The 118,525-nt window shown below is 41.9% G+C and overlaps 2 protein-coding genes across 20 annotated transcripts; both read left to right on the forward strand.

The window, feature by feature from the left end:
• The first annotated feature begins 17,891 nt into the window (after window positions 1–17,891).
• On the forward strand, window positions 17,892–22,655 carry LOC146668835 (keratin, type I cytoskeletal 19-like). The gene is made up of 8 exons (XM_085410894.1): window positions 17,892–18,362; window positions 19,044–19,126; window positions 19,381–19,537; window positions 20,099–20,263; window positions 20,385–20,510; window positions 20,703–20,923; window positions 21,889–21,923; window positions 22,023–22,655. The coding sequence occupies exons 1-8, from the start codon at window positions 17,979–17,981 to the stop codon at window positions 22,127–22,129; spliced, it is 1,278 nt and encodes a 425-aa protein (XP_085267020.1). The 5' UTR covers window positions 17,892–17,978; the 3' UTR covers window positions 22,130–22,655.
• A 4,795-nt stretch (window positions 22,656–27,450) lies between these two features.
• Window positions 27,451–113,361, forward strand: rims1b (regulating synaptic membrane exocytosis 1b). Of its 19 annotated transcripts, XM_085410893.1 has the most exons (33): window positions 27,451–27,857; window positions 52,106–52,319; window positions 65,944–66,245; window positions 66,696–67,612; window positions 72,443–72,483; window positions 72,651–72,761; window positions 72,876–72,975; window positions 74,438–74,561; window positions 74,972–75,018; window positions 75,114–75,229; window positions 75,316–75,446; window positions 75,590–75,761; window positions 77,337–77,490; window positions 77,667–77,723; window positions 80,209–80,362; window positions 82,957–83,073; window positions 85,188–85,250; window positions 85,645–85,722; window positions 88,026–88,145; window positions 88,904–88,987; window positions 90,069–90,146; window positions 90,579–90,644; window positions 91,630–91,743; window positions 92,156–92,262; window positions 95,626–95,729; window positions 95,861–96,021; window positions 96,238–96,387; window positions 101,771–101,988; window positions 108,207–108,351; window positions 108,824–108,936; window positions 110,482–110,583; window positions 110,772–110,911; window positions 111,029–113,361. In XM_085410893.1, exons 1-33 carry the CDS (start codon window positions 27,691–27,693, stop codon window positions 111,245–111,247), a joined length of 4,986 nt encoding a protein of 1,661 aa, XP_085267019.1. In that variant the 5' UTR covers window positions 27,451–27,690; the 3' UTR covers window positions 111,248–113,361. The 19 variants fall into 19 exon arrangements, with proteins under 19 accessions (XP_085267019.1, XP_085267000.1, XP_085267007.1 ...); XM_085410874.1 differs by lacking the exons at window positions 85,645–85,722; window positions 96,238–96,387 and having other exon boundaries at window positions 75,105–75,229; window positions 91,630–91,836; XM_085410881.1 differs by lacking the exons at window positions 85,645–85,722; window positions 96,238–96,387 and having other exon boundaries at window positions 75,105–75,229.
• The last annotated feature ends 5,164 nt before the right edge of the window (window positions 113,362–118,525 follow it).

Here is a 118,525-nt window from a genome sequence, read left to right on the forward strand (position 1 = left end):
TCCAAGATGTGTTTTTTTATTGCACTGCATTTAACTGATGGGTTTAAGCAGGTGTTAACTTGTTACACAAATTTAAGGAGAAAAGGTGGAGGCGTTAGAGGTGGACACTGCCCAAAAAGAGAGTGAAAAACAAAACAAATCCACCCCGGATTATGAGTTTACCACCAAACAGTCTCACGAACATGAACTTTGCCTCTTCGCATTCCTCGACCTCTGTTTCCTTCGAGGGAGGAGGGGCGGCAACAGCTCTTTGATCCTTCTTCATGTGATCCCTCATTTTCATGAGCCTTTTGCTAAACGTGTCTGACAGAAAAAACAGAAAAAACCTGTTATAAACACACAATACCTTTCATCCTTTGTTTCGTAATTACTGCTTAAAACCAACTCAGTGCCAACAGTTTTTGTTCATACACGGTATCACCACAACAGTCACTTCAGATCTGATTTAGAGACTATTGTGGGCTAAGTCCAAAACTACAGAAAGGATTAACTTCGCATAAACTCCACCAGACTCTGCTGTAGGGGTTATGTTCAGCTAAAGCGTGTGTCATGTGCTTTTACTTGTGGTATAAAGTACACAACAGTTATACTTTAACCTGTGTTGGCTTTTATTTATACCTCTAACCCGCTCGCTCAGGCACCATAAAGTATGTTTCTACTCAAATCACTATTATCAATCATTGTGCTGTTTAAAGCTTTACTAAGAAATGTTTTTATTTCCACAATGCCAAATGACTAATGTAAAGGACAACACAACAGGAGACCAGGTCGTCCTCACCTCTGCAGAAAGTTTTGACATCTTTCAGGTAATTGTGTTTGTATTTTCCCTCTAAGCAGCAGCCAGCACTTTTAGGACACTATTCGAATCCTTTTAACCTCGATGGTGGAGCGCTAGGGATATATTGCTGCATTCAGTTACTGTCCATGGGCATCATTAGCACGCACTTAGCTGCTAGTGAGTGCTAATTAACAGACTAATAAAAACTGGAATTTCACTCACTAAAACTGAAGCACAAACATGTTGAACAGACAAACTGTGCTATTCTTCAGATAATTCCACTAAAAACCTCCAAAAGTTGATTCTGTTCATCTGGACGTAGCGTTTTGTGGGAGAAACGTTTCGTCACTCATCCAGGTGACTTCTTCAGTCTCAGCTGACTGCAGGTTTCCGATCTTATAAACAGTACATTTGCATAATGACTGAAACCAGCCCACCGAAGGAACAATGGGCTGGGAGGTCAGTTCCTTAATCATAATTATGCAAATTCTCATGACGATTGATCAACTACCACTGATCAACAGCCATGAGTACCATTCACAGAGAGTTGGGGAATGGCTGTAATCACAGCATTGTAAGATGGTGACAGATGTACCCTTAGGCCCCCTCCTCAATTCAGAGATGGTCTTTCCCATTTCACGTAAATGCCCTCCTTGACTCCGCCCTCAAACCAGCGTTCCTCCCTGTCCAGGATGTTACATCCTCATCACTGAAAGAGTGTCCACTGGCCTGTAGGTGTAAATATACTGCAGAGTCCTGGCCTGACGAGGTAGCTCTTCTGTGTTGTGCCATCCGCTTCGCCAGAGGTTGTTTGGTTTCCCCGATGTATAAATCCTGCCAATCCTCCTGCACTTAACAGCGTACACTATGATACTCTGTTTGTGTCGGGGGACATAAGAGAGTCCACCTTGGGCTGGACCAATTTTTGGCGCAGTGTGTTTTGGGGTTTAAAAGCCACAGAGACCCGGTGTTTAGAAAAAGTGGGTCTCAACTGCTCCGATACTCCTGACACATCACTACAGGTTTTCGCTTGGGCAGCGGTTGTCCTTCTCTCCTGCATCAGCTGGAGCTTTCTTTAGGCTTTGACAAAAGTCCAGCTGGGATAACCACATTTACTCAGGGCCTTCTTGATGTGCTGTTCTTCTGCCTCCTTGGCAGATGTCCCCCCATTACTGATGGGGGACATCTAGACACAGTGTAAGAAGGCTAACCTGCCACTTTTCATATCCTCTCTGGTGAATTTGATGTGTCAGTCCACCGAATTAATGTGATCTGTGAAATGTGATACGTCCTGAGATTTGATTTTCACCCAGGTGTCATCCACATACCTGAACCAATGGCTTGGTGGTGTTCCAGGGTAGGATAGCAAAGCCCTCTTTTCCACTTCTTCCATGTACAAAATGGCCACGATGGGTGAAACTGGGGAGCCCACGGCACACCCATGTTTCTGCCTGTAGAACTGACCCTTGAAGTAGGTGGAATGAAGACACAGTTCCAAAAGCAAACACACTTCGATGGTGAGAGTGGTCCTGTTGCTGAGGTTGGTCATCCTGTAATCTCTTACATTCAAGTTTGTCCTTTAACCAGCGCTCACATTGCCCTGAGCGCTGTCACTTAAATCAAATGAGCCACACTTCAGTATTTTTCCACCCCCTCATGGAATCTGTGACATCACAAATACCCCTGATTGATCGTTTGCTATGATCGGCCTGGAGCAGCACCATCACTGTGCCACATCAGTAATCTTTATGGTTTGGTTCGGCCTTTCAGTTCTACACGAGTAATCTGTAGATATTAAAGCATTGATAGTGGTGCCAGCTTCCTGCTTACAGTTTGGATAAGGAGACTTCCTGTCTCAGCTTGTCATTTGCACATTGTGAAACTAATGGTTTTTGCCAGTTTGACGTGGAACAATCTGACTCAGATACCTCATGAATTCATGGGAAGGCAGACTAAGAGCAGGTTTTTGTTATGTTTGATCCCAGTAATTTACAACTAACACGTTATGCAAAAAGAGCTTTTAATCATCTGTAATTGAGTGGTGTGGTTTCTTCACGCGTTCCAGCACTCACACAGTGTCAGAAGCAGAACGAGCACAAGTTAAGCCCTTCACACCTTAGACATGAACGCAGATCAAACCACTGGAAGCACTGGAAACAATGTGGTAACGACCAGAAATGCATCATGCCATACATTTCACGGCTGCTAAGCCAACAAATGTGACATGCACAAGTTCATAACAGTGAGGATGATTGAAGGGAACAGCTTGATCGTTTTGTCACGCACTGGGCAAAGTGGCTCCTCCCAACAGAGCAGGAAAGTGAGCAGAACATCTTTAATCAGTCGTTTGTCATTAACAGATATTGTCAATGTCACAGCAGTCTCATTCTTACACATCACATTAATGAGACGTGAGGAATCAAGACATGAAACAAGCGTCTCCGAGCACAAGGAATAAATTGAGTGGAAACAACCTGAAGGGACAAAGTATTAAATTCTTTAAATATTTGTATAATATAGATTTTTAAACGGGCCTGAAAAACAATTATCTTCATCGCACTTTGTTTGACATTCATAAAGCACCCCAGGGTTACAGTGTGTTTGCTTCTCACAAAACAATTAGACTAGGCGTGCCACTGTTGGCTGTCATTTATGGTTGCATAGAAAAAAAGGTTGGGCAAATATCTCAAACGTCTCGAACAAGTCAGAGCTGGGAGCTCAAAGGAGTTCCCGGCAGGCTGTGGGGTCAGAGAGTATGCTGGATGGCAGGTACCTGTCAAACTGCAGAGGCTTTCTCACTTCACTCAAGTTCGGCTTTGGCATGTTTATGTATGTGTTTAGTTGAGTGAACGGGGTCTAGTATACTGAGTATATTTCAGCTGTTTAGCCCGGGACACAGGGGCGCGTTTAAATATATATTTTACTCATATTTAGCCACTTCTTTTCTCCTTGTGATTTGACCACTAGAGGGAAGGATTTGACAAACTGGAAAAAGCACAAAAACACTGACAACAATGATAATGATTTTAATATCATGAGGGGGGAAACTGAATGACTGAGGCCTGAAAAATATATTTTATGTAGTTCCACTTGACTTTATCACCCACTTGAGAGACCAGTGATAAGACTTAGACTACAGTAAGATTAGCTGTAATTTACCATCAACCATTAATTTAATCTCATCTGTTTAATTTCTAACCCTCATGAAAAAACTCTTACATCTACCTTCAGTTTAAGACCTAAATATAGCTAAATCCTTCAATAAATGGTTATTTAGTGACCATTAGGACAGCCAACAAGCTGTAAACACTGCACATATTAGCTTATTATAAAAGCAGCTGTCTCCTGTGTGGACAGCAATTAGCTGTGTAAGGTTTCTGGTCTTAGAACCTGCAGTTTTATTTGTCTTTGAAAACGAGGAGTTGTGCTCATTTTATAAAACGTTCATGCTTTTTCATCAGTACTCTGTTCCTCCTACATTCTGGTTATACCCTCTGTTAATATTTAGTGTGTATTTGTTCCTTCAGTGGTCTAAAGTGCTTGGAAATAAAAGCTGGATTTCTTTAAGTTGTTTGAAGATGCTTCACCTCTCATCCAAGAAGCTTCTTCAGTTAAGAACTGATTAATTTCACAATGTGCAAATGACTTGCTGAGACAGGAAGGCTCCTTATCCAAACTGTAAGCAGGAAGTTGGCTTTAATATCTATAGATTACTCGTGTAGAGCTGAAAGGCCGAACCAAACCATAAAGAATACTGATGTGGCGTATATCACAGTGATGGTGACGCTGCTCCAGGCCCCTCATTGCAACCGATCAATCGGGGGTATTTGTGATGTGACAGATTCTGTGGAGGTAAAAAAAAAAAGAGAAAATACTGAAGTGTGGCTCATTTGATTTAAGCTCACATCGCAGGGGATCAGGGGTCCGTGAACTGGTCAAACTTGAATTTATGAGACTGGGGTTCAAGTCCACCGTGATGCTCTGAGTTCATGCGGACTTAGTTTTATAGTTACTTGATTTGTTTTTTTATTTAATTATGTCCACACCTTTGTTAGGTTCATGCAAAAAAAAGTTCTTGATTTGAGAAAAAGTCAACAGATGTGCAGTTGCTCTGATGGTCTAATATTGTTCTAATCTTGAGGCTATCTCCTGCACCACCAAGAGCACCCTGACGGGAAACATCTGCACCTGGTATGAAACAGCACCAAGCAGGACAGAGTGGGGCGAATGCATCATTCGCTCTGAGCTTCCTGACCTTCAGCTCTGAACTGAAGAAGCTTCTAGGATGAGAGGTGAAACGTCTTCAAGCAACTTAAGGAAGTCCAGACGCTTTTCTTTCCAAGCTCTTTAGACTACGATGACCTGGATGACTGAGAACCTTCACAGACTTGTTGCTTCAGTGTTTCCCCGTGTGCTGATTTCTGTTTATTTTGGTAGTCTTATGATAACCCGTGTTTTGCATTTATGTGTGTCTTCCCTTTGTCCTTTATCATATCGTCTGTTATCCTTCCTTGCGTGAGTGTTTCTGCCAGAATTCTGTTGGTTGTTTGTTTTGGACTTTTTGTGAAGAAGGTGCCAGATGTTATCATTTCTGTCTATTTTACCCGCCTGAATCTAACCTGCCTAGAGCACCAAGACTGACATTAAAACAGCAAATAATTACATGTCAAATTAACCTCCTAGGACTTGGCGTCCACATATGTGGGCATCAGATTTTGGGTTGTTTAGACCAAAATGCTAAATTTGCTCTACAAGGGTCTGATATCCACTAACAAGGACATTATACTGCCACTGTTCTATCGAAATTTAACATGAATGTCCTCGATCTAATTTTTCTCAGAAACAAAATAAAGGTAAAAAAACAAAAACAGGTAATTCTTTGTTTTTACATTCATCAGGCCCTAATCTGCCCAAATAGCAAAGAGAAATTAAAAATGCCATGAAAGAGTTCGGGTCTTAGGAGGTCAAACCAGTGAGCTGAAAACGCACAGAAAAGGGAAGCTAATGCAGAGGTAGCTTAAACCTGCGTTCTTTCTGTTCGTCTGCTCTCGCTGCAAAAACATCTTTGCTCACCTGATCTATGATGTAAACATTTACTAAGGAGGTTGTGCTTTAAGTCACTACTTTAAATTCTTATTTAATACAACATGATTTACATTTTTATCATTATCCTCCCTTTTGCAGTAAATTAGACGATAAAGCAGGGCAAATAAAGTTTTATGGACAGAGTTAAATCTGACAGTTTAATAAAGTTAGAATAAACATATGTACCGTTTCATGTTCACCTTCTGCTTCAGCAGCATCTGCTGCTTTTCAGTTTTGCTACAAGATGACAGACGCCAGGACGCTTAACTCGAGCCTTCAGAGTCACAGCGTTACATCTTCATCAGAGGTGAACTCCAGATCACAGCGATAACTGTTAAACCTGCATTTTTACAAGCGACCATTTTCACATTACACGCATTCACTCGATTCTTACTTTAAGCTCTTGTGTGTCTAACTCCAGTCGTGTTGGTCCAGAGCTAAACTTCCTTGTCATTTTAACCCGACATTTAATCTTGTTTGTTTAGGCATCGAGTAGGAGTGTATACTTGCACGCATTTGCACCTTCTAAAACCTTCTGAGAGAACCATATCTGGATTTCATCTGTGTTTTCTTTTTTCCTTGCAACGAATTTGCCTGCAAGGAATTCTTGTCAGTAATTCATTGAAAACCCGGAATAATGTGAATTATTTCAGAGTGAAATACTTTTCCTGATCACACTGAAAGGTAAGGGACACTGAACAGGACCTACCCCTGCATTTATTAACAGTAAAACATCTGCCAATTGCCTCTAGTTGAAGTAATTGGACATAATTTAAATGAAGCATTGATGTGTTTGGATACATGTCTGTATAAGAACAAACAGGCTTCATGGGAATTGGAGCCTATTCACAAGTTTTAAAAGAAGGCTCTTGGCAACTGCTGTGAAAATGAAAATAAAATGTGTTTATAGCTTCTGCTTATCCAGGAGTTTACCACCATTACTGCCAAGATCAACACCTACCAGGGGCAGGGATAGCTCAGTAGGTAAAGTGGTCGCCCCATGATCGGAAGGTCGGCGGTTCGAATCCACTTAACGGCTACCCTGAGGTACCCCTGAGCAAGGTACCGTCCCTACACACTGCTCCCCGGGCGCCTGCTTAGTGGGCTGCCCACTGCTTCACTGAGTGAATGGGTCAAATGCAGAGAAAAACAAGTAATTTCCCCATGGGGATCAATAAAGTATCCATTATTATTATTACCCGTACTATTCAACATTTTTTGTGCAACAGATAAGCAATGCAATCATATCAATCAGAATGGAACATTCCTACTCTCAGTTGTTTAAAATCCATGAGGCCACAGACCTGTGCTTCCTTCAGGATAGAAATGTTTCTTCAGATGTTCAGGTTTTTTTCCTTCAGGCTGCCACACATCATGTCTAATAAAGAAGAAAACAGTATTCTAACTTTGCACATTTTATTCTGGTGTTAACAGCTGATCTTGGTAAAAGTATGATTTGTGGACTGTTGGTTTATTAGCACTCAAGGAAAACATGGATCCAGCAGCGAGCTGTAAGTTTACAGTGGACCAAACCTGAAGCTGAACATGGCTGATTTTATTTAACTAAGCTTAAGATGATCTTTTGTTTATTGTCCACAGATGCACATTTACGGTGGCCCCTAGAGACAAAGCATGTATAAACTCCAAAACACTTACAAATTCCAAATAGCACGCTCAAACTCCTCAACACATACAAAATCCAAAACACATGCAAACTCCAAAACACATGCAAAATCCAAAACACGTACAAAATCCAAGACACGTGCAAAATACAAAACACGTACAAAATACAAAACACGTGCAAAATACAAAACACGTGCAAACTCCAAAACACGTACAAAATTCAAAACACGTACAAAATTCAAAACACATACAAAATCCTCAACACGTACAAAATTCAAAACACATGCAAAATCCAAAACACGTGCAAAATCCAAAACACGTGCAAAATCCAAAACACGTACAAAATTCAAAACACGTGCAAACTCCAAAACACATGCAAAATCCAAAACACGTACAAAATTCAAAACACGTACAAACTCCAAAACACATACAAAATCCAAAACACGTGCAAAATCCAAAACACGTACAAAATTCAAAACACGTGCAAACTCCAAAACACGTGCAAACTCCAAAACACATACAAAATCCAAAACACGTGCAAAATCCAAAACACGTACAAAATTCAAAACACATGCAAAATCCAAAACACATGCAAAATCCAAAACACGTGCAAAATCCAAAACACGTGCAAACTCCAAAACACGTGCAAAATCCAAAACACGTACAAAATTCAAAACACATGCAAACTCCAAATCACAACGGAAGTGCTCCAGGACGCTAGGGGCAGTGTTGAGCTCGATTTGTAAAATAAACGGCAAGTTTGTTGCAAACACATGGGCTCTAGTCTCCGTTGCGCTTCCCAGGTTGCCTAGCAACTATGATACTAACAGCTGGAAACGTGTCATACAACTTGGTTTGACAGAAATGAGGGAGAACATATTTTTTTTCATTTGTTTGTTTGTTTCTACAAGAGCTTTGTGTGATTTGATAAGTATCTGAGGCTGAGACCACAGGACAGTAAAACATGATTTTTGGGCTTCATTTCTGTACTGAACAGTCATTTAAGATTAGCTAGTAAATAACAATTAGCTAATGTTGTTCATGAGACTAAAGTCATATCACTTTGGTAATGTAAATATAATATGGCCAATATTATGGTTATTATATTAGTCATTATTAGGTATTACAGCAGTGAACATGAACTCTTTGTCAAATACTGAGCTTCAGTACAGATTCAAGTTGCAGTTATTTACATGTCTTACCACCTTAAATCTTCACTCAAAGACAAGTATATAGGAATGACTGCCAAATTTATTTGCCACTGAAGCCGAAGGATGGCATCTGAATAAAACCTCTCTTGACATGCCTAGATGACATTAAAGCTTGGTTGGCTCTAAACTTTTTAAATTTGAATGAAAAGAAAACAGATTTGTTGGTGTTTGGACCCAGTGGCCCCTGTGAGTCCTCTTCTTTTCATTTGGAACCCCTGGAGGTTTATTTTAAACCTGTTGTTACTGCCCTTGGTTTTAAGTTGGACCAGTCCATTTTTATCATTTAAGGCGACTGGCAAGAGTGAAATCGTTTCTTTCTAGGCAGCACTTTGAAACCGTGATCCATGCTTTTATTTCTTCCCCTGTGGACTACTGTAACGCACTTTATGTGGGGGTCAGTCAGTTGTTACTCTGACATCTGCAGCTGGTTCAAAATGTATATTGACAGTGCATATATAGGTGTATCATATATAAGAGACAAATGTTGTTCCTTCAGTATGTTGGCATTACTAAATTTGGCTCAAATGCTTACATACATGTGTAAAAAGAAAATGTACAAGCTGTGAGCTGTTTCAAATCAAATCACTTTTATTGTCACATCACATGTGCAGGTACATTGGTACAGCACATATGAGTGAAATTCTTGTGTGCGAGCTTCACAAGCAACAGAGTTGTGCAAAATACAATAATGTAAACAAGCAAAAAACAAGAATGGCTACATCTGAAACTAATAAATATATGTACAATATATAATAGTATATATATGTTTCTGATAAAATGAAGAGTAGACTGATGTATTAAATATTCCTTTATTGGGTGAGAAAATCAGACCATGTCATAACTGCTTTAAGTCATACAGAATAGATATCAGAGCTTTAAACAGGCTGACGTCTGCTAAATGGGTCAAACTGGGCAGAAAGTATACAAACACATAACATCCTTATAGAATATGATGTAACACTATAGATCAACTTACCTCAGAATATATAAAGCATATAAACAATTACAGCAATATGATGCAACAAACACAGCAGTGCTACTGATCCAAAATACTCAAAGCTTCATAGAACTGAAACAAACATTTATTTTTAGTTCCATTCTGCTGCTGATACATACTTTAGGTTTCTGAACATTAAACTTGTTGCTGCCTTTCATAGTGCGTAACTTGAAGGCCCTGAGTACTTTCTCCCACACTGGAAACACTGGAATGATAAAATTATTTGAACATTACCTAATAAGACTGATTCAGGACAGACAATTAGTTATTTTAAACGTTTCTAGCAGTCCTTCACAAACAGGGAACAGTCTGTCTATTCTCTCCATCTGTCAGCTGCTGCTGGCTCTTCCTCCTCCTCTTCCTCACATACTGCTGAGATTGTCCTGGTGGATCATCAGGGGTGCAAAGCCTCACAGATGATGTAATGCAGTGGGTCCCTCAGTCTGTCCTCACTCTGGACACTTGCAGGTGTCACACATAGAAATCAAATGTGTGATAAGCTGCAGGATTCAAACACAAGTGTGACTTATAAATACATGTTCATACTTTTATTCCACAATCAGAGAGAAAGAAACAGAGAGAGAGTGCAGGACAGACAGACAGGTGACAGTCTCAGGTGTACACACTGCTACAAAACAGCACCAGAGAAGGAGGATTTAGTGTTTGTGTCATTACGAGTGCTAAACAAGAAGAGTTCCCAGATGGTACAGTGGACACATGTGTGACTCCTGTGATTAAAGCATCTTTCTTTCAGCTTAAGGAGTGAACCGTCAGCTGACTGACATGACTGACTTTAATTACGCATAAAATCATCACATTCTCTGTAAGATTAAAGTCAGCTATTGAACGGCGAATATTTTGAAGTGAAGGCTTTAAAACCAAGTTAGTACAAACGTCGCTAATGTCACATAACTTTCCCGACATGTTGCCAACAGTAATGTTTTAATGTTCTTCATTATAAAAACATTTGCGCATAAATAAGTGACATAATATTCAGTACTTACTTCTGGAAGTTTACTCTTCGTCCGCTCCGCTTCCGCCGTTTTTTTTCGGCAAAATTATCCAAACCACCGCCGCGCTATGAAGTCTGGGATATGTTGGGCCATGAAGGCTACACAGACCCATCCTTAAAATTCAGGGAAATTAAGGACGCATTTGAGGGCCGCATTTCGAGCAGCCTTTGAATTGGGACAGTCTTTGTCGTGTCGCTGTGACATAATCGGCCTTAAAATGCGGCCTTTAAGGCTGCAGACCCCAAATCCGGTCATTGGTACTTCCTGGCTTGTGTAGTTACTAGGTAACAAAAGCTCAACACTGCCCCTAGCGTCCTGGAGCACTTCCGTTGTGTTTTGGATTTTGCATGTGTTTTGGAGTTTGCGCGTGTTTTGGGGTTTGCACGTGTTTTGTATTTTGCACGTGTTTTGTATTTTGCACGTGTTTTGTATTTTGTACGCGTTTTGGATTTTGCACGCGTTTTGTATTTTGTACGTGTTTTGTATTTTGCACGCGTTTTGTATTTTGTACGTGTTTTGTATTTTGCACGTGTTTTGTATTTTGTACGTGTTTTGTATTTTGCACGTGTTTTGTATTTTGTACGTGTTTTGTATTTTGCATGTGTTTTGTATTTTGTACGTGTTTTGTATTTTGCATGTGTTTTGGAGTTTGCGCGTGTTTTGGGGTTTGCGCGTGTTTTGTATTTTGCACGTGTTTTGTATTTTGTACGTGTTTTGTATTTTGCACGTGTTTTGTATTTTGCACGTGTTTTGTATTTTGTACGTGTTTTGTATTTTGCACGTGTTTTGTATTTTGCACGTGTTTTGTATTTTGTACGTGTTTTGTATTTTGCATGTGTTTTGTATTTTGTACGTGTTTTGGAGTTTGTACGTGTTTTGTATTTTGCACGTGTTTTGTATTTTGTACGTGTTTTGTATTTTGCACGTGTTTTGTATTTTGCACGTGTTTTGTATTTTGCACGTGTTTTGTATTTTGCGCGTGTTTTGTATTTTGCACGTGTTTTGTATTTTGTACGTGTTTTGTATTTTGCATGTGTTTTGGAGTTTGCTCGTGTTTTGGGGTTTGCGCGTGTTTTGTATTTTGCACGTGTTTTGTATTTTGCACGTGTTTTGTATTTTGTACGTGTTTTGTATTTTGCACGTGTTTTGTATTTTGCACGTGTTTTGTATTTTGCACGTGTTTTGTATTTTGTACGTGTTTTGTATTTTGCATGTGTTTTGTATTTTGTACGTGTTTTGTATTTTGCATGTGTTTTGGAGTTTGCGCGTGTTTTGGGGTTTGCGCGTGTTTTGTATTTTGCACGTGTTTTGTATTTTGCACGTGTTTTGTATTTTGCACGTGTTTTGTATTTTGCACGTGTTTTGTATTTTGCACGTGTTTTGTATTTTGCATGTGTTTTGTATTTTGTACGTGTTTTGGAGTTTGTACGTGTTTTGGAGTTTGTACGTGTTTTGTATTTTGCACGTGTTTTGTATTTTGTACGTGTTTTGTATTTTGTACGTGTTTTGTATTTTGCACGTGTTTTGTATTTTGCACGTGTTTTGTATTTTGCGCGTGTTTTGTATTTTGCGCGTGTTTTGTATTTTGCACGTGTTTTGTATTTTGTACGTGTTTTGTATTTTGCATGTGTTTTGGAGTTTGCTCGTGTTTTGGGGTTTGCGCGTGTTTTGTATTTTGCACGTGTTTTGTATTTTGTACGTGTTTTGTATTTTGCACGTGTTTTGTATTTTGCACGTGTTTTGTATTTTGCACGTGTTTTGTATTTTGTACGTGTTTTGTATTTTGCATGTGTTTTGTATTTTGTACGTGTTTTGTATTTTGCATGTGTTTTGTATTTTGTACGTGTTTTGGAGTTTGTACGTGTTTTGTATTTTGCACGTGTTTTGTATTTTGCACGTGTTTTGTATTTTGCGCGTGTTTTGTATTTTGCGCGTGTTTTGTATTTTGCACGTGTTTTGTATTTTGTACGTGTTTTGTATTTTGCATGTGTTTTGGAGTTTGCTCGTGTTTTGGGGTTTGCGCGTGTTTTGTATTTTGCACGTGTTTTGTATTTTGTACGTGTTTTGTATTTTGCACGTGTTTTGTATTTTGCACGTGTTTTGTATTTTGTACGTGTTTTGTATTTTGCACGTGTTTTGTATTTTGTACGTGTTTTGTATTTTGCATGTGTTTTGTATTTTGTACGTGTTTTGGAGTTTGTACGTGTTTTGTATTTTGCACGTGTTTTGTATTTTGTACGTGTTTTGTATTTTGTACGTGTTTTGTATTTTGCACGTGTTTTGTATTTTGCACGTGTTTTGTATTTTGCGCGTGTTTTGTATTTTGCGCGTGTTTTGTATTTTGCACGTGTTTTGTATTTTGTACGTGTTTTGTATTTTGCATGTGTTTTGGAGTTTGCTCGTGTTTTGGGGTTTGCGCGTGTTTTGTATTTTGCACGTGTTTTGTATTTTGCACGTGTTTTGTATTTTGTACGTGTTTTGTATTTTGCATGTGTTTTGTATTTTGCACGTGTTTTGTATTTTGCACGTGTTTTGTATTTTGTACGTGTTTTGTATTTTGCATGTGTTTTGTATTTTGTAAGTGTTTTGGAGTTTGCACGTGTTTTGTATTTTGCACGTGTTTTGTATATTGTACGTGTTTTGTATTTTGTACGTGTTTTGTATTTTGCATGTGTTTTGGATTTTGTACGTGTTTTGGAGTTTGCACGTGTTTTGGATTTTGTAAGTGCTTTGGAGTTTGCATGTGTTTTGTATTTTGTACGTGTTTTGTCTTTTGCATGTGTTTTTTATTTTGTAAGTGTTTTGGAGTTTGCACGTGTTTTGGATTTTGTAAGTGCTTTGGAGTTTGCACGTGTTTTGGATTTTGTAAGTGTTTTGGAGTTTGTACGTGCTTTGTCTCTAGGGACCACCGTAACTGCAGACACACACATGTCTGCTAATCCGAACTAAAGAACAAATAACTAACTTCTACAAATACTAGAAATCACTCAATGAAATAGAAATCGTGCATCTTTGATAGTTTCTACAATAGAATACAATAGATAGATGGAATAGCCTTTTATTGTCATTGTGCATGTACAACAGAATTATGGGTGATAATAACATTATGGGTGACAGCAGAAATAAATAAGAAACGGAAGAAATATATACAAAACATGAGAAAGACACACATTAAAGAACAAAGTCCTTGGAAGTAGTGCACAGAAAAGACTTAGATTGGTGGGTGGGTGGACACCGGTGGGGTGTGTCGGTGTTTGTTAACAGTCTGAATGGCCCAGGGGAAGAAGCTGTTTCTGAGTCTAGAGGTGTGGGATGTGATTGACCTGAGGCGCCAGTCAGAAGGCAGCGGGTCAAAGTGCTTGTGGACAGGGTGCGTGCGAGGGGTCACCTGTGATGGCCCAGGTTTTTCTGAGACAGGAGGTTCTGGTGATGGCCTCCAGGGGTGGCAGAGGGCAGCCAGTTATGTTTTGGGTGGTGTTAATTACTATGTGCAGATTCCTGTTCTCAGTCGTGGCCTCTACATACCAAACATCCAGACAGTAAGAGAGCATGCTCTCCACTGAGGAGCGGTAGAAGGCCAGCAGCAGCTTCTGCACACGGAGGAAGTGCAGCCACTGCTGGGCTTTCTTTACCAGGGAGATGGTGTTGTGGGTCCAGGTGAGATCAGCGGCGATGTGGGTGCCCAAAAACCTGAAGGTGGAGACAGATTCACCCTGTTCTACATTTGTGATGATGAGTGGAGTGGACCTGTCTGTGCCTCTTGAAGTCCATTATGACACAGCACATCAACCATTTGTCAGTTAACTGAATTAAATGTTCATAAATGCACCAACAGCACAAACAGAGTCAACTGTTCCACTTCAGTGACTCCAATTAGCTGAGGTGAGTCCAAGAAGACAGCTAACAACTATAGATGGAAACAACCTGTCAGTCAAAGCAGGCACTCCCTTCATGGCATTGAAATGGATCACTTATAATAACGGTCACCCAGTATGAAGGACTCAGGAAGGAAGTTTTGCAAACACATGATTCATCTTCTAAATTGTAGGAAAAGTTTCTTCTCTTCTGGTTTGTATGAGCGCTCATATGAACCTAAAAAGCTGCTCATCCAACTTTTAGCAAACGCAACCCAAGTGCTCACCTACAAAAGCTTGTGCAACAGCAGCAGCCTGAGAGAACAACACTCCAGAGAAAATGACTTTTTCAGAACTGGCTACATCTACCAAAGATGTATCATATTTAATTCATTAATTTCTTGGTAACACTGACGTCACGCTGCGTTTGTTGGATGTGTCAGTGTTTTTTGATAGAAAAGGGGAGGTACCAGACCTAACTCCAGTTCTATGAGTGCGTTTAAGGTGCCCCCAAAGAAAGAGTGCCACCAGAGCCGATCTAGGAGAGCCGTTCCACTTCATGGTAACCTCACTGTGCAGAAGACAACTGCAGTTCAGCTGTGTGTGCAGGAGGGGGAGTGTGTAATTAATGAATTAATGAATTAAATTGTAAAATCTTTATCTATATCTGCTCCCAGACAGAAAAAAGCACCCTTTTTTTGCAAGTACAGCACAAAAAATGTCAGAATTTAAATAAAATAACACGAGGATCTCATCTGGACAACCAACTGCTCCAAGTTGGTCAAGAAGGTGCCTCTTCTTCCTGAGGACTCTGAGGAAGAACCACCAGTCCTCAGACATCCTGGTGAACTTCTACCGCTGCACCATCGAGAGCATCCTGAACAACTGTATAACAGTCTGGTACGGGAGCTGCTCTGCCTCAGCCCGAATAAACTGCACTACTGTAAATGCTATATAGACAGTCGTTCTGTACTATACAATAATTATAGTTTTACAACTGTTTATAACTTGTATAGTTTCATATTTATATCCTGATCATAGCTTGTACACTCACTACAGCCTGTACATACTTATAGTTATAGCATATTCATAACATACCTCCATGTACATTGTAACATACCCATAATAGACCCATATTTTGTATTGTATCTATATATCTATGTTATTGCTAAAGCACTTTCTGGATGGATGCGAACTGCATTTTGTTGCCTTGTACTTTTGATATGTGCAATGACAATAAAGTTGAATTCTGATTCTGATTCTTTTCTCCATAAAACACAACCTTTGTATGTTGATTGGTTGGTCCAGGATTTATGACAGGACACATTTTATTGTAAGAGATAATTACATGTTAGACATACAGCACACTGGAGACTTCCACGTGTACATAAGAAACAGCTGGTTGTAGGGAGGGAAAATGATGCAATCCAGTAACTGCTGCTTGTTTCCTGACATCAAAATGGCTCGTGGTGTGGTGACATGCCTGAGACTCACATAAAGACACTTTACTACTACTAAAACATCTATACTGCACCAACCAGGTGTTTTAAAAGTGTGATAAAAAGTAGTAGAAACTTGAGCTTCAGCTCTGTAGGCTAGAGGTGTAAATACTGGCCCAGTATCACAGATACCAAGTACCAGTAGTGATACAACAAACTTAATGAGGTGAATGCATCATTGTTGTGCTATATAAATACATTCATCTTAACAGTTAACACAGAACGGTTATTATATCCAGGCATTTACATTTTTTCACTTCCAATAAAATAATTTAACATGTTTCAAAAGGATGATTACATTATTTCAATCTTTGAATGTACTCTATTGGTAACCAGTCAGCTGAAGTAACAGCTATCGTGACCAAAAACACTTTGAAAATTACTAATGCTGTTGAGCCCACATGAGTCATAACTGAAACACGACTTTCACCACCATAAACTACCTGGGTTTTCTCTACCAGGAGCCTCGGTGTCTGTGCCGGGGATCTGGGTCTCTTTGAGCGTTTTTTTTATTTTTTTTATTTTGCAGCTTGTTGTTGCCTTTTTCAGTTTTTGATCCATTTGTACAAACTGTTTTGCAACAGCAGAGAATTCCCTTCTTACACACATATTGCAGTTTGCTGTGTGTTCACTGACAGCTGTAAAATGTTCCTGCAGGATGCTCCTCTCTGCAGCCCGCATGTGTCTTTGCACAAGGTGTCACATGACAGAACGAGGGGGAGAATCGTATGTGCATGAGAGGAGCTGTGTTTGCACAGACACGTCTACTTTGTGATGAAAGGGGAGCAACATACTGAACCTAAGGAGTGAAAAACTGAAACTGAAGTATGCCATCCACATCTATATGATGCCAGTAGCAACGTTGCATTAATACTATCTATGTTTGGATCAGTCCGCCCACTCCTACCACAGGCCCCCATTCATATGCATTCCCAAGAGAACTGTATCAGAAGTTTTCTGGTTTCACCCTGGTTGCGAGTCTATGGCCACCCCTTGGCTCCGCCTCTGTTCAGAGAATGAAACCTCTTATCCCTGGGTTTTACCACTTCTTTTGCCTCATATGGAAGTTACTTTTTAGATTAATATATATAAAATATATCATTTTGAGAGACTCCTTTTATTCTTGTGGTAAGTTTGTAGGTCTGTCACTCTGTAACACCTACTGTAAGAAGCAGTTACTAACTAACAGCCGTACAGGCGATACATTCGAGCCTAATCTTAGCTGCATTTGCATTTATGGCTTAACTACCATACAGTACTGGCAAATGTTTCAGATGTGTCCGAGCAGAATCACCATGAGTCACCCTGAGTAAATTCAGAATGCGGCCCATAGAAAAAACCGCAGATGTGGCATAGACAGATGTGAGCAGACGCTAACGTCTGGTCTCTGTTAGCCACAGACCACCTTTAAAGGGAAAGAGTCTGCATTTCACCCGACCCATAGAAGGTGGACCTGCGCCTGACTTTGGGCATCCTGTCTACAGCCTGTGTCAACAGGTCAAAATGCCAACTGTGAGACACATTAGGGTGACACGTTCATCTCTGTAAGGATATTATTTTTGGTCTTTGTTATGAGCGAATTATTCTATAAAGATCATTCCCACATACTTCTACCAAAAGAGAAATTCATCTTTCATTTCCTCCTCAGATTAAGAGGCTTAATTGAAAATGACGAACGGCACGAACAATGGCCAACACGCCTCTTGAACAAAATATTCAGTGGCGGCCATTACAGCGAATACCAAAAAGACCCACCACGCCTGGTCACACCTGCAGTGACGAGCAGTATACCTGTTTGGCAGCTCCCTCCTCTCATTGCCCTATAAAACCTTCCTCCGGGCTCCGTCAGCATCACCTCTTGCGTACCACTCGTGGAGACTTAGCGATCGCCGCACCTGAGAACAGAGACCGACTCATCATGACCTCCATCCGCCACGGATTATCCGCTCTTTCCCTCTCCTCCGCGCCCAGCCTGCGAAGCTCTCGGGGTACAATGAGCGTCTATGGCGGGGCAGGTGGTAGAAACGTCCGGGTGTCTTACGCCTCCAACGGCCTCGGCTCCGGCTTTGACTTGTCACAGACGCTCTCAGGTGACAGCGGCAGCTTCTCCGTATCAGGCAACGAGAAGGTGACTATGCAGAACCTCAACGACCGGCTGGCTTCCTACCTGGAAAAGGTGCGCTCTCTGGAGACTTCCAACGCGCAGCTGGAGCGTCAAATCCGCGAGTGGTACGAGAAGCAGACCCCCACTGTCAGGGACTACAGCAAGTATGAGAAAATCATCGAAGACCTGCGCAAAAAGGTGAGCTCTCCCCTTCAGTAAATGTTTAACTAAAGAAAACAATTTCAAAACTTCAAAAAATGAAGCTGAACTCTTCTTTCCAACCCTTAAACTTTTTTTTTATCTCCCACATCTGTTGTTGATAAGCTCTGAATGTTGCCGAACTAAGTTCCCTTCGTTTCTTAGTATTTTTTAACCCTTTCTGCATTAGGTGATGATGGAAATGCCGTTATTTGTTTGAAGAAAAACATAAAAATCAAACACAAATTATCGTTTCAACATATGTCGCCTGTTTTTCAAAGGAAGTCACCTGCTTCTTTTAAACACAATAAGGCTACTCTGCAACATTATCAATAACATATGGCATGCTGACACACCAGCAGCATCATTCAGTTGTCTGTCCGTGGAATGTGGATCAGATCAAAAAAAAAAAACTACACAAAATGACAAACTGGACTTTGTTACTCAACAGGATGTAGAAACCCTGCCAAGAGTGATGCTCAGACGCACTTGATGAACAAAATAGTTCTTTGATCCTGTTAAAGCATTTACTCTGGAATGAATAAATAAAGTTATTCTGTGTAATAACCCAACCTTGCCAGCCTATATTCTGGACAATGAGTCACTAACACGCCTTTGTGGTAGTATTATATTCGGATTAGAAACCACTCACGCTATTTCTGCTTTGTTTACTTTTCCTAGATCGGCTTGGCCACACAGGACAACGCCAGGCTGATGCTGCAGATTGATAACGCCAGGCTGGCTGCAGAGGACTTCAGAATCAAGTGAGTGGGAACATTTGCCGATGTCTGTGTGGTGGAAAAATAATTAGCTGACTGGTATTTATTCAGACGTGACTTCACCCGTTCTTGCTCTCTCTTGATATTATCACTGACCCGTAACCTTCAACAACAAAAGGAAAAAGTGGTTTAACTGGCCCAGCTGGTTTTTGAGCTAATGCTACATCGTCTGTATTTGTTTTTGTTTTAACATCAATCGAGCAGCTACAGCAATATAAGCAATATTTTATCCCCAACAGGTTTGAGAATGAGCTGGCGGTGCGCATGTCGGTGGAGTCGGACATCGCCGGGCTGCGAAGGGTTCTGGATGACCTCACCATGAGCAGGTCTGATCTGGAGATGCAGGTGGAGGGTTTGAAGGAGGAGCTGGTCTACCTGAAGAAGAACCACGAGGAGGTGAGCGGCCTGCTGTCACTGACATCAGAGTGGCAGAACAAAAAACAGACATGTGATGCACTTTGAAAGTCTCAGGGCTGCACATCCAGAAAACAGAGTGCAGAACAAAAGCATGAAAGTAGTTTTTGATGAGTCAGTTCACCAGCAATTTGGCATCATTTGCCTACTCAAACAGCCGTTAATCCCGAATTTGTTTAGATCATTTTAATGTGACTTCAGAGCCTCAGGCTGATAAAAAAAGATAAGACTTTTCACATGACAGTCCAGGTCTGCTTAGATGACAAAAGTCTCATAAATGTCCACCTGCATAAAAAAACACATTCAAAGAAAAATGCTTTGGCCACACAGAACAACAGTGGGATACAGTGAAAACACAGCGAGTCAGCAGCACACAGAGTCATGAACTGAATCAGTGTGAGGCTACATGAATGCAGTGTTTATAAATTTTGGTACTTTCTGTAACAGTCTGGTTTTAACTGGCTCTTCACCTTAGGACCCAAACTGTTTTTTTCCTCTCTTAGCATTTCATGCTCTTACCTGTTACTGTTGTCATGGTTTCAGGAGCTCGCAGCCCTGCGTGGACAGGTTTCTGGCAGCTCTGTGAATGTGGAGGTGGACGCCAAGCCTCAGGAAGACCTGAACAAGGTCTTGGATGAGATCAGAGCTCAGTATGAGGGCATCAATGAAAAGAACCGCCGTGAGATGGAGGCCTGGTATAAGGTCAAGGTGAGGAGAAGAGGCTGCACTTTGAACTGAATCATCTCATGACTGCACTAAAATAAATGTGATCACCCGATGGCTTGAATATCTTTGTGACCATTATTGTGTCCATTTTGATACCTTTTAGTTTGATGAGCTGAACAAGCAGGTGGCTTCCAGCACAGAGACCCTCCAGTCCTCAAAGACTGAGATCAACGATCTCAAGAGGACCCTGCAGGCCCTGCAGATCGAGCTACAGTCCCAGATCAGCCTGGTAAGGAAGGCTCTACATACCAGCAACACATTTGCAGCATTTTCCTGAACACACCACAAACCGCAGTTAGTCAACCTGCCAGTCACCATTTTTTATGCCTTATGCGACTCAAGTGGAAATACGAGTTTCAAAACAAGCAATTAGCACTCGGCACACACTCCTTTATCCTCGTGTGTTTACTCTCCCATGAAGAAATCTGCCTTGGAGGGTCAACTGTCAGAGACAGAGTCCCGCTACAGCCTGCAGCTTACCCGGCTCCAGGCTATGGTGGACGGCTTGGAGAAGGAGCTCAGCGAGGTGAGGGTGGACATCGAGAGGCAGTCCATGGAGTACCAGCTGCTGCTCGACATCAAGACCAGGCTGGAGATGGAGATTGCAGAGTACAGAAGGTTGCTGGATGGAGAGGATATACAGTAAGTTACTTATAAATAAACATCTATCACTGTAAATAACTACTTTTGCAGTAAAGCAGAGGTTTAAACTGGTGCCAGTGGCTGTATTAATGTGCTAGTGCTCTGGCATCAATGCATTTAAAGTCAGCCAAAGCTGACGAGAGGAGCAGGAGTTGCAGCTAATCCAAAAAAAATTGAATAAAAATTTTGTAATCAGTAAAGACGTGGTTTGGCGACCAGTAGAATAGTTCCTGGGTTTTTCCAATGTTAGCTGCATAGGCGAAGACCACCCTCACTAACTTCTGATGCACTCCCATTCATTTTGTTCTGTAAGCAGGCCTGAAATATAATACGAACCGCACAGTTCAAGAGTTACTCCTTGTCAGCTTTCAAAGGTTAAAGGGTTGGATGAAGAAATGGTGGTAAAAACGCTTCCTGCCAGAAGAAGGAAACATGAGTAAAACTAATGTGTCATAATCTTAAAGCTGTGGGCATTAAAAAAAAGACCCAACAACATAATTTTGTGTTATAGTTTGTTTTATTAAAGCAAACCAAAGTTTTGGGAATGCCAAGCATCCTTAAAACATTAAAATGTTTCAAAAGCACAAACAGGAAAGGCAGGTTCACTTCAGTATCCCGAGTATCCTCAGAAAGCAAGAGGATACAGCACTCTGTGGCCAAATAAAGCAAACTTTAACCCTTAATAACATCAAACCAGCTGAGCTATACAAATTCCCTCTCCATATAGATGTCATAAAAGAGGAAATTGACTGTAAAGACTTTTATTTTTTATCTTATTTTATTATATACCAGGCTGTAAACATGTTCATTTGTGCTGTAAAGCTGGAAACTTTAACGTGGGAGTTTGTGGACACTGACTTGCATTTGGAAAGTTTTAAAAGTTCCTGCACCCAAAAGTTCATCATTTAGTACTTTTTTCCTTAAACTTGTAGCAATCCAAAATTAACTTTTTTGCTTTCATGCAGGAAAACCGTTAAGGTCGTCGAGGTCAAAGAAGAACGTAAGTTTACGTCACTGCTGCTTTTATTTATCTCAGTGTTGTTGCCTGGTAAAATGACACATACTACAGGTTTAAATTATGTTCCTATTCGCTCCGCAGGTAAACCAGTCAGAACCCAGAGGAAAAAGGTGGTGATTGAGGAGATCGTTGATGGGAAAGTGGTGTCCCGCTCAGAAGATGTAGACACAGAGGTCATCAGCAAGTAGACAGACTCTCAGCAGATCTGTACCAAAAAAACAACCAATAGGTGCCCTTCCTGTCCTCAGATGTCTACTAAAGCTATTCAGGAAGAGAATTTGTAAATATTTCTCTCCTAAATCTTTTTTTTTTTTTTGGGATTGCTATTTGGGTTTTATTTTTCTCAGAAAATATTTATTCTGATTTAATGTTTCAGAAAATAACAAAGCTATTAAAATTGGAATAAAAAGTTTCTAAAAACCAGCGACACGGAGTCTACTCCTGCAGTGCCTCACTCATACATTAGGTGGCACTGTCAAGCAGATTAGTGAAAAAGCGTTTGTGCAAAGTCAATTTGAATATTAAGGTACATTTTCAATGTTGTATGAATAGAAATGGCATTTTATGTAGCAAATCTTACATTAACAGTGCTGAAGGTGTTACATGATGCTTTTAATAAGGGAGCCAATATCCTTGAAATGCTTAGACCACTGTGCTGTGCTATTCCACAGAAGGAGAGCAGACCTCGCTTCCCATAAACATTTGTGTCTCTGAGCTCTTTGTGTCCTTGTTTTCATTTCCTCAAATGAACAAACATCTGCCTTCCTTTTCGTGTCATTTTCTAACCTAAACACAAGAAACGCGCACAAAGCTTTCAGCTCTTCCTTTGTGCAAAAAGAACATGCACATGCCTCATAATTAAACTTAATGTGACACACTGCAGTTTTGGTGCTACTTTTAGGGACTGTACAAAAACAACTAGCAGGTGACAATATTTTCTTTGCTTACATAGTATTCTTAGAGCAGGTATATCTTTCATGTAACCAACGCCAGGCTAAGCGATGTAGTTATTAATTATCACACACACACACACACTTTGATTGTTTGGAGGCAAATGCATCAACGTATTCTTAATTATAGACCATAATTAAAATGAAAATTATGTTTTGTGGGCAATTCCTGTCTGTAAGTATTAAATATAAACATATGTCTACAGATTTACAATAAATTAATAACTAACGCCGCTAATCACTCCTACCCTTATCCATGGCATACATCGAATGAGCTACACTGTGCTGCAAACATGGTGAGTATTCAGGATCAGCTCTTAACATTTAACATTCGTACGAGATTGATGTTACTTTAGCTTTATCATATTTATCATACGATTATTAATAATCACTTAATACAGACTATGTGTAATTACACACAAACATATTTTAAATTCTAATGTTTTTCTTTGCTTTGTTGTCCATAAACCTGAAATCAGCGCTGAGCTGAGGAAGAGTTCCTTACTCTCACTTTAAGTGACCAGAAACATGGTGACAGTCTGAAGATTGACTGCTGCAAGTCTTTTTGTGGTCTTCACCTGTTAGTTTGAGAAACCACTTGTGTGAGAGGTGAAACGGCTTCACAGACTTAAAACAAAAAGTCCAGTTGCCTTTTATTTTCAAGCTCTTACAGTTACCACGACTGATGAAAACCTGCACAGACATAAACATCATGTAGTGACTTACGAAGTGATTCACTCCTCTCTGCTCATGCAGTGTATGTCAGTGTCCACTAGATATCAGTATGCTCACAAAGATCGTCTGTTCCTGTTTCTGCAAAGTCTTTGACAAGTGGAGGTGATGCTTGTTTGTGCCCTCACCATGTGACAGCTGGGACAGGCTTCATACTCGGGTCATGTCTATTTTTAGATTCAATAAAAAAAAAAATAAAAAAAATAAAAAAAATTTAAAATTAATATTGGCTGACACAAAGATATATTTGAAGACACACAGAAGTAGAATGACACAGTTTTCAGTGGGAACAGACCAGTACATCTCTTATATGTGTCATGTGAGACTGTTATGAAGAGGGGGGTGGGCTAATTCCATTTAAGCAAAAGTTTTAGCATCAAAATATAGTTAAAGCACCTTACTTTTATCATTAATTCCTTTTTTGTATTTTTAAATTATGAATATGTACTATAGGAAGGTATATGTATTAAATGTAGATCACTTTGAGATGGTGTTAACTACTTATATTCTGTTGAGTAGCTTTATCTGCATTAGCACAGTAACATATATTACAGAGTACAAAGGATAGCACTAGTACTAGTATTTTCGTGTCAGATGAAAATACTAGTACTAAGTGCTACATGTTCTCATCCAGTGTGGTTAATCTAGCGCATGTTTTTGGCGAGAGGGCATCACTACTCGGCGCCCAGAGGACCCAGTTTTTCCACTTCCTGGTAGAAGCTTCCTGAGTGAAAAGTTTGAGGTGTAGTTTCATCTCCTGTAACATGAGGCTGCAATATGATAAAAACAAACTCCGGATTATGTGTGCATGATGTTATATTTACTCCTGTGTGATTGTCAGAGTTCGTTAAATAAAAACAGTAAAGGTCGCTTAAAGCTCTGCTTCCTCCTGCAGACTTTCACACTCTGCAGCAGACTGTAGCACGACTGTGCCACTCAGGGCTGGGGTCCCTAGTCACGACCTAAATGATGACAAAATCTTGCACCACGGAAAGCTGACGTCACCGCGGTACAGTCACCGCTCCGGTGACGTCACGTGACGGAGGCCGGGCGGCAGCATAAACAAAAGCCGAGAGTTTAATGCCATCTGCTGGACGGACACAGCCTGTCACCCAGCATCATTACGTCATCCGGGAGAAACCGGAACCAGCTGCGGATCGAAGTAACCTGGGAGCCCGGACCTGAATGCAAAATGAGCCAGGAAGCGAAAGAGCAGGACAGACAGTGAGATTAATAATGGACAGAAGCTGCCAGCATCTCACTCTCTGATATCATACAAACAGATCTCTGAAGTTTACACTTAATACCTGGAATCCACAGGTTTTTCTTATTGTGAAAAACACAAAAAGACACGAAACCTAAAAATGTTTCTGAAAGACTTTCTAAAAATCTGTGTATTCATTCAAAAAATATTGTACAGATTACTGAGAAACCCAAATATTCATTATTTTCTGCCTTATTTTGGACCAAACTTCCCTCCAGACTACAATAAATGTCATGTGGTGTCCAGTCGTGTTTCGCTCTCTGTAAAGAACCGTTTAAAATAATATTATTCTCAGAGCAAACCAAGCTGGCTAATTAAACACAGAAGTGGCTGACACATAAATGAAGTATGATGAGCATACTTTATGGAAATAGTAAAGTTAGAGTTTTTAATGAGGCACAAAACTCTGATAATCTTGTATTTATTAATTATTAGTTAAATCTGGTAAAACACATATCACATTTTTAATTGCTTTTTTCACTTTTTAAAAGTTATTTAAAACTAGTCCAACTATGAAAATTAAAATGCAAAAGTTTTATTTATTGTAAATAATATTTCTAAACATGAATCTAAGTCAAATTAAACAAAACGTTTAAGGAAAACATGGAAAACATGTTCTGTTTTAATCTTTAGTTGTTTGGTCAAAATATTAAATATAATAAACTTGTATTACCTGTCCTGTATTTGTTCCATAACATCAAATACACATTTTTGTCAAAGACTCCACATGTAATCATAATAAAAACAAAATAACTAATAAAAACCGATACTATAATACTAATATAAAACTGAAATGAATTCAATTAGAATTTCTATCCTGAAAAGCAAAAAAATATGAAAAAATTTTTAAAAACTAAATGAAAATTAATCTTTTGGTCTGGACAGAGTGTTTTATTTTGGAAACTGGCCACGTCCTCTGTGCTGTTCCTGTGTGTGACTTCCAACATGCTCTGTGTAGCCTGATGCAATTCACCCTTGTGGATGTGAGACAGCAAATCCCAGACAAGCCCCTAATTTGTAATTCGCAGAATTTAACTACAATTTTCCCCACTAGGGGGCAGTGTTTTGACAGTGGGATTATTGAATTGTTTTTGGATATGTCCTGCTGTATATTAATTGCTTTTATTGATTTTATTGATTTTATTGATTTGGCTGGTTAAATAAAGGTTATTCTGACTCACTGCACCATCTTGTGGTATGAAGCGGTGTTATATGAAGGTATAATCTAGCCGTAGTGTGGTGGTTAACACATTTGCATAACAAGCAGAAGATCTCTTTTTTAGTTCTGGGAGATAACGCAGCTGACTTTGGGGTTGTGCTGGTATGGCATCTGCACCAAAACAAACAAACAAACAAACAAACAAACATGTGGTTCTTGTTTGATTCCTCATCTGACCCTAGTTTGACTTTGGTTATTATCTCTTTAACACAACACTCAGATATTTTGAACATGAAGTTGTCCAAAATGTTTTTGTTTTTCTGTACATTCAGTAAATAACTAGATGAGTTTAATTTTTTTAAAAATTATTTTAAGCACACACCTTTAACAAGGAAGGATGCAACGAAAGAAACTACAATATTAAAACCGACTGAACACCAATCAGCCTGGCAGTTAGTCAACATTTACTTATATATAACGAACAAAGATGGGGGAAATAAACAAAAGGGAAATAAATGGATGCGTCTAAGGCTAAAATGACCCAGAGAAACCACTCTTCTTTCAAGAATAACACAAAACCATGAGCTACATAATGTTAGAGGAAAGGTGGGTTAAATGGAAATGTCAGAGACCCCTGCCCAGCTTCCATTGCCCTAAAGTAAAGCGCGTGAAGTACGGAGGTCAGTCTAAAGTCTGTATCAGGACACACGATTCAAATGACGTCAAAGAATGGTTAGATCAGGTTTTGTGCAGCAGCTGCTTGTGCTCGCTTGTGCTTGGTGCAATCTCAGGTCCGAATACGGGAGAATAAGCTCGTTACCTGCTCTCGTGGTTTGGAGCGTTTCAAAAATACAGCATAAACACGACGTGGAATCGCTCAGGTGTGGAAACTGCTCACAGAGAACTGAGCAGCTGTCCGTGGTGCTGAAAGTGATCGTGCATTAAACCGGCGGTGATTTATTCGAGTTGACGAAATACAAAAGCATTGAAAGGGGACCGGAAGCAGCCGGTAGTGTCAGACACCGACACGCTTTGTGCTCCCTGAACTTTGTGTGGGTTTGAGATGCGCGTGCCCGAGGTTAAGGACCCCATTCTCACATGAGTAAGCGCGCCTCTGCAAAAACGGGAGATGACGGTGGGCTGCATTCCCATTGACTGAGAGAGAGAGAGAGAGAGAGAGAGAGAGAGAGAGAGAGAGCACGGACTCCGCCTATACCAACCCCACATCCAGCTCCAGTCCGACGACGGCGGAGGCTCCACAGATCAGCCGAGCGAAGAAGAACCACGGCCCCCTCCTCAGCTCGACTCAATTCCCGGCGTGAAAAAACGGAGATGGGCTCCGTGTGAATCCGGGCGGTGGAGGGGAGAGGAGGGCAGGCGGGGGGTGGGGGGGAACGACGACGAGAGCGTGGTGGGGGCAGAAACACCCATAAAGAGGACAAACAAAAGCACAGCCGAGGGTGCCTCCAACCATGAGCGGCGCGCACTACTCGCCGGAGCTGCGGCTGCCGCTACCGCGTTCACTACGCCCGCCGACCATGTCGTGAGGTGTGGCTCGGGAACACTCCGGGGAACCTGTCAGCCGAAACGACACGCCGAGGAGAAGGAGGAGGAGGTGGTGGTGGGGTGGTGCTGGTCGAAAAGATGTCCGCCTCGGTGGGGCCCCAGGGCGGCCCTCGCCCACCCACCGTGCCGCCGTCCATGCCAGATCTGCCGGACCTTAGCCACCTCACCGAGGAGGAAAGGAAGATAATCATGGCAGTGATGGCTCGGCAAAAGGAGGAAGAGGAGAAAGAACAAGCCATGCTAAAGTAAGGGCAACATTTTCTTCCTCCTCTGTGGAAGTTCTAAGGCACAGAAAGCTGCTCTTGTAGCCGAGCTCTCCATTATAACCATCACATCCAGTAACCACCAGCCTCTGCGATTCCGTCATTTTGCACTTGTGGAGGTGTTGATGTGTTCCCAAACATGCAGCCGCCGATATAACAGCACCCAGGGCTCGGGAGGTGTTTCCGAAAAGAATCGTGGTTGCATTAGAAGACCGGATGCTGCTGAAAACAATCGATACATTTAAAACAATTTACGGCCACAGTGAGTGGAGACGGCCCGGGTCAAACAGGTGTAGAAAGGGGCTGTGGTGAGGGTGGGGTGTGACAGTGCTGATGGGGAGAGAGGTAGGGGAGGAGGGGATGAATCATAGCATTATCCAGCCCTCACCCACTCGTTTTCATCAATGGGGACTGCACCCCATCCTTCGGTTTACACATCCAGCGCCGCTCAGATTTCCCTTTTTACGCACGCGTGCAGGCTGGAGTGTGAGCTTTATCGCTGTAGGTTTCTGCGGACAGTGTGTGTGTGTGTGTGTGTGTGTGTGTGTGTGTGTGTGTGTGTGTGTGTGTGTGTGTGTGTGATATCCTTTACAATAACAGCAGAAACAATGACATTATAGCTCACTAGCTCACAGGCCTGGAGCGAACCAAGCCGCTTTCATAAGCCCAGCAGAGGGCCGGTGGTGAGGCGGCGTGTAAGACTGTGCTCCCCTCGGCGGAGAGGAGAAGATGGGGTGTGGTTGGCATTCTTAGCAGGCCACAACCAGATAACATACAGATTAGGAAAGACAGAATTGTAACAACATAATAATGATATTGGACGTTTGTAAACCCTCTGCTTGTCGATCGAGCAGGCTGTCAGAGAAAACTGAGAGAAGAATAAGAACAGAGAGTGCTGGTCTGGGGGATGCTTGGCTGTACAGAAGCTTTATGGGAAAATGACAGAAGGGGACCACTTCAAACTGAACAAACCCACTATGAGATGATAGGGAGACGTTATAGAGGGTTGGGTGTACTCCAGCTGCCTTTTACAAAAGCTGGGTTGCATTGCAGTTTGATGCATCGGGGGGCGGGGGTTGAACACAAGCAATCTTTAAGACACTGTGAGTCAGGGCTGTATGTGATAACTTGCTCCTGAAACATGCGAGGACCCTTATTCTGCTGTCTTTTAGCTTCTCTGTCCTTCTCTGATTCTAATGACTGTTTTCATTTCCTCACTGAAGGGAAACAGAGTGAGGGCCAGCGTTGGGCCCCTTGAGAGGAAGTGATGTATTTAATGTTCCATGAGGCACAGGCAGCAGGTTCAGTCAATAATGGCTTCATCATCTGGCTAATCATTAACCGGACCAGAACACCATGGCCAAAGGAGTAATGTGATTTTAGAGAAATGTGCAGGCATTAGCTACTGAGGCACTCTTTGATATTTACCACTATATGGTGTAAGATTATTATGCACAGTATAGAAGCCAGACACAGGACTGAACTAATATTTTATTGAGCAGAAACGTACTCAAACCGGGTTTCATTTCATCATTAAACCCAGCGGTTCGTTGTCAAAGTCCTTCTAGAAGCACGTTTCGCCACTTGGGGATCTTTGGCCAGGTATTTTGAAGTCCCTGTTTAAATAAACTTTAATTGTTCAGCTCTTTAATTAAACTGTAAATCAATCTTTTGCATACCTACTGGGGTACGCAAATTGATGGCAGTGTAGTTTGATCATGCTTGAATGGAAGAGCTGTACACATAGAAACAGAAGCTGAATTATATAGAACAGAAGAAATCAGGAAAAATGAAGAGACAAGCATATGTTTTACAAGCAGGACAACAATAAAAACAAGGGACACACAAGTATGTAAGTTTGAGCTTTCCAGCTGAACAGTAGGCGATGACCATCTTCATGCACGCTCACACAAATGGGGTCAAGAGATTTAGGATAGTCACAGCTGAATGAGAATCCAGGATTAAGTCCATACTTCAGTGCAGAGAGTTACTGGAATTGGACTTTTGTTTTAGAGGAAAAAAAAGTTTTCTTGTCACAATATGTTTTGAATTATGAGTTAACAAGCAGCACGGTGGCACGGTGGTTAGCACTGTTGCCTCACAGCAAGAAGGTCCTGAGTTCAATTCCACCATCAGGCCGGGGTCTTTCTGTGTGGAGTTTGCATGTTCTCCCCGTGTTTGCGTGGGTTCTCTCCGGGTACTCCGGCTTCCTCCCACCGTCCAAAGACATGCAGCTTGTGGGGATAGGTTAATTGGATAATCCAAATTGCCACTAGGTGTGAATGTGCGAGTGAATGTGAGTGTGAATGGTTGTCTGTCCCTATGTGTTAGCTCTGTGACAGACTGGCGACCTGTCCAGGGTGTACCCCGCCTTTTGCCCTATGACAGCTGGGATAGGCTCCAGCGCCCCCCGCGACCCTGAAAAGGACAAGCGGAAGCAAATGGATGGATGGAGTTAACAAGCAAGATGTGCATGCAGCAAATGTTCCCCAACTGTGCTCATCTGCAATCTGAAGCAACCAATTCAATAGCAGTCAGTGCGTTAGGACGGAAATCTAAGGTTAAAAATTATCATCTGGATTACTGGGCAACTTGAATCTTCTCATTTTGAACGTATAATGGCGCTACTGGAAGGTAAAGTTCATTATAGGCAGTGTTGGTCAAGTTACTTGAAAAAAGTAATCAGTAACTAATTACTGATTACTTCCCAAAAAAGTAATCCTGTTACTTTACTGATTACTTATTTTCAAAAGTAATTAATTACTTAGTTACTTAGTTACGTAGTTACTTTTTAAAAACACGATTTACAACCTGAATAGGTGATAAAGCGATAGATCTTTCAGCCCAATTCTACTTTTTCTACATAATCCATCATACAAAATGTAATCAAATGGAAAAGTCTCTTTTTAAAACTTGTTTTATTAGTTTTAATCTTTTAACTTTATGCATCAAGCAAAAATTTAATTATATGCAACATTCTCTGACTGGAAGAAATTAGTTTAACATTGAAACCTATTTTCTGCACATTCCAGCACATAAAATAAAATATTTTTTGTGTTTACACTCAGTCTTTCAAATAGATGCAAGTAAAACACAGCAGAAAATAAATAAAGTCAAAGACTCAGCGGTCCTGTTGCTCTATTTTCACCTGTAAAGCAGGACTGGGGTAGGCGGAGGTTTACCCTGGTGCAGGTGTGCCGCGGTCAGTGGAAGAATCCGCGAGTTTCTCTGTGGTCGTAGCTACTCAGTGCTTGTTCGGAGGTTTAGGGTTTTTTTTTTCACTGTAAAAAGAAGTTTTCTTCCCACGCACAGCGGACACTAATGTTTTTGTCACTTTTTATGGAATCAAACTCAAAGTAAGGTCAGTACTTCCACGCTTTAAACGCTGCACGCTCATACTCTCTCCCACACTCGATATATGATCCATTGTTGATCTGCACACAGCTGTTGTCACGAACGTCGCACTTGCTTACGTCACTGTCATGAGACACTCGCAAAAAAATCACGGTTTTAGTAATGAAGTAACGCATCTGTTTCTACATCTAACCAAGAGCCTTTAGTTCTACGCTCATAGCTGCAAACTAATCAGAATGAAAATGAAAGTAAAACGCTCCCAGCAGGAGGCAAACTGCAGCCTTCTGACTCCAGCCTCCTCATGCATCCACTGTCGCTCTATATAATGTGACTGTTGTCTCTCAGTGTTCACCGCAGTTATAGCCAGTGTGTCAAGACTGCTGTCCAAGGAGGTTTTGTGTGTAATGGTGAGGAACGGTGTAGCGACATCACCCATTGGTTTCAGGATATTTTGCAGCTTCAATATTAGTGTTTTGGCTACAGAAAATGCTAATGTTGCTAGAAGTGACCATATTTGGATTAGAGGGTGGAGTTTCAAGTTTTCAGCTAACACTAGCAAACTTGGTAACTTGGTAGCAAACGTAGCAAGCTGCACAGGTGCTATTGCACAGAAAGTAACAGAGAAATAAAATACTGCAATTTCACTCTAGTTAGCAGAGGTGACGCCTGGCAGATGCCTGTGTCTGGACGCCTGCCAATGAAAGTGGCAAAGCTTCACACTCCAGTATCCAAACAGATGAATTATTGAAAAAATAATTGTCTCTCAGATTCAAGTGGCCATGAGAGGAAGTGCAGCTTTGGCACTTCCGTGTTGGCTTCATTTTTCTACTTGGATGTGACTAGTACCTGATAGAGTGACAGCACGTAATGTCTGGGGATGAAAACATGTTGCTGTCTGTGAATGAAGCAGAAATCAGTGAGTATAAAGGAGACGTAGCTACCCAACAGGGCACTAAATTGAAAAGTTTTTTGCTTTTTTGTAATTTAAGGATTTAAGACCTTGATAAATTTTTATTTGTGTGCTTCTACACTGTCTATTGAACGTGTAGGGTTTATTCCTCATGCATTCATGTCCAGAGATGTTTTCCAACACCAGTGAGAGCCTACAGCCAAAAGGACATTCAGTACCTTAGTACATCAAGACCATTCCACCTGGCCAGCACTGCCTGAGAGTCAAGCAGCTGGCAGCGATAAGGTTATACTGATATGGGACTTTATCTGTCACGAGTTTAACCTCCAGCATGAAAGAAACATCGCAGAGCCAGATCACCTGCTTCTGAGCTCACAGGCGGTGAGAAGTCAGCACCTGGGTTTTCCTTCACTAATTCACAGCTACAACAAACGCTTTGTCCTCCTCTAATGCATTGTAGACTTCAGAAACTCCCTCCATTGACTTGGCTAAATCTCCATTGACTTCCTAATCCAGAGGAAGGTTGGTACAGGGGAGCCGTCGTGCAAAAGGGGAAGGATCAAAATGCAGTATGCAGCAGTGACCATAATCTCAGGAACAAATAATTCTAAGCACAACAGGAAATCTTTTTTCTGCTCAATGTTCCATCCACCCCTGGGAGCTTTGAGGTTCCCAAAACGTAAATATAGAAATAATGTTTAAAATATTGATGTGCTCAGAGCAGAGTTTGTAGACAGGGTGGATGCACAGCACAGGGGTGGTAGGCGATGTTAATGGAGGCCTCCGCTTATGTTGATCTTAAGGGAAAGAAGTAAAAGCACCATCAGCAGTCGTACCCATTGAATCAATGAGCATGCACATCTGCGTTGGTTTTGTTTTCAGGACTTTAAACTTTTTTCTGATCTGTACAAGGTGCAGATTGTTCCTTGAAACCAGATGGGCAGCAGAAGAAATAAGGACTTGGAGGACAGAAGGAGGGAGAGGAGGGAGGATTTAGAGGTTTTAAGGATTAGAGTGGTGGAAGAGAAGGAAAGGGCGAGACTGAAAGAATGGGAAGTTTCCCACACACACACACACACACACACACAGCTAATCTCCCTTTACCAGAGCTCCCCAATGCTGTAAGGCTGCAGGGTGCATGGAGAGGGCAGCGGCGCCCTCCGCCCTGTGTGCCGTCTGATGTGGCTGCTGCTGTCCAAGAGGTCAGCTACAGCTGGGAGACAAGGTCGAAAACAGGCTGGGTCTTTGGTTCTAGCATCTGTTCTAATGTGTGGAGTCTGGTTTCTACTTTATTGAACTGATTGTTTTCCTCTTATTTAATATTTACATAAACAGTGAGAGATAGATTGTGATGTTACAGGGTGAGAGGTCGAGACCAGAGAAGTCCTGCCTGACTCTGTCGTAGTTCTTTCAAAATAGACCACTCCCCTTTCTGCAAGTTCCTGTATGTAAACAATCTGTTACAGGTAACCAGTATTTACACGTAAAAACCTCACAGAGTTACTACAACTATAGAACTTTTAAAATATGAAAAAACAAGCTCCTGGTAAATATTATGATCCAATGCCGTTTACTTTCTGTGACTTAGCTGTCCACCCACTTATCCGGTAGACTGGCGAAACTCAATGTGATGCTGTTTCTGTGTTTAAAAGCTGAAAAAATGAAAAGGACAATTAAAATAAAATGAAGAGAAGAAACTGCGTTTACGCTGAAGTTTGCATGGGGACTGACCAGCACGAGGGACATGAGACAGGCAATCAGGGCAAGGGAGCCAATTACAAAAGGAAGAAGTAACCCTGTTTCAACCTGTGAAAGAAACCCTGCTTTTATTGTAAAATAGGAAATAAACAAAAGACAACTAACAACAGATTCAAGAATCACACTTAGATAACCATGAATACAAGCGCATGGATGAGACAGAGGCAGAAAGAGGGAATCACTGGGGAGACTGTACCACTACATCTACTGCTAAAATGATCACGATGTGAACCAAACACAACATCACAAAAGTGAATTTCATCCTCAGAGAACACTTAACGTAATAACAACAAACAAAAACTTGACAAATATAACAAGAAATAAAAAAAGACAGTCTACTAGAATATTAAAGAAATCAACAGAAGAAACTAAAAGTTCACCAAACAGAAAATTGAATCTTCAAACAGATATGAGCCAGACAGAAACTAAAACTCAAATATATGTTAACTAAGAACTCAAAAACCACACAAACCCCGGGGCCGTGACAGCAGCGGCTACAATTATGTCACCTTACCAAATAATGTCTCCAGAGTAAAGAAAAAAACTTGTTGTCTTTCAGCTGAAATTAAAAGCAACATTTTCAGATCAGACTGAAGAGTTTCAAGGTTTCTGGGAGAAAAATGCTAATGCTGAATTATGGATCAGGTCTGGAAATAGCACACACTTGGAAGTGGTTCCTGAAATATTTAAGTATTCAGTTCACTGGCTGCTGTTGATGCTGTGAACCTTTTTTGTTTCTTGTTAACCTGATTCATTTTTGTCCTGAAGTTAAATTGCACTAATTACAGTGTGTAGTGTTTGCACTTTGTCCCGGCGCACAGACAAACTGTGAGCACGGATACTTGAATGCACACAGGGAAGCATGTGTGCCCATTTTTTCCTATTTTACACTGGTAAACACTCGCACTCATGCAAGATTGTACGCTCAAAATCGGCACCCACCCACCTCCACATGATGCACACGTTCTGACAGCATGTGTACCGCTGTCCTTATAACGAGAAGCGAAACACAAACAGCCACAAACCCAGATGGCTTGCAGAAGGAAAGGACACTCTAACAAAGACAGCACGCCTGCGTTACTGTACAGTTTGTCCTGTTGCTTTGCAGCGAGCGTTCGCTCGCTTTCCAGACAGCTGGAGCAAGTGTGAGTCCATGTGCTTCTGTGTGTGTTTGAGTTTCCTGGATTGGATCGTCACACTTTGCTCTTAATTAAAAGAACTTCGAGGCAGTCGGGTGTGTCTGCAACACCTGGAGGGAATAGAAGCCCGGCGTGTGTTTGTGTGCATGGTTCTGAGCTTCCGTCCGTCATCTTTTTACTTAATTTTCATTTAATTTGCAAGAGAAAAAAAAGAGCGTAGTGCACCTGTGTGTATGCATGTGTGTGTCCAATGCAGTAAATATGGGCCAGAATCTAGGTTTGAAAGCCAGAGAATGTATGTGGACGGGCCTGTTCACACATTTTCTGCATACTATTTCTCAGGCTTTTCTGCAGCATTCATTCAATTGAAAGCTTTCTGTCACCAGAAACAATGCTCACCAAACACAGTGACGGATTCTTACAACTCCCGATGACATTCAGTGACAGTTTTTGTTTAACGCTCACTTCTGCCATGTGCACATTGTTTTCTTTTTCTTTTGCCATTATCAGATATTCTCTGATTATTACTTTCAGGAGAAATAATGTGGTTATGGTTAAAAACAACAACAACTAAAGTTTGGGGAAGGTTGTTTGGTTGTAAAAAGGGTTAAAAACATTGGAATCTGAACTTCAGCCAGATTTGTTACAGCCTCTTTTCCACCTTTTTAACGCTTGTATTGGTTATACTTTAAAATCCGTATTAGTCAAGAATAATCATAATTTTTGTGATACTGAGTTATTTGAACTGCTGGTTCCCCCATGAAACTATGTGAAGGAGTGTCAGTTTTAAACCCTCTGTGTATGCAGATATTTACATTTCTTTTTTTTCCAAAAATATCCATCCGTCTTAGGGCAACAGGCAGGGTACACCCTGGACAGGTCGCCAGTCTGTCACAGGGCTGACACATAGACAAGGGCAATTTAGAGTCACCAATTAACTTATCCCCACTAACTGCATGTCTTTGGACTGTGAGAGGAAGCTGGAGCACCCGGAGAGAACCCACGCTGTGAGGCAACAGTGCTAAGCACCGTGCCACCATGCCGTCCATGCATTTTGTTAAACAATTAAAACTAAAGACTGTATAATGCAAACACTGATCTTAAAATTGATGGAGTCAACCACTGTCGTGCCGTGCGACAGGTGGCATAAAAGCACCTTTAGGCTCCACCCCCACTGTGTCCCTGAATCAGACATATGGAATCAAACAGATAATTAACAACAAAGGGAAAGTGATGCTTTTTCTACGAGTATAGTATAGTCAGTGACCTAGGTGGTCATGAATTTAAATAATGTAGACTACATAAGCACAAGATGTTACCACTGTGATATCAGCCTTTACTTTGTGAAATCCTGTTATCAATTGTTGTTGTTTTCTTCTTTATGTACTAAAATCTGTAATCACACGATGAGGAAACTACACACTCCCACTGTAGTGAGTTTTCAATCTTAAGGCAAAACTTGAACCTAGTGATTAAGACCATAAAGTCTTCGTTCCTTTTCAGATCTCTTAGTTATGTCCATCTTTTATGTACAGCCTATGGATTCAGCACAAAAAGCTGAAAACAAATGTTTCATCTAAACAGATGCAGAACAAAGTCAGCCTAAAGTTGGAGTCATGTTTCCATAATTGTGAGTACTCTCAGCATCAACAGTATTTGACTTTACTCTGTTCTGCTCTCAATAATAGAGTGTATGTAAATGATGTGACAACTAAGTTATGAACTAGGCCAAAAAACACAGCATCTGTGGAATGGTTTTCCCAGTTTGGCTTGTAAAAGATTAGATTAGATTTTCTTTCCACACCTGATCAGTCCAAGCTTTTCTCATCAGTCACAAAGGCTCATGTGGCCTCATAAGAGCAGTGAGGGTTCAAAACCTGCTGGTAGAGCAGGGCGATATGGCCAAAAATATTTATCACGATATATATTTGAAAATTTGCGATAACGATATAACCGACGATATAATTGATGCGAGACAAAATACAACTCCACAACATTACTAGCGCAAAAAGACAACCTTCCATTTATTTTCACTTAAACAAGAAGCTGGTTTTTATGTACATTAAAGCTTTATAAAAATGCAACAGTGCAAATGCAAATTCCTTGCTGAAAGTTTAACCAAAAGGCATTTCCAGTAGAAATGGGCTGACATATCCTGAGCATAACCATATATAATATCCACTGAAGTTAAAAATAGGTGCTTTGCAACATTAAACTGCAGTGTGCAGTACGCATTTTTCGGACCATAAGGTGCACGGGATTATAAGGCACATTAAGCGAAACAAAGCAGTCAGGAAATCAAACTTTATTCAACTCATTCTTCTTGCTTCCTCCACTTCTGTACCATTGATTCATTAATGTTGAATTCTCTGGCAGCTGCTCTATTCCCATGTTGTTGCAGTATATTAATGACTAACCTCATATTGTGGATGGATTATCTCAGTTGTTCTCCTGACTGAAGTTTGGTCCGTTTACAGCATCCTGCCATGCGATTGCATTTGTCTCTAACCATGAGGAACCTTAACGTTAACTTTTATAAGTGGAAAAGTGTTAGTGTTCGTCCTCCAGCTTCACTGTTTATGTTATGCTAACATAGCTGTGTCGCTAGCGATCACGTAGCACATCATTATATACCAGCTAGCCCAACTTCAGTAACCCTACAAACGTCACTGCTGTTTAGTTTCCTGTCTTCATTTATGTTGGAAGTGATAGCAGAGCTGTACGTTTGATTTTTTTCAGAAATCTCTCAGTCAGAACATGCTATATCATGCTTAGGTAACTAGCGAAACTAGTGAGCTAACTTCCGCTAGCTTCCTGCTAACTTCTAACTCCGTTAAATGTAATAACTTTTGTTTTCATGGATGCCTGGAAGTTAAACTTTATAGTTACACCTGGTAAAGCAGCAATGCTGATCGTTTTATTAAAGATGAAAGAATTTAGACAGTTTTTAACTCTTAAGTGATGCTGCAGTGTTGTTTGACCTGAAGAATACGGAGTTTAGGACCCAGATTACTCCCAGATTTAAGAGCATCTTAGTCCGACAAATATGACAATGACAACGGCCGCTTGCATGTTCTGCAAAAAAATGTGCTTTGTTGTGTATCTGACGGACAAACACCAAACCAGTTCCACATCACGGAAGTTGCACCATTTTTACAAACCAATTCTGGTTCATCTGTTTCACTCAACAATCGGCCATGTGCGTATGAAAACAAAGGCACTGCGCATGCGCGTTTTACTCCCATTCTATCGCAATATTTCATTTTCCTATCGTTGCCTAACATTATACCGGTATTACCGTGAACGGTATAATATGGCCCAGCCCTACCTGCTGGTAATCTTTTTGAGAAGAGCGGAGACATTTACACGGTATCGGTATATTAACAACATTATCATGCTAATAAATAGTAATGATTAAATAAACACTGCTTAGCTTAGGAGTAAATCTAAAAAGGTTTCTGCCTCACTTGACTATTTTTGTGCACTTTGGGAAACAGCCGCGTGTCTGTGTGTTGATACAGCTGCACACACTTGATATCTGGTTAATCATTAGCTACAGCATCAGAGACACAGGGAACAAAATGTGGCAGAGAAGGAGGTGCAGCCTTATCAGACTCACAGAGGAAGGGAGGAGGTGGAGGCTCGCGGTGTCTGGCTGAGTGTGCTGAGAGTGAGCGACCTGAGTGAGTAGCCCCCGTTAGTGCTCCCAGACCTCAGCAGCATTAAAGTTTAATGAGAATGCATTCTGCTTGGGCTGACCAGACTCTCTACATTGCTCTCCCTTCATCTCTGTCTGTGTTTGTGGTCAAATGAAGCCAAGGGAGTGTATCCTGAGCGGCCACACACACAGCAGGCTACGGGATCAGCACATAAACGACCTCCGCACGCTGACTTAAACAGCACGCCAAGCAACAGAGCCAACGTCTGCAAACATGCTACATCGCGAACAGCTGACCACACCTGTGAACTTGATGTTCCCCATATTTCCCTAGTGAGGAGCAACTTTGCGTGTTTAGGGCAACCGTGGTTCAGGGGTTGGGAAGCTCGTCTGTAACCGGAAGGTTGCCGGTTCGATCCCCCAGCTCTCTCTGTCCTGGTCGTTGTGTCCTTGGGCAAGACACTTTACCCTACCGCCTACTGGTGCTGGAGGTGCCGATGGCGCGATATGGCAGCCTCGCTTCTGTCAGTCTGCCCCAGGGCAGCTGTGGCTACAACTGTGGTTTGCCTGCACCAGTGTGTGAATGTGAGAGGCCGGTCTGTTCAAATGTTGTCAGCCATAAACTGGTCCGTGGCGCAAAAAAATGCTGGGGACTGCTGATCTAGTGCTTGGAAGGTTTGAATCCTAGCTGCTCCAGTCTGCAGGCCAAAGTATACTTTGAGCATGCTAAAACCCAGGATGTCAACATGGTTATTTCTCCTTTAACACAGGAGTCTAAGGGGATTGCCTCACTTTCGTATCTAGCTTTAAGCAGCTACATGTGGAACTGTATGTTTTACCATTTTGCCTGGACACTTTGCTTCAACGTAGAATGGATAACATCATGGGAGTTTTACAGGCCATGGTTAATGCTGCTGCTTAAGTTGGTTAAGTCCAGGAGTTGTGCAGATGTGTATTTTTTTTCCATTTGTGGCTTATTGTGTGTGGAGGTTGGGAGAGCAGGATGAATAGAAGAAAATAACAAAGGAGGTGGCGTGCAACGGAGAGGAGACTGCTGGGATACAGTGAGGGGATTAGAGGTCGCCTGTAATTACTCCACAACTACTCCCCCAACTAGAGCTATGGCTTACACATCAACCAGCAGGCTGAGTGAGGTCAGAGGCTTTGTGATTTACATATGTGTGCGTGGCTCAGTATTCAACAATCAGGAGGACAACACAAAGTGAACTGCATATAGACAGCGATGTGGAAGAGACCACTGTGATCGCTTTCAGAGCGGAATCCCATACAGCACAAACGAGATGAGACAGTGAGGTATAGGAGGAAAAGAAATAAAGGAAATGGAGGAAGATGGATGTTAGAGGGATATAAATGGAAAAGAGAAAATATAAATGCATGTAGAGGAGGAAAGAGAGACGCTCAGGAGTCCATGCCAAAAAAGCACTCTCCTCCATAAATATGGCTAAAACACTCACAACATCAATAAAAGAGCTATCAACATCTAAGCACTATCTCTGGGAGGGGCTGCTGTAGTTTGATCCTGAAGGCTGAAGCCAGGCTGAAGCTGTGTAGCAGGAGGCCTGTGTAATTATGGCGCAGTAAGAACAGCAACGTGCTAGTTACACAAGACTGAACCTCCAGCGAACAATACAACATCAGGTCTGTTCTTTTACCCTCTTCACACCCATCAGTGACAGGGCAGTGCTGCTTCTTCAGTGCAGAGCTGTTAGGGCACTTCAGAAGAAGAAGATAAACACGGTTGTGCTTATTGGTTGAAGCAGCGGTGCCCAACCTTTTTTGCGCCACGGACCGGTTTAATGTCCGACAATATTTTTGTCGGACTGGCCTTTAAGGTCGTGGATAAAACTAACAAAACAAAAAATATACAACAACATACAACAAATAATGATACAACCAAGGAAAAAAAACTGTGGTATTTTGAAAATAATAAACGCAACAGGATGATTCACTAACTGCCGAGCGTCCATTTTTCATAATTTATCCTAAAACTAATTCAATACTAGGTGTCAAATTTAACACTGAAGGAAAAATTCTTGTATATTTAACATTTCTGAATCTTACCTTGTAGTTGTTCTGAGGGAACATGTACATGTGTGTACATATATATATATATATATATATATATATATATATATATATATATATATATACACACACACACACACACACATATATATATATATATATATATATATATATATATATATATATATATATATATATATATATATATTACTAGGGGTGCAACGATACTCGTATCGATATTGAACCGTTCGATACAGTGCTTTCGGTTCGGTACGCATATGTATCGAACAATACAACATTTATTTTATCAACTTTCCCTCTGACGATGCTGTCTGTGTTGAGAGCTCAGTGGATCTACGTTCGACTACTCCGCCTAGGCTGCACTGTAGAGCGCAGATCCACTGAGCGCAGTGCAAGCTAGCAAGACAGAAGCTAAGCTCCTTGGAACATGGCAATTTGAACCTCCCCCACCCTCGTTCAGATCTGGCCTTTGGAACTATTTTGGTCTTAATGTGAAGTATGACCCTGAAGGTAAGCGCGTCATGGACTAAAGTAAAACAGTATGTCGGATGTGCCACGCAATGCTCAATTGCATTGGTGGGAACTAGTGTGTTAGCGCAGTTTGCTCTTAAGTTGTTGACGCCGTCCAGCCCCTCGTTAACAGAGATTTGCCGTGTTGTGGCGTTACGTCATATCAGATTAACGCTGACAGCACTAGTGGGAACGCAACGAATATGACTGCACATTTACTCCGACATCATCCTAGTGCAAAGACAAGTGGAAGCAGACAAAAACAACAAGCACGCATGCTACAAACTTTACCCGAGTCATTTAGACAGCCGTTAGCACAGGATTCTCCTTACGGGACCTGATATGTTTAATATGCTGCTGAGAATATAGCCCAGAAGAAGCGTATAGTATAGCTTTTATTTTGGAAAGAGCCATTTCTCTGTAATAAACTCTCTTTTCCAAAGATGAGTGATTTCTCGATCAGGTAGTTTTTTACTACTTTGTTGTTTCAGCAACATTAAATTTAAAAACTGTACTTTTGAGTTAAAATATCTATTTATAATTTTAATAAATGACATTAAAAAAGCATGAACATTTTTTTGTATCGAAAAAATATCGAACCGTGACACCAAAGTATCGAATCAAACCGAACCGTGAATTTTGTGTATCGTTGCATCCCTAATAAATATATATATATATTTGGGACTGAAAGGATTGGTGTGGTGAAAAATGAAAGGTTCTCTCCACCCTGAAACTGAGTTTCCCTTTACAGAAGCCAGATTTTGTTTTTTGAACTGCAGCTCTTAAATTGTGTACTAACCCAGCAGGTTGGTGTAAATATAACAGCCTGAGAGGATGTGACTGTATGCATGAAAGCTGGGAATCAAACTCCATCAAGCCAGGCAGGATCAACCAGACTGCTTAAGAAATGTCTGCCCTATAGAGGTACACAGCAGCCATCTGGGTGTTTTTTTCTGCTATGACGTTTGTACTATTTTATAGCCTTTTGAGAGTTGATGGAGGCAAGTATGTAAAAGTCGTCATAGAGAGCATCATGGCAGGCAAACAAGAAAGCAAAGAAGATGTTTGCATTGGGTTAGCAGCCATCTCTTGCTCTTCTCTTTTGGTTCTTTACTTTTTTTTAGGTTATTTCTAACACATTTTCTATCGGTTATTTCAAGTCAGTAGTAGCAGTAGTAGTAGTATTTGTAAGCAGAGTCTTCTTGCTTTTATAGATTGCAGTTGCCTGAGAGGATCTGTCTATTCTTTTTCTGTCTCCCCCCTCTTCTTCCTCCCCTTCCTCTTTCCATCATCCTGTCTCCATCCTCTTTCCATCATCTACTCCTCAAGTGGTATTTATAGAGTGGCTCCGGATGCATCAGCTTCTCTCCTTCGCTGGTCTCTGGCCCACGCTTGTTTCTGTCTTGGCTCTTTTTGTTCATCCTTTGCTTTTTCACTTGTTCTCTCTCCCCCTCCTCCTCCTCCTCCTCCTCCTCCTCCTCCCTGTAGACAGTTTGTCGATCCATGTCTTTCTGAGATGGGATTCTGTGTGTTACACACTCCTCACCTTTTCTTCCTGCCATCCTGTTTCTTTTCTTTTTATCTCACAGTCTCTTCTCCCTTTCTGGGTCTGCTTGCTTTCATTTACCTCCTCTGATTACTCTGTCGCCATCCCCGAGCTCCCTCCTCTCTTTGCTTCCTCACAGCATGTGTCAACATGTCTGTTGTCTTCCCTGGTCTCCAGCTCCAGCAGCAGAAGAAACATTTTTCGCTTCAACGCCCTCTGTTGTGCTTGGATTATTGATCCAGTGAACTAAAAAAACTGCCATATCTCTGAAAAGTCCCAGTCAGTGTTCAATCCTGTCTGCTTCTTCTGTTGTCCACCTTAGGAATAAGAAAATAAGAAGCCTTCGATAGCTATTGATATTTGAATCGCAGTCGATTGGGGAGTGGTGTCTTTTTCAAAGTCCTTCCAAATGCAAGAATGCAAGCGCCATCTTTCCTGTATCTATGCATCTATCTAAAACAGGGGTGGGCAATCTCAGTCCACGAGGGCCGGTGTCCCTGCAGGTTTTAGATGTGTCCTCGAACCAACACAGCTGATTTAAATGGCTAAATTAGCTCCTCAACATGTCCTGAAGTTCTCCAGAGGCCTGGTAACGAACTAATCATGTGATTCAGGTGTGTTGACCCAAGGTGAGATCTAAAACCTGCAGGGACACCGGCCCTCGTGGACTGAGATTGCCCACCCCTGATCTAAAACAATGGCAAGACAATCATAACTTTAATCTATTGCATGCTTAGAATATAAGTAAATTAATAAAACAAAAATAAACAGAAACACTTCCAAGGATGGGCACCGTTGCACTTTGGGTAGAACCATAGATAGTAAAAAGCATGGATGTAGCTTCCCATTATGAAGCCTTGAGACGAGTGTTTTTGCCATCACTGTGTTGCTGTTTTGAACTCATATATTACAGTTGAGCAGTGGATGACTCTCATTGTCTAACGACTTATCAATCACAAATCTTTAGCTGGCCCATCATGGATGATCCTCTTTTCTACAACTTAGGTTGACTAAAATGTATAAATAGACTTAATGCTTTATTCAATATGAACTGAAACACGTGATTGAGTCCATATACTCATGTTGTTTTACAGAGGCTGTTTCAGGGCTGTTTTGTCACGGCCCTGAATTGTATAAGAGAAAGAGGATGGTGGAAGTTTCATAACATCACAGCATCATTAATGGATCAGCTGACTGCTGATGACCTGTTGAAGTGTTTAATCAATATGGACACATTTGCTTTTCATCACTGTATCAGGTTTGTCTGATAATCTCAGACGAATATGAACTTAAAATTGATCTTTGCGTGAATTAGATTCAGCATACAGCAAGCAATGTAATATTCTCCAAGTTTGAACTCTACTTGCATCCAAATAACTTTTGTATGTCTGAATTATTTAAGGTGCTATCAATGATCTGGAAGCTAACTAGCACTACCAGCTTACTGCTAGCTTTCATATGTAGTAGGTGAGGGTTTGTAGGATTTTGTCATGTATGTACGTGGTACCTTTAAAAGTTACTTCTAAAGATGTACTAGAAAACCAGAATTCTTAGAAAAGAACAATTCACAGGATTTAGCTTTAGCTTAGCAGCAGTCTTTATGCTGGCTGGTAAAATCCAGGGTATTGAGAACTACACCATGGGTCATGAAAGGGGCGGGGGAAAATAAAACCAAACGCTTCCTGCTGACCTTTACTGAGAGTTGAAGCACACACGGCCTTCTTTCCAGTTTCTTGAACGTCCTCCTGCAGAGAGTCTTCTGCAAGGCGTCACTGGAAATCAGCTGATGGGACAGAAATAGAACTGCCCTACACACACAAACACACGCCAACAGACACATACGCACAAAACAGAGCTTTCCCCTCCCCATCCTTGGGCCATGTATTCATAGCGGCGCTAATTAACAACTCAACACCAGTGACTGGTGAGGAGAGCAGAGACAGAGGAGGGAGAGATGCAGAGGGAACAAGAGGAGGAGGAGGAAGAGGAGGGAGGGAGTTCTTGGACTTGCTGAATAGTTTATGCGAGGCCTGAGGCGAAGGCTAACCCGTGCATGTGTATACGTGGGGTTTCTGTCTGTGTCATTGTTTATATTTGTGCATGTGTGCTCATTTGCACACACGTGTTTTGACAAGGCCACGGCTAACCCGCATCTGGCTCTCTGTCCCTGCCGGCCCCCCGGTGATCACCGAGGGAGACGAGGCAGCCACAGATCAGCTGGTTCACACCACTGTGGCCCCTGTGGTCACTGTCTGCCACGGCCACATGCTACCAGCATGTAAAGGTGACTTTTTTCCATAATGTAATAATTTCATCACCGTATGAAGGCAATGTCATCTCGTAAAACTTTGGTTCTGATCAGACGCATTGTCTCTCTGCACTGAGTGGCTATAAATAGGGCAGCTATGAAAGTGATCCTATTTATAGTCTTAGTGTTGTGGAGTTAGAGAGACCCTGCTGGCAGACACTGAGACATGTGAGATGGGAGATTCTCCATGTAGTTAAAAAAGATTTCCCATGTTTTATATAAGAAATTGATCTTATTCTTTAAGTGATCTGTTCCAGAGGTATACAGCTTCTCACTTCCGAGAGCATCAGTCCAATTATCAGTGGGAGGCCTCACTTCCATTTCATTGCTTTTGGCGGTGTCTAGTAGGATTTCTGTGATTCTAATAGAATGACTGTGTGCGTGATTAGATTGTGAGAGGTTGCCTAAAAGGCCTTGATGACTCTTAGGCTTCAAAAGTTCTCTTATTTTCACGGGGAGTCTGCAACCGTCTGGCTAGCTACTGCTTCTAGAAATCCCATAAAGTTTGCTGAGAGGAGAAGTTCCACATTTAGCTTTTGATGGATGTTGAATGGCGCTTCCAGATTAACCTACAGTGTCTCACATGACAGGTTTCTTTATGCATTCTGATTGGTGGAGGAGTTGTGAAGCATGTACCAGTTCTCTTCAGGAGATTGAGTCATGGTGAAGGATTTTTCTGAAGGTGATCATTTAGAGATGCTTGTCCTTTGTCTTTGACATGTGTTGAGACCCAGAGCTACTTCAGGTGGTAAACCTATCAATTTTGCAGGCAAAGGTATAGCTAAACTCTTATTTCGAATGTTTTTAGCAGATGGTTTTAGTTGTGTTTTACGGTGACCACTGATAAGAATGTTGCCTGGCCTTGTATGGTTATCAGACAAAAGTATCCTGTGAGAAAGACTAACTTTCTTTATCATTGTTAACAGTTTTTAGTTGCTTGTTTGTCACTTCCCTTTCACATCCCATTGGAGGTGATGCATAGCTGCAGTTCTTAGTACTACTGACACCTGGCCTGTTACAACTGTGGTTTTTCAGGCTTCGGTTACAGCTGGGACATTCATGGAGAGTTTCACCCTTTTTGGAGATGAATGGGTTGAAATGAATATAACTTATACACTGCTTAAAAATGTAGTGTATACAATACACAGTATCTGTTGGTCTTTAGGGATATCGGCCTGTCAAGCCATGATGTATCAATGTGTGAATCAATTGCACCCTGCTTTTGTTGCAAATGAAAGCGACAACAGGTGCACCAAACAGGCAACATTGAGACACCCCCAAAACAAGGGGATGGTTTTGCAGAAGGTGACCATTGCTCTCTTTATTCCTTCTGACGGATTTTTCTCGAGCGATGATTTCGAGAGCTCCTGTAATTTTTCTGAGGTGGTGTTGCAACATTATTTGTTAAATGCTAAGAAATGTGACCAGCAGTTGGTACTGTTGAAGAGTTCTTATTGAGTCATGGAGCTTTTTTCTCAGTAGCCATGATTTGTCTTATTAGGTGAAAACGTATGTCCTTCATCGAGCCGCACTGTGCTTGTGTCCAAGCAGTCTTGTATTTTTAATATTCGCTCTCCCTTTTACCTCTGCTTTGGTCTCAGTAGCATTTCTCTTAACAGCTAAGATCAAAGTTAACCCTATAATCGTGTAGTTCTAGTGATAACCACATGACTTAATATCTAACCTTTCTGAAACAGCAGCAGAACACACGGAGTCAAAAACAAAGCTAAAAAGAAGCCAAAAAGAAGTGGTATTGAGACTGGTTCTCTTCTGGTTGATGGTCATTTGGGCCAAAGCTGGACTCACCTACTGCAATGGTAAGTGTTGTGCGGACCAAAGGTAAGCTAAGTTAAGATAGCCACACTTACCGTGAGTCAAGACCAACAATCAAAGCTCAAATTTATCATCGTTTTCTCACAAAAAAAAGTCTGATATCCCAGAACAACAGTGTGTGATCTTTATTAATATATTGGTTATTGAAAGAGAGTTTGGGTAACTGAAGTTAAGTGTGCAATGATGTCCTACATTCAGCAGCTGTTAAAGTTGGTGCAGCAGAGAAATTTAGGAAGAATCCAAATATTACAAATCATTTTTGTTACCAGTGGAAAAGTGACTCTGAAAGCTCCTCTGAAATACTTTGGTTCTCCTTCACAACCTGTGTTCCCAGCCATGGTGGCTGACCCCCGGGGACGCAGCAGGCACAGGCATGTAATCAATGAACACACAGCAGAGTGAACACAAAGAGCATGTCCTCACCTGAGAGGACGTCTCTTCCTGTGTCTTTCCGTAGTGATTATGTTTTTATCGGTGTGGTTAGGGTGACTCATGTATCTGAAGCTAAGTCAAGGTTAAGCTTATGCATTGGTGGAAAGTGTGTGAGTCAGGGGAGATGGATCTGGCAACACACACTCACGAACACAGACTGTATATAAAAGATGTCACTATGATGTCACCCATTGGTTAGCGTAGTTCCAAGCCGAGAGTTTTCAGCATCATCCAGTGTGGCTGTTTTTGTTTATTGAGACAAAGAGATGGATCCGACCTTGACCCCAGGCAACACGTTCTCACTCCCGAGGTGTAATATTTTAAGCTAGGTGACAAATCGTCAACATGTTACGCTTCCGGGCACCCAGCACGTCCCTAAATGACCAGATCGGAAAAATGAGGGAACATGAGAACCATTTGGAATCAATCCACACATGTTTGTTCATTTTCCTCAAATTGCTTTGGAAAACACTATTTCATGTCATTAAAGTGCTGGTTAAGGTTAGGGCTGGAATACATGGCTGGAATGTGTTTTACCGCGGGAGGTCACAGAGATGGGATGTCCCTAACATAGTCATCTCAGGCACAAAGAAGCGCCACCCACCTTCTGCTCAAACCTTCTGTTTGTAAGAGGCAGCCAATCAGAAAACATCTGGATTGAAATGAAGGGGAACTTCAACAGCTTGTTCAACCAGATAAACCAAGCCCGAATATAAAATACATAAAGATTATTTCCTATATAAATCATGCAAAGCTACTTTAATAGAGTCTAAAGGTAAATATATGGAGCTGAGCAGAGTAGGTCCCCATTCATTAATTCAGATTAAAATCCACAATAGTTGCAGTTTGTTAGCTAATAGTAGCACGTGCAATCAGAAAACGGTCACTGATGTGGATAAACTTGGAGACAAGGGGGACGAGAGCCTCCTCAGCTGAGCTCATGATTTAGGCTGAGAGCACAGATTTATTTATATATCATGAGCCGCGTCGTGCATCTTTAACGGTGCACGTCTGCTGAATGTGTGGAAACGATAGAAAAAGGCTGATGAAACTAGGGCTGAACGATTATGGAAAATAATCTAATTGCGATTTTTTGCCCCAATATTGCGATTGCGATGCGATATGCGATTATTTTTTAAGGTCTTTGTCTTCTGTATTATTAAACAAAGACAAGCAATACATCATATAGTATGGCCAATACTATATTACATTAATTTTAAACTGTTCTTTCCTGGAAGACAGACCTCTGTTATGATGACATGAGGTGATGCATGAATTGATGACTGACATTTTTATTTAACTTCTTCAATCACAACAGTATATTTGAACATACACAATAGTTTATTTTTAGCTTACAAACATCTGAGCATAAAGTGCTGACAAGGAACCCTGGTGTAAACATTAAAATGAAAGTCAGTACAATGTGCAGATTGCAGAAATATACATAAACAAAATCAGTGGCTTTACCACACTCAGTTTTTCGACATCTGTGAACTACTAGACAGTCATTCAATTAAAAAATAATATTAAATAAATAAAACTAATAAATAAAAAATACACACATCTTACTGATCTCTGCAGTCAGTAACATTACACATAAAGTGCAAACATAATAGCAATTGTATAAACACACACACAAACACGCCTTTAAAGTTTAAAGGCGTGAAATTGGACGGTCTAGCCTTCTGATTGTTCTGATTAGCGTCACCGCTGTCTCGGTGGAGTTTAATAAACTCGGCCGTCTGCTTCTTGCTATCTAAAATATAACCAGACACTGGTGTAAATTCTCGACTGTCTCATACTTCTGTTTAATAAGTTTTCTGTTTGACGTTTAGTCAGCTGTGTGAAAACCAAGGAGGAACCCACCCGGGGGATTAATAAAGTTTTATTTTATCTAATCTAATAACTTTAATCTCAGCCAAACCGATTTACTCACGAACAAACAAAACACTGAAAAAAGCCCAACAATAACATTTTTAGGTTGTCTAAGTGACTTATATATTACGTTTAACCCGAGCAGCGAAACTCCGCGGTGATCTGAAAATGATGTGCCGGGAGTTGTGCCGTTCTCGGCCGCATCAGTAACCCTCGAGCTCCCGGCTAGCTGTCGAGCTGGTGGGTAGCAGACGCCTCTGAAAACGTCGAAGCACTTTTGCAAATATGGGATATCTTGATAAACCGAGCAGATATTTGATGTTTACACAACTACTTTCTCGCCTGAAAATATGTTAAAAGTTTATTTTGTGACCCAGAAAGATTAGTATGAGTAATTTTAAAACTTAGTAGCGGCCGCCATTGCTGGAAACTGGAGTTTGGCTGGGCCGCGCTATGAATTCTGGGATATGGTAGTAATTTGGACAGCCTTATAATCGCAGTATAATCGCAGCCTTTGCGGTTAGAAAATTGCACTTGATCATGTCGCGATATTATCGCAAATGCGATATATCGTTCAGCCCTAGATGAAACTGTATCTCTAAGAACAGAACAGCTGGTGCACCGACACCCGCTGACACCCAGCGCTTGATGCTGCTGCGTTACCATGACAACCTGCTGCGTACCCTCTGTTTCTGACAGCTGTTCCCATTGCGCCCATGCTTTGCTCAGCCCCTGGACTCACGTCGGCAGGATGGATAGCTTCTTGGGGTCAGGGGTCATGTTTATGACGTTGCTGCCGTGGAATCGTCATGTTGGTTTTTCATCTGAAATACAGCTTAGGGTTTAATTTTGGAAAATGTCCATTCAACCATAAATTAAAGCTTAAATTGAAGCATTTTTAAGTAAAATACATGAGCATATGAGTATTTTTGCAGACATGCGCAGACACTTTCTATTGGAAGCATGTGATGTTTGTATCCGTCCTCCTCTCATTATCTATTGAACCTTCAAGGCTTCATCCTGTTTTCCTCAGTCACACACAGCCAATAATGGTGATGGATTAAGAGCTCAGGATCATTGTCATCATGCACTCTGAGAAAATAAAGTAACTTATTAAGAGCTGAGCCCTTAACTTAGAGGCTAATTTTATATTCTTTTATAGGATTTATAATTTCAGATTAAACATAACATACCTAAATGATTATCTAACGAATAATTTAACCAATTGATTTGTCATCTAACCTCAACATTAATGAATAAAAGCAGATTTCATTCAGCCCTCCTGTGCCTGTTTCAGCCATTTCTCGTGTGAGCTGATTGGCCGAGATGTGTCCCAGACCGCCGGACTCCTCCCCGCTCCAACTGTGCATGGTGGCAGTCTGCTGCAGCAGCACTGTGAGCCACAGACAAGCAGAAAGTCTTCAGTGAAGAAAATCACGGCCGCGGCTTTGACAGTTTCTATTCGACATTCTGTTTTTCTTTATTTGAGGACGACTAGAAATTTTTCTGAAATTGTTTACCATTTCATCCGGATATAGTGCCTTTTACTTAAGACTGACACAGACCTTTTTAGAGAAAGAAGAATCGTGTTGAGGCACAGCAACATTCTTGGACTTTGATTGGGTCATGCTGGAGGATAGTTATCTCTTTGATTATTTGTACCATGAAAAGCTGTTGACAACAGATCAGGTGTTATGTTTTCAACCCGTTTCCTGCCCAGCAGCTGACATACAGAAAGCGATGTCTGCTTACAATAGACCCAGGTAACCAGTCTACACTAAGTGTATTTGAAGGTCTTTTAAATGTATTTATTATTAAGTTACCTCGAGATCTGGGTGCTTGTGATGGGTGCTGTTTCTAAGCTCACAGCTCTGTTACCTCAGCACTGTTTCCCACACATACTTTGGTTACAGTTGAAGTTTTGTACCACAGGATAAGAAGCTGTCTGGAGACCCAGCTGAATGATATCGAAACCACCACAACAGCAGTTTGCCCTGTGACCCAGCCAATGGGAAAACAGAAGATGAGCAGGGGCGGGGCTAGCTGGTTAGCATGGACTAAACTGTCAGATTATTGAAATTATTGATGTTTTTCTCTTAAAGTTGTGGCTGAGTGGGCTGTCCAAGTAATGCCTGTGTGGAAAACACAAATCAGTGTGGAGCGCTCAGCGCCCTGATGACCAGCAGGTTTTCCACTTATCCCGCTTTATTTGTGGGTTTCATTCATTTGTCATTTTCAACTTTGTCAAGTGTGCAGAAGTGTGAATTTCACAGTTTTTGACAAATAGCTCAGCTAAAACGTCGGTGTGTTGCGAGAGCCCTGAATAAAGTTTGTTTGGTTACACAAATTGGCTGCAAATGTGTGAATGAAGCCATCTCCTTCCTGTCTTAAATCTCTTACTAAGCGAGGTAATTAAAGTCCCTGTCTGGGTCCCATATATGCGAGCCATGCTATGCTAATTCAGTATTCCTTTGACACTTCTGTGGAGACAACATTGTGGGTGTTTTCACATGGCCTGATTTGCAATTCACACTGAGCTGAAGTTTCACTTAATTGGGTGTATGATTTTTTTTTTTTCTTAAAGGGACCTTTCAAGTGGAGCTCTAATTGCCACTTATTTTCCTTTAACTGAAACATCACTTTCTTTTTCTGAACGATTTATTTATTCTAAGAATTATTCAGTTATTCAGACATCCTTCAACATCTTCTGGTTTGGTGTATGGATAATTAGACATCGAGATCTCTGTGAAGAGAGCTGGTGAGTTAAGAAGTTTAACAAACTAAAGTTCATGATGTACCACTAATGGGCAATCTTCCACTTCTGTCTTCTCTCCTTTCAGAACACTGCACAAGCAGTTTGAGAGCTACAAACAGGAAGTGCGTCGCATCGGGGCCGAGACGCGGCGCCAGCAGACCCAGCAGAAGGACGACGCGCCCACCTGCGGCATCTGCCGCAAGACTAAGTTTGCAGATGGCTGCGGCCACCTCTGCTCCTACTGCCAGATCAAATTCTGCGCTCGCTGTGGAGGGCGGGTCTCTCTGCGCTCCAATAATGTGAGAAGCCTCTGAATGTTTTCCTTCGTCCTCTCGTACTCACCTCATTCCTGCTGTATACGATACACGATCGCTCCTTCTGCTTCTGTGTGTTTGTCACGTCTGCTTTTTTTGTTTCCTTGTCACACTTTGGTGAGAACAAAGTGTATTGGAAGAATGGCTTGGCACGAGACATAGGTGCCAAGCCAATCTTCCAAAACAGGAGCCGATGGGAATATTAGGTTTGCAAGTATTGAGTGAAACCAACAGTAAAGCAAAATGTTGGGCACAATCACACTAAATTCTAGGCTAAAGTATAAATTTTTAAGATAAAATTTAGTCTGTGTAGTCGTGCATGTCAGTACCAAAGATATAAAGATATATATATATCTTTGTGCCCTGGTTCTGGTGGTGCCACGTGAAGAGTCAACTGATAAACAGCTTGTCTGGGTAATATCGTTTGTCTAAAAAAGAAATAAAATGCCAAACTAAAGCCAGCAATGCACTAAATGCACTGACCTGCACCAAGCCTGGGCTACAAGCTAAAAAGCAGCTTATTATAATTAAAGACACAGACTGTATCACCACGTTATCTCCATTCATGGGATTCATGTTGAATCAGTGTGCCTTCCAGCCATAAACTAAGCATGTTTGTGCTATTTTAAGACCCGGCCCCTCTTCCATCCAAGCTTTCTCTGGGCTCTCCTCCAACCCAAGAGAGAGGCCCACCTTCTGGTTATCTTACCTGACCATGAGCCCTCCACCCTTGGCCTGCTGGTTCCCAATCTGTTCAGTATCCGCCCATCCCAGCTGGGCCTGGACTCCCACTGGCACCACACGTATGTAGAACTCAAAAGGCCAGTCAAAAAAGGGGCTAAAGATAGTATCCCTGCTGGTACAGCCATTAATATTACTCTAACAGCAGGCACACTGCTTCACGGAAGTAAAGAGAGGAGGCTAGTATCATTTATAAATACAACAAATACGAACTTATTTGGACTTCATATAAAACCAGACAATGTGGTCTTCTCGAAGAACTTCATGGTTATACATTTAATTTAATAGAAATTTTACAAGTGAAATTTCAAGGTGCAAAATCTTTTAAATATTATTTTAGGTGTAACTTCATGTCTTTACTGCTTTGATCTTCTTGCTGGAGATTTTTGTTCATTTGTTTGTTTCTGTATTTGTGCTACTTTTACATAATGAATCAATTAATCTATAAACCTGCCTAATTAACTGGGGTTAGAAGACATCAAACACAAAATCTGCTCATTAAATGCTTCATTTACAGTTCATTAATAGATATTTTTAGAACATAATTTTTCCCCTTTATTTTTCTGGTCCGTCTCTCCTAAAGCTGATACGCCATTTTTCAAGATTCTTTCTAAGATTTGTTTTCTATTTATTTTAAACTAAAAGTTTCTGCATTCACAAGACAATTTCATTAATAAGTCCTTACAAGGAATACGCAACATGCAAGTCGTGCTCCACTTCTTCTCTCTATTTGTGTATGTGCATTAGCGAGCGTGTGTGTGTGTGTGTGTGTGTGTTATGTGGGAGTGATGTGTCAGAAGTGACGCTCTCATGGTCTCGGCAGTGCTTGCCTCTGTCCCGGCCCGTTTGTCCAGTCATGCAAAATAACAGCATTAGGAAAGTGTGAGATTTGTTGCATCACATAAAATTTTCTCCTGCCTACAGACTGCTCATTTACTCCACATGAGCAGAACACTTTATTTTCCTCCAGGCAGAAGTTTGTACCTCAAAATTACATTTAGTGCTCTATAAATATACTGTATGCACTTCATCACGTGCATTTTAATGAATGCACTACATACACTTTAAAAGTGAGCTGGCTAGAAACCGGCTTTTTGTCATTAAAAAAATACCACAGTACAAAGACGAGTACTAAATGTAATTTTAGAACATTGCCGTAAAAATACTCCATAAACCATTTTAAAGTCAACATGAAGTAAATATCAAAAACCTGTTTTCTGGGGGATAATTTTAAAACTGTACTACAAAAACTGTCTGGGTAAAATATCACGCTGTACCCGACATCAGTATGTTGCACTTTCCTGGACATAATTTCACAGCCTCAAAGCTAGAGACTCTTTTGACAAAAGGACAAGGATCCATTCTCAGCCATACAGGGGCTCTGCAAAACTATAAAAACAAAATAATTAGGGAGAAATTATCAGGAAACAAACGTTTACTTGTTCATAAGCAGCTTAGTGTAATAATTAATTAATTCTGATTGAAAGAGCTGTGTAGTGCTGCCCTGTGCCCTGCAGAAGGCATCACAGCGACACACAAACCACAAAGCTTAGCCTCTACGTGACGCTGGGCGCTTACTCTATTAGTTTAATGAGCAAAATATTTTGGATTTAAAGGACCTGAGATTGTTTGCAGTGCATAAATCCAGAAAATGGGTTAAAAGGGAAGACGTGTCCAAAAAACCAAAACAGTTCTCTGTGTTGCTTTTAGTGTAGGAGGCATGGCACATCCTGATCCTGTCGCAGGTCACGAGCAAGCACGTTGCATGCCGCCGCAGCCTAACGTGTCAGCAATCACATACATGTGCGTGCTGTTGTCTCCGCTGCCCTCAGACTCTGATTATGAAGTATGTGAAATAACTCTGCAGAATGTAACTAACAGATGTTTGCACCACATCCTCTTTCTCCTTTTTCTCCTCATGCATTTGCCCTTCTCTTCTCACAATCTGTCCGCTCTTCCACGTCCCAACTTCACCTCCTCTACTTCTCCGTTCATTTTATCATTTATTTCTCTCCTTTCCTACTCCGACCCACCCCTTCCTCACTTTTCTTGATTCTCCCTGCTACCTGGACTGCATGCCACAAAGGAGGACAAAGTGGTTAGCATCCTTTTTTCTTTTGTTTTTTTCTGCTTTCTCTATGTGCTGTGAACGTGACGTCTGTACTACTCGAAGGTAAAGGAAGGAAATGCTGGCTGCGTTTAGATCTGGAGCTGATTTCTATCCTGGAAATATGATGCAAAACCAAATAAGTTCAGTTTCTTACACATTGGTGTCATCTGTCATTTAAAAAACAAGAAAACAGCAGTATCAGATGCAAGAGAGCAAGCTATTGGGTTGGAACGTAGCCAGTATTTGCACAAATCCGCTTGTGGATTACTGACTTAACTGAACAAAGGGAGTCTCTGAAAGTTCATATAGTTTGGTTATTTCTCTGAGCCTTTACTGTACCATCCAGGGTGGAGACACCTGGAACTGTTGTCTCCTCAGCGGTTACGCTCTCCGTATAAATCCTGACTAACTCTGTTTCCATTGTCTGTCTCCTCCCCCTGCAAAGTGTCTCATAGTGAAGGACAGGGTAAGACTTGCTGGACAATCCATGGATTTTGCTGCATGGGTCACAACTATTGTCCCCTCCTCCCACACACGGGTCTGTGCTCATTCGCAGTTTCAGAAGAGGATTTCAGACCCGCCATCGGTTTTAAGAGTTCCTAGAGGAGCTGGCTGGTGACCCCGTATTAGCACTCTAATTCTGAGAATGAACGCAGACCCTGAAAAGTAACTGACAGGCAGAGCGAGCATGAGCCATGACATAGGCTGTCTGCAGGGGCGTCTGAGCCATCCTGAGCCATCCTGAGCCATCCTGACCCCTCTTCCTATGGCTGTAGGCATGGCTGTGCTGTGAAGGGGAGGAATAAATATTTAGATAAAACAAAAAGGGGGTCTGGGAGATTGGCATTTCAACTGGCATGCATATAAGAATGCGAGAAAGACCTTTTATCTGCATAATGAATGCACACTCATGCCTGTGCATGCTTTCCCTGCCTGTGTGTTTGAGACCAGACCAGCCTTGCCATGGGGAGACGGGAAGGGCCCAGGTATATTTATATATTTATATGTATGTGTATGTTCCAGTTTGTCCTCTTACCACTTCCTGTTAATGCTTGGTCACTGCAAACTGCTGCCAAAGTGTTGTTACTGCCGAGAAATTCAGAAAGTCAAAGCCAGTGAGTTTCAGTTTTTTGATGTTGCACCTTCCTCATATAGAACTGAAGAGGATTCATTGTTTTACAGTTTAAAGCCTGAATAGAAATCAAGAGAGGTGACCCCAACAGCTGCGGAAATAGGACTATAAATCATAAATCTTATGGCGCTTAAAAATGGCCAGTCTTCTCGAGCACCTCTGGGCTGTAGAAGTGCAGCAGAAACAGCCATCTGTCTGCAGGACATGATACACGATACCTATGATTATTATAGTCTGAAACTTGAAATAAAAAGGCAGGATGACTTAGTTTTAAACAGTCCCCAGGTTGATACGGAAACCACAGCGAGCTCTGCAGTGTGATAAGAAGCTGGTGTGTGTTTCATGGCCCTCTCTTTGAAGCTGCCCTGCTTTTGCTGGTGCTATAGCTTGTTAATGGCTGAGTGTTTGTTTGTGTGTGTTTAATGTCAGCTCCAGATGGCTTCCAGAAACTGAACTAACTGCTGACAATCTGTCTGCTTTGTAGAGGCGCACTGCCTCCCAGTGGAGAACAGACAGGCTCCTAACACAGACACCTGACATCTTCCAGTGCCAATGAAAAATGCATTTCGAGCCACGTTAAGGCTTTTCCAAACTATTATATGCACTCTTCATTGTTCGTTTTTCTCTGATCTGGTTGCAGCTGTTGTGTGCGTACATATTTGTAAGCATTCAGTGAGTTCGTGACCTGCGAGCTACTATTAACACATTCAAACTCCTACACACCGATACTACCAGTGCTAAATCTTTGTCTCTCAGTGCGTCGTGCTCACACTGCTTTTTACCAGAAGGGCGGAAGCACTGCATAATCTCCATCATGTTTCTCAGTATAGGCGACTAACCTGCTGCTCTCTCTGCACACTTCACTCCTCTCCTCTCATACACGACTCAATCTGCAGCCTGTGTAACACGCGCGCTTTCTCCCTGCTTTAATTGTCTCAGTTTATGCCTTTTCTCTTTTCCTGCTGATACACCGACACAAATCTGTACACCCTTTTTTTAGATATAAAACAGTTTATCAGGCAGGAAGGTTTGACACACATCCTGGATTTGAAAGCTGATGGCTATGTCCATCATGCACACTGTGCAGCTCTAATGACTTCCTTAACTGGATATGTCAGTGTCAACAATCTGAAAACGCGCCTTTAATGCTTAAAGTGATTTGTTTCAGCTCCTATTATTATCATCCTCGCTGGAAAGTGAAGGCCCACGTAAACAATTCAAAGAGTTTCTTGGACACACTTTGTGTGGCTGCTTCTACTGCTGAGTTCAAAGAGTCCAACTGGGCAAGAAACAAGAGCAATCAGCAAGCAGTCAGATTTTAAACAAACCTCAGGGTTAAAAGAGGACCTCTTGTTCTTTTCCTATTTTCTGCTCCTATTAAACATGGTTGGGTTTCACGCAGTGAGGTCGCTCCTCATAAATCAAGCACAGAGATATAATATCTTCAACCAACAGAGAAATCGAGTTAACTTTGCTGGACTTTACTGTGAGAAAAATAGCAGATCAAACAGAGTTTAATCAGAAGAATGATGTGAAAATCAGATAAACGACTGACAGGAGCCAGAAAAAAGTAAACATTTTGCTACATTTCATATCCAAAATGTGAAATCCAAATCTCTCTCTCCTCTATGTTTGCTTAATTAAGATCTCAGAATGGCTCCAACATGAAAAAGTTTTTTTCTACTCTTCTGGATGTGTGACATCAGCGATAGCAGGTCTCCTTATATGGTCATCTGAAGGGACCGGTGGGGTTGTGTATTAATGCTGTGCAGAACTTTGTAGATCCATTGTGTACATGTTGTAGTTGTGTTGTTGGTGGACCTCTAACTTAGCCTGTGCTGTGGAGAAGACAAAATAAATGCACACAAAGAACTTGTGAAGTGAAGTGAAACCAACTGCCAACTGCAGCCATTACCTGTGCTTCCGGTGGGCTTTTTGGAGGATTTTTGGTTCTTATGTTGTTTTGTTGATTTCCCCCCCTCTCTTACATACGTAGAGCATCATCGCCATTAATGTCAGGCTCTGTGTTGATGGGGGTTTTTTCAAGGAAGGCACACAAGGACTTCTGTGTTGGCTACGTACCCATAATCTTTCCCTTTACTTAAACAAAGTTGTATATAAGCTGATTACAAATGCAGAACATTAGTTCAGCTGTGGCTGTGAGCACAGGAACCCGCTGGTCTTTAGTTTGCAAGATCCAACCAATCAGTAGAAAGTTGCCTTAAACTGGAATTGAAGGGCTGCACCGAGGCCAAGTATGAGACAAACAAGGATTGTTCTTAACTGTAAATCAAGCAAAGCTAGTGCGGTAGAAGAATAAACATATGCACTGGAAATGAGGACAACAGGAATGCTTGGTGAGCACATGCAAGGTTTTTTGGTCACTCCAATAACAATGTCAGCCATAGAAAATATTCCCGTTGTTACACTACTGGTTTGCATCACTGTCTTCTCTAATGCAATTAAAAAATGCACTTTGTCCACAGACAATGCTGCGTTTAGTGCACAAAACACTTTCATCTTTTTCATTTAAAATGTTGTTAAACTGGTGAGAAATGTATGTTGGGTTTTTTTCCCAAACGTGCGTGAGAGGAAACGTGACCACATTGTGTAATTTTGCTTAATCTTATGTGGTTTTAAAAGCTCTTTTTAGCGTGGTGATGTAGAGCGTGGTGAGAAAGGCATTTCAAGATCGGAAGTGGAAAACTGGTGTGGATTTACAGCCACGCCACCTTTGCTTTTTCCTTCAGTCTTCCTCACCACAGAGTGGGTCTGGCCTGCTTACAGACTTGATCTACAGCCTTATTAGTGGAAATGGAGCATTATGTCTTCGCCGGTCATCGTTCTTCTCACCATTCACGATTTACCATTCCCCGTGAATGATGGCAGTTTACACTCAGCACCGCCTCGTATGTCATCCTGTCGAGGCATGTGTTTGTGTTGAAGGCGGGGTCGCTGCGCACACTGAAAGCCCACTGCGTCTCCCCACTGATCTGCCATCCCCAAGGCTCCCATCTATTCTGCCCATTTAAGGAAAGCTGATGTTCGCGCAGTTCAGGCCTAAATGAATGCTGTTCTCGTCAAATGCTGCTGCCGCCGCCGCCGGCCAAGCTGCTGCAGCGATGCACGCCTTTCCTGTTTTGTCAGCAGATGGGCGTCCCAGACGCCGGGGGTGGGAAAAGAAGAGGGTGGGGGTGGAGAATTAGAGACATAAGAGTGACAGGTGTGCCGTGTCTTCATTTGTCAAGTCAGCCAGGTGTGTCAGCCAGGCGAGAAAGTGAGGAGAGATTAGAAAGAAAAGAAAGAACATGGAAAGAGAAAAGCCAAGAGAAAGGGAAAGAGGGGAAATTAAACCAACAGAGAGGAAAGACGAGAAAGGTGGAGGAGGGAAGAAAGATTTATTGATAAGAAATAAGGAATGGAAATTGGAAAGGAAAAGAAAAATGCAAAAGAAGAGGGGAGAAAGAGGAATGAGGGGAGAAACCAATGAGAGGAGAGAAGGGCTGAGGAATAATAGGAAAGAGGAAACAGAAGTCAAAGCTTTGAGAAGAGAGGGAAGGAAAACAGAGGGCTGGGTGGAGGTATGAAGGGTAAAATACAAAAGACATTTGTAGAAAGAAAATAAGGAAAAAATTGGGATACACATCAAGAAAAGGAAATATGAAAGGGGAGGATAAAAACTAAGAACAAGGAAACCAGGAAAAGGGAATAAAAATGGAAATAAAAAGAGCAGAACCAATGAAGCCAAGAAAGGTTAGAATGGGAAAGAGATCAAATTCAATGAATAGCAAGGAAAGAAATAGAAAAAGAGAAACATGAGTGTTGTAAATAAGTAGCCAAAAGAAAGAAAGGATAAAACAAATGTGATGGAAAGCCGAACTAAAGGTTAAAAGAGGAAAGAAACAGAAGAAATGAACAGGAGAGATGAGACCATGTTCACGTTCTTTTGAATCCTGCCAAAGCTGCAGTCAGGTTATCTGTCAGGTGACAATTTTATCTTTTTAATTTTTGTTGTTATTGCCTTTTAGCACTAAACACACACACACACACACACACACACACACACACACACACACACACACACACTGCTTTGTAGCCCTTTCCCTCACTGGCTTGTCTGTGTGATTTGGTTACCATGGAGAAGCACATTTTTAGGCAGAAGGAGGTTGACATTATTACACGACAGAAACAACAACACTGCCTACACACACGCACACACACACACACGCACACACACACACACACGCACACACACACACACACACACTCACACACACACACACCTCGCCTACAGGCAGTCGCCCACGCCACACTCTTCCAGGCATGAAGGTTTGAGAAGCGTCCTACATACAAGTCCTGTAATGCACATCTGCACAGACACGTCCTCACTCCGCGGCATCCAGTCAAGCTGCGACATGAACCCGTGGTGACACCAGAGTGGGCTGCGTATGGACGGAGAGAGCTGATTGGAGGGTCTCACATCATGCTGTGTCTCTCTCACGCACACTCATTATCGGGTGTATGTATATATCTATGCAATGACACACCAGCATATACACACTGACACACTAATTCCCCTTACGACATGCTTCAGGCTATCTAGGAACACAGAGTGCAATCACTCCAGTAAAGGATTAAATGTATTACATCCCCTTTGTGTGTGTTTGTGTGTGTGTTTGTTTGTGCGTGTGTTCCTATAAATTCTTTATTGTTTACTACCCTCCCCCATCCATGGTGCAAGGTTTGAAGCATACACAGAGGTGTGCTTTGATAAATGTCTCTCTCTGGATCCAGAGCACACTGACACACGTCTTCTGTATGATGATCTAATTTCAGGATAAAGCTTGGGGATGAAAGTGGCAACAACTTGCAAAGCAACGCACACTGCAGATGGTGCTGAATGATGCTCAATAAGTGCTGAAAATGCTCTGTCCTGATTGGGGTTGGGTGGTATCTATTTTTTTTATGCCTTCATGATTTACTGAAATTTTACTGTGGTATGCATTAGGTTATAAAATAATAATGTGTTTTCAAAAAAGAAAAATGAAATCAAAAATAAAAGCAAGACTGTATACTTCCACTGAGGATAAAAAACCAACTCTCTCCACAACAGGACGAACTGAGTCTCTCAATCCAGGGACATTTTTATCTGTGTTTGTCGTTTGTGATGTTAACAGTAACAGTTTTTGCTGTGTCAGACTTTACAATGATGTTTGTGGCTTTTTGCGCTTAGCAGTCATGATGTAGAATGAATGGAGGAAGTGGAAGGGGCTGAGAACACAGCCGTGTAGTGCATCCATCTCAATGTTAGTCGACTCTTATGAGCTGGAGAAGGCCTAGCCCATTATTGTAAGGGCAGTCCTGGTCTGCATTACTGATGTAGAAGCTCCAACTGTCAAGGGAGACAGAACGATGGAGGCAGGATGTGAGAGCCATGATAGGGGGTCCAATAAAAGTCTATATTCTGTCTTCACCTGTTTGACTGTCTAGCGTGCACGTTGAAGTCTTCAGGTGATCGGATGTCAAGGCTGGGGTCCATGCACAGAGACCTTGTCATGGATCATCCTGTCAAGGGGGGCCTGAGGCCAGAACATGGGAGTGGACCCAAATGCAGACACCAAACGGAAAAGCCATAAGATATTAGTAAACTTTATTGCGAACACAGAGATTAGAAATGACACGACGAGGGTACGTAGTGCAGAGTCTCTGACATGGAGGCACTGGGAAAGAGGGCGTCTGTAGTTCTGAGAATGAGGAGTTAATGCAAGGAGGAGAGAGGAATATTGATTCTGCGGGCTTACTTACAGGTGGATGTCGTGAGGCTCTGGGTAAGGCAACCAAGTGAGCGTCCGAGAACTAACTGCCGCAGGAATGAGGACACATTCAATCTCTTATATTTAGTGATGCAACGTGGAGCAAGTTCACGGGAAAGCGATTTCAGAGGAATGTCATAGCGGTGAGCCATACCTTTTGTTTTGGCTCATACCTGGGAGCAGGCATTAGATCTTAATCGTTCTGTGTAGTGGCACTGACGATCCTCCCTGGTCCAAGTCCAGATGCATTGGACTTGGACCAGATTAAACCGCGAGGTCAGTCTCGACTTATGGGAACAGGAGAGGTCAGTAACCTAGGGAGGCTTCAAAGGGCAAAAGACCAGTTGCAGATGAGGTAAGTGAGTTCTGTGCGTACTCTACTCAAGGAAGATGTGAAGACCAGGTTGCTGGGTTTTGTGTAGTGATGCAGCAGAGAGCTGATTCCAGAGCCTCTCGGTTTGGCCATTGGACTGAGGATGGTACTCAGAAAATGGAGGCTGACCATGGCAGTGCAGAGCAGAAAGCTTTCCAAACCTGTGAATCTTCATAGGAATGCTGTGGAGTCTAAAAAACATGATCAACAGGAAGCTTGGCAGTCTCTTAGGCAAAAGGCAGTTTATCTAGAGCAATCAAATGAGCTGATTTGGAAAATCTGTCTATTATGGAACAAATAACTGTTTTCCAGGAAGATGCAGGTAAACTGGTGACAAAATCTAGTGGAATGGATGACCATGATCTGTGAGAGGGTATCAGTGGTTGGAGCAATCATAACAATCATTGTCTTCATGCATGCTCAATCATCCAGGTAAGGAAATCTCAAAAGGTTGATTCTGTTCATCTGGACATTTTCAGTTGGAGAAACGTTTCGTCACTCATCCAAGTGACTTCTTCAGTCTCAGCTGACTGCAGGTTTCCCCAACAGGGGGAACTGGCAGGACAAGGCATCAGGCTTGATATTCCTGGAACCTGGACAATATGAGACTGAGAAATTAAAGTGACCAAAGAGCAGAGACTAACGGGCTTGGCAGATGTTAAGTCTTTTAGCAGTTCTTAGATAGGTTACATTTTTGTGGTCTGGCCAAACAGTGAAAGGTTGCTCAGTTCCTTCAAGCAGGTCCCGCCATTCTTCTAGAGCCAATTGACTGCTAACAGCTCCTGGTCACCCACATTATAATTTCACATCATAGGAGTAAGGCAATGCAAGAAGGCACAGGGTTAGAGCTTACCTTGGGGCCCCGAATGTTGACAGTATGACCCCCAACTCCAGAATCTGATCTACCGCTTTACTGAATGGCTGTGAGGTGTCAGGGTAGACTGAAATGGGCGCAAAGGTGAACAACTGTTTTAGCGTAACAAAAGGTGGAGGTGAGGTGAGTTAGCGGTGCGCTACCTGGCTGTAATTCAGAATGAAATATTGGTAGAAATTGGGAATACCAAGGAACCAAGGCGGGGTGTAGAGACTCTTCAAGGAGACCAGGGTCCAGGTAATTGAGCTGCAGGAGAGTGAAGCAGGGACTTGACAAGGAAATTGGAGACACAAGGAAATTACAGAGCATGAACACAAAAACAAGAAACAATGAGGCGTGGTTACCACCATGAGGTAGCTGACGAACTGGCCGGAGAATAGATGGCTGCGCTGGTCTTAAATATAGCCTCGCTGGTGAGTAGGGCAGGTGAGGAACCAGGGCTGCGCCCAGACAAACAGGACGGCAATGTGAAAATACCAGATCCACTCATTCGGATCCGGACACATCCATGGCTTTTGGTTTTTATTTTTTTAAGATGGACCAACATCGTTTTTGCATTTTTTGATGAAGTCACTGATGTTTCTATTCAGAGACGTAAACATCTACCAGAACGGTCCTGCAGGTTGGCATTGGATTTTTTAGAAACCATCAGTTGTTTTGTTTAACTTTTGTTCAAAACTTCTAACACAGTGAAATGATCCAGCTCCCCAGACGGGGACGATCTTACCCGGCATGTGCAGAGTAAGTTTAAGCACTTCAGCTCATTTCTGGTTGAAAAAAGTAAAGATTACAGTTGGCGCCTTACCAAAAAAAGCTGGGATGTAGGTGATCTGAAGAAAGATTGCCACAGTGCCATCACAATTAAAAGTTGGTTTAACATTTGGTATCAAAATAATAAGATTTGGCCATTTGGCAGATGTTTGTTGGGTTAAATGTTACACATCATGCACATTAAGGAGGGGAGGCATGGTGCACTATAGGTTAAAAGCTATGAATTGTGAGCTGGCATTGTCAGCTGATGATGAGTTGTATAAGGGTGATGGGATTACTGGGCACTGCTAATCTGATGCCCCTCCGCTGAGGTGGAGAAAGACACAGAGAGAAAGAGACTGTAGTGTGTTGCTGGGCGGCTGCCCGACAGCTGTGGGCCGTGCGGGCAGCTGATTTACTTTAGATTAGTCTGGACATGCGCCAACTAGGATTCAATCAGGCCATGATGAATGTGCTTTGGCTCACTGAGAGCTAACTGCTAAACTGACTGCTAACAGCACACCTCACTGCCTGTCAAGGAGGGGTAACATTTTGGGGCTTTCCAAAGGTCCCAGAGGTGTTTTGTTTTCACTTTGTGCCAAGGCTCTGCGACGTAATACAAAGGACCACTGTGTTTCCTCTCTGCGGTGGATTTATTCTTCGCAAAATAAACCGGCGGGATTATAAATACGGAGGGAGATAAATCCTGTTTTTTTTCGTGCTGTTGAAGTGAGGTGATATTCTGTAGCCATGGCTACATGTGAGTATTTGATGTTGTCTGTGGGTTTGATTTAGATGATAAAGACTGGGATTTAATCATTTTTATCTTAAATCGGTGTAATCGTCACTCTTAATTTGTAGCTGGTTTTAACAGTTGTAAGAATGATGGCCTCATGGAGCAAAAATGTTTGAACTTTCATGTGACACAGTTAGAAATCACAGTTCTATGTGCTCTGTATCTCTATTATTGTCTGGCCTTATAACTCCTATATTAGATCTTTTGTTATATTATCTTCTTCAATCCAGAAAAATATGCATCTTAATAAAGAAGAACGCTGCAGTACCCATGAAGGTGTAACAGTTCTGTAGATGAGATCATGATGTCCACGTGGAGCCGCTGAAGCCCGCTTAGTCTGTTTTTTTCCCCCTTTCAGTTCTTGCTTTTAAATTAATCAGCAAACTGAGGTATGCTTCTAAATTCAAATCATAAAAATATTATCGATAAAATTAGAGCTGTTTTAGAGGAAAGCATGATCTTTTACGGGACCGTCTGACCACAGCCTCCAACAAGCTGTGTTTACAGAAAATAGATCAAACAGCAGAGTTTATCACATCATGGTGCTCTTTAATATTTTATTTGTTTTTGCAAAGGATGGAAAGAAGCAAGTATGGGACTGGCATTTTTTTATATTAGAGTTGGGTGTTTGTTGATACACAAGCAAGACTCTTAATGTCTATGAAAAACTGATTCTGCTCCAGCAAAGTTAAAAGCACATTAAAGTTCACCTGCGTTGTACAGATGTTTTAATGCTGCAGATTTGGCCTCCTGACATCAAGCAGGTCACCCACAACCCATCTGGAGTTAGGGGTAGGGTTTGGATAAAGTTAGAATCCACCTATTTTTATGGAATTATGGAAAGTTAGATGCTAAGAAAGTTTCTGAAAATGTACCTTTTAAGCATGTTGCCCATCCGTCAAACTAAAAAAAAAAACCATTTCAGTGCTAAGCCCAGATGTGTTGCTGGTGACCTGGTGGATGTTCAGAGGTGACTTGAAATGAGTTTGCCAAAATCTTCTTCCCTTTCGACCTTTCCAGGTAATGTGGGTATGCAACCAGTGCCGTAAGCAACAGGAGATTCTCACCAAATCAGGAGAATGGTTTTCGGGGTCAGGGGTGCGGCCCGGGAGCCTGGGCACCTCTTTAAACAATCCAGCCACGGGAGGTGAGGCCCAACGGGACAGGAAGCTACTCCGCTCCAGGTCCCAAGCCCCACCGTCCAGCACCAACGCCAACACAGGGCCACCAGACGGGACACATCCGCCCGGCGGTGTCACTGCTCTCAAGGGTGCTGACACCATGCCTGGCTCTCGCTCTCAAAGTGAACCCCCAAGAGAAAAGTGAGATTCCTCTTTATTTACAACCTTTGCCTCTTTTCATTTTTAACATAGGAATTGGTGAAAGCTAGCAGTACTGCAGGATTCAGTTTTCATGGTATATTAATTTGCTGAAGCCCTTGTTGTGTTTTTTAATCCGCTATGTAGCTCTGAGTCTGCAGTAGCTTAACCAGAGAAGAAGGTAGGTCACAGGCAGGTCTTGAGAGGTCTTTGACTCAATCCCTTTGTTTTAATTCTTTGGGTGTGTTAGGTAAGAATTCATAGCTGTCTCATCCTGGTTAGTAGTTTTTTAATCTGTTGATAGCCCTTCGTGACTGAACTAAGAAGATTTTGAAAATAAAAAAAGAAAGAATATATAAAAAGCACAAAATATTTCTGTCAAAAAGCATGCAAAGAATGCTCCTGTGTTTGTATTTGCTTTTATAAAATAACCTAATTTCTTTTCTCATTTAGGAAAAGGCCAGTTTCTTTCCATGAGCAAAACGGTAAGGGAGGCATGGGACGTGGTTCTGCCCGGAGACCAGCAGACAAGTTGCATTCACAGTCATCTCTGGACGAGCGGATGGGTCCCGGAGACAGAGGAGAGAGACGGTTAGGAGATGGAAGGCGGCTGGAAAAGATCCACTCTCAGGACTACGAGGACGGGGATGAAAACCTGGGTCGTTCAGAAACACACCGCAGGCGTCCAGAGGATGAGGAGAAGAGGGAACGGCAGCGGCGCGAGGAGGAGTTTCAGAACCGCTATCGCAGTGACCCCAACTTGGCAAGATACCCAGTCAAACCACAGAAGGAGGAGCAGGAGATGCGCATGCACGCCAAGGTGTCGAAGGTGCGGCATGAGCGACGACACAGTGATCTTGCAATAAATGAGGTCGGACTGGGGCCTGGTGAAGGGGGTGGGGGTGGAGGCAGCACAGGAGAGGTGCCGGAAAACCGTCTTGCCAGGAGGGGTGGAGGTGGGGAAGGAGACCGCAAGGCCCTCATGGAGAATCACAGGGCCTACTCCGCAGATAGGACCGTGGGGGTTGTAGGTGGGGCTCCCCCTGCCAGTGGAGGGGGAAGATCAGGGTCCCAACTTGGGGGACCTGTGCCTTCAGACTGGGGTCCAAACAACAGTCGCCTGGAGCATGGACCCCAAGACGGAACGCGGACATCAAGAGAGAAGGGTGGGGTGGATAACCTGCTGAGGAAGGACTCTCAGGGCTCGGACCAGTCGGAGTCTTTGCGGCCACCCCCTCCACAGTCATACAAGGGCAAGCGCGGAGTCAACAAGAGGCAGATGTCCATCAGCAGCTCAGAGGAGGAGGGCGGCTCCACGCCCGAGTACACCAGCTGTGAGGACGTGGACATGGAAAGTGTCAGCGAGAAAGGTCAGTCAGGCAGATGTGCTTACTAAGCTGAACCTCTCCTTACACCGTTAGCCACCATCCATTTCTGTACATTAGAAACTTTTCCTTACTTGTTGAGGCTTCTTTTTCACTCACGAGTCTTCTTATTATATTTTGCTAATGATCTCTGGCTGGTCTTATCTAGACCACACGTTCATACTTTGTTTCCTCATGTAGTCCTCATTCTGTGTAAATGAAACACACAGGACTTTAATGTGGTCTCTCCTGTATTGTCATCATTGTCAAGAACCATGCCGACACTGTGTGCCCGGCGTGCTCTGAGCAAGATTAGAGTCACAGCAGATCTGATGACTAATTGAAATCTGATCTGCTGCTAATACTCTGGGGGACAGACAGATCAATAGACCGGACAAGAGATCTGCCACAGTTTTTAACCACTGTTGATCAGATATAAGGGAAAATAAAAACATAATCTCACACTTCATAGATATATTTTCCACTGCATTCTGCATTGGTAGTGGAATTACAAACAATGTGAGAAAAGCCAGATATATTTTGACCCCCAAGATTACTCTAAAACCAACACTTTCTAGTTTTGGACTGTGAAACTATATGATAAGCGATAGGATAAAGTGCCCACCCAGCATGCAGTGCATTACTATCCCTGTGTGTCATCTACACCTCTGTGCTGTGGCTAAACCCTGCTGCTCTCAGGACAGCTCTCATTTATTTGGAGAGTCCCTGTGATTTAGGCCAGCAGATTTGTGGAATTAGGTCAGTGGCTCGCTGGCTATGTAATGCTTTGCTAACAGCCAGCTGCAACAGCCAACCATGTCCCACCGACTAAATTCAAGCCTGGTTGCAGTTGCACGCTACACGATTTCTGCTATCTTCTTGGCACTTATGGATTTCCCCGCACTAACAGAAATCAAGGGCTGTGCTAAAATAACCCACGCAAGAGTGTTTGGGTTCAGGAGGCAGAGTTACTGCATCAGCTTATCTCTCACTGGTCAGTCCCAGAAGGATGGTGTTCCAGATGTTTTAATCCAGCTTACTATAACTCAGGGACTGGTAATGTGTAGATGGTGTGGATTGGGATTATTAGCTGTTTTAAACACTCTTTAGCTAGCTGGGCCTCAAAACAGGATGTATCCTTTTACTCTCACCATCTCTGGCAATAAGAAAAAGTCACAGGATAATATGTAGCATGCGTTGTGCGATGGAAGGCATTGCATTGTCAGATTAATGCTGGTGTCATCTTAAATTAGACATGGCCAGAGATCTTTTTGGTTTAAGAAATTAGGTGTCATTACATGGATCTGAGATGTAACTAAAAAGTTCTACAGACTGCATCAAATCCCACCAATCAGCACTCATCTTCAAGCTCCTCTTGAAGGCACTTATTTGTCAGCTATTTAGAAGCATTATCACGGAAGCACGAAGGCTCTGCTTCCAAGACATAGATTAACCCATGTGCGTAAACTTTTTTCAGTGGAGGTCTCTTTTGAATGTTCCTCTAAATCTCACATGACTGGAGTCACCAGTCATTTCAATAAAACCGACACGTTCCCAATCCAGGGCTCGTGTCTTACTGTGTGTGTGTGTGTCTCTCTCTCTCTCTCTCTCTCACTCTCTTTCTATATACGTATATATATATATATATATATATATATATATATATATATATATATATATGTATATGTATATGTTTAGTGTAGTCATTTAGGTTGAGCTGAATTGTTTTATTATTATTATTGTATGTCCTTTACCTTACAATATATAGTGGTAACTCTTGTGATCTGGAGATATCTTAAAAAAACAGGGTCCATCCATTCATTTTATTCATTGTTCATGCAATACATGGCCACTAATGCAGTCTAACATGCATGTCAAGAGAACTTGAAAGCAAATGATGCAAAAAGGCTGAGCAGCAGGTTTGATTCAAGAGCATTCTTCCAGTTAAGTGACCGTGCTGTGGCACCACTGTGCCACCCTGGCTCTAATATGTTTCTCCTTATTTTCTGTCATATATACACAGTTACTAAGTCATATGGTGTAGTTTAAAGCCGTATTTGAACTTTGCCCTCAAAAGCTCAGGTGACATTCTGTTATTTTACTTATGCAAAAATATAATGAATGAAACATTTGTTAAATTTTTGCAAAAAGTGATAAAAAAGATAAGATGGGTTTGTGTATCACCATTAGGATCCACGTATAAATATGATGATAATAAAATTCAATTCAACTCTGATGTTGAAGCACTCTATTAACAAATTACCACAGCATTGCTGGTATTAAACCTTTTATGTGTGGTCAAGCCCTATGAGCCAAACGCTCATGTTTCAGAGAGTTATATCAGTTATTGGCTGTATGATGATCCTTAATATGCTCGTCTCAGCCACACAGCTCCGTCTGTGAGTATAGACGTGACACCCGGGCATAAAGCTGCCTCAAAGACAGAAGAGCTAAAAGCTTTTTTCAGACAGTGGCTGCATGAAGGCCCAGTAAAGTATAGGATGCTGTGGCTTTGAGGCTGATATGTTTTCTCTAACTGGCTCAGAGAAAATGACAATGTGAAAGTCCACACAACAGGAAACTAAAACAGACAAATACCAAAGAACGCTGATGTGGATTGGAAGGACTAGGGAGAGAGCTGCTGAAGAAGGGTCAGGTGATAGCGTGGATGCTCACGTGCTCCTCTTAAACAGATGATTTTTCCATATCAGTCAGTTACCAATGAGAGTAAGCCAGGACTGCCTTCAGGACAGTAAGAGGGACTTGGTCAATCTTCAGTTGAGCGGAGCCTCTTTCACTTACATGCTGTGTTTGTCTTAAACAATGATACCTACAAAGAGCTGTTAATAAAGAGCTATCTGCCCAGCTTGCTCATCCACTAAACGGTGGCATCAGCATTTTTCCTCTCGAGTGTTCCAGTTAGCATCACTAAAGTTGCTCAAGTCATTCAGACTTTTTTTTCCTGATTTCTCCATCAACCATGATTGTATAGGCTTCATTTGGTTTCTACTCTTTCCACCAAAAAGTTCTTTTCTCTCCCCCCTGCAGGCATTTTGCAAAAAAACATCACGTGAATTATTCTGCCTGCCCACGTACCTCAAACTGAAGTTACTCAAAGGATTTTAAAATCGCCATCAGATGTTTTCTTGCTGTTGTTTTACTCCTGCTTTGAAACAATGACTGCAAATCTCCCAGGCTCCTCTGTCTTGATGTAGAGCCAGTTAGCTTTCCATCTGTCAGTGTTAATGAGCGCTGGGATACACGGACACTCTTTTGTTTCTCTGGTCAACTTAGCCAGTCTTGGACAGGCCAAGTTGGAGAGAAATGATAATAGTTTGATTATGAATGTTTTTAGCCGTTACTGCTGAATGACATTACTTTAATCCTACATGTAAGTTAAAGGACACACACTAAACTGTGCTGCCCATTTCCAGCTCCATATTTGTATTCTTAAAATCTAGAGTAGCTTTGCATTATTCATGGTTCAGAATAATCCTCATCTATCTTATACTGGGGTGTGGTGCAGCTACTTAGGTCATCCTCTGTTGGAACACAGGGTTTTAGCTCCTCCCTTTTTAAATCGACAACCACAGTAGACAACATCTGAGCACAGTTTAGTCACAGCTAGCAGGTCCCAAGCACCCAAACACAGATCCAGAAGACAGGCTGTTGTAGCTGTTTGCAAAGTCCAAAAAACACATGGGAGCGTAAAGCAAAACTAAATCCACATGGACTCAAAGGGAGGACGCACACAGGGAATGATCACAGGCTAAATAATTTTGATGTTTCGTCTGATGCTTAAGCCCCGAGGCCTGTGTCAAGGACAGGGGGCGTGCCCAAATAAAGCCCATCCCAACACCTGTATTGTTTTCTTCAGAAACCACATGACCAAAGATAAACGAGGAACCCTTTCTCTGAAATGACGTGACTGCTTCATGTCATTTGAACCGGATTTGAGCGGTTGAAAAGATGCGGGAATTTTTTGTGGTCTGAGGTGATTCTGATGATCATCAGCAGTCTGCAACGAGATTATGGAGCACATCGAATGACCAGCAGATGTCACTAGTTCAAAATGAGCTGTTAAACAGGGTTTTGTGTGATCTGCCTTCTGGTGAAGCAATTGGCTGGAAAGATCCGACACGTTCACAGGCCTTCATCACACCATCACTACGGCGTTAAGAGACGCTAAGAAAAGGGAAAACAGCACTATTTCAAGTCATGAGGGTAATTATTAAGGAAGTTGACACAGCAGGGCGATGAGACACAGCTGAAGACAATCAAGACAATGCCTGAGGAAGTAAACTAATCACAAGACGCCAGAGACAGATGACTGTTAAAATAAAACAGGAAGCAACTCAGCAGATAATCACCAACAGAAACACTTGACAAGATACAGGATGACATAGAGAAGGCAAGCCTACTAAATCAAAATGTAATAAAAATTCAATAAAAAATATAACTAACAGAAACTAAATACTAAAATATAAGAGCTTTGGAGCTTCAACAGGGAGTCTAAAGTATTGTTAAGTAAGAGAATTCAGATCATTTTAGTAAATTAAGTTACATTTTTATAGATGGCGAAATGGAATTTTTAGCTTTTTAAAATTAAACCTACCTCAAAGAAAGCCTTTGGCAGGCCCTGGCATATAAAACAGAAATGGGATGATAAACCCATTAGTTATGTTGTTTGAATTAAAGCAGATCCCAGTCTTTAATGGCATCACTGAGTCATCTTTCTAAGAGTTTTTTGTAGCTTGGAATCAACCTGCACAATTACATTTAACATAATTTAGACAAATGACTAATTCCTCCCTCTCGAACTCTTTCTCCCTGCAGGTGACTGGGACTGTCATCCTCTAGATCCTGCAGTTTGGCATGTAAGTTTCACCAGTCAGGTTGTTCCTGAAGCTCTGCCCTGATCCCTTTCCTCACATATAGCTGCACTTATATTAAGTCTAATGTTGCATGGGACCCATGACCAAATTACCAGTATTTACAGTTGATAATGTGCTTTGTAAACATCCTCATGTCTTTGTCCCTTTAGCATCCAGTTTCGTGGCAGCCATCCAAAGAGGGTGACCACCTGATTGGGCGGATCACTCTGAGCAAGAGGTCAGCCATGCCCCGTGAGGCAGGCTCTCTCCTGGGACTAAAAGTAAGCAGGGATTCATTCACATTAAGATCTGTCCTCACTGAGACAACAGGCAGTGTTGGAGAGGACGGAGTGACATCTGATCTTATCGTACGTCTGTCTCATCTTTGTGTGCAGGTGGTAGGAGGGAAGATGACGGAGACAGGGAGACTTGGGGCCTTCATCACCAAAGTTAAAAAAGGGAGTCTGGCAGATGTCGTGGGACACCTACGTGCAGGTACAAAAAATAGAACATGTTGTTCCTTTGCAGGAGCTGCAGAACTGCAGACAGTATTGCTTTCATCTAGGAATGCATGTGAGATCAACCTTTGCATAGACATCAGTATGTACCTGTCATCTTTGCAGGCATGAGTAGTGTGCTTGTCATTGAAATTGTTAAATGCTAAAATGCTAAACATTTGTAGCAGCTTGTGGTGGCCTACAGAATAGTAATAATACTGGTGTTTTTATTGGTGTAATGTCTGTGGGAGCTGCCACTTGAACTCAAGCGATCAACCAGCCTGCTTGTGCTGCATTCACATTATACCAGACCTTTACTGGAGTGCTATTTTGAGGAGTTTGGTTTTGCCAGTTTTACACTGATAAATAATTTTCAAAGCATTTTAAAAAAGGAAAAAAAAGGAATGTGGGCAAAAGTAAGCAACCGCAGTCAGCTGTTGGGATTAAAGTGATATTAGAGCATATATAAGGGAGCACAGAATGTATAAACAGGCAATGTGTACAGTTCTGCAGTAAAGCAGTCATCATTCATGCTACATTTTGCTTATCTGACCACGCTGTGTCATGATTTGAATAATAATGGAGTAATGTATGGAGTGCTGAGGTCACGGGACTACTTCTGGCTGTAAATTTTGACTGTACAGCGACTCAGCTGCTGCTGAAAGTATTAACCCAGGGCCTTATTTATGCTTGAACATAGTGTTAAAATCACTCCTGAGAGGGAAAAAACATTTGAGGAGGTTCTGAGAGCTCCGTTTTCAATTTACAGGTCGGAAATCATCGTAACTCACCTAAAATGCTTTGTCACTGTGGGTTTAGTCAGGAAAAAAAGAAGGAGCCAACAAGAAAACCCAGGCAGCAGTGACCTTTATGGTGGGCTAAATAGTGGGTTGGCATACCAAACCAAACATGTAAAAATGGGCAGATAAAAAGACAGAAATGTGCCTCATCAAGTGCAAAAAAGTCCTTCCAGTCTCTGAAAACTCTCAGAAGTGTTTTTTTTGTCTAATTTGACAACTTGGATCTTTTCATGATAATTCATGAAAGATGCAAGCGGCAATAAGTCACATTAATGTGCTGGACAACCACTTATTTTAAGTCTGGAGATTGATGAGATAAAATTGTTTCCACACTAAAGTCACATTAAATTAAATTATTTTCTCCATTAAAGTCAGAAACGAGGATGAAACAGGTTGTGGTTAATCGTGTGATTGACAAGTTTTAAGTGTCCACCCCTCGGTCATCCAGCGTCAGACAAGCTTGAAGTTTCACAAAAGGACTTTTCTTACCAAAGGGTGATGTTATGGTGACAATGTCCATTTTCTGAATACAGCCTTTGACCGATCATCGTCGGGTTTTTGTGTGGAGCACCCAGCAGAAAAGTTGCGCTGCACTTAACTGCACACTGAGGACATTTGATTTTTCAGTTTGACTTTAAGAAGCATTAATCTTGTTTTCAGGTGATGAGGTGTTGCAGTGGAACCGGAAGTCGTTGCCAGGAGCAACCAAGAAAGAAGTGTACAACATCATTCTCGAGTCCAAGGCTGAGCCTCAAGTGGAGATTGTTGTTTCGAGACCTATAGGGTGCGTTTGTTGTTACTAATGTGTACTGGTCATTGTTAAAGTACCACGGCTTTGATTTTCCTTCTGACGGACTTTTGATGTGTCTCCTTTATCTAAAAGCTCTGTGAACCGAATTATGTCCAAACACCTCTTGAGAAAAGTGTATAGAGCACATCAGTAAGTAGAGTGGAGCCCCTTCCCAATGTATCTTCCCTGAAATCCTTCAGATCCAAGAAAGACATCCCCTTTTTTCCACCTGTTCTTCAGTCCTTGGCCACCTGCTGTTTTCCCCACACTGTTAATATGACTGACTGGTTTTGTTCTTCTTCTACTGTGTTAGAAACTGTTGTTGTTTAGAGATATATGCCAGCTGAATGACATATAGTAAGGGAAGATTTGTATACACTCTGTGACTCTTCTGCTTTTTACAGAGACATCCCAAGAATCCCAGAGTCCTCCCACCCTCCTCTAGAATCTAGTAAGTTTTTATATCACCAGCTTAACAGGCTTTATATTTTAAAATGTGCTTTCAGTTAATGTTTTTTCCTATTATTCATTCTGTTGATCCCTCAGCAGGCTCCAGCTCCTTTGAGTCCCAGAAGATGGACCGTCCATCTATATCCGTGATGTCCCCTACTAGTCCCAGCACTCTCAGAGACCTTCCTCTGGTTCTGCCTGGACAGCTCTCTGTGAGTATCAGGAACAAACACAATGAGGTTCATCTGACTGGATATAGATTGAAAAGGATGCTAACTGCCTTTATGCATTGTTATAGGTGAAGCTGTGGTACGACAAAGTGGGCCATCAGCTGATTGTCAACGTCCTTCAAGCCATAGACCTGCCACCCCGACCAGACGGACGACCTCGAAACCCCTACGTCAAGATGTACTTCCTGCCTGATAGGAGGTCAGCTCATTGTGTTCATTTTTACTTATTGAGCATCTCACGGGTATTTCTTCATCTATAGTTTTTATTTTGAACAATAAAAAAAACCATACTGTTCTCCTTCTTGCACACTGAATGAATCCATGATTTCTTCTCTCTTCCAGTGATAAGAGTAAACGACGGACTAAAACGGTGAAAAAGAGCGCTGAGCCCAAGTGGAACCAGACCTTTATTTATTCCCACGTTCATCGGCGAGACTTCAGAGAGCGCATGCTGGAGATCACAGTGTGGGACCAGCCTCGAGTCCAGGAGGAGGAGAGTGAATTCCTGGGCGAGGTGCGTGACAGCCACTGTCCAATCAAAGCCATTTTATTGGTTGAACTGTAAAACTTGTAATAGACACATCAAATTCCCTAAATCCACATTTTAACCTTAGTAGAAGAAACATATGTAAATGGTAAATGGCCTGTGTTTGTATAGCGTATTTTTTACATTTTCAAAATTAAAAAAATAAGGTGGAGATCAACTGAGAAGACCAGTTGCTAGATTTGCTGCACTTTAGGAACAGGGATGTTGTCCCATTATTGTCCGATAGAAGACTCCAGCTGCTTAACAGTCCTGGTTCTTCTTTGTGGAACCTTTGGTTTCATGATGCTCCAGATGTTTTTAGTTAGTCTGAACCTCAGGTAGGCCTAATCACTACACAAACTCTTCTACTACATGTATCTGCGGTATCTATGCTGTTGGAATCGATACAGTTTGGCATCATCTAGATGCAAAATGGAAGGTCTTCCCTGAATGTCAGTGTAGATGTCATATAAAGAAAAGCATACATTGCTCTAAAACGTGTAGATACTGTTGAGCATTGACAGTGTTTGAACTCTTCTTTAGTCCAGAGGATGTGGTGCACGTGTTTTAAATCCTGTCCTGTCTGGCAGCTTTTGGAATCAGAATGCAGAAGGACACGATGAACCTCTGTACTTCTATAAGATGCACGTTTATACCCAGTCATGTTACTGAGCTGTTACCATTTAACCTAATTAGTTGCAAACTGTTCCTGCCCTCACATTTCTAGCCTTTTGTTCCCTCATCCCAACTTTTGTCTTGCTGCCATCAAATTCAAAATGAACTAATATGCTATCAAATTGTTATTTATCTTGTAATGCCTCCCAGTCCAGCTCTTCAGTTCGAAGCAATGTTTTAGCCCCTCCCCTCTTAAGCTCCTCCTCTCTTGGCTCTTAAGTAGACTTTCCTCTCATTGGCTGCCTCTCATAAATAGATGGTTGAAACAGCAGGCCAGAGCTGTTTTGGAGAAGAAATGAGAGATATCTGGTCTTACTGACTTCATTCAGACAAGTATTGATCATTTACATATTCTGCCAGCTCCCAAATGTTTCCCAATATCCCATAACTGGAAATCTTGGGATTTTTACTATGTTTTAAATTAAAGACACTTCTGATTACAGATGAAGATGATAGCAAGCAACCATAATTTATCCATAAAGGATTTTTTACTTACAGGAGTCACAAAACAGCAATACAAACTTAAAGAAAACAGTAGATAAAAGAATATAAACTTCAAAAGAACTGTTACTCTAAAAGCAATAAGAAAGTGAAAACAGTTTTTATAGTTTTTAAATGGTTTTTAAAAATTAAATGGTGCAAACATGTTTCTCAAATACCGGTCTGCGGAGAGAATGACAGGGGGAACTGTGAGAAACACCCATCACCCAAAATTTGCTAAGTCTGCCTAACATAGGATTTAACTTGTTGTATATTTACTGAATATGATTGCCTAAAGTTTCATTCTCTGAGTGGATGAAACTGATTTTCTTTTAAATGTCTTCACACGTGTGAAGATTTCTACTTTCCATTTTTCTCATGTGCCACCTCCCTTTCTGTCCCCCTCAGATCCTCATAGAGTTGGAGACGGCCTTGCTAGACGACATTCCTCACTGGTATAAGCTCCAGACACATGACGTGTCCTCTATACCTCTGCCACAGCCCTCTCCATACCTCCCACGGAGACACGTCCATGGAGACAGCCCCAGCAGGAAACTACAGAGTATGTGTGTTCATTTATTTGCAGGCTGTGTGTCCTTTAACCAACAGTGTTTGAGCGTGGTGGCTAACATTTCCTGTTCTGAGCCTTCTCCAGTGTCCCTCTCAGCGTGGGAGAATCTCTCAACCTTACCCTGTCTTGTGTGTGGGTGTTTTGCGTGTGCGTTTGTATGTGTGCAGGGTCTCATCGCATCATTGATACAGAGTTTGATGATGGTTTGATAGTAGTGACTAAAGGTGGGTGGGGGTCATGGTTATTGAGCGTTTCCTCGTAGTAGCCTGTAGGTGCCCAGCACTGCGTGAGAGAGCATCCTTGTGCATCCTCCCTTCATGTCCTGTGGAAACCTTTTGGGTCTGCTTCTATAAATTTCTAAAAATTTAACCTAAATTAAAATAATTAATTCAAGCTGAATCAGCAAAAACACCCGAAAGTATTTTGCAAATCATCACATTTCTTACTGGGGTGCAGATTCTGAATTTTTGCGTGAGGCTGCATGAGCATTTTCTCCTCTTTTGCTGGGTCTTAGAAACACCGACGCACTGAGTGCATGCTGCACTGCAGAGCTGCAGTAGTTCACTGCCATTCCACTACGTCTCCTGCAATCCTGCATGCTTCTATTCCTGCTCCTTACTTCACTGAAAGCACACTGAACACAGACAATAGAAGACATTTTAGCTACAGCTGCTTTGCTGGCTGCCTGTTTCTGCCCTCGCTTCAGTTCCAGTGTGCATTGATTTAGACATTAATGCAATTTTATTTAATTTTTTTGGTAGCCTTTAAAATGCCACAAGTATGATCAGGATACTATTTGAACATTACTATGATTTTCTTTTCTTTTCTTTTCCTTGTTATTTTGTTTTGCCTCAAATAACAGAGCTCTGTACTACAATACCCACAATTCTTAGCCACAGCTTAAATCGTGCACCACAGGTGATGAATTCATTCACTCAACTATTCATTCATTGGCCAAAAAAAAGTGTTAATTTTAGTTGCAGTGCAAGTGTATACCTAACTGCATCTTGAGAGTCAGTTTTTATACATAGGTTGTTGTTTTTTTGTACTTATCCAACCAGCGATGCTTCCTGTGTATTCTTAGAAGCTCCCCAACTGGCTGCTACCTTTAATGATCCATACAAGTCATGATTGAGACCTTCGCCTCACTTCACTTTGCACAGTTCTGTTTCACATCCTGTCGTTCATATTTAAAGCTAGAGTTGGCAGACGTCTAGAAAGACCAAACCCCGCCCCCAAAAAACACCGAGCCAATGTCTCGGTGTCTCTGCAGAACACAAGTGGGTGTTCATCAGCCATTAGAGGAGGACGAGCAAAGTGACCACTGGCCTCTGCGCTCTACACTCCTGTCCCAGAATCTTGTCAGATTGCTGTATACCATTTCCAGTAATTCCCACGTGCGGTTAAATCAAAGTAAAGTTTGCAGTTTTACATCTTTGCATTGGTGGCCAAGAGTATTTTCTGTATCGTTAACCATTAATGAAACTTTTAAATCGTAGCATGTCACATGTTCCCAAATGTGAAGAGGTCAGAAGCCATACACCCCCCTCCTTTCACCCTATGTTAGCTTGAACTGGCCCCAACCCTTCTGTGGTATAAGAAAATGAACGAATGGGTGAAGAGATCACACTAAATTGGGAGCAATGTCTTGGCACGCCACTCAACCATTCCATATAAAGTTAGGTTAGGGTTAGAAGCAACGTCAAGGATTTCTGCCAGCCTAGTTAAGGGATGGCGTCACCGTTTTTTGACTCCTTAATGAAATGTCCTGCAGCCCCCTCTCTCCTATAACTGTCCTAACTCCACCCCATCAGACATATATAGGCTATACATCAGCTCCAGCAGCCAGAAGGCCATCCATGCTACGTCCACAACCAACTACATCAAGACCATCACAGAAAATTTAACTTAGCATCTTACCAATCCAGGGAGCAATGAGAGGTGCTGAATATAGTTTGTCATTCGCTCCTGAGATGAGATGTGTTTTAGTGCATTAAATGTCCCTTTTTTGGGCTGCTTTGCAATGTACGTAGTTGCTGTCGGTGGAATAGCCACTTTTAATTCAGGAATATCTGCCACTTAGTAAAGGGAAGTTCCCATGAATTTGTAGAAGGGCCAATTAGAGTAGCTTCTCTTTGACCTGTGATTGGCCAGAGTCTCCCATCACAAAGCCAGGAGGAGGTGGAGAAGTGTAGGTTTCTCTCACACAACAGGAGATGTTTTTTTCCTGTAAGACTCAAACATTACTGCCGATCTCAGCTTTAAATGAGGCTAATGCTCTGTTACTGCATTTTTTTCTGTATCATGTGACTTACTATAGCTTTGTAGGCTTGTAACTGTAAATGTCTGATCTGTCATCTCATCAGCCACTTCATGGGATTAAAACAAGCTGAGCTCAGGTCTGACAGACACATTTGCAGAAACAGTCACATGACCAGCTACACTGCGTTTGCAAGCTGCTTATTTGCCTGTAAAACATCCAGATGTGATGTTTTACAGTCTGTAGGTGAATGGCACCTGTAACGGTAGCGAGTAGTATTGACTCATTACAACTGGTGCACCCTTACCTAAGGACACAACTAATGCCTGGATGTGTGTGAGTGTTTGTATCCCTCCTGTGTGTATGTTATATCTGTGAATCTTGAAACATGTATTTTGCTTGTTTTGCACGTGTTTGTGTGTCCACACTGGATCTGTGTGCGGGTGCAGGCGCAGAGCGTAACTCCAGGGAGAGAGAGCGGGGCAGCACGTTGGCTGTGCCCGAGCAGCAGCGACCCGTCCAGCACCGCTCGCGCTCGGTGTCGCCTCACAGAGAGGACACGTGCAGAGCTCGGTCTCGGCCTGCACACGTGCCCATGCAAAGGTGAGTTACACCGGGGAGTTTTACCTGCTGAACTCTGAGTGATGATTTGGCAGGTGGGGGAACCCTAAAGAAAAGCTTGACGTTGCTTGTTAATTTGTGGACTGCAGCTGCGAGGATTACTGCTCGACAAGTCCGCTGCTGCATTGTTCTGGTCACGGCAGATGGCTGCCCTCTTTTGAGCCTCTTTCTGTTGGTTTCTTCCTGTTAAAAGGGAGTTTTTCCTTCCTACTGTCGCTGCTCACAGGGTGTCGTCTGATTGTTGGTGCTTTCTCTCTGTTATTGTAGGGTCTCTATCTTATTCTCTAAAGCACTTTTAGCCAACTGTTTGTGTTATTTGGTGAGGATAAATACAAAATAAAACCAGTACCGGTACCAAATAAAAGAAGATTTATTCATAACACACAGGAAAAAGCCCTGGGAAAGTGTTAATGATAAAAGTTAATGAGTTAATGATAACAACGATTAAAAAAAATAACGATAAAAACCCTGAAAACCATAAATTTCACACACGAGCCTTAACTCTCATGGCCCGGTACCGGGATGGGGGACCGCTGCACTAAACCATCTGAGATGTGACGTTACCAGATTCCCTGCTGGTTCTTTTAGTTACTAAATGAACATATAATAAAATATAAAATGCTTATTTAGTATTTTATTGTCACTATTTGAATTTAAGCAGAAATTAAGAAAAAAAATTGATTTAAAAAACCAAAATGAAGCTCAGGGCTCAGCCTGAGCATGGCTGCTGTGTGTAACAAATGATTTAACAGTAAAACTGTAAACAGTACAGCTGTGTAACGCAGGCAGGACAGGGCCCAAAATGCAGACTCACGGAGACGGGACCTCCAAAATACAGCTTTATTTACTGGGAGAAAAAGCGACACAAAACTAAAAAGTGAAACCTAAACACACGGGGAACACTGCTGACACGAATTAACGTGACGCCACAGGGGAAGCAGAACTAGACACACCGAACATGGAAGCCGGAGACCTTCACAATAAAACAGGAAACGGAGGAACATGACACAGAAATGGAGGAAAGGCAAAGAGGGAGACAAGAGAGACATGGCAGACTGGGGAAACATGGATAAACATGGGCAGGGGGGGACATAGAATGAAACAAGGGAAACAAGACGCAAGAACTCACACAACATATATACACACAGACACACAGAGAGAGACACAGAGGGCAAAACAGAGATGCTAAACAGAACAACCTAGGCACCGCAGATTAAACTCAAGACTACCAACGTGGACTTAACCATGAACCATAATAGAAAATGACTTGAAAATACAAGAACACAACACACTGGGTCAAATGACCCAGGCACACGACAGACTCTGTGTGTCACAGCTGGCCAGATGTAAAGAGTAGATCGTATTCACCATTCTGACAGATCCCATCCCAGTTTGGGGAATATTTAATGAATTTACTTCTTTGGAGACCCACATATGGATGCTTTTGATGATGCTGTCTATATATTTCAATAATTGGAACAGCTGGAAGAGACAAACCACCTCAGCTCTTGTTAACATTTCATTAACCCAGGGAGAAGCTGGCAGTGCAGCAGAAGTTCAAATCTAAAATGTTTGATTGAGTGCCGGGTCTCCACAACATGGGTCACATTTCATGGGTGGTTGATCTGGAGATTTTTTCTGCTTTTTTCCCACAATAATAAAAGTTGTACATCAGTGTCTAATCACACTGTCTTTGAACTTGGGTAATGTATCCTCTCTCCAGGAAAACGTCCAGGAAAACACATAAAACTAAAACTATAAAGCAGCAGAGAGCTAAATATAACCAATGCAGAATACGGAAGCATAAAACAATAATCAACAAAAATAATAAAAAATGTAAAACTACAAAACCCCAAAACATGCCAAACTCAAACCTCTGGGTCCAAGACTCAGGGACCTTAACTGATACGCTAAACAAATCTGTAAACCAGAAAACACCACAACAGAGCACAGCTGACAGAAAATCATTAGCTGTGTAAATTCCTGAGTTAATGTATTTATTTCCCTTTGCACGCTCAGGCTGCAGCTCATCTCAAATGTCAAATCGACATCTTACAGCTCTGAAACTTCAAACTTTTAGCTATTCGGTGCGCTCAGCTCTGATACTGTCCCGAAGCCAAACGAAGAGTGACAAATCACTTGTGTGTGAAAGGATCTTTACTCATTGAATTTTTGGTGATAAATAACCAACAAATGGACTGATTGACTTTGTAATGTGCCCTAATCGCTCTTCTAGCTTGTGTTCAGCACAGCAGTTGCCATGGTGATCTAGCCAGGTTAAAAGGCATCCACCTTCCTGGTACTGAAAACTCTGACTTTAGGCTCAACATGCCCGAACAACACATTAATCTTGCTTTGCAGTGCAGGCAGCATTTACCTAGAACGTTTCAATCTCACTTCTTACCCCTGCTCATCGTGTCTCTACATCAAATCTTCAGTCAGATCTCAGTAAAGCGAGAATAAACATGATAAAGTCACAACTTTATAGTTATTTCATTTTATCGTATTTTCTTTCTTTTAATGACTGCACTCATTTTCACATTACATATAGAAATGACATGTTTTCTCATCATCAGGAGTTTGGATGAGATCCACCAGAACCGCCACCACTCCCACTCCCCCTCCCATTACCACGAGCCCCACTTGGAGCACCAACGCTCAGGTGACTCGGACTACGAGTACTCTGAGGACAGGTAACCTGCTGTTGGAATCTCCTGGGATCTTCAGGATGAGGGGCGGGGCAGTGAAAATCTCTTCTAGTTGACTTTTTTACTTGTAATAAAAGAAAGATTGACATGTGTCAGATCAATGGTTGATTCTCTAACAGCGAAACTGGCCATCATCAAACATGAACTTCTGGGGCTTTGACACAATTATATATATTTCTCAAAGGCTGAATATTGTTTTTGTTTATGTGTGTGTAATGTGATCTTGCCAAACTATTTTCTACTAATACTACTAACAGAGTGAAACTACCCATATGGAAAAGAAATAGAAAAAGAACTTGTGGTAAATGTTGAAGTTTTATGTGTATTTTAAAGTTTCGGGTTCCTTCACACAGAACATGGCATGTGCTGCACTTGCATCTGTAAGAATACTGGACCTCTGTTCTTCTTTGCATTAATTAAAAAGATTTGTTAGATATGTAGAGCAACAGAAAGGAACACTTAGGAAGTCTAAGCTGTGTTTACACATATTGTACGTCCACTCGACTGTTAAAACACACCCGTGTACTGCTGGTGCCGTGGTTCTGGGTTAGAGTTATGTACAAATAATTTCTTTATTTTCTCAGTTTTTACACTGATTCAAGTTTTACTTCCTGCTGTATCGCACGCACAGCACTGGTATTTTACTTCTGAGTCGCCAGATTGTGTCTTTCATGGTCAGATGGTCTTTTTGCTGTGAAGCAGTTTCTGGGAATCCTCGTGTGCATCTTGGGTTTCCTTGCATGTGGAGGTGTTTATGAACGACTTGGGTTTTTGGAGAGTTTCTTTTTTTTCCTTCCTCTTCTTAGAATTTTTTGCCCCACATGATGCAAATTTAGGATTAAGGATTTGGATTTGGGCAGATTCCACCACTTTGCTCTGTGTATAATTGAGTGAATTAGATGCTGGATGCTTTAGTTTCAGATTACAGCAGTGCAGTTATTGTCTCCTTTATATCTTTAAATCTGTTTACTCATAAAAGTGGCCTTTTTTGCAGTTTCTTCATGCAATATAATTGTAGGAAATTAAATCAAGTGCACATTAAATGTGTGCGAGTGTGGCTGTTTACATAGACAGTTATTTACACCGAATAGTCTCACGCTGATCGCGGCAAATTGTGAAAATACAACAACAACAAACGTTGTTGAGCCTTTTACGACACGTAATACTAAACTCTTCTAAGCTAAAGAGAATTTAACAGAACACGTGACAGCCCTGCTTGATAAGAACATGCCGCTGTTTCTGCCGCTGTGCTGACGATGTATTCAAACCATGCAGAGCATGAGCAGAGCAATGCTGTGCAAAAAGTTGCTGCAGTTCAGGAACGAACCTCAGTGAACAGGAATCAAGCTTATTCAAGCAAAGACACAGATTATTTTAGTTTCCACAAATACATCAACAGTGTCAACAGTGCATCTGAAAGGAAATGACACACTGTCACGTGTGGAGAGGAAGCAGCTGGTCGCTGTGCTTCGTGCCTCGTCACAATGGCGGCTGCCATACTATGTGCTGCTGCTGTTGATGATAATGACTCACAGAAACGTATTTTACTACAGTCCAAACACATAAAATGTAAAACTGCATTTATGTTTGCACAACCTTGCACCAAAAACATGATGGAAATTTCCATATGGGAGCTGCAGACTCCAGATTCATTCTGAACGATCTCACCAGCGCCCATGTGAAACCTGCCCACAGAGTGGGAGTTGGTCAGTGTTTTATTCTTCCTACTGCAGCCACTGAATGTGGACGGTGTAGAGCTTTTCTACTGTTAAGCCATCATAGACAGTGCACAGCCCCCTTTTCATTGCAGATGCACTTTTGGACTCAAAATAGAAAGTGCACACTGTAGTGGCGTTGCATGCCACTTTCTTAAGAGTTGTATGTAAAACATGAACATTTACTACAGGAGTGTATGCACAGGTTTATTCTAAGTCTTTTCCATATGGGATTCTCTGCTGTTGAACGGAGACTTGATTGAAATCTCAGAATTATGATTTCCTGGTTTCTGTCATTCATAACTTCACTTTACCTGTCTGAGTTGCCATCCTCTTCTTTTGTGTTGTTTTTCATTTGTTCACCCATCGTCATGCCAATGACAGTGAGGTCCTGGAGATGCACAGGTCTATCCGGGGCGGGAGTGCCGAGTGCCTGCACACAAACAGGTAAAAAGAAAAAGAGTAGCTGTCATCATTTCCATTTTCACTATACTTTAACAACTCCATCTTAACTCTTAAAGTTGGCCTTTTTAATGCAAAAGGAACATGCTGGTTATGGTTGTGTCTGTTATTTCTGCTTTTCTGCACATGCATGAAGACAAAAGTGTGACGAGTAGTTGTAGCACACATAAATTCAACTGTCTCATAACAGTGTATGCGGGGATTTGAGCCCCGCTCGGCACCTGACCTCAAAGAAGGCAAAGCTTTGTGAATAATTTCTTTTATTTCGTTTTTTTTTTTTTGCCTTGGATGTCTTCTCTACATAACAGCAGTTATGGATTGTCTTTCCACTTTTTTTCTTGTCTTCCTTTACGTGCATGACCTCCGCTCATACAACCAGGAGCATAGGTAGATACAGCAACACCCTCCCCCCCAAAATGCCCCTGTTAGTAAACGGTATCCATAAAGACATTTACAGGTAAGCTTTTAGCATTAAAGGCAGTCCTGCAAACCCTTCTCTGTGCCTGTCCAGCTTTCCCAGACTCATTTGTGGAGTTGGTGGGCCATTTATTCGTGGCAGTGATCTCTCAATGCAATAAATGCCCATATGTCTCCCAGGCCGCTGTGCTGATTGTGCGTGCTGTGGTCGGAGTGTGTGCCAAGTTGCTTTGTCATGGTGCCGCTTCAGTGAGATGTGTTGCTTTCCCATCTGCATTACACAATCTTTTACATGAGCACACTGCTAATCTTACACGTGTAGCCCATCAACTACAAATCATAAAAGAAACACAATTGGAGTAATTGCAGTTTCTAGTAATGCTGCGTGTGAGGGTCTAGCAGAGCTCACCTACTCTGCACACTTTGCACGGGCAGTTCACCTGAACCAAACAGTGAGTCTGGAGATATTCATGTGTGAAAACAGCTTGGGCTGACCAACGGGTGACCAAAACTTTTAGGGCCAAGGATCCATTTAGGGACACAAAAGCATGATTGTAACACCAGTTTAGCTATTTGCGACTTCCCCTTACTCGATGGTTTGGACGGACTGCAGAAACAAACTGAACTTGCTAAACTTTTAATTACTGTTGTTACTTTTATTTAACCAAGAAAGGAAACTCTCGAGATTAACACTCTTTTGCTAGAGTGTCCTAGACCAAGACAGGCAGCATTAATCCGTCTACTTTTTGGATGGATGGAGAAACTGAAGCTCCCAAAGAAAACCCACTTAAATTCTACACAGGAAGTCCCGTCCTGGGTTCGACCCCTTTTACTGCGAGGTAACAGTGCAGACCACTGAACATTTAAATAGCATTTTAACTCGATTTCTGTCTTCCTCCATGCTAATTAGAGCGCTGGCATGCTGTTGACATTGTAAGCACTGGCATTAGCATTTAGTTTAAAAGTGCTGTGGCTAAATGAAGCCGAGATGGGCTGTTAGCCTGTCTGTAGACCCTTAGGAGGCTTACAAACAAAAGAAAGTAGAAATGTGGAGAATGGAGATTGCTTAATGTTAAGAACTTTCACAACTTGTAGTAATCTTATGCAAAACCATTGTTTGCCTCACAAAGTGTCCGCTTACCAGGTTAAACTTGGGGGCAGTGCCATTTAAGTGCGTACTAGCAAGGGCTTGTTGCCTGTTGTGTATTAGTATGAAGGGTTGCTCATAATGTCCACTAGTGACCAACTTTAACTAAAGAGCAGAACAAGTGGTTTTAGTCTTATTTAAAGGAACCTGATGTTTGTCTCCATCGAGTCTCATGAAAAAACCTGAATGATGTGAACAGCTGTAGCTTGGCTTGGGTTGAAGTTCCCAGAGTACCCTGATGATGACTGCTGGTTAAATGAAACCTGAGGATGCTTTGCAGCTGATGGGCTAAAACACACGAAGTAACATCATTTTTCAGATGCTGATGATGGAATCAGAGAGTGTATGTATGTAGTATCTGCTTACTTTCCCTTTTTCCTGCTTCTGACTGCTTTCACAGAACAGTAAACGCTCGTATATTTTTTGAAATATGCTATTTCAGTTTCTTTCCAAAATTTAAAAGCTAAAATGTATTCCACTCTGTATAACTTGGTGTAGCTTAGCCCCAAAAGTTTGAAAAACAGGGGGGAAGCATTCAAAAATCCTCACTTACAATCTGAGTGCAGCAAAGATGGTAGTAAAGGTATAGCTCTTTAAGCAGATTCATTACAGTTGATTGGGGACATGCCCAGGTAACCAGTGCGGGGGAAATAGTGAGACTTGCTTCATGAAGGTCTTTGGGGGACACGATGGGTTTTATGTGGACATTTCATGTAGGAGCAGTTCCCTCCATTTTTGTCTGTTCTGCTCTGATAACAGCGCGTACATCCTATAGATCTGCTGCAGCTCGGTTTCCTCGCCACATGTCGCCTCTGTAGCTTTAGATTGTGTTACGTAATTGGTGTTACATGTAATCTTCCTGTACGTATGTGTGCGGGGCCAATCCACCAGAGAACAATCTCTACACTCGGCTCTCTGAAGTCACAGACTGCATGTAGCTCATCTCGTGGGCACGATGCTGCAGGAAGCCTTTTAATCGAGCTGTTACATAAGCTGTGGACAGGATGCATTAAAGCTACCCTGCTTTATGTTGCCATGTAAATGTTCTACTTCATTTGTTAATTTCATGTTGTTTCCCCTTCCTGCACTTATTTGGCTTGTTTCTCTCAGTTGTGTGTGTCATTTTTGTTTTCCTTTGCCTCTCTTTGCATGCGGGTCTTTCCCCACCCACTGTGGGCGGGGTTTCTGGCACACAGCTCCACCCTCCCCGCATGCCTAAAGAGCAAGCCGCCCCACAGGCAGGAGGGGGGCAGCGCCTTGCCTCGTAGCATCCTCACACACCGTGTGCTCAGGTTCACTGATGAGGTCACGGTTAGGTAAGAACACACCCACTTCACATGTCCTCCCACCATTGGTCCTCTTGCCACCCAGAACTGCTTCTTTTTCCCTTTGGAGCGTGTGCTGGTAAAAGCAGGGTGTTACTCTTAAGCTCTTGTTGCCGCCCGTGTCAGGCGTTTGGCCTCAAAGTGTCGTGTGCGACGTCATGCGATGGCAACGAGCCGGCCATCTGTTGATAGTAGCTGTTGTCAGCAGCATGATGTGACACAGCACAGACATGCAGCGGAGCTCTGCTCTCCTCGCTCACTCCCAGACACACGAATCGTCCCTTCTCCCATGTAGACCTGGTTCCCATGACAACCTCCCATCTGAGTGGTCTCACTCTGCGAGGCCGCGAGGAGTGACTGGCGGTGATAAATGGAAACACAGCATCAGAGCCATTACCGTTTTAATGCGCTGTCTCATGGCCTCCCTTCTTCTCTCTTTGTCTCTCACTTCTTGTTACCTTTCTTCTGATTTTCTCTGGATTTTCTTTGTCCCTCTTTCTCTTATCAACCCTCCCTTTTTTTACTTGCTCGCCTCATCCTTTCTCCTTCTCCCTCTGTGGTGGTCTCCCATCTTCACTCTTTGCCTTATTTTGTTATCTTTCTTTTGACTATTTCTGCTGTATCTCTTGTTCCCCTTCCCACTCATCATCCTTCTGTTGTCAACATCTTCATCACCTCGCCTCCTCCTCGCATCCTCTGTCCCTGTGCATCTCTGTTTCTCTCTCTGCTGCCCTGTTGTGGCGGTGCAGTGACCTGCAGCCGTCGTTGGACAGAGTGAGGAGCGCCAGCACCACGTGTCTGAGACCAGACTTTCACTCTACTGACAGAGACAGGTATCAGAAGAACATGCACACCATCACCTCTATCTGCACTCTTTTTCTGATGGAGTCATTCAACTTTTTGGGTGTTAGGATGCTGCATGTCTCCACTTCCCTTCACATCATGTGCCCCTTTCATACATGAGTAAATTTGCCATTATACACCCTCATTTAAAAAAAATAACCCAACTCAAACTATCTAGTTGTTTGCATATCTCAGTTCGTTTAACCTCCAAGACAGATGAAGGAGTTAAACAGGAACAGATAAGATTATAAACCACAAAGGTCCCAGCAAGCGTAACTGAGTGCAGCTTCTCTCAGATATTATTTGCAGATATGCTTATTCAGTTTCTTCCCAAGAGTCATATACTAAGATTGATTCCACCCTGCAGTCAGTAAACAGAAAAAATGGCAACATGGATACTGTGCATTTATTATTTATTTATTTGCAAATAATAAGGTGAGGATAAGGAGAGAGATCGGCCAGTAAATCAACAGCTTCACCTTCACACTCATCCCTTTCTGTACGTCTCTACCTGAGCCAGTAATCCACCGTTTCCCATTGGAGAATCCTGGCCTCAGACTTGGCGATGCTATTTCTTATCCCAGCTTCTTCAAACACAGCTGCAAACTGCCCCATTGTAAGCTGGAAATCCATTGAGCAGGTCCACATAGCCGCAAAAAGCAGAATCACAAAAAGCTGACAATCGCTGTCATCTTCACTGCACATAGAAATTCTGTCCGCACCGATTATCATGAGCCCTGGTGGAGTCTGATTGCTGGTATAACTGCTGACCGAGCTCTTGTTAGGAACATATAGGGATGTAACAGCTGGTGACACCATGTTTGATCCTCTGTAGTCTGTGAGGAAGGTTTAATTTTACAGATGCAACAAAAACTGTGTTATTATAATTCTAGTTCTTCTGGTATTTTTACCACCGTGTCAGTTTGTTTGCTCACAGAAACGTGTCTCTGTGGAGCTTTTACCTGATGTTGTGCCATGAAGTTGAAAGCAGCCTTCACTGTCCCTTTCCTCACTAACAACCTCTCTCCCACTGGGATGCTCCTCCTCCCTCCCACCTTCCCACCCCTCCAGGTGTTCCAACTCTTTGCCCCGAACGACTCCCCCAAGCCCCAGGATCTTAGTAGAACATGTGGCCCCTGAGGAAGACAGGTACACCGGGTCCACCCCCCTGTGCCGACCCCTGACACGCTGCGGTTCTGCTTGCCTGCTCATACGTCCCTGAACTCTCACTTGAAAGCCTATCCTGTAGCCTGAAGCTTGTCCTGTAGTGATATGTACATCGTAGATCTTGTGATCAGCACCGCTTCCAACCCTTTTCCTGTAAATATTTGTTGTCTAAGGCTGTATAATCTCTCCTTTGTTGTGCTGCACCTGCTTCTCTCTTCTGAATTTCTTCACTTCTCTGGCTTGAAAGCACTTTTGCAGCTATGCAGCTTCCATAAACCAATAGAAAGACTGAGTTTGAACCTTTTTATAGTATTTCTTGCCCAGAGCTCAGTTGGGCCATTCTCTGCATCGCCATTTTCCACATCGTGTTTGTTTTTCTTCCTCTCTCTCTGTGGCCGCTGTGTGCCAACACAGGCAGTCTAACAGTTCTCCAGGTCCAAACTGTCCAAAGGGCAGCAGAAAAAGCCTGGAGGGGGACAGGTAAGCTCATTCATTCATTCATTTACCTGTGTTTCCACCTCATTACCCTAATCCCTTCCTTTTTCTCCAGAGGGATCATATTTAACCATCTGTTCCTTTTGGTCATGTGTGGAATTTTTTTTTCTTGTTCAAATCTAAGAAATCCTCAGAAAGACCTTAGATATAAACACATTGATCCATATTTGTGATTTGTTTTGTACAGTAAATGGAGCTTCGCTGACAAAAACTGGGTTTCTGTGTTTTATATGTTTGGAATTAAGCAAGAAAAAAAGCCTTTTTTTAATAATCGAGAAGCCAAACTGACTTTTTATTCTCTGTGCAAAGTTATGTTTGTCCAATCTTCCCTTCAGTGTTGTGTACTTGCACACCTCTGGATTGCTTCAGGCACACATCACAAAAAAGAGCCAAACTTTTCTCTCAAAGACCTTGCACAATGCACAAGTCAGGAAAATTCAAAAAACAGTGAACATGGTTCTGGCTCGGACCCTGCTGACTTCTCTGCTGAAGATAGAAGGCTATTTGGGAGGGTGTAGTTTGTTTGTTTTTTAATCATCTTAAACATTAAAGTACAGTCAGTTTGACCCAGAAGATGATGCTCTCCATCTAAACTCTACGGTGAAATTAGAGATCAGTGATCTGAAAATAGAGCTGAAGATAGAGGCAGTGCTGAAAGCGGTTCAGAGGTGCATGATGACACGGCCTTGAAGAACAAAACAGATAAATTTAACTCTGGTCAAGTTTTTGATTGTTTTCTTGTATTATATTAGGATTTTCTTTACATTTCATAATTGTAATATGTTAAGCCCCGCCTTCTGTAAGCTGACTTTTTCTGATTGGCTGCCCCTTTAGATTAAAAACAAAAAAAAACTGCAGGTGTGCCGATTAGACCATGATTAATATGACCATCCACCACTGAAACAGACTGTTTGTGTTGTTTTGAGTTGCTATCTTTCTGTTTTTATTCCTTTTTATTTGCTGATGGCAGTCGCATCCAGCCCACCTCTATCCTGAGGGGCAGTAGAGGGAGAGGAGGCCCTCTGAGGCCCTTTGGCCAGACAGTCCTGTCAGGGTCTTGTCCTAACTCACCACGGCTGGACAGGTGCATGCTGTTGCCAGAGCCCCGCCTCCCCTCACCTGGTTTCCTCTCTGTTACACTGAGTGCACAGATACTACCTATATCAGCCATATCCCAGTATGATCTTTATGATATGTTGCTCACAAGTGATGTGATATTTTTATAAATTGTCTGTACATAAAGTATTTGAAGTATTTTGGGGATCTGTAGAAATACTCAGACACACTCGGTGAATCTTCCTTTGCTTCTCCTGCAGCTTCATTGATGATTCTGATCAGTTTCTCTCCTATCTTGACCTTTGACCTTTACCATTGACCCCAGTTTGTTGCTTCTGTGACTGAGTGTTGGGTCTCACTTGAATGAGAGATTAATCTCTTTATCATTATATGTATGTATAACTAATTTTCGCACCTCCTTGTGTGTTCATGTCCTGCAGAGCACACCCTTATGGCAGCCCGACTTCCCCAGCGGGGACTCCCTCATCAGGTCGCAGGGGCAGGCAGCTCCCTCAGCTCCCCGCTAAAAGCAGCAGTATAGAGCAAGGTGCGTTGTGTGTGGAGAAAAATTCATAAGAAAAAACATGTATCGCTACAGTTTGATAGTTGTAATCATTCGCATCAAACTGTTGTCAAAGTGAATAACTAAAAGGATTTTTAAATGCATCAGGTTTGTCCCATTACTGGACCAGTGACATCAGAACAACAGCCCTGCGCCGTCACCTCAGTGTGTATTATAGTGGCGTTTGTCAGATGTCTGCTTCACACCCTGAAATTTAGGAAAACACGCCCCTTCACAACAGTAACCGAGCTTATTGACAAATGAAAAGTGCATGAAGGCCAAAGCACACCTTGTATTGTTCTTTGACTGACAGCAGTTTTGATGAGTAGCACTTATTGACACCCTATGATTAGAACGGGCTAAAATTAGAGAGCCTTATAATAATGAGTAACTGTAGTGACTGAACCTGTTTTAAAATTCTGGATTGCAGCTCTACCAGCTTCAATGCTGCACCCTTAAAAGTTAAACCCTCTAATTATGCTCACATATTGTGTTTTATAGCCAGGTACTGGGACCTCCAGGTTGAAAAGGGTTAACAGCCTTTAAATTGTCAGTGCAGAGGAGTGCTGAGTAGATAAAACTCATATGCACTTATGTAGGCTGCGCTCATGTTTGACTCTATGCCCACAGCTTCAGTGCCTTTAAGGTTTTTTTGGCCTGAATTTTGTCTTTCATCTGTCGGATTAGGACGTTTAGCGTACAATAAATCTCTGTGTCCTTCTCACCAGGAGTGAGATTTGAAAATTACATGATGCCATTTGAAGGACTGTAAAAATGATCAACTGCAGTGTTGGGTCACTTCAAACAGCAGAACTGAAGCATGACAAATGGTCACTCTTTAACCCCTCAAGCCCGGCGCTATTAAATTTCACCTGAAAGACAATATCTCCAATTTCTGTCACCAACAGCAGCACAACAGTGAAGGATTAGGATGTGGAAATGCATATAATGAGTCTCCACATCACAATCACCAGGCTGGAGTGAAACGTTCAGCCACATTCATTTAAAAAAATCCTGTTTTAACAATTCGCAGCTGTAATTCTTCCAGATTTGACTCAGCAGGAAAAAAATTCAGTCATAGTTTAGTCAGTTGCACTGGCTCTTGTTGTTTGTGTTTTAATGACCTCTGGGGTCAAAAGGGTTAATTTATTTTTTAAACTCTCAAAAAAAGAGCCTGAAACACACAGTTCAGGGCAAAACAACAAACCTATCAAAAATCCCTGAAAGCAGTTCAGGAAGCTGTCAGCATAAAGTAAGTGCATCAAGATTTCTGTCTGCTCAGCACTCCTTTGATTGAAAAAAACAATATAAACAGTATGAAAACTGTGGAGTTTTCATACTGTTTAGAACTGTAGGTGTAGAGCAGAGTGTGCAGGGACAACACTGCACCGTTAATGAAACCGATTTAGCTATTACATGTAAGAGAGTTCATAAAGTCAGACTGAATGTGAAACTTTTATTTGCATTAACTGCTGAAGAAAAAATGTCTTTTTATGTCTGTTTGATATAATAATCAGATAGTGATTGTATAATTCAGTCAGTCTTATTTTAGTATTTTTGATCCACTTTCACTTGTTTTATTAACATTACTGCATTTCACTATTTATACAAACTCAACATTTCCTGGTGGTTTAAAATTAAAACCTTCACAGGGTTTCACTGGACTAAACATTACATGTCTTAAAAAGACTTTTATTTTGAAACATTTGTGGAAAACTCATACATTCAACTCATACCTTATTTCCTAAAAGGTAAAGATGTATTTAAAAATGATAAATTCTGTTATTTAACTAGAGAAAAGGTGGTTGCGAAAAAGTGAGTTGCGGACTTAAATACAGTATCAAACAATCAGCCTTTAATGGCGTCGATGCAGGAAATAGCAAAGTCTAAAATAATCCAGAGCATATGCCAAACAGAGCTACTGCAGGGAATAAGTTACCAGAAAACTCTAGAACGTCCTCAAGGACACAGAACGAGGATACAAACAGCAAAAAGGGACAACTGAACAAAGGACAAGGGGAGAGTGAGACAATATATTCATAGAAGGGTGAGTAAGAGTGGAGACACCTGGGAGACACAGCTAAACCAAACAAGCTAAAACCTACAAGTAATGTCAGGGACTAGAAAGAGAGAGCATATTTCCCCACATGTTGTCTTCACTTCTTTGGCTTCCTGTTAAATCCAGAATCAAATTTAAAAGGTCCCGTCTTATCTTATGACCTTGTAGTACCATATCACCCTATTAGAGCACTTCGCTCTCGCTCTGCAGGCCTACTTGTTGTTCCTAGAGTATTTAAAAGTAGAATGGGAGGCAGAGCCTTCAGTTTTCAGGCCCCTCTTCTGTGGAACCAGCTTCCAGTTTGGATTCAGGAGACAGACACTATCTCTACTTTTTCTTTTTTGATAAAGTATACAGATAAGGCTGAATCAGGTGACCCTGACTCCTCCTTTATGTGCACTGCAATAAGTGTAGGCGTTGGGGGATTCCCATGATGCACTGAGTGTTTCTTTTTCACTCACTGTGTTTTTATACACCTCTCTGCATTTAATTATGAGTTATTATTAATCTCTGGCTCTCTTCCACAGCTTGTCTTTATCCTGACCCACGACCATGACAGTATTATTCTTAAGTTTAATTTCTGCTGCATGAAATTAGCTAGATTTTAAGACTTTATCAGACTTTAAAACATCAGTCACTGTCTGGTAGATTTCTCAGCACTCACTTGCCTGCTGATGGCACCAAGAGTCTTAGTATATTTCCAAATTCTCTCAAGTGGCTCTTTTTCCAAAGAGCTCCGGGTTGTTGGTGTTCTCACAGTTGTGGCGTTTAGGAATATGCGCTCAGGTGGGAATTTATTTTTTGTGCAACTCTAAAATGTAAAATAAGTTTAACAGCTGTTTGATTGAAAGCATTAACTTCAGGGAATTTGGTTTTAGTCCCTCTAAAACTTTAGCCTATGTCAGTTTTCCTCACTTTCCAGTGCTATTACAGTATATGTGTGTCCTTCTGGTTCACATTCACTGGTTTTCTCTGCAAAGATAAATTTTTAAACACTAAAGTAGGATTTCACCTAACCATAAATCCAAATCCGGCATTCCCAGAAGACCTGGATTGGAATTTGAAATTTATACTTTTTCAGTGCAGATCTAAAGTGTCTTTGAGTCTTCCTGATGGAGTTTCCAGTGCACATAATGCTCCACCTAGTGTCAGAACCCATGTCCTGCATCCACAGGAAACACTATCCAATTAAAACACGTGTATTTTATTTTTCTTCATGGGTTTTGCTTTTTTCTCAGTGACATGCTTTTATCCATATCCTTTGTCTTTTTAAAAATGTTGTGCCTCAGCCCTCGCAGTGGAGGAGCGAGCCCGACAGCTGCAGATGAAAGTACATTCCTACCGGCCTTCAGCCTCCCATGACCCTGAGACAAACCTCAAGACCAAACGGGAGGTGAGTGTTTGTATTCGCTGCTCACCTCTTCCTTCTGGACTTTATAAACAATGTATTTGTTATTTATTCGTCCTCAGTTTGAACAAATGTACTGAGCTTCCCACCCTCCTTCACTTTACCTCCATCTTTAGATGTATGCAGAACAGAGGCGCAGCAGCGACAACATGTCGGCCAGATCTTCAGACAGCGATATGAGCGACGTGTCGGCGATCTCCCGTGCCAGCAGTGCCTCCCGCCTCAGTAGCACCAGCTACATGTCTATCCAATCAGAACGGCCCGGGGGACGACTCAGGTCAGTTGTGACTGTAAAGGCTGCTTTTTAACACCACAGCCATCATTTTTAATACTCTAATTAAACCCAGATGTCGGAGAAGTGCATGCTGATCACAGTCTGTCTTTCCTTTTCTTGCACGCCACTTGCCGTTGCATGTTTGTGTCCTTCTGCATGCTCTGATTCTTCCACCCACACGCACGCAAACACATGAACGCACAAACACACATAACTCAGATCCAAGTCATTAGAGGAGGACAAGAAGGACAGGAGGATCTCGTGGGGGGTGGATGGAGAGGAGGAGGAGAACGAAGGTGGAAAGAGGCAGTTCTCCGAGGAGCTGAAGCACAGGAGACACACTGTGGCAGGAGACACGAGAGAGTCCAGGTAAAGAGTTGTCACACGGTGAATCCACCCATGATGGCAAACGGTCCATCTGCTCACTGCACAACTAGGTCCACATAGACCTCTCAAGTCCAAAGAAAGGCCGTCAGAAGCTATTAAAGGTGGAAACATAAGCAGTTTATATAGAGGTGGTTTATTATAGTTTATTGTAGATGTAGATGTGGAACCTTTCTTTCTGGAGAAAGAAATCTCCAGTGAAATCTCCATATTTATGGGTAACTCCTGTTACCCATCTGCAGTGGCTTTAACAACAAATTAGGAGAACTAGATCACAAACATAAGGCCCGGGGTCCAGGATCAGTCCGGCAAAGACTCCACCCACTGGGTGGCTTTGAAAAAAGTGAAGGAACATTTTTGGATCACCAAAACATTTTCTGTAATTTTACACATTTATAAGAGTTCATTTATTACAACAGCATTTCTCTATCATGTTTGTTTATCACTGTGACACAATGAGCACTTTGGCACTTATTTTTCTAGGATATCTGTAGATCTAAACATCTATCTATAGATGTCTCAAAATATCTCAAGATTAAAAGTGTAGATAAACCTCTTAATGCTGTCAGAAAGGTCAGAGTTCAAAGTTTTAGACATCCCTGAACTAGATTTGACGTTGCTGTAAGTGATTTTTTACATTCTCCAGTTGTAAAAATGTGCAGCCTGACCACTGAATTTTATACCCCGTGTCTGTCAACTTATCCACTTCATGTTGCTGAACGTCAGAAGCGGCGGTGAGCGTGGATGTAAACACCTGAAAGTCCAAGTCGAGAACAGAAAATTTAACAGTGTGTGAGCAGATTTGTTTGCTTTAACCATCAACCCGGCGGGCTTATGTTTGATCTGAGCCTGGACTTAAAATTAAACTCTGTTACTGTTCAAGCTATTAGCCTGCTAAATCAAATAGTATACTTTTGATTCATTTCCATAAAAACAGGTAAGCACTCCAAGTCAGCCTCAACATGTTAAGATATTTTTCTCCACCTAAAAGTTTTTTCTCTGTTATTAAGATTAAGATAACCTTAGGGTGCTGCAAACACACATTTAAAAAAATGTCCTTTTGTGTTACACAGCTTGATGACTTTTAATCACGTTAACAGCATTAGTCCCATCTGTGGTGCTAATCATTATTCCTCCCTGAGCCATAGGTGGATTCAAAAGTCAGCACCAAGACGAGTTCCACATAAATCGCTAACACAAACACGAGTTGCATAATTCAAAATTAAGCACCAGCTGAACTAACACTACACATTTGGGAAAATAAGAAGCTGAGCCAAAAGGATCAACATCAGTTGACCTGAGACGGCTAAAAATAGAGGGGAAAAACAACCGATTAAAAAAAAGTGAAAGGAACCTTTTTTTAGGAAGAGGGTACTAGGAGGGAAAGAGTCTGTCAGATCTCACTTTAAAATTTATTTTGAAAGTAGATATTTAAAACGTTTCTTACTTTCTGTCAGTTACATTCTGTTAAAAACGGCGGCCAATGTTTCAAGTCATGAGGTCACTGTGTAAGTAATTCCTGTCAGCCAAAAGTTCAGACTTAAGGCTGCTTTAAAGCTCAATTACAGGCTGTTTTTTCTACCCTTGGATTTGTATGATGTCACAGAGAGCAGATAACCTAATATGGTCATCTTAATCACAAAGCTCGGGGTGTGAACAGAGACGTCCCACCAAGCTGCTGTTGAATTCTGCAGCCGATTGGAAGAAAGTTTTCTAAAACAGAGGAAAAGGGAGCTTAAATGGGATGTTTCAGACAGAGGATGAACTGAAGGAGGGGTCCAGCAGAGGACGAAGGAGGTACTGTGAGTCATACAGAGCTACTCTAGTTGAATCCAAGAGCAAAAATATGCTGGAAGTAAGTGAAATAGAACCTCTTTCAAAAGAGACTTTTTTAGTCTCCTTATATACAGCTACACACACACACACACACACACACACACACACACACATATATATATATACATACACACACACACACACACACACACACACACACACACACACACTTACTTCAGCAGCTGACCAGTAACAGACTGCTGACAAGGACAAATGACCCCATCTCACTGCTCCACAGTGAGCCAGGTGATGATGTAGTGCAGCTTATTAGCTGGCTAATGTATTGAGGTGTGAGAGAAAAGAGAAAAAAGGACGGGCGTTCTTTACACAGATCAATCCAAACCAGGTTTTTTAAAAGCAGCTCGGACTCGGATGTCAGAGGCTTGTATGTTAGGAATAGATTATTTTCTTTATTTAGTTTATCACCAGTAAAACAAAAGCAACCACAGTCACATGCACAGAGCCAAAAGTATGTGGACAGTCACATTAGCTCCGTCAGCAGGCATTAATCAGATTCTCTGAGCCTTCACTCTTCTGGGAAGACTTGTTTGTGGGGATTTTTTCCCATTCAGACACATTAGTGAGGAAGGCCGAGCCTCGCTCTCCATCAGTGCTTCTGTTCATCCCAAAGGCTCTTTACTCCTCTACCTACAATCATTTTGTTATGGACCCATTTGTCCAACACCAAACTCGCTTTATCGTTGCAGTTTTTAACCTTAAGATTTATCTTAGGAGGTGCTAGCTTGAAACGAGCCCTGTAAGTATAAGAATCTCAACTTGAAAACAAACTAATTCAACCTTTAATAGTTTCAGGGCCAAAATGAACAAACTGGGATCTATGAGTCAGAGAGAGAAAATTCTGATGTACAGCATCCCCACCTCACTGATGTGTGAAAAACTCAACACACATTGACACATCTGCCTAATCAAACTGGAATATTAAAGTAAATAACAGCCTTTAACAGTGAGTCAGTGACACTGATGTCACTGACTCACTGTTAAGAGCATTACCTGAAAAAAAGAAGTTACTGTGTAGCACAGAAGCACACTAATTTTAATCCTTCAAAAAATGAGGTTTGCATATTAATTTAAGACACAGGGGTCCGCTTATTTTTCCCATGGGCTGCACATTCAAACTCAAAATTACAGAGAGGAAAAATTAGATGTGCAAAAGAAGAAAAGAATGTATTACTGAAAGATAAAAACCACCTGGTGTGGTGGTGGTGGTGGTGGTGCATTTTGCAGTTAAATTCCTGTCCTGCAGCAACTCCGTCAGTATTTGTGGAGGTATTTCCATATTTCAGTTTCACACCTTCGAGGTTCTGGCTTACATGCAACCACTTGATGTGAATTTCTGCTCTGTTGCCATCTAGATAACAACAGATTTGCAGCTTTTGCTGATTTATCACAGTTAATTTCCGTATCACAAACAGATTCCATGTAATTGCAAACTTGACCCCATTCAACTGTAAACTGGTAGCAGACTGACTCCATCTAATTGCAGAGACCACAAGTTCTTTGCACACAGTCGCACATTTTAACAGTCCGTGGGGAGCGACTCACTTTCAAATCAGGCCTTGTGTAGCTGGTAGAGGAACTCCGGTTTTTGGCTTAATTGTGGTAATGCTGCACAGTCGGTGTACTGGTTATGCATTACCGGGTAATGCAGGAGCCATTTTGACATTGTTTAGCCTTCCGTTGGGAGTCCCTCAGTGTTCGAAAACAAGAGAGGTCTAGTATTACAGTGAGGCTTTCAGATTTTCATATCCCGTTGTTTGCATGCTGGAAACAAAGAACGCGTGTAATGGACTGAGCAGCATTTTATTCAGTTCAAACACAGAGCTGGATTTTAAAAGCAGACAGTGGAGTCAGACTACATTTATAAAAGCTGGTCAGTGTCAGAAAGCCTGTAATGTGTTTTTAGACAGAGGGTGGGCAGGAATTAGTAACGAGTTGATGCACATCGACTGCAGGCCGCGGGTCAGTTTTCACTCAGAGCTGGATATTAATGCAAGCATTCAGTGGATATTTTCACGTCTCCTCCAGGCCGCTTTGATGATGGCTTGTGGAAGTGACTGAGTGCATACAGAGGAGATTAGACAGTCTTTACATCTTTTTCTGTTACAGCTGTCCTTTAACCTATCCTTCCTCTTTAATTCCCCCACATGTTTGATGTAGTTCTCCTTCCTAATTCCTAATAATTGATGAGCTGCTGCTCATTTAAGCTTTTGTGAGTCCTGCCTTCTACTGCATTTGTTTGCATAGACGTTTGTGGTCAGACACGCTGACATTTCAGAATAAAACCACACAAACAGACAAATGCATAAATTTTCCTGCTGACATTTTAAAAATGAGCTGGAAAAAACACACACACACAAATCACAAGCCTTTTAGCCAAAAACAGCAAATGTGATTAGACTGATTTTTTCCCCCTGTGCCTGTTTATATGTGTTTGTGTTTGTGTAATCCTCCTCGCATGTCTCAGATCCCTCCTTGCATGCATCCTGTGCTGTGACTGCCTGGACCCCCTCCACCCTCAAGACCTGGATCCTCCCCTTCCACCCTACCCCTGTTCTACACGCCCTTCTCTAACTCCCCTGCAGGGAGAGGTGGAGAGGCCTCAAACCACCCTCCCGCTTTCTCCTCTTGGTCACTGGGCTGTAGCTGTCAGGGACCCACAGGGAGCGGAGAGTTTGGGTGATAGGGGCAGCGTAGCTGGACTCTCTTGCAGTACTTTGGCCCCCTCTGAGCTGATGGACATGCGACAGCTCCTCCGAATCCCTAGGAGACAGCATCGATTGCTGGACACGTTCTGTCCGTGTGTAGTGGCTTGTTTAAGAAGACTGAACTTTAATAGATAATATGCTCAGCTATAAACTGCTGGAACATTCTACTTCATTTTTATTCTCTTTTTTTGAGGGTTTCACAGCACAGCTCTGTTACCAACCACTTATGATTTGGCTTCGATTATTTCAGAAGTGTCTAAATAGGGAAGAAAACATAAAGGGCCAAACATATAGTTCCTTTATATGAGTCAAATGATTAGGAATGTAGATGTAACTTAAAAGCCTATTATAGTTAACTTACAAGGAAAAATGTGACAAATAAAAACTAGACAGGAGAAAAAAACAATTAACTGAAACTATAATTGGAAATTAAGTTTTAGTCTTAAAACTTAATTTTAATGTGCTCAGATTGGTCAACAGAGCAGACATGAGGCTAAACGACATGTTTAATGACATTAAAACTGTAAGATGTCAAGTTTGGCTTGTAAAGCTTGAGTTTTGACTCATGTGACACGTTGATGATTATACTGCATTTCTTTTCTTTGGGACTCCAGACTTTTATTTGATGCTCTTTTATTAAACACGCTCCCTCAGCAATGTTCGTCATCCCCACCTCCCATCAGTCATGCTGTTTTTGTTGTTGTGCCACAGTAAAGGTACAGTACACTCGAAGTAAAAGAGAGCTTAATAACAACATCTATCAAACACACCAGGTCACAAAGTCACGCTTCGCCTTCTCTCTCCAGTCGGCAGATGCGAGCGTCCATGGGCCGCAGCATGCTGAAGAGTTCCAGCGTGAGCGGAGAGATCTACACCCAGGAGCGCACAGACGGCAGCCAATCAGACACGGCGCTGGGCACGGTGGGCAGCGGCAGCAAGAAGAGACGCTCCAGCCTCAGCGCGCGGGTGGTGGCCATCGTTGGCAACCGTCGCAGCCGCAGCACGTCGCAGATCAGCGGCCCCGGTGAGTCGGCGGTTTCAGGGATTTGCTGGAATTTCATAGGACTGTATTTAAAAAAAAAACTTAAAACTAAAGATTTTGGACCATGTTAGTTTTTTGGAAGCAGACATGACAATATTTAGAAAAGAGGGTGGAGATACCTAACATCCATAACATCCATCTGCTGTATGTCACTTTCCAAAAGCTTTCTCTAATCTGATTCCATCCTCTGCTAACCTGCATTCTTTTTTCCATTAAAGGTACAATATGTAAAGTTTAATTAAATGCATGATGTAATCTGCAAGATCTGACTTCTTGAGGAATGTTAATGAGCGAGGAAGTCTCTCACGCCTCAGAATGATATTTTAATAATGCAAGAAGTCCCAACCTGATTGAAGAGGGTTAATATGAGAAAGCCCGCTGGCTCTGTGGACACACACTGCATTACTGTGCTAATCAGCTCACTGAGATCCTTTCTGCACTTTCTCAGAGGTGTGCAGAGGGTGGCAACATATCCAGTATATGGAAAACATCAACTGTAATGCCTGTTCCAAAATCCGAAGTAACCAGTTCAGACCAGCTGCACTTACATCCTTTGTCGTGAAAATCTTTGAAAACATGACGTGTGCTTAATTGGTGATAAACTAGATTCACTGCGGTTTGCTTGTCTAGTGGGCAAAGCTCTTCATTCTAGACAGCGCATATAAGAATCTTGAAAACCAAAATCTTACATGGGAGGTTTATTTGCAGATTTTTCTTCCACGTTCAATGAGATGCAGTCCCGACATTACCCGATCACATTTATTGTTGCTTTTCATTTTTTTAACTGACAGAGTTCAGTGGGCTTTTGGAAATGCCTGCATGCCCAATCCTATTATCTCAAACTCTGGCTCCCCACAAGGCTAAGTCGTTCTCCTCTGCTTTTTATCATGTGCACAGACAGCTGCACGAATTCTCAGTGGGGCAGATTTCTGGTCAAGTTTTCTGATGACACTGGGCTGAAAGTCAGAGCACATTGGTGCTTTGCCTGCATTTGTCAAGTGACAAACTTCTTGCCTTTAATTTGACTTAAACTAAGGAATTAGTGAATTTGATGCAAGCAATCAAAAAGCGTGGAGACAAAACCCAAACGCAGACAGACTCAAAGAAACTGAAAAGACGCCTTTAATTTTATAGGTGTAGAGTACCAAAAGAGTAAATACTCACTCCAGAGGTAACCAAGCAAACTGGACAGAGCTGAAAGTAATTAAAACAACAAGGCAAGTAAAATTAAATACAAAACACAAGTAGCAACCAGCTACCAAAATAAAACAGGAAACGGAGACTTAAGATGCCAAAGGACACCGGGGTGGTTAGACCAACTTTAGCACAAACGTTAAGAACAGAAACAATTCAAACACTAACAGAAACCACATTACAGAGGTAATAAGAGCTCAAAAACCTGAAAGCAATACACCAATAATTCTAAACAATAAAAGTCACAACTAAAACCAAAACAGAGGATTTTTAGTGATTCTAAAACACAAAACTCCAGGACAGTGACACAAACACACAGTCAGTGGTTCAACGAGGACAACAAAGAATCGACTTGTTGCAGAAGCTGAAGTCTTTCAGTGTTTCCTTTAATATTTTCCTTCTTGTGCTGGTTCAGTGGGTTGTATATGAAGGACAGACACAAACTTTGCAACATTAAAATCTTTGTCAAGATTATTTGAGTCCAGTTAAAAAACCCGTGCTCACCTTGGAAGAATCACACGGTTCATTTTTCTCAAGTGAATTTATTTTATTGTCCTCAGGTCGGCACTGTCATGCTTCTCATGCATAATAGATGCATGAGAAGCAAACTACTCAGATTCCTTCATACCTTCTTTCTAGGGGTGCAACGATATTCGTATCGATATTGAACCGTTCGATACAGTGCTTTCGGTTCGGTACGCATATGTATCGAACAATACAACATTTGTAATTTATTTTATCAACTTTCCTTCTGACGATGCTGTCTGTGTGGAGCGCTCAGTGAATCTGCGTTCGACTACTCCGCCTAGGCTGCACTGTCGAGCGCAGATCCACTGAGTGCTCCACACAGACAGCATAGTCAGAAGGAAGAGCGCAGGGCACCTCCCCCACCCTCATTCAGATCTGGCGTTTGGAATTATTTTGGTTTTCATGTGACGTATGACCCTGAAGGTAAGCGAGTCATGGACTAAAGTAAAACAGTATGTTGGATGTGCCGTGCAATGCTCAATTACATGGGTGGGAACTAGTGTGTTAGCGCAGTTAGCTCGTTAACGTGTTAGCTGTCTAGCCCCATGCACGGGGCGATCGGCGGTAGCTCGTTAACGGAGATTTGCCGTGTTGTGGCGTTAAGGTCATTTCAACGAGATTAACCTGAAAGCACTAGTGGGAACACAACGAATATGACTGCACATTTACGCCGACATCATCCTAGTGCAAAGACAAAAACAACAAGCATGCTACTAACTTTAGCCGAGTCATTTAGACAGCTGTTAGCACATGATTCTCCTTATGCTGCTGAGAATATAGCCCAGAAGAAGCGGATAGTATAGCTTTTATTTTGGAAAGAGGCATTTCTCTGTAATAAACTCTCTTTTCCAAAGATGAGTGATTCCTCAATCAGATACAGGGCTTGCAATATCGCTAGCCTGACATCCTGGGGCTAGCGATTTTTTCAGTCCGGCTACCCTGCCCGTCGGGCTATTGTAGGAAGGAAAAATATATGTCAATGCTTTTGCATTCTTTCAGAAATGTAGCTGGGTAATTATGTCATTGGCATCGGTGAGCCACTGTCAATATGTGACATATTGAAATCGCGTTTGAATTTGCGCTTGTTTTTTTGCTTTCACTTTGCAATCGTGCGAACTGTGTATAGAGAGCGACAGCACTGATCTGTGAGTGATGATAATTTGTGCACCAATTCCTCTGACATCGTCTTATTAATCGTTAGCTTACTATGCAAACATGACAAGTGAAATCTCCCGCAGCTTAAACATGTGAGAGGTTGATCGCGCAGAGAATCGCTGAGCTTATGTGAGTAAAAGCAGCAGGATATATATTTCAGTTCTGCTGAGCCAAATAAGACAGGTCAGGGTGAAGAAGTGACAGCCAAAGAAAAGCTTACCACAAAACGGAGAAGTTATGACAAATCAGACTATGAGGCAAAAAGAAAGTGCAGCTTTATGGTTTCATGGACAAAAGAATTTCTGTGGCTGCAATATGACGAGCTAAATAACCAGGGCTGCACATAAGTGGTCCGCAGGTGCGCATTCGCTGTCAAAATAAAAAACACGCACAAGAGTTAGGGTTAAATTTAAAAACTGTACTTTTGAGTTAAAATATATATTTATAATTTTAATAAATGACAAATTAAAAATGCATGAACATTTTTTTTGTATCGAAAAAATATCAAACCGTGACACCAAAGTATCGAACCGAACCGTGAATTTTGTGTATCGTTGCACCCCTACTTCTTTCTTTGAGCTGCTAAATGTGAAGAAAAGTAGTTTGTTCTTCTAAATACAAGTCCCTGTGGGGGCAGTTATGCTGTGAGATTTTAACGTTGAGCTGCTCACTGACAAACTGAATGCTGTGCATGCTGGATTGTGACTTCTATGTCATTATTTATTGGGCTCTTCCCAAAAGAGCTACACAGGCCCGCTCTCTTGTGGGCCTGCTGCCTGCAGGAGGGGCCACAGGGCTTCGGTGCTGTGTGGATTCTCTTAGTGGGTGGAAACGCCTCGGTGTCCTTCCAAAAGAGCTGGGGGGCAGGGAGGCAGAGGTCTGGGGATCCCCAAAAGTTTTAGTCATATGACTCTATACTTTTCCAGATTCTTCATTTTTGCCTACAAAAGGACATGCAAAGTGCAAACCTTGATTACATTATCTAATTTAACCAAACCCAGGAGTCTAGGTGATTTCTCTTGTTGGTTTTCTCTAAAGAAAATATGGTTAAAACAGCAGCTGCACCGTTAAACTACTGTGTGCGATCACTTCGACTTAGAGAATGCAGGTTTGAACCCTTAAGCTACAGCTAAGCTAATAACAACCACATCCATACAGAAATATTCATTGCATTTTGTCCCGAGGTACAGACTGTACCCAAGCACCGCAAATTGAAAGTGTCCTTTTGTTCTGTAAAAGACAAACTTCTGCTGCTGTCGCTGGCCCAGCGCTCGTCATAAAGACAAACAACCACAGCTCGGCTCGCGGTCACACAACAGAGTGTGGCTCGTCCGAGCCCAGCATCCACTTCCACCACCGGGGCATGTACGATGAAAGCCAAATGCTGTACTTCTCTTCATTGTAGAGGGCATAAAAAGCTATTAGAGAATATTAGGCCTTCAGGGGGTCGCTCGCCCACTGCCACTGATGTAGAAAGGGGAGAGAGGAAGTAGAGAAAGGACGAACATCAGCCTAATGTAAAAAAGTCTCTCTTGGTCATGATGGATGATGCCGAATGCAGGTAAGAGAGGCTCACTTGTATTTTCTAAACTATTTACTGTGAGGTTTTAGACACAGGATAAAGGGAGGCTCAGAAATGTTGTTTTCCAACATCATGAGTCAGAAGGCAGACGCGCCCCTGTCCGAGATGCCACACAGTAGGGTTTTTTGGCTGTTTTTCTGCCCAACAATTTCCTGTTTACTGCTGGTGAACAGATTCTACAGAACATGGGCGCAACTTTGACCGTGGTTCAGACAGCGAGATCAAACAGTCCTGAACTGGATCTGTGGGCTATCTTGTGATATTCAGCTTTGTCTAACATATGAATGGTTTACTGTTTAGGCCACTGAGTGAACTCTGTCCTCTGAAAATGCAGAAACATTATTCTAAGTTAGACCAAACTCCAAAACCACAACAGCAAAATCTTTGTGTGAATCCTGATACTCTGGGATTTTCCACCTTCTAGATGAATCACTTTGTGGGGTCATTTGAGTAATCACTCATGATAAGGGACTACCAAGAATAATAATATCTTTATTTAAAAACAGTAGCACCTTTCAAGAACAAGTTACAGTTTTCTTTACAAAGGCAAGAGCAGTGCACGACTGCACATTTCCTTCAAGGCTTAAAATGTTCGTGTAAAGCGTGAACTGAGTCTGAGTCTCCGGATATTTGGATGCGATCTATACTTAAAAACATTAAGATAATGTCTCCAAACTTTTCTCACGTCATTTTGATGTGCATTTGTTGTGTTGTGTTTTTAAGGAGCACTATAATTAAACCATTACCTAAAAAGCTCTTATTTGATCCATCTGTCTCCATCTGGCTAATTATAGGCCAATTTCTAACCTTCTTTTTATTTCAAAGATTCTCCAAAGAGTTCAGTTCAGTTCATTTTTATTTCAAACATTTCAAACATGTGCCTTCACAATCATTACAAAATATCATTCCATTATTTGTTTGAAAAGGAGTAGTTGTCAAGCAGCTGGATGATGATCTAGAGGAGCATTAAAACAGCTAGTGAAGGTTACAAATCATCGTTTTATGGCCGTTGACAGTGGACTCCTCTCTGTGCTTGTCCTGCTCGTCCTCAGTACAGCACACACAACTGATCCGAAATTACAAACTCAGACGCACCACTGGTGTTTTTGTTTGAATCCTACATATCTCATAAATTTAGTTTTGTTGATTTAAACGAGGAGCGTTCCACAGATCTCAATGTTTGGACCACTATTTTTACATTATACATGTTTCCCCTCAATAGTGTTACAGAGCACTGGATACATTTTCATTGCTATGCAGATGATACCTAAAGCCAAATGACACAAATCCATCCATCCTAACCATCTGCTTCTTAATTCAGTTTTATTTGTATATATTGTAGGTCAAAGACACTGCAATATTAGTTATAGAAACAAATATGATCAAATGTCCCCATATGAGCAACACGTGGCAACAGCGGGAAGGAAGAACTCCCTTTTAACAGGAAGAGACCTCCAACAGAACCAAGCTCAGAGAGGGGCGGGGCCATCTGCAAACGCAAACCATGAACAATATAAAACGTGCAGTGGTGCCATATAAATAAAAATATCCTCTGCTTTGTTCATGTTTTAATTGTGGGAGGGGAATGTATAACTCCTAATTGTTGTAAGTATCTATAGCTTCAGCCTAACAACTTTCCTGTGGTATCGGTTTTAAAGAAAAGAGCCATTCCTTCACTGGAGTCTGTTATCAAAATATTGTCTGCTTGATGATTCTTCCTCTCGCTCTCGTTTACCTCCAGAGGGGAAGAGTAAGAAGGAGAAAGGAGCGTCGATCCAGAGGAGCACGGAGACCGGCATGGCCGTGGAGCTGACGAGGAACATGAGCCGGCAGCCCAGCAGAGAGTCCAACAACGGCAGCATGAACAGCTGCAACTCTGAGGGGAAGTCAGTAAACCCGTCCCTCTGCTACTCGTCATCTGCACTCTCTGTGTCACAAAGACGTCCTGAATGAAATGAGTTAGAGTGACAGTAATGACTGCATGTCAGCATGTTCTGAGGGAGACATCCATTCCTGCCTGCGGGTATTTCTGTATGTGTTGGCCGACTGAGAGTAAACACAGTCTAATATAACGAGCACGCAGTTTAAAAATGAGTCAGCGTGGAGAGTGTGAGGCGACGATAAAACCAAAACTCAGAGTCAAATTAAGACCGGGTGTTTTCTGTCGCTTGGACAATCACGTAGATATTTTTTCTTGTTATAAATAATGAGTGCAAGTGAAATTCTCCTGGAGGCAGCAAAGTGAATCCACCACATGTGCTGACTGAGTGGGGCCATCAGCAAGACTGATGACACATTTGTATATAGGTTGGTGATTTTTAGAGTTAATAATGGGCTGTTTTGTGTTTTCTGTGGTAGCTTGATCTTTTCTGGAGTGAATCTAGGTGCCAGCAGTCAATTCAGTGACTTCCTGGATGGACTCGGACCAGCTCAGTTAGTGGGAAGACAAACACTGGCTACTCCTGCCATCGGTACAAAACCTCTTCTCTCTTCTTTTGAATTATTTGGGGTATTTTTTAAAGCTTTATTTGTGCATGCATGGATAGATGTTGTAAAGGTTTTTTTGCATTTAACAATGAATCAGAAAATGCCAGAAAATGTCAGAAATCATTAGTATTGTAATGTTTTTGCTACTTTGTATTTTTGTGTGTCTTGAGTATTTCTAGCATGAATTTCTCTGACATATTTTGGATATTTCTGGTATTTTATTTTAAATGTTGATTGTGCCATTCATCCTCTTCTCTTGGTCGTGAGGCATCAATCTAAGCAGACAATCCCAGTCTTCCATCTTCCCAGCCTCTCCTCCACTTCTTCAGGTGGGAAGACGTTCCCGAGTCAGCCGAGAAATGTGATCTTTCCAGCATGTCGTGGTTCATTTCACACTGGGCCACAGACTGCTCCAGTGCAAGTTGGAGGTCACTGCTTGATAAAGCCAGCGGAGCTACATCATCTACGAAAATCAAGCACGAGATCCTCAGGCCACATAGCCTTGAGAAATTCAGGGAAAATCTCATTCGCCCCATTCACTGTGTCCACTGCAGAAGGTCTGTCAGTGGGGCTGAGAAGATCCTTGATGTATTCCTCACACCACCAAACTATGTCCTGAGTTGAGGTCAGCAGCGTTGCATCCCTGCTATAAAAAGTGTTTGCAGGGAGCTGTCCACGCCACTCGAGTCACCTGACGATTTGCCGGACTTCCTTCAAGGTCGACTAAAAGTCCTGCTCAATGGCCTCGCTGAGCTCCTCCCATACCTGAGTTTTTTGGTACTGCAAGAGCTGCAATCCACTTGGCCTGTTGGTACCTGTCAGCTGCCTCTGCTCACCATGCTTGATAGAATCCCTCCCACTGCTTGATGGCTCCTTTAACCTCTGCTGTTCATCTGATTCAGGGATTACCGCCACACTAGGGTCCGCTTTCCACAGAATGCTGTTAAAGTTTTGCTCAAAGTGAGAGCTGAAGAGCTTGACACTCTGGCCTTTGCCAAGTTCACCCTCACTGTCCAACATCTTCCATTGCCACCTGATGCAACTCACCAACAGGTGGTGAAGTGCAAAAATGAATCACTGACCTGCGACGCAGGGTGTCCTGGTGCCACGTGGACTTTTGGACACCCTCATGCTTGAACATCGTGTTCAATTTGGAGAAACTGCGGTGCAGCCAGTCCCTCCCATTCACACTCCTCTAGATCATTCTGTCATTGCCCATGTGAGCATTTAAGTCCTCCAGTAGGACAATGCAGCAATGTTCAGCACATGAGTGCACACGACAATCAGGACATAGGGAGGGAGAAAGAGAGACTGTTTTCATGTTCTTATAACTATTAATTTTATATTTTTATTGTTTCTTATGATTATTTGTACTTAATCTTGTTCTTTTTTATTGTTATTGTTGATGATGATCAATTTAATTGTGCCAGGCTGAGAGTGTTACCTATGCATTAAGTCTGCGCTCCTGTCGGTAGTAGATGTTGGTGTTGAGCTCTTTGTTTTCTTATTTTTTGTGCTGTGTTTTTTAGGTGATATCCAGATCGGTATGATGGAGAAAAAGGGTCAGCTGGAGGTGGAGGTGATCAGAGCACGAGGACTTGTACAGAAGCCAGGATCCAAATCTCTCCCTGGTAAGCGCCCAACCTGACTGAAGCCGCCACAGACCAACTAATCCCTCCATCACTCACACACATGTTATTATAATCCAGTATATACACTCGACTCAAGCTCACCTGTTCTTTGCGTTCGTACAACCAGCCCTGAGAGCCGATAGTGTTCCCACTAATGGCTTTTTTTATTGCTCTGTTTCTGCCGTCAGCTCCATATGTCAAAGTCTATCTGCTGAATAATGGAGCGTACGTAGCCAAAAAGAAAACCAAGATTGCACGGAAAACACTTGACCCACTGTACCAGCAAGCACTGCTATTTGAGGAGAGCCCGCAGGGGAAAGTGTTACAGGTGAGCAGGAGATTTATTTCCCTTCATCACAAAGTTAAATGCTTCCCCCCCTCCTACTTCATGCTGACGGAAATCGAGCAGAGCAACATGACAACGTGAAATTATTTTTTCCTTCAGGTGATTGTATGGGGAGACTATGGCCGCATGGACCATAAAAGCTTCATGGGAGTTGCACAAATCTTATTGGAGGAGCTGGACTTATCAAGCACAGTCATCGGTTGGTACAAGCTGTTCCCACCATCCTCTCTGGTGGATCCGACACTCGCCTCCCTGACGCGACGAGCTTCTCAGTCGTCTCTCGACAGCTCGTCCGGACCGCCCGGGGTCCGATCTTAGTGGACAAACAGCTCTACACCACCGAGAAAAAACTAAAACTAAAACTCGGAGAGAAATGAAATACTAACGGCAGAAATGTAGAACAACAACAATCAGAAACACGAGAAAGCTTTGTTGAAATCTGACAATCACTCCTGCCGCGGTTAATTTTGTCTGTCGTAGGGAGCGTCGCATTTCAGTGTTTCATGTCCATTCGAGGAAAAGTCTCTGTGTTTTCTCTGTGTGTGCTGAAGAAGCCGTGCAGCAGCTGTCCAGACAGTACCAGAGAATCCAAACGAAGCAGGGTGGCTTTTAACTGAATCAACAATAGCAAAGAAATGTATGTAAAGCATCGGAATGTATGGACTCGAGACAAGAGGTAATCACCCTCCGCTCCTGCAGGCGGCGCTGCGCTCCCTGCAGTGGCCTCCTCCAGAACCCCAACAGACTGCTGGTATTCCCGTCCCCGCCGTGTGTGGGGGACGGGGTGCTCAGTCTGGAAGCACAGGGCCTTCTTCTGGTGCCTAGACCTCGGAGCCGCATTACTGGTCCCCCCCTCTCTGTGGAAAGATCCTCTTTTCAATATGTTTACCATGGCTGCTCTGAAGCCGCACCGTTTCAGCGTGTTTGCTTTGTTGTTCATTTCTTTCCCTTCGTTACTACTGGCACAAGATGTTTTTAAAAATGCTCATGATAATGTTGTCAGTCTGGTGTGTGCATGGAGAGTAAAAATAAAATACAAGAGATTAAAAAAAAAAAGAAGCTATTAAATGTCTGCAAGTGTAATGCAGGAAGAGGGCGGGGAACAGGTTAGATTTTTACATGTGAGATTAGCGTTGTTTTGCTGGCAAGCGTGCAGGCCAGTCGTCTTTGTATAGTTGTATATTAGGCCTCCCAGGAGGTTGACCAATAAGTAAAATTTATGTCACTTTGAAATATCACAAGGGTACAATGTCAATGTAAAAAAAAGAAAACTTAAATCTTTGTTCACCTATGTGAGAGCGAGACAGGGGGGTCTAATTTTTCACATTTTTTGGGAGGCACATTCCCTCCCTCCCGGCATGTTAAAGGTTTTTATCCAATCTTTAGTTCAACATTTTTTTCTTTTTAAATTTAAACACAAGCACAAGAGCTTGATTTTTTTACAACAAAAAGTTTAACGTTTTGAAGAAAAAAATAATAATACATAGCTAAAAAAATCAAAAACAAAAAAAAGGACAAAAAGCAGCAATCCTCCCGTCACCGGTTCTCTTCATCGTTTCGTCTCGACGTTCGGAGGCAAACAGAACAACAAATATTGTCACAGTTTTTTCCTCGTGCATCTCGGTGAATGTGGGCCAATCAGATCGATCCGTCGGGACGCCAACGCTCATCCTCCGTCCGGCCTGCAGGCTCCTCCCACCCGGAGGGGGGAGGGGCAGCATGACTTTGGAACCCGTTCCAAGCTGCATGCACATTTTTGTAAACAAACAAACAAACAAAAAAAATCTAGATACGCGTGTTAGCTCCACATACTGTAGGGCCGCTTGTATGTTGCATGCAGTTGTACAGTTTGCTCGTACTTGAATATTAAAGAGATAAAACCAAGAAACTGAAGCCATTCCCATTACGCAAAGACATCCAAATCCACTGCAGTCCAGTCCACGTCCTTCAGTCCGGTGCTGAATGTCTCTCAAACCGAATCCCAAGATTACATTGATGTCTCTGGAAGATGTACTGTACTGAGCAGACCTCGCAGCCCCTCTTACTGTTATTCCACATCATAGTATACCTCCGAGGGGCTGGGACGATGTATGAATAAATATGTACAAATCAGATCTATGAAAATATGAATTATGTTTCAACATAATGATTTCAGACGACACGGAGAATAAACTCAGATGCACAGAAAGTCGCACCCTGTAAATACTCAGCACTATGCCCGGGGTTTTCATTTGGTTCACTGAGAAAAGGGGCCAAGTCTTATAATAAGGAGCGATTAGTACTTTAGGTGACGAGGGGACCGTGCTGTGGGACGGCGATGGGTCTGAAAGTCCTCGTCTGAACACTTCTCTGTGCTTCGAACTCGGCGTCTGTGCCCGGCCCGCCATGCTCAGTCCCGCCTCACTCCAGATTTCTTTTCATTGTCCAGTGAAGCTGTTTTTTTCCTTATTTATTTAGGTTTTTTTTCCTTGTCAGTATTAACAGGAGAAAAAATTGCTGATTGTTTACAACTTCTGTGTTCCACTGAAACAAGAAAATCAGAAAAAAGTAAAGCATTCACTGCAACATTTCTTGTTTGTATAACAGATGTGGCTCAAATGATGTGTATGTTTTATATATAAAAAAATTTCATTTTTATGATTTACAAATAAAAAAGAATGTGTGGGAAAAAAATACCAATGTTTTCCTTGATTGTTTCTCATGCTTATTTTTTAATTTTCTGATTTGACATGATGTCAAAAGGCCAGGGTGCCTTGTTTGTGGGAAAGCTAATATTTATTCTCAGTCTGTGCATCTCTGAGCAGAGCAGCATTATTTTAGAGAGAGGGCCATCACTGTTCCCACCGTAGTAAATTTATTACAGTTCATAAAAACATATTTCAAGTGTTTTCATCAGTTCTAGATACAATATAAAAGAACAACATGTGCTTTTCCCCCTTTTATTCAGTTGAGAAGGTGATGAGCTATCTGCTAATGCTAGCTAGTTTGGTTAGCAAATGCTAACCAACTCTATGGGTCTATTGCTGGACATACCCGCTAATTAGTGCTATGTACAGTAGCATGCACAACAAAATTCTAGACTTTTATGCGCCGTGGCCATCGTACTAACTTGTCTGTGCAGATAACAGCTTAGGAATCTAAACAGTAGTCAGACCATACTAGTAGCTCTTACAGCAATCAACATGGCCTACATGTCCAGTTCGGTGAGCTCAGTTAGCTGAGGTTAATCCTAGCAGACAGTTAGTGTCCTATCTGTTACTCAGACAAACACGTGGCTAATAAAGTTTAAACAGGTGAGTAATAGTAATATTACTTAATAATTATTAATATAGTAATATTTATACCTAAACAGTTCTCATTAAGGAATAAATTGATCAAGGAGTGGAAAATAATTTGCGTAGCAAGCAGTAAGCATGATAATTTTTGCTCTAAAGTTGGCTATTTCAACAAGGGAGTCTATGGAGAGTGACTCACTTTAGAAGTCAGTCTTGAGTGGCCACAAGAGAAACTGCAGTTTTTATCAATATGTGTTGCACTGATTATGTCGTCCTTATTTCCTTTTTTTTGTTATTTCATGCTTTTGTTTGGGTCAAGAAGGGCATCCAATATAAAGTCTGCCAAATCAAACATGCGCTGGTAACCAGTGTGATGACGCCTTCTGGAAAGGGAGCAGCAACTATTTAAAAAGCGCTATAACCTCAAACGACCAAGATATTTTAGCAAATAAAATACAGTTTGTGACCACATGATATACCAGAAAGATTTTCTAAAAGGTTCTTATGTAATGAGTTTTCAGTCTTTTTTTAATGCAAAAATCCCTAAAGTTGTGATGTTATTTAACCAGGTACTTAGTCTGGATGGCCCTGTGAGGAACACCGGCGTAATTTCAGACCAAGATATGTTCTTCAGCACACACAGTATAGACATACATGTAAGGCTGCTTTCCTTCACCTAAGTGGTATTTTTCTAATTCAATACACCATTTCAATTCAGTTTTATTTATACAGCACCAAATCACAACAACAGCCGCCTCAAGGTGCTTTATATTGTAAGATAGACCCTAAAATAATACATACAGATAAAAACCCAACAATCCTATGACCTTCTATGAGCAAACACCTTGGCAACAGTGGGAAGGAAAAACTCCCTTTGAACAGGAAGAAACCTCCGGTAGAACCAGGCTCAGGGAGGGGCAGGGCCATCTGCCGTGACCGGTTGGGTTGAGAGAAGGAAGGCGGGACAAAAGACATGCTGTGAATAAAATTTTAACAATGAAATGTTGTTGTTGTACAGTGGAACCTGTAAACAGACGGCTTCTGCAAAGTAAAGTCTCAAAGACCAGAGATGAGAGAACGGAGGACAATTTTAGGTTCTTAAGTGCTCTGTTTGTGAATAAAGTCACATGACAACCATGTGGTACTACATACAACACCATCACAGTCTTGCCACTGCGATCCATCTAACCAAACCTGTTTCTTATACAACACAGAGCTTGGGAGATTTATGCTCCACTTGTTGTTAAGTAACCACAGGATCCCCCAAAAACAACATCTGCAGGCAATCTACACTGACCCGCCCACCACCCTTGCCCTGGCAGCCGGGCCCCCAGGCTCCCTCTGTGCTGCAGCATCAGGGGTCATAACCTGCCTGTATAAAACATGGACACAGACCATCGTGGAAAAGACACATGTAGATCACACATGTCAGAGGCCACTATAAAATTTCCATGCTGCTCCCAGGAATAAGATTAATCTATCTAATAAAATCAAAGGTCATGCATTGGTGGAAAAGAAACCATGAGTTCACGTGGAATACAAACATTTCAAACTTAACTTTTAATATCATCCATGAAGACGGGCTTCCCAAGTAAAATATTAAACAAACAAAACCTTTGGGAAAAGAAAGGCTCATGTGAGCCGAGCGATGCCGGGAAAAACAGTCTGAGAGTCTGTCGGCATGAGGTTCAGGACCCAGAAACCATCTCACATGATGAGATGACGTGAGACCAGTGATAGTTTGGGTTGTAAGTTTACCACTGCTTTCCCTCCAGCAAAACATGTTACAACTTATTTCTTCTCAAGTGGGATTAAAAAGGGTGCAGATTTTTATAAAAGAGAACACCAGCATAAAAGGATTATCCATTTCCAGCCTCGTATTTTTATTCTTGGACTCTATCAGAGTAGCTGTGTATGACCCACAGTTCAAAACAATGCTAATTTATCTCATTCTGGGTCTTGTTTCAGTGCCACACTTCATCCGCTGTCTGAAACAAGTTGTTAAAAGCCATCTTTCACTGCGCCTCCTAAAAGGAATTACAGCAGGGGGGTGGGGCTTTTGTGCTCACAGCAGAGTACTTTTACAATAATGTACTTCCTCTGAAATAGTCCATAAATAAATACATTTTGATGGAAGGGTTGAGACAATTGTTTTTTATTGTCCAAAAATACCTTTCTGTGAGTTTTAGGGACATCATACCACCATAAAGCAATTTGTAGCTTCTGCCATTTTTATTTGAGGCATGAAGCGAGCAGCAGCTGAAATTTTATAGCTGCAGCGTTTTCAGTCACCACAGTCGCCTGCTCCTCTGCATGCATGGAGATACAGAAACACACATTAGCAGAATGCTAGTGTCTAATAAACTGTGGGATTTCTTTTTGTCCTGTTCAACACTCAGCTAGAGCGGAAGTTAGTTGGGGTTAACAGGAAGTAGATTGGCTCTCCTCACAGCCAGAGATTTCCTAGAGCCAGAGATCAGTAATGACCAGATGAGGCACATTCACTCTCCAAATGTTTAGAGCAGTCTGAAGAATGCTCGGTGTTGCTCAAACCTATATATAGGTTTGAGCTATATATAGGTCTATACAGTCTATATATAGGTATATATATATACCTAAATATAGACTGACCTCGTTATTTCAATTCAATTCAGTTTTATTTATACAGCACCAACATCACAACAACACCTCAAGGCGCTTTATATTGTAAGGTAGACCCTACAATAATACACAAAGAGAAAAACCTAACAATCATATGACTCCTTATCTGCAAGAACTTTGGTGACAACGGGAAGGAAAAACGACCTTTTAACAGGAAGAAACCTCCAGCAAAACCAGGCTTAGGGAGGGGCGGGGCCGACAGGATATTTGGAACTTTGGATCTGTTTAATATAATCATCCACTATCATAATATATATGACAGGAAAAGGAAGGAAACATCACCTTTAAAAATAACTATTAAAGTGAAATCTAATGGAAATACTCTGTTGCTGCTTGTATGGCTGGTTTGACCTCCTGGTTCAGGAGCCAATGAGCAGACAATGGAAGGACATCAGGAAGCAGTACACACCTGAGTAATTTGGGCCTCTCTCTATTTAAGTGGCTTCACTGGAAACAATAGTTTTGCATTTACTTGTGATTGCGTGGGTTTTTAGGCTGTGTGCTCTCATACTGATCTTTTAAGGTGACATGTTTCTGGTTTTGAGCCTACAAACATGCATTTTCTCATCTTTAATCTTAGATTATGACCCTCCTAACACTAGTCCTTTCCTCTCTAAACTTTCTAGGTGCTTTCTTACTGCACAGTCTGACCATGTTAGGGTTTTGTCTGTTTCCAGCACTTCATTTTAGAGTTCACACGGCTATAATCAGGGTTTTGGAGTCATGTGAAATTGTCATACAATCTTTCCTTTGAGGGGTAGTTTGAGCCAGCCAGTTACACTGAGGTGTAACTGAACGTGGTTACACAGGTGTTACATTTGGCTTAAGTTATATTTCTGTTAACAAAATGGGAAAAAGTAAATCTGAAATGTACTCTTTTTTTAAAATTTATTTACAGTAGAGCATTTTTATTGCTTTGTTCAAACTGTGGCTGATGTAATACTCATACTTCTATCCAATCATGGGTCCAAAATATGCTGCAATATTCTTTAGATTTTGGCTTTGAAGTTGGAATTTAAAAATAAATGAATAAATAATTGTGGAGGAGGACTCTACTCATGTTTCCTATCACTGGTGGTCGGTACATTTCAGATCAACACATTTCATACAGAAACTGAGCTGCTATTAGGAAGCTCTGGAAATGAGTCACATAAACATAGTAATCAAGACATAGGATGAGTAATGAAAAAAGCTAAATGATGATGGGTTTTCATTATGACTGTGGTCAAAACCAGTAAAAGGCTCAAAACAAAGGTCTTTATTCAACTTTTTAATGCAACATTTAATTAAAAAAATCACCTATCAGTTAAAACTAGAGATGGCACGATACCACTTTTTTATGTCCGATACCGATACCGATATCATAAATTTGGATATCTGCCGATACCGATATGAATCCGATATAGTGTTTTTTAATCAACAAAACTGTTTTTTAAATATCTTGCTGCATTTTGTATAAGTTCATACTCAAGTTTAAAACAACAACTACACTAAAGCTATTCTGTTATACCTGTATCCAAAAAAAATATTTCATAGTTCAGCAATACTGATCAATCTAATAAACTTAAACCTACACCATCCTCACTATTCTGGTATTTTAAAGAGTACTTAGCAGAAATATTAAGCAACCTAACTAATAGGGTTCCAACTCCCAGCAACA

Source organism: Rhamphochromis longiceps, linkage group LG6, assembly GCF_057381845.1.
Source record: "Rhamphochromis longiceps isolate RC_006_pf linkage group LG6, R_longiceps_female_GT1.1, whole genome shotgun sequence".
In the NCBI taxonomy this organism is placed as follows: Eukaryota; Metazoa; Chordata; class Actinopteri; order Cichliformes; family Cichlidae; genus Rhamphochromis; species Rhamphochromis longiceps.

Bases quoted from the DNA above. Each gene is read 5' to 3' on its own strand.
- rims1b (XM_085410893.1), top strand. From the start codon at position 27,691: ATGTCCGCCTCGGTGGGGCCCCAGGGCGGCCCTCGCCCACCCACCGTG. The intron at 52,320-65,943 runs GTGAGAAGCCTC...CGACCTTTCCAG, and splicing joins TCTCTCTGCGCTCCAATAAT to GTAATGTGGGTATGCAACCA. The intron at 90,147-90,578 runs GTACACCGGGTC...GTGCCAACACAG, and splicing joins GTGGCCCCTGAGGAAGACAG to GCAGTCTAACAGTTCTCCAG.
- LOC146668835 (XM_085410894.1), top strand. From the start codon at position 17,979: ATGACCTCCATCCGCCACGGATTATCCGCTCTTTCCCTCTCCTCCGCG. The intron at 18,363-19,043 runs GTGAGCTCTCCC...TACTTTTCCTAG, and splicing joins TCGAAGACCTGCGCAAAAAG to ATCGGCTTGGCCACACAGGA. The intron at 19,538-20,098 runs GTGAGCGGCCTG...TCATGGTTTCAG, and splicing joins TGAAGAAGAACCACGAGGAG to GAGCTCGCAGCCCTGCGTGG.